At 39.9% G+C, this 144,179-nt stretch overlaps 1 protein-coding gene across 1 annotated transcript; it reads right to left on the bottom strand.

Moving 5' to 3' along the window:
- Nucleotides 1-30,267: 30,267 nt before the first annotated feature.
- On the bottom strand, nt 30,268-131,979 carry KLHL14 (kelch like family member 14). Its single transcript, XM_030876499.2, has 9 exons — nt 131,862-131,979; nt 128,905-129,876; nt 102,030-102,151; nt 53,770-53,859; nt 45,649-45,727; nt 38,266-38,456; nt 38,026-38,184; nt 34,903-35,060; nt 30,268-32,377 (listed from the first exon to the last, which is right to left on the bottom strand). Exons 2-9 carry the CDS (start codon nt 129,831-129,833, stop codon nt 32,237-32,239), a joined length of 1,869 nt encoding a protein of 622 aa, XP_030732359.2. The 5' UTR covers nt 129,834-129,876; nt 131,862-131,979; the 3' UTR covers nt 30,268-32,236.
- Nucleotides 131,980-144,179: the final 12,200 nt, after the last annotated feature.

The following is a 144,179-nucleotide window of genomic DNA, read 5'->3' as shown; positions in this document are numbered from 1 at the left end:
ATAGTAGGCTGTCAAGAAGAGCAGGCTGGAACTCTCCTGCACCAGCTGAAGATGAAATCCACAGGTGGAATTTCTTATTTTTCTTCTTCCTTCTTCTTTTCTTACGGCATTTCAACTGATTGAATCAAGTCCAGTCCAATATCTAGAATAACATTTCTTACTTAAAATAAATTGATTATAGACTTTAATTACATCTACAAGATACCTTCACAACAACACAGAGATTAGTGGTGGGATAACTGGGGTCTTCTTGTCCTCCATAATTTCATGAGCCAATTTCTGTAATAAGTCTTCTCATATATATATTTCTCCTCTTGGCTCTGTTTCTCTGGAGGACTCCAGCTAGTACAGCACTTTTAAGAAAGTATACATATTACATTTACTCTATAAAGTTTCTATGGAGTTATAGAGTACATTGCATCAAAACCTAACTTTGGGAGTAAATTCTATTAGTCCCATTCATCCACCTTCTCTGCCAATCTCTGAGCGCTACAAGGGAGACCCTGAGTCTTATTCACTTTTGTACTCCAAAGCTCAGCACAGTCTTGCTGATAGAGGATGAATTCAAATTTCAATAAAAGAAAATGACCATAGTTAACATTTACTGAATGCCTAAAATATTCCAGGCAAAGTTCTAGGAACTTCATATATAGCCGACCCAGTGTCTTGGTTTGCTGCGACTGAGGGGTTTCTGAGATATGACACTTTGAGTGGTAAAACTGTAAAGGTCCTAGGCAAATTGGGATGGTTCATCATTCTGTCACATGTAATAACTCCAAGAAAACTGTAGAGTAATTTACAGTCTTTAAACAATAAAACATTGTGGACTTATTATTGTCCTCAAATTACAAGAATACTGAGAAAAGCTCATTAGCTGTTCTTAGTCCCACTGAGTCTTCAGGTTTTCAGTAAATTCCTTACAGGCAGCAAGTTCTTTAAAAGTGCTTTTTTTTTAAAAAAAAAAAACCCAAAACTTTATTTTATATTGGAGTAGAGTTGATTAACAATGTTGTGTTAGTTTCAGTTGTACAACAAAGTGATTCAGTTATACATATACGTGTATCTATTCTTCTTCAAATTCTTTTCCCAATTAGGTTGTTACATGATATTGAGCGTTCCCTGTGCTACAGTAGAAATATGATATCGCTTATGTGCGGAATCTAAAAAAAATTATAGAAATGAACTTATTTACAAAACAGTAACAGACTCACAATCTTAGAGAATGAACTTATGGTTAGGGGGGTGGGGTAGAGTGGGGGGGCAGGCGGGAGGGATAGTTAGGGAGTTTGGGATTGACATGTGCACACTGCTATATTTAACTCAGTGCTTTGTGATGACCTAGATGGGTGGGATGGAGGGGGTGGGTGGGAGGGAGGTTTAAGAGGGAGGAGATATATGTATACATATAGCTTATTCACTATGTTGTACAGCAGAAATGAACAAAACATTGGAAAGCAATTAGACTCCAACAAAAAAAAATATTTTTTAAAGGATAACCAACAAAAGACCTACCGTAAAAGTACTTTTTTTTTTTAAATTACAAAATCTGTGTTTTCCTCAAAATGTACAATAGGACAGGATTACAGAGCACTCTATTTCTATATTTGGGAATATATTTACTATTGGTAGAGGTTTTTTGGGCTGTTTCATACATTATCTCATTTAACTCTGACAACAAATTCTGGGGGTAGAAATTACTATTCTCTTTTATAGATGAGGAAATGGAGGCTCAGAAGAGTAAAATAATCTACTTCAAGTCACAGGCAAGTAGCAAGACAATGAACAGTGCAATTGCAGCTCTTGCCCTTTCTAAGGCTGCACACACTCTCTCTCAAATAGTAGAGAAATCTGATGTGAAGAGGGCATGTCCAAAATGTATATGCCAGTGGTTCTCTAATCAGAATCCCACCTCCAGGTTTCACCAGGATAAAGAAAGGCGCTGCTCTCTGGTCCCTAATTCAGTGGGGGCGCATATTAGGTTTTCCAAGGATGCTCTGGCTTTTTGCTCTGGAAGCAGGACAGGGCAGGCTCGGTGTTCTATAGAATGCACATACCTTTGGGTAGAAAGTAGAGATCTCAGCTTCCATTCAATCAACTGGCTCCAATTTCCATGAGTGTTTGGGGAGAAGTAAAGTGCCCCAGCGCTCTCTACTACAAATTCCCTTTCAAGGTCTCCCCCTAGTTAATTCATAGTCTTTGCTTTCACAAGTGTTTGAAGGTTATAAGTCACTGGACCCTTTTGCCTCCTCAGCAAGACCTCTGGGAATATGACCCTCACATAGAGAAGACGTGGTGTAACTGTCATGAAAACGTGCCACTCTGATCTCCTGCTGCAGGGAGCTCACTTGACTGACAGCACCAGAGGCTGTGCTCTGAATCTGTCCCTGTTTGTGCCAAAGTCCTCATGGACTACTCCCAGCCAACGACCGTGTGTGTCAAGGGTACTGAGACAGGCCTATCAGGTGGGGAACTTTTGTGAAGTGGTGTTGGCACCAGAACTTTCGACTGGACTTCTTCAAACCTTAGAGATTAGCTGGAGGCTGAGAATCTTCCTACCCAGCTTTCCTTTTTCCCTCCCCCCTTTACCATGGTCAGACATGAATTGCATTCTTAAGGTTCCTCCTGTCTCCCCTGCTGCCTTCCCCTTTTCCCTAATAGACCTTTTCCTCAATACATCTCTTTCACGTCTACACCTGTCTTGGTGTTTGCTTCTCAGAGAACCTAAACTAACACATACAGGTACTGAATACCCACTGTCTTCAGTTTTGAGGACTTAGCCAAAATTCTAATCTGAGACAATAGGAAAAAATTGCATTTAATATCCTGCTACACATGCCATGGTTCAAATTTTAGAGTATTTGATTTAATAACAGATATCTGAAAGCAAAGCATTTTTGGCGGTGGGGGGAGGTGAGTGGGATGGAGAGTATATTTGTATCAATAGAACATTTGAGGAAAAATCATTTAGTTTGGACAATTCTCCAGTTTTCCAGCTCGGTTTACTTGTATAAATGGAAACCATATGGACCTAAAGAAAACCGAACAATAATAGAAGAGGGTTGTTTTGGGATGGTGAAGGCAGTTATGTGGCTTCTGAATTTATCTCTTTCTCTTACTAATGATGGTGTTGAATACAACCCTTCATCTCTCTGCATTATGCTGTCTTCATCTGAAGAGTGTAAAATATTTTCATTATACCCAAGAGAAAAATATTATCACTCCCATTTTGCAGATAATGAAACTAAGGCTGAGAGAGAAGAATTGAACTTGCCCAAGTTAACCCAGCTAGGAAATAATAGAATCAAGATTTGGATAGAAGGGTTGGTGGCTATAGTCTTTGCTCTTTTCATCCATTTAAAACCGTATTCAGTAATCTTTAATGTGTTTTCAATGATTAATTTATGGATTTATACACTTGAAATTAAAAGATAACACTTTGCCTAAAAGCACATTTTAACTGTGCATGGATTTTCTGTCAGTGAAAGGAACTACCTTATTGGACAATTGTAGTTTATTTTTCATTGGCTGCTTTACTGAGCCTCATCAAATGTATTTGCTTTGCAGAGCTGCAGTGGATTAATCCTGAATAAGTAATTTGGAAATGTTTTTATTCATTTCTATGGAAACCATCTATCTGGATTTTCATATATCAAGATCATAGAGATTTGTCCCAGTACAATTGCAATCTTAGTTACAGCAGTGTCGGCTTACATATGAAGGGTACAGTTTTGCTCTGATGGCCCTTCAGAAATCTGTAATTGGTGTGGAACACTGACACTAACAGAATGTGTCTTATGAGGTCCTGTGAGTTAGGCTGCTGCAGATTAGTGGAATCTTTCTTGTTGGAACAAGTCCTTTGGAATAATATTAACACTCTCTGCCTCGTCCATTAACTACTCACTTCTCACACACTCCATCTGGTCTTCCTTTGCTAGCGTTTTAAAGAGTCAAACCTGAATCTGAGACTTAATTGACATCCATGGTGATATATACCAGACATATTCCTTGGCTTTTTATCCCCAAACAGGACGTTTTTTTTTCACTTTGGGATAACAGTACTACTTTTATATATTTTACTTCTACAGAGTAAGCTCCTATCTCTTTATTCTCAGAATACCTCATCTTGCCTCCAGTGTTACTTTACTCCCTGCCCGCCCCCCCCACCCAATGGTTTTAGGGCTTTTGGAGCCACAGTGTCTCTTTTCTTCTTCAGATTGCTGAGAGAGTTGTGTGTTTGTGTGGGGGTGGAGACTGGGGCTGTGCAAGTGCGGACCACCTGGAGATTATGAACCGTATTTAAAGAAACAATACTGTGAGGGAGGGCCTATAGGTCTAAGAATTACGTTAGAATTTTAAGCCACAGATATGAATCCTGGGAGAGTGTAAAATGAATATGCAAGAAGACATGTCTATTATCTATTTATCTATCTATGTATCTTTTTATCTATCATCTATCATGTCCATTTGCCTATTTATCTATCATCTCTCTTTTTTCCTTTTTTCTTTCATGTGCAATAATTTCTTAAAACATTGATTAGCTACAACAGATTTATAATTTGTAAAACAGCATCTAATATGCCAAAATATTATCAACCCAGAAATACTAGGCTTTTAATGTAGAAAGAACTCATGCCCATTTACATGAACTTTGTTTATTCTGTTTTTTGTTTTTTTTAATTTTTATTACACCTACTGGTAGTATAGCTACATCACCTTTCTTCTGGTATATCTTTATATTTAAATTTTGTCTCCTGTTAGGATCATAAAATGAGTTTTTTTTTTTTTTTTTTTTTGCGGTATGCGGGCCTCTCACTGTTCTGGCCTCTCCCGTTGCGGAGCACAGGCTCTGGACACGCAGGCTCAGTGGCCATGGCTCATGGGCCCAGCCGCTCCACGGCATGTGGGATCTTCCCAGACCGGGGCACGAACCCATGTCCCCTGCATCGGCAGGCGGACTCTCAACCACCACGCCACCAGGGAAGCCCAAAATGAGTTATTTTTAAACCAGTCTGACAATCTTATTCTTTTACTTGGTGTATTTAGTCCATTTATCTTTAATGAAATAACTGATATATTTGGTTTTATATCTCTCATCTTACTATTTGCTTTTAATTTGGTCTGCTTTATATTTTCTTTTCCCTCCTTTCTTGCTTTTTATAGAATTGATTAAATATTTTCAGTATTCCATTTTCCTCCTATTCATTCGTTAATTTTACAGTTATTATTATTATCATTAGTAGTTGTATAATGGTTAACCTAGAGATCACAACATGCCTTGATTTATTAAAATTATATTTTATCTCTTTCCTAATACTGCTGGAAATTTAGAACATTGAACTCTATTTACCACTCCCTCCTGTCTTTTGAATTATTCTTTTTATACATTTAATTATATATATATTTTAAATTTCACAATTTTTTTTGTATGGTCAATACTCATTTATAGTTACCCACATATGTATCCTTTTCTGGATTCTTAATTCTTGTTTTTTTCCATGTTTCCATCTGTGATCATTTTTTTCTCCTGAAAATCTCTCTTTGGTATTTTTTTTAGTGCAGACCCACTATTAATAAACGTCCTCAGTTTTTATTTGTCTGAAATTATCTATTGTTATTTTCAATTTTGAGGGAATTTTTTTTTTTAAGAGAGATAGAAATCTGAGTTGGCTTTTGTTTTCTTTCAGCACTTTAACAATGTTATTATAGGAGCTTTCCTGGTGGTGCAGGGGTTAAGAATCTGCCTGCTAATGCAGGGGACATGGGTTCAAGCCCTGGTCCGGAAAGATCCCACATGATGCATAGCAACTAAGCCCGTGTGCCACAACTAATGAGCCTGTGCTCTAGGGCCTGTGAGCCAAAACTACTGAGCCCCCATGCCACAACTACTGAGGCCTGCATGCCTATAGCCTGTGTTCTGCAACAAGAGAAGCCACCACAATCAGAAGCCCACGCACTGCAACAAAGAGTAGCCCCTGCTCACCACAACTAGAGAAAGCCCGTGTGCAGCAAAGAAGACCCAACACAGCCAAAAATAAATAAATTTATTTAAAAAAATGTTATTATAAAATCTTTTGGTTTCCATCATTTCTGTCGAGAACTAAGTTGAAAGTCTCATTGTTGATACTTTGAAAACAATATAACTCTCTTCTCTAGCTGTTTTTAAGATACTTTGTCTTGGAGATCTTCAAGATAGTGGAGGAGTAAGATGTGGAGATCACCTTCCTCCCCACAAATACATCAGAAATACATCTGCATGTGGAACAATTCCTACAGAACACCTACTGAACGCTGGCAGAAGACATCAGACTTCCCAAAAGGCAAGAAACTCCCCACGTACCTGGGTAGGGCAAAAGAAAAAGGAAAAAACAGAGACAAAAGAATAGGGATGGGACGTGCACCTCTGGGAGGGAGCTGTGAAGGAGGAAAAGTTCCCACACACTAGGAAGCCCCTTCACAAGCAGAGACGGCAGGTGGGAAACTTCAGAGCCACGGAGGAGAGCGCAGCAACAGGGGAGCAGAGGGCAAAGGGGAGAGATTCCTGCACAACAGATCAGTGCTGATTAGAACTCACCAGACTGAGAGGCTTGTCTGCTCACCCGGTGGGGCAGGTAAGGGCTGGGAGCTGAGGCTCAGGCTTTGGAGGTCAGATGCCAGGGAGAGGACTGGGGTTGGCTGCATAAACAGTCTGAAGGGGGCTAGTTTGCCCCAACTAGCCAGGAGGGAGTCTGGGATAGAGTCTGGAACTGCCGAAGAGGCAAGAGACAATTGTTTTGGGGTGCATGAGGAGAGGGAATTCAGAGCACTGCCTAAATGAGCTCCAGAGATGGGAGTGAGCCATGGCTATCAGCGTGGACACCAGAGACGGTCATGAGAAGCTAAGGCTGTTGCTGCAGCCACCATGAAGCCTGTGTGCAAACACAGGTCACTATCCACGCCTCCCCTCCTGGGAGCCTGTGCAGCCCGCCACTGCCAGGGTCCCGGGATCCAGGGACAACTTCCCCGGGAGAACACACGGCGCGCCTCAGGCTGGCGCAACATCACGCCAGCCTCTGCAGCACGCAGGCTCACCCTGCATTCCATACTCCTCCCTCCCCCCGGCCTCAGTGAGCTAGAGCCCCCTAATTGGCTGCTACTTTAACCCCATCCTGTCTGGGCAGGGAACAGACGCCCACAGGCAAACTACACATAAAGGCGGGGTCAAACCAAAAGCTGAACCCCAGGAGCTGTGCCAACAAAGAAGAGAAAGGGAAATCTCTCCCAGCAGCCTCAGGAGCAGCAGATTAAATTTCCACAATCAACTTGATGTACCCTGCATCTGTGGAATACATGAACGCAACGAATCATCCCAAAATTGAGGCAGTGGACTTTGGGAGCAACTGTAGACTTGGGGTTTGCTTTCTGCATCTAATTTATTTCTGGTATTATGTTTATCTTACTTTAGTATTTAGAGTTTATTATCATTGGTAGATTTATTTATTCATTTGGTTGCTCTCTTCCTCCTTTTTTTAATATATACGTATATATATATTTTTTTTTCCTTTTTCTCTTTTTCTGAGTGTGTATGTGTATGCTTCTTTGTGTGATTTTGTCTGTATATCTTTGCTTTTACCATTTGTCCTAGGGTTCTGTCTGTCTGTTTTTTGCTTGTTTTTTTTGTTTGTTTGTTTTGTTTTTAGTATAATTTTCAGTGCTTGCTGTCACTGGCAGATTTGTTTTTTGGTTTGGTTGCTCTCTTCTTTCTTTTCTTTTTTTAATACTTTTTAATTTAAAAAATTTTTAATAATTATTTTTTATTTTAATAACTTTATTTTTTTCTTTCTTTCTTTCCTTTTTTCTCCCTTTTCTTCTGAGCTGTGTGGCTGACAGGGTCTTGATGCTCTGGCTGGATGTCAGGCCCGTGCCTCTGTGGTGGGAGATCTGAGTTCAGGACATTGGTCCACCACAGACCTCCCGGCTCCAAGTCATATCAAACAGCGAAGCTCTCCCAGAGATCTCCACCTCAACGGTAAGACCCAGTTCTACTCAATGACCAGCAAGCTACAGTGCTGGACATCCTATGCCAAACAACTAGCAAGACAGGAACACAACCCCACCCATTAGCAGACAGGCTGCCTAAAATCATAATAAGGTCACACACACCCCCAAAACACACCACCGGATGCAGTCCTGCCCACCAGAAAGACAAGATCCAGCCTCACCCATCAGAACACAGGCACCAGTCCCCTCCACCAGGAAGCCTACACAACACACCGAACCAACATTTGGTGTCTGGGGGCAGACACCAAAAACAACGGGAATGACGAACATGCAGCCTGAGAAAAGGAGACTCCCAAACACAGTAAGTTAAGCAAAATGAGAAGACAGAGAAACACAGAGCAGATGAAGGAGCAAGGTAAAAACCCACCAGACCAAAGAAATGAAGAGGAAATAGGCAGTCTACCTGAAAAAGAATTCAGAGTGATGATAGTAAAGGTGATCCCAAATCTTGGAAATGGAATGGAGAAAATACAAGAAACATTTAACAAGGACCTGGAAAAACTAAAGAGCAAACAAACAATGACGAGCAACACTATAAATGAAATAAAAAATTCTCTAGAAGGAATCAACAGCAGAATAACTGAGGCAGAAGAATGGATAAGTGACCTGGAAGATAAAATAGTGGGAATAACAACAGCAGAGCAGAATAAAGAAAAAAGAATGAAAAGAATTGAGGACAGTCTTAGAGACATTTAGGACAACATTAAATGCACCAACATTCGAATTACAGGGGCCCCAGAGGAAGAATAGAAAAAGAAAGGGACTGAGAACATATTTGAAGAGATTATAGTTGAAAATTTCCCTAATATGGGACAGGAAATAGTCAATCAAGTCCAGGAGGTGCAGAGAGTCCCGTACAGGACAGGAGAAATCCAAGGAGAAACATGGCAAGAAACATATTAATCAAACTATCAAAAATTAAATACAAAGAAAAAATATTAAAAGCAGCAAGGGAAAACAACAAATAACATACAAGGGAATCCCCGTAAGGTTAACAGCTGATCTTTCAGCAGAAACTCTGCAAGCCAGAGGGAGTGGCAGGACATATTTAAAGTGATGAAAGGGAAACATCTACAACCAAGTTTACTCACCCAGCAAGGATCTCATTCAGATTCAACAGAGAAATTAAAACCTTTACAGACAAGCAAAAGCTAAGAGAATTCAGCACCACTAAACCCGCTTTACAACAAATGCTAAAGGAACTTCTCTAGGCAAGAAATACAGGAGAAGGAAAAGACTTATGGTAACAAACCCAAAACAATGAAGAAAATGGTAATAGGAACATACATATCGATAACTACCTTAAATGTAAATGGATTAAAGCTCCAACCAAAAGACATAGACTGGCTGAATGGATACAAAAACAAGACCCATACATACGCAGTCTCCAAGAGACCACTTTAAACCTAGGGACACATACAAACTGAAAGTGAGGGGATGGAAAAAGATATTCCATGCAAATGGAAATCAAAAGAAAGCTGGAGTAGCAATTCTCATATCAGACAAAATAGACTTTAAAATAAAGACTATTACAAGAGACAAAGAAGGACACTACATACTGATCAAGGGACCGATCCAAGAAGAAGGTATAACAATTGTAAATATTTATGCACCCAACATAGGAGCACCTCAATACATAAGGCAAATGCTAACAGCCATAAAAGGAGAAATCGACAGTAACACAATCATAGTAGGGGACTTTAACATCCTACTTGCACCAATGGACAGATCATCCAAAATGAAAATAAATAAGGAAACACAAGCTTTAAATGAAACGTTAAACAAGATGGACTTAATTGATATTTATAGGACATTCCATCCAAAAACAACAGAATACACTTTCTTCTCAAGGGCTCATGGAGCATTTTCCAGAATAGATCATATCTTGGGTCACAAATCAAGCCTTGGTAAATTTAAGAAAATTGAAATCATATCAAGTATCTTTTCCAACCACAATGCTATGAGACTAGATATCAATTACAGGAAAAAATCTGTAAAAAATACAAACACGTGGAGGCTAAACAATACACTACTAAATAACCAAGAGATCACTGAAGAAATCAAAGAGGAAATATAAAACACCTAGAAACAAATGACAATGAAAACACTACGACACAAAGCCTATGGGATGCAGCAAAAGCAGTTCTAAGAGGGAAATTTATAACAATAAAATCCTACCTCAAGAAACAAGAATCATCACAAATGAACAACCTAACCTTACACCTAAAACAATTAGAGAAAGAAGAACAAAAAAGCCCCAAAGTTAGCAGAAGGAAACAAGTCATAAAAATCAGTTCAGATATAAATGAAAAAGAAATGAAGGAAACAATAGCAAAGATCAATAAAACTAAAAAGTGGTTCTTTGAGAAGATAAGAAAATGGATGAACCATTAGCCAGACTCATCAGGAAAAAATGGGAGAAGACTCAAATCAATAGAATTAGAAAAAAAAAATAGAATTAGAAATGAAAAAGGAGAAATAACAACTGACACTGCAGAAATACAAAGGATCATGAGATTACTACAAGCAACTCCATGCCAATAAAATGGACAACCTGGAATAAATGGGCAAATTCTTAGAAAAGGACAGCCTTCCGAGACTGAACCAGGAAGAAATAGAAAATATAAACAGACCAATGAGAAGCACTGAAATGGAGACTGTGATTAAAAATCTTCCAACAAACAAAAGCCCAAGACCAGATGGCTTCACATGCAAATTCAATCAAACATTTAGTGAAGAGCTAACACCTATCCTTCTCAAACTCTTCCAAAATATAGCAGAGGGAGGAACACTCCCAAACTCATTCTACGAGGTCACCATCACCCTGATACCAAGACCAGGCAGAGATGTCACAAAGAAAGAAAATTACAGACCAATATCCCTGATGAACATAGTTGCAAAAATCCTCAACAAAATACTAGCAAACAGAATCCAACAGCACATTAAGAGGATCATACACCATGACCAAGTGGGGTTTATCCCAGGAATGCAAGGATTCTTCAATATACGGAAATCAGTCAATGTGATACACCATATGAACAAATTGAAGGAGAAAAGCCATATGATCATCTCAATAGATGCAGAAAAAGCTTTTGACAAAATTCAACACTATTTATGATAAAAAGCCTCCAGAAAGTAGGCATAGAGGGAACTTACCTCAATATAATAAAGGCCATATATGACAAACCCACAGCCAACATCGTTCTAAATGGTGAAAAACTGAAACCATTTCCACTAAGATCAGGAACAAGACAAGGTTGTCCATTCTCACTATTATTCAACATAGTCTTGGAAGTTTTGGCCACAACAATCAGAGAAGAAAAATAAAAAAGGAATCCAAATCGGAAAAAATGAAGTAAAGCTGTCACTGTTTGCAGATGACATGATAACGTACATAGAGAATCTTAAAGATGCCAACAGAGCTAATCAATGAATTTGTTAAAGTGGCAGGACACAAAATTAATGCACAGAAATCTCTTGCATTTCTATACACTAATGAAGAAAAATCTGAAAGAGAAATCAAGAAAACACTCCCATTTACTACTGCAACAAAAAGAATAAAATACCTAGGAATAAACCTACCTAAGGAGACAAAATTCCTCTATGCAGAAAACTATAAGACACTGATGAAAGAAATTAAAGATGATGCAAATAGATGGAGAGATATACCATGTACGTGGATTGCAAGAATCAACATTGTGAAAATGAGTATACTACACAAAGCAATCTACAGATTCAATGCAATCCCCATCAGTGGCATTGCAATTGGCATCAATGACTTCCCTGGTGGCATAGTGGTAAAAATCTGCCTGCCAATGCAGGGAACACAGGTTCGAGCCCTGGTCTGGGAAGATGCCACATGCTGCGGATCAACTAAGCTTGTGCACCACAACTACTGAGCCTGCTCTCTAGAGCCTGCAATCCGCAACTACTGAGCCTGTGGGTCACACTACTGAAGCCTGCATGCCTAGATCCCATGCTCGGCAACAAGAGAAGCCACTGCAATGAGAAGCCCGTGCACTGCAACGAAGAGTAGCCCCTGCCCTGCACAACTAGAGAAAGCCCGCACACAAAAACGAAGACCCAGCACAGCCAAAAATAAATAAATTTATAAAAAGGAAAAAAAAAACTACCAATGGCATTTTTCACAGAACTAGAACAAAAAATTTCACAATTTGTATGGAAACACAAAAGACCCCGAATAGCCAAAGCAATCTTGAGAAAGGAAAATGGAGCTGGAGGAATCAAGCTCCCAGACTTCAGACTCTACTACAAAGCTACAGTAATCAAGACAGTATGGTACTGGCACAAAAACAGAAATATAGATCAATGGAACAGGATAAAAGCCCAGAGATAAACCCACGCACATATGGTCACCTTATTTTTGATAAAGGAGGCAAGAATATACAATGGAGAAAAGACAGCCTCTTCAATAAGTGGTGCTGGGAAAACTGGAGACCTACTTGTAAAAGAATGAAATTAGAACACTCCCTAGCATCATACACAAAAATAAACTCAAAATCGATCAAAGACCTAAAGGTAAAGCCAGACACTATCAAACTCTTAGAGGAAAACATAGGCAGAACACTCTATGACATAAATCACAGCAAGATCCTTTTTGACCCACCTCCTAGAGAAATGGAAATAAAAACAAAAATAAACAAATGGGACCTAATGAAACTTAAAGGCTTTTGCACAGCAAAGGAAAACATAAAGAAGACAAAACGACAACCCTCAGAATGGGAGAAAATATTTGCAAATGAAACAACTAGCAAAGGATTAATCTCCAAAATTTACAAGTAGCTCATGCAGCTCAATATCAGAAAAACAAACAACCCAATCCAAAAATGGGCACAAGACCTAAACAGACATTTCTCCACAGAAGATATACAGATTGCCAACAAACACATGAAAGGATGCTTAACATCACTAATCGTTGCAGAAATGCCAATCAAAACTACAATGAGGTATCATCTCACACCAGTCAGAATGGCCATCATCAAAAAATCTACAAACAATAAATGCTGGAGAAGATGTGGAGAAAAGGTAACCCTCTTGCACTGTTGGTGGGAATGTAAATTGATACAGCCACTGTGGAGAACAGTATGGAGGTTCCTTAAGAAACTAAAAATAGAACTACCATACGACCCATCCATCCCTCTACTGGGCATATACCCTGAGAAAACCATAATTCAAAAAGAGTCTTGTACCACAATGTTCATTGCAGCTCTATTTACAATAGCCAGGACATGGAAGCCACCTAAGTGTCCGTCGATAGATGAATGGATAAAGAAGATGTGGCACATATATACAATGAATATTATTCAGCCATAAAAAGAAATGAAATTGAGTTATTTGTAGTGAGGTGGATGGACCTAGAGTTTGTCATACAGAGTGAAGTAAGTCAGAAAGAGAAAAACAAATACCGTACGCTAACATATATATATGGAATCTAAAAAAAAAAAAAAAAGGGTTCTGAAGAACCTAGGGGTAGGACAGGAATAAAGACTCAGACGTAGAGAATGGACTTGAGGACATGGGGAGGCGGAAGGGTAAGCTGGGATGAAGTGAGAGAGTGACATGCACTTATGTATACTACCAAGTGTAAAATAGATAGCTAGTGGGAAGCAGCCTCATAGCACAGGGAGATCCGCTTGGTGCTTTGTGACCACCTAAAGGAGTGGGATAGGGAGGGTGGGACGGAGGGAGACGCAAGAGGGAGGAGATATGGGGATATATGTATATGTATAGCTCATTCACTTTGTTATAAAGCAGAAACTAACACAGCATTGTAAAGCAGTTACACTCCGATAAAAATGTTAAAAAAAAAATAGAATGTGAAAACACTTTGCACCTTGTAAACCCTGAAGGAAAATACACATTCAGGTATTATGATGAAATGAGTAAATCCAACATCTAGCCTGGCAAAGATACATTAATATCTGGCCTCAGCCTCACTTTCAAGTCACATTTTTCTTTGCTACTCTGTTCATTGAGCAATATGAATCTTTGCTTTTCCAAAAAACAGCTATGCTTTTCCATCTTTGCCCTTTTGCTTGCACAGTTTCTCCACAGAGAATGCCATTTCATGCTCAACACAATCTATTAAAATCCTGTCCTTCAAGGTCGCGTTCAAACTTCACTGCCTTCATTAAGCCTTCATGATCACGACAGTCCTACGTGATATTTTTCATCTGACTTCCTATGGCTCTCCTACTTTATGTATTCCACACTACTTGTAAGATTTTATGTCTTACTCCCTTACTAGATTAGTGTTCTTTGAGGTTAGAGATAATAAACAATATGTCTTTGAAAAAACCATGAAATATTTATTGAATAAAGGTACTGTGTTTTTAAATTACTAAAATAATATAATCAAGTTATGGACATTTTAGGAAATACAAGGGGATGAAAGAAAATTACCTTTACTCCATCATGCAGCACAATAGCTTGTCTTTTGGGGTCCAAACTCTTCCCAGTCTTTTTCACTTGCACTTTTGCATTCTGTACCTCTGAACTTATATCTTTATCTCTTAAATTTTTAGCATTTCATGAACATGTTTCCACGTGACTAGGTAGTCTCTATGGTCATTTTTAATAACTTCATAGTATGCTAAACAAACATTCAAAATTGGCAAATTTTGATTTATGTACTGGTGTCACATACAATCGTCAGACAGCATTCTTCTGTGTTCTTTCTGATTCCCTCCCACTAATTTCACTCCACAGTTCGTGTTCTCCTCAACTATTAATATGGCTTCACCATAGCAAACTCTCTGAAATACATGAAAGACCCTGGCTCTCCAGAGATATTGTTTATTTAGTCATCTCTGGTCCTTTTCCTCATTTAACATTTCTAGTGAGATTTCTGCAACTCCCCGCCACAGACCTCCAAGCTCTGCCAGAATAGTTGTGGTACATTGTACTCTCCTTGTGAAAGGACTTAGACCACCACCAAGATCTCACTTCAGGCCAGATGGCATTCATATAGTTTGGCAGGAAGTTCTTTACTTGTTCTTACAAGTTTGTCTTAAAAGCAATTCAGACTATTAAAACCAGCTGGGGTTGGATGCCATATTAAATTTAGTCATTTATTTTCCAACATGATTGGCCATGTTAGACCAACTCTTAGGAAAGAAAGAAAAGGAAAGAACTTTAAAGCCAAAGGCCCTTGAGGCTATGTGTCTGATGAGAAAATGTAATCCAAGTCTCCCTAGACCATCCCTAGGGTGGTCATCATCTTTTCTAAATCCTTAGAATTTTTACTATCTATACTGTTCACATAGCACCTATCACGTATTTTATTATATTGATGATGTTGTATAATATATTTATGGATAGTTTTAAATAATCCCCTTGGTGTAGAATAGACAATGCCTGAAATGGGATGTTTCCCACAATGCTTTGCCCACTGTGGAGCTCAGTAAATGGGTAGTGGTTGATTTTAGAAGTATTAGAATCCCTGGAGTAGCAGAGTCATTTCTGACTCAGGAATTCTATGCTCATATTCTTGAAAATGTAAGTTGTACGTGGATTTTCTCAAGGACTACTCTGACCGCTGCCAATATGACAGACCCTGCAAATAGCCTTTGACTGTGTGTGCAAGCTAGTTGCCTTTGTCATGTTAACCATGTTTCCCCTATTTAATGACTGTGAAAGCAAGAATTTGTATGAAGAAACCCTTGTTTCTTTGTATAAAGACCTCACTCTTATGAAATTCTTTGTCCCAGTACACAAATGGGATAATACTGGTGTAATTCTGGCCCCCAGCTCAGAAAACATACACAAATATTGCTTCCTGGGTGATCTCTTCACAAGCAACAAGGATGAGTATGTAAGAACTCTCTTGGTATCCCCAGAGCGTTATTACGTTTTATACTGTCAGTCTTTTGTTCATTTATTCCTTCCACTGTGGACAAAGCTCTATGATGTTCCCTGTGAAGGATATAAATATACGTAAGTAACTGTAATGCAAGGTGGAAGTACAATAATGACATACAAATAAGGTGATGTGGGAACTCCAGAAAGGAAGAATTTATGTCCAACTAGGGAAATCAGGGAGTCAGACTGCGGCAGAGGAAGTATATAAAGTCAGTCCTGAAGAATAAGTAGAAAATAAATGGATTTGTTTTCAATTAATGTTTGTAAGATAATCCTTGAAAATGCAGTAAATAACAACTAAGCCAATTTCATATGGAAAACTACTAGATAAAAGATTTTATAATCATCTCTAGATTAGTGTATTGAATGGTGGTATAATTGATGAAGAAAATGAAAAAGTGTGAGGGCAAGGACTTTATATGTTTAGAGAGAATGACTTAGTCCACAGCAGGCCAAGACTTCCATATTTTTCAAGGCGTTAGAGAGCTATAAAAGCAATTAGGACTAGGTGAACTAAAAATCTAGAGAGGGAAGCAGCGTTCTAAGGTGAGCTGATGATGGCCAGTATTTTTTTCTCTGGGGACATTTTCAAGTCCTGGCCACGCGTTGATCAACCTTGGCCCAGGCAGAGGACCAATCCTGTGGGAAAGAGAAGCCAGCTAACTTTAGCTGTCACACAGAACTGGGGTGATACAATGAAAACTTGAGGAGCCCTAAACACACAGCCAACTTTCCCTGGAGGGAAATTTCTGGAGTTCTGGTGTTGTACAGGAGGATGGGGAACTAGGTCAAAACTTCTAGAAAACAGGAAATTGTTCCCACAATCTCACAGCACTTAGGAATTCAAGACTTGCCAGGTAAAGAGAATTCCTTCAAATACATGACTGCCCACCCCCTTAAGACATTTGAAAATTTTAAAGTTGTATGAGTTGGAATGATAAAAAGTTAAGTTGAAAAGTGCTAAAGGGAAGAGTTGAATTTTCTTTGGACTTCAGGGCCGAGGAGACAAAGAGCAGAGTCTCAGCCAAAAGCCTAGGAAGACCTGCGCTAGGAAGATGGACCACAGCCAAGCTCGGTCCATATTGAATTGAGATAGTCACCTCCGCATTCTTCCTGCATAAAAGAAAAAGAGGAAACCTGCTCTAATGGAATATAAAATTATATCCAGTCACTACAGTACATTATTTAATACACAAAACAGTGTATTCAGTCAAAAATTCTTAGACTTGAAAAAAATACTGCACCATATGCTTTATAACCAATAGAATAAAAGACAATAGAAATAGACCTTCTATTGATCCAGATTTTTGAGTTAGCAAACAAATTACTATGATCAATATGTTAAATAAAATATAGGAAAAGTGAACAAAATAAATGAAATAATGGAGAGTTTCACCAAAGTACTAGAATCTATTTTTTTAAATTTATGCTTACCAGGAATTTCCTGGCTGTCCAGTGGTTAGGGCTCCGCGCTTCCACTGCAGGGGGCATGGGTTCGATCCCTGGTTGGGGAACTAAGATCCTGCATGCTGTGCAGCACAGCCAAAAAAATAAATAAATAAAAAATTTAAATGTTTTAAAAAATAGGTAAACTATGGTTATCAAAGGGAAAATGTTGCGGGGAGGGATAAATTAGGAGCTTGGGATTAACATATACATACTACTATACATAAAATAGATAATCAACTAGAACCTACTGTATAGCACAGGGAACTCTATTCAATACTCTGTAATAACCTACATGGGAAAAGAAAGTGAAAAAGAATTGATATATGTATATGTATAACTAAATCACTTTGCTGTACACCTGAAACTAACACAACATTGTAAATCAACTATATTCCAATATAAAGTAAATATTTAAACAAAAGAATCAAAAGTTTATTCTAAAACTAAAAAAATATTAATATCTTAAAATATGAACTCAGTGAATGGAGTTGACAGAAAATTAGACACAGCAGAACACAGGACTGAAAAACCTGAAGAGAGGTTAATAGAAAATATTCAAAAGGAAGCACAAAGAGAAAAAAGAATAGGAAGAACATACATATAATAAAGTGAAAGAGACTTCTGGTACATGCTTACAAGGTCTAACATATGTATCATTACAGTCCCAGAAAGAAAGAGAGATGACAGAAAAACCATATAGGGCTTCCCTGGTGGCGCAATGGTTGAGAGTCTGCCTGCCGATGCAGGGGACACGGGTTCGTGCCCCGATCCGGGAGGATCCCACAGGCCGCGGAGCGGCTGGGCCCGTGAGCCATGGCTGCTGAGCCTGTGCGTCCGCAGCCTGTGCTTCACAATGGGAGAGACCACAACTGTGAGAGGCCCGCGTACCGCAAAAAAAGAAAAAAGAAAAGCCGTATAATAAGGTATATTGGCCAAGAATTTTCCAAAACTGTTAAACAATGTCAACCCACAGTTTCAAGAAGCTCAACAAACCCCAAGCAGGATAAATAAAAAGAAAATCACACCGTACATTATACTAAAATTCCTGAAAACCAAAGGAAAAAAAATCCTTTTTTTTCAAGTATGATTTTCTTTTTCAAATTTCTTTTTCCTTGAAGTATAGTTAATTTACAATGTTGCATTAGTTTTAGGTGTAAGCAAAGTGATTCAGTTTTACATACATGTATATCTATTTTTTTCAGATTCTTTTCCCTTATAGGTTATTATAAAGTACTGCGTCTAGTTCCCTGTGCTACATAGTAGATCCTTGTTAGTTATCTATTTTATACAAAGACAAAAGTATCCACTTTTTTAAACATCTTTATTGGAGTATAATTGCTTTACAATGATGTGTTAGTTTCTGCTTCATAACAAAGTGAATCAGCTATACATATATCCCCATATCTCCTGCTTCTTACGTCTCCCTCCACCCTCCCGATCCCACCCCTCTAGGTGGTCACAAAGCACCAAGCTGATCTCCCTGTGCTATGTGGCTGCTTCCCACTAGCTACCTATTTTACACTTGGTAGTATACATAAGTGCATGCCACTCTCTCACTTCATCGCAGGTTACCCTTCCCCTTCCCCATGTCCTCAAGTCCATTCTCTACGTTTGCATCTTTATTCCTGTCCTGCCCCTAGGTTCTTCAGAACCCTTTTTTTTTCTTTTTTCTAGATTCCATATATATGTGTTAGCATACGGTATTTGTTTTTCTCTTTCTGACTTACTTCACTCTGTATGACAGACTCTAGGTCTATCCACCTCACTACAAATAACTTAATTTCGTTTCTTTTTATGGCTGAATAATACTCCATTGTATATATGTGCCACATCTTCTTTATCTGTTCATCTATCGATGGACACTTAGGTGGCCTCCATGTTCTGGCTATTGTAAATAAAGCTGCAATGAACATTGTGGTACATGACTCTTTTTGAATTATGGTTTTCTCAGGGTATATGCCCAGTAGAGGGATGGATGGGTCGTACGGTAGTTCTATTTTTAGTTTCTTAAGGAACCTCCATACTGTTCTCCACAGTGGCTGTATCAATTTACATTCCCACCAACAGTGCAAGAGGGTTACCTTTTCTCCACATCTTCTCCAGCATTTATTGTTTGTAGATTTTTTGATGATGGCCATTCTGACTGGTGTGAGGTGATACCTCATTGTAGTTTTGATTTGCATTTCTGCAACGATTAGTGATGTTGAGCATCCTTTCATGTGTTTGTTGGCAATCTGTATGTCTTCTGTGGAGAAACGTCTGTTTAGGTCTTGTGCCCATTTTTGGATTGGGTTGTTTGTGTTTCTGATATTGAGCTGCATGAGCTACTTGTAAATTTTGGAGATTAATCCTTTGCTAGTTGTTTCATTTGCAAATATTTTCTCCCATTCTGAGGGTTGTCGTTTTGTCTTCTTTATGTTTTCCTTTGCTGTGCAAAAGCCTTTAAGTTTCATTAGGTCCCATTTGTTTATTTTTGTTTTTATTTCCATTTCTCTAGGAGGTGGGTCAAAAAGGATCTTGCTGTGATTTATGTCATAGAGTGTTCTGCCTATGTTTTCCTCTAAGAGTTTGATAGTGTCTGGCTTTACATTTAGGTCTTTGATCAATTTTGAGTTTATTTTTGTGTATGGTGTTAGGGAGTGTTCTAATTTCATTCTTTCACATGTAGCTGTCCAGTTTTCCCAGCACCACTTATTGAAGAGGCTGTCTTTTCTCCATTGTATATTCTTGCCTCCTTTATCAAAAATAAGGTGACCATATGTGCGTGGGTTTATCTCTGGGCTTTTATCCTGTTCCATTGATCTATATTTCTGTTTTTGTGCCAGTACCATACTGTCTTGATTACTGTAGCTTTGTAGTAGAGTCTGAAGTCTGGGAGCTTGATTCCTCCAGCTCCATTTTCCTCTCTCAAGATTGCTTTGGCTATTCGGGGTCTTTTGTGTTTCCATACAAATTGTGAAATTTTTTGTTCTAGTTCTGTGAAAAATGCCATTGGTACTTTTTTTTTTCTTTTTTATAAATTTATTTATTTTTGGCTGTGCTGGGTCTTCGTTTTTGTGTGCGGGCTTTCTCTAGTTGTGCAGGGCAGGGGCTACTCTTCGTTGCAGTGCATGGGCTTCTCATTGCAGTGGTTTCTCTTGTTGCCGAGCATGGGATCTAGGCATGCAGGCTTCGGTAGTTGTGGCCCGTGGGCTCAGTAGTTGCAGATCGCAGGCTCTAGAGAGCAGGCTCAGTAGTTGTGGTGCACAGGCTTAGGTGCTCCACAGCATGTGGCATCTTCCCAGACCAGGGTTCAAACCCATGTTCCATGCATTGGCAGGCGGATTTTTACCACTATGCCACCAGGGAAGCCATTGATGCCAATTGCAATGCATCAATGGGGATTGATGGGGATTGCATTGAATATGTAGATTGCTTTGGCTAGTATAGTCATTTTCACAATGTTGATTCTTGCAATCCACGAACATGGTATATCTCTCCAACTATTTGTATCATCTTTAATTTCTTTCATCAGTGTCTTATAGTTTTCTGCATAGAGGACTTTTGTCTCCTTAGGTAGGTTTATTCCTAGGTATTTTATTTTTTTTGTTGCAGTGGTAAATGGGAGTGTTTCCGTATTTTCTCTTCGAGATTTTTCATCATTAGTGTATAGGAATGCAAGAGATTTCTGTGCATTAATTTTGTATCCTGCTACTTTACCAAACTCATTGATTAGCTCTGGTAGCATCTTTAGGATTCTCGATGTATAGTATCATGTCATCTGCAAACAGTGACAGCTTTACTTCATTTTTCCTGATTTGGATTCCTTTTATTTCTTTTTCTTCTCTGATTGCTGTGGCCGAAACTTCCAAGACTATGTTGGATAATAGTGGTGAGAATGGACAACCTTGTCTTGTTCCTGATCTTAGTGGAAATGGTTTCAGTTTTTCACCATTTAGAATGATGTTGGTTGTGGGTTTGTCATATATGGCCTTTATTATGTTGAGGTAAGTTCCCTCTATGCCTACTTTCTGGATGCTTTTTATCATAAATGGTGTTGAATTTTGTCAAAAGCTTTTTCTGCATCCATTATGATGATCATATGGCTTTTCTCCTTCAATTTGTTCATATGGTGTATCACATTGACTGATTTGTGTATATTGAAGAATCCTTGCATTGCTGGGATAAACCCCACTTGATCATGGTGTATGCTTCTTTTAATGTGCTATTGGATTCTGTTTGCTAGTATTTTGTTGAGGATTTTTGCATCTATGTTCATCAGTGATATTGGCCTGTAATTTTCTTTCTTTGTGACATCTTTGTCTGGTTTTGGTATCAGGGTGATGGTGACCTCATAGAATGAGTTTGGGAGTGTTCCTCCCTCTGCTATGTTTTGGAAGAGTTTGAGAAGGGTAGGTGTTAGCTTTTCACTAAATGTTCATAGAATTTACCTGTGAAGCCATCTGGTCTTAAGCTTTTGTTTCTTGGAATATTTTTAATCACAGTCTCAATTCCAGTGCTTCTCATTGGTCTGTTTATATTTTCTATTTCTTCCTGGTTCAGTCTTGGAAGGCTGTGCTTTTCTAAGAATTTGTCCATTTCTTCCAGGTTGTCCATTTTATTGGCATATAGTTGCTTGTAGTAATCTCTCATGATCCTTTGTATTTCTGCAGTGTCAGTTGTTACTTCTCCTTTTTCATTTCTAATTCTATTGATTTGAGTCTCCTCCCATTTTTTCTTGATGAGTCTGGCTAATGGTTCATCAATTTTTTATCTTCTCAAAGAACCAGCTTTTAGTTTTATTGATCTTTGCTATTGTTTCCTTCATTTCTTTTTCAATTATTTCTGAGCTGATTTTTATGACTTCTTTCCTTCTGCTAACTTTGGGGCTTTTTTGTTCTTCTTTCTCTAATTGCTTTAGGTGTAAGGTTAGGTTGTTTATTTGTGATGTTTCTTGTTTCTTGAGGTAGGATTGTATTGCAATAAACTTCCCTCTCAGAACTGCATTTGCTGCATCCCATAGGTTTTGGGTCATTGTGTTTACATTGTCATTTGTTTCTAGGTATTTTTTAATTTCCTCTTTAATTTCTTCAGTGATCTCTTGGTTATTTAGTAGTGTATTGTTTAGCCTCCATGTGTTTGTATTTTTTACAGATTTTTTCCCTATCATTGATATGTAGTCTCATAGCATTGTGGTCGGAAAAGATACTTGATACGATTTCAATTTTCTTAAATTTACCAAGCCTTGACTTTGTGACCCAACATATGATCTATCCTGGAAAATGCTCCATGAGCCCTTGAGAAGAAAGTGTATTCTGTTGTATTTGGATGGAATATACTATAAATATCAATTAAGTCCATCTTGTTTAATGTTTCATTTAAAGCTTGTGTTTCCTTACTTATTTTCATTTTGGATGATCTGTCCATTGGTGTAAGTAGGGTGTTAAAGTCCCCTACTATGATTCTGTTACTGTCGATTTCCCCTTTTATGGCTGTTAGCATTTGCCTTATGTATTGAGGTGCTCCTATGTTGGGTGCATAAATATTTACAATTGTTATATCTTCTTCTTGGATCGGTCCCTTGATCAGTATGTAGTGTCCTTCTTTGTCTCTTGTAATAGTCTTTATTTTAAAGTCTATTTTGTCTGATATGAGAATTGCTACTCCAGCTTTCTTTTGATTTCCATTTGCATGGAATATCTTTTTCCATCCCCTCACTTTCAGTCTGTATGTGTCCCTAGGTCTGAAGTGGGTTTCTTGGAGACTGCGTATATATGGGTCTTGTTTTTGTATCCATTCAGCCAGTCTATGTCTTTTGGTTGGAGCTTTAATCCATTTACATTTAAGGTAGTTATCGATATATATGTTCCTATTACCATTTTCTTTATTGTTTTGGGTTTGTTACCATAGGTCTTTTCCTTCTCTTGTATTTCTTGCCTAGAGAAGTTCCTTTAGCATTTGTTTTAAAGCTGGTTTGGTGGTGCTGAATTCTCTTAGCTTTTGCTTGTCTGTAAAGGTTTTAATTTCTCCGTTGAATTTGAATGAGATCCTTGCTGGGTAGAGAAATTTTGGTTGTAGATGTTTCCCTTTCATCACTTTAAATATGTCCTGCCACTCCCTCTGGCTTGCAGAGTTTCTGCTGAAAGATCAGCTGTTAACCTTACGGGGATTCCCTTGTATGTTATTTGTTGTTTTCCCTTGCTGCTTTTAATATTTTTTCTTTGTATTTAATTTTTGATAGTTTGATTAATATGTGTCTTGGCGTGTTTCTCCTTGGATTTCTCCTGTCCTGTACGGGACTCTCTGCACCTCCTGGACTTGATTGACTATTTCCTGTCCCATATTAGGGAAATTTTCAACTATAATCTCTTCAAATATGTTCTCAGTCCCTTTCTTTTTCTCTTCTTCCTCTGGGGCCCCTGTAATTCGAATGTTGGTGCATTTAATGTTGTCCTAGAGGTCCCTAAGACTGTCCTCAATTCTTTTCATTCTTTTTTCTTTATTCTGCTCTGTTGTTGTTATTCCCACTATTTTATCTTCCAGGTCACTTATCTGTTCTTCTGCCTCAGTTATTCTGCTCTTGTTTCCTTCTAGAGAGTTTTTAATTTCATTTATAGTGTTGTTCATCATTGTTTGTTTGCTCTTTCGTTTTTCTAGGTCCTTGTTAAACGTTTCTTGTATTTTCTCCATTCCATTTCCAAGATTTGGGATCACCTTTACTATTGTTACTCTGAATTCTTTTTCAGGTAGACTGCCTATTTCCTCTTCATTTCTTTGGTCTCGTGGGTTCTTACCTTGCTCTTTCATGTGTTCTGTATTTCTCTGTCTTCTCATTTTGCTTAACTTACTGTGTTTGGGAGTCTCCTTTTCACAGGCTTCAGGTTCGTCATTCCCGTTGTTTTTGGTGTGTATCCCCAGACGCCAAAATTTGGTTCGGTGGGTTGTGTAGGCTTCCTGGTGGAGGGGACTGGTGCCTGTGTTCTGGTGGGTGAGGCTGGATCTTGTCATTCTGGTGGGCAGGACTGTGCCCGGTGGTGTGTTTGGGGTCTCTGTGACCTTAGTATGATTTTAGGCAGCCTCTCTGCTGATGGGTGGGGTTGTGTTCCTGTCTTGCTAGTTGTTTGGCATAGGATGTCCAGCACTGTAGGTTGCTGGTCGTTGAGTGGAGCTGGGTGTTAGCGTTGAGATGGAGATCTCTGGGAGAGCTTCACTGTTTGATATGACTTGGAGCCGGGAGGTCTGTGGTGGACCAATGTCCTGAACTCAGATCTCCCACCATAGAGGCACAGGCCTGATGCCCGGCCAGAGCACCAAGACCCTGTCAGCCACACAGCTGAGAAGAAAAGGGAGAAAAAAAGAAAGGAAGAAAGAAAAAAATAAAATAAAGTTTTTAAAATAAAAAATAATTATTAAAAATTAAATAAAAATTAAAAAGTAATAAAAAAAGAAGAGAGCAACCAAACCAAAAAACAAATCCACCAGTGACAGCAAGCACTGAAAATTATACTAAAAACAAAACAAACAAACAAAAAAAAACAAGCAAAAAACAGACAGACAGAACCCTAGGACAAATGGTAAAAGCAAAGCTATACAGACAAAATCACACAAAGAAGCATGCACATACACATTCACAAAAAGAGAAAAAGGAAAAAAACATATATGTCTTTATATAAAAAAAGAGGGACAAGAGCAACCAAATGAATAAACAAATCTACCAATGATAATAAACTCTAAATACTAAACTAAGATAAACATAATAGCAGAAACAAATTAGATGCAGAAAGCCAACCCCAGGTCTATAGTTGCTCCCAAAGTCCACTGCCTCAATTTTGGGATGATTTGTTTTGTATTCAGGTATTCCACAGATGCAGGGTACATCAAGTTGATTGTGGAGATTTAATCCACTGGTCCTGAGGCTGCTGGGAGAGATTTCCCTTTCTCTTCTTTGCTCGAACAGCTCCTGGGATTCAGCTTTGGATTTGGCCCCGCCTCTGTGTGTAAGTCACCTCAGGGTATCTGTTCCTACCCAGACAGGAGGGGGTTAAAGGAGCAGCTGATTAGGGGGCTCTGGCTCACTCAGGCGCGGGGGAGGGAGGAGTACGGAATGCGGGGCAAGCCTGTGGGCAGCGGAGGCCAGCATGATGTTGCACCAGCCTGAGGTGCACCATGTGTTCTCCCAGGGTACCCTGGAAGTGGGATCCCGGGACCCTGGATCCCGGGACCCTGGAAGTGGCGGGCTGCACAGGCTCCCGGGAGGGGAGGTGTGGCTAGTGACCTGTGCTTGCACATAGGCTTCTTGGTGGCTGCAGCAGCAGCCTTAGCTTCTCACGATCGTCTCTGGTGTCCACGCTGATAGCCATGGCTCGCTCCCATCTCTGGAGCCTGTTTAGGTGGTGCTCTGAATTCCCTCTCCTCATGCACCCTGAAACAATGATCTCTTGCCTCTTTGGCAGTTCCAGACTTTTTTCCAGACCCCCTCCTGGCTAGTTGTGGCACACTAGCCCCCTTCAGGCTGTCTTCATGCAGCCAACCCCAGTCTTCTCCCTGGCATCTGACCTCCAAAGTCTGAGCCTCAGCTCCCATCCCCTACCCGCCCCAGCGGGTGAGCAGACAAGCCTCTCAGGCTGGTGAGTGCTGGTCAGCACCGATCCTCTGTGTGGGAATCTCTCCCCTTTGCCCTCTGCTCCCCTGTTGCTGTGCTCTCCTCCATGGCTCCGAAGTTTCCTGCCTGCCCACCTGCCATCTCTGCCAGTGAAGGGGCTTCCTAGCGTGTGGGAACTTTTCCTCCTTCACAGCTCCCTCCTCCCAGAGGTGCACGTCCCATCCCTATTCTTTTGTCTCTGATTTTTGTTTTTTCCTTTGCCCTCTCCAGGTAAGTGGGGAGTTTCTTGCCTTTTGGTAGGTCGGAGGTCTTCTGCCAGTGTTCAGTAGGTGTTCTGTAGGAGTTGTTCCACATGTAGATGTATTTCTGATGTATTTGTGGGGAGGAAGGTGATCTCCACGTCTTACTCCTCTGCCAACTTGAAGGTCTCATCTCCACATTCTTTACATATGATTTTCCCAGTAATGTTTTGAAGATGAGATTATCACTCCATATACAGATGACAAAACTGAAGTTGGAGAGACTAAATGATTCCCCAGGGTCACAGAGCAAGTTCCTTCCTCTGGTCACTCTTTCCAGTGGTTCATTCAGAACAACAATATAGCATTTGCCATAATGCACCATCATTAATTGTTCACTTTCCCCTCCAACACGTCCTATTTGCATTTGGAAAAATCAGTCAATCTACCAGGAATTCCTATGAGACTTCAAATGATTAAGAAATTTATTCTGTGAGCAGGAGAGTATGGTGGTTTGAGGTGGCCTAAGATTAAAGCCTTAGTTTGAATCCTTGTTCTGCTACCTATGAGCTGTTTAACTTTATCAGATAGTTTACCCTTTCTGAGCATGTGTCCTTACCTTTCACATACAACTAACATTTACTTTATAGAGCTGTTTAGAGGAGTAAATAAGAAAACATGTATAAAATGCCTAGTAGAATGCCTGGCCCATAACAAACGTGAAGTTAGTGGAAGTGTTATGTTTGTTATAATATTGCTGATATAACTTTGAATTCATAACTAAACCCTATTCCTTTATTCCTTTTCCCTAATTTAGTTCAATCACTTCCCAAATGGCCCAGATCTGAGGGACTTGATGGGAAGCCAGGAGCCTGCCTTCTCTGTAAATGTAGGATGCCTCTGTCCTGCAGCCAAATGTTCACCTTCCCTCCTGCCTATTGCCATATGTCATTTTTTTGTGCGTAGAGGATTTGGAAGGTCACAGAGGAAGAGTCCACTTAATAAGTGAAAAAATGGAAGGAGAGGTCACAATCAAGGATCACTTTGCCTGAAGTGATATAATTCCCCTGAGCCTGAATAGACAGTCTTAAATGTCAACTGACTGCAGCCATCTTGTTTTGAACATCTTCAGTGAGCTGAAAACACGAAGGTAATGCTGCTACTCGTGTTAGTGTTAAGAACTGACATTTACCAAGTCCTTAATATATGCTAGGCAACAGCCTGGAATAGAATGGAATAAGCCACTCAAGCTTCAATTTGTAGAAGACTTTTTCCTGAGTCCTATCCCATTGTGCTGCATTCTTGAAGCACATTATCAGGACCTATCTCTAGAACTGAACCCTGTGTTTTTGCATCAAATAGAGCCAGCCAATAACGCCATTAAGAAACCCCACCCAATATGTGGCCCATATTTAATGCTTGGTGCAGAGCAGCCCTTTACAGCTATACAAATCAAACAGACTAACTACTTGGATATTTTCTTCTTTTTTTTTAATATAAATTTATTTATTTATTTATTTTTGGCTGCATTGGGTCTTGGTTGCTGTGTGTGGGCTTTTCTCTAGTTGTGGTGAGCGGGGCCTACTCTGTTGTGGTGTGCAGGCTTCTCATTGCGGCAGCTTCTCTTGTCGTGGAGCACAGTCTCTAGGTGCGTGGGTTTCAGTAGTTGTGGCATGCGGGCTCAGTAGTTGTGGCTTGAGGGCTCTAGAGCGCAGGATCAGTAGTTGTGGCGCACGGGCTTAGTTGCTCTGTGGCATGTGGGATCTTCCCTGACCAGGGCTCGAACCCGTGTCCCCTGCATTGGCAGGTGGCTTCTTAACCACTAGGCCACCAGGGAAGTCCTATTTTCTTCTTTTTTTTTTTTTTTTTTTTTTTTTTTTTTTTTTTTTTTTTTTTTTTTTAACATCTTTATTGGGGTATAATTGCTTTACAATGGTGTGTTAGTTTCTGCTTTATAACAAAGTGAATCAGTCATACATAAACATATGTTCCCATATGTCTTCCCTGTTGCGTCTCCCTCCCTCCCACCCTCCCCATCCCACCCCTCCAGGCTGTCACAAAGCACCGAGCCAATATCCCTGTGCCATGCGGCTGCTTCCCACTAGCTATCTACCTTACTGCGTTTGTTAGTGTGTATATGCCCATGACTCTCTCTCGCCCTGTCACAGCTCACCCTTCCCCCTCCCCATAACCTCAAGTCCGTTCTCTAAGAGGTCTGCGTCTTTATTCCTGCTTTACCCCTAGGTTCTTCATGACATTTTTTTCTTAAATTCCATATATATGTGTTAGCATACTGTATTTGTATTTTTCTTTCTGACTTACTTCACTCTGTATGACAGACTCTAGGTCTATCCACCTCATTACAAATAGCTCAATTTCGTTTCTTTTTATGGCTGAGTAATATTCCATTGTATATATGTGCCACATCTTCTTTATCCATTCATCTGGTGATGGGCACTTAGGTTGTTTCCATCTCCGGGCTATTGTAAATAGAGCTGCAATGAACATTTTGGTACATGACTCTTTTTGAATTTTGGTTTTCTCAGGGTATATGCCCAGTAGTGGGATTGCTGGGTCATATGGTAGTTCTATTTGTAGTTTTTTAAGGAACCTCCATACTGTTCTCCAGCCACTATGGAGAACAGTATGGAGGTTCCTATTTTCTTCTTATATGGACCTTTCTGCTGCTTCTTATTGCCATTTTGTTTTCCACCAAAGTTCCAACATCCTCTAGGTCAGGCACTTCTAGAAAGTCAGGCTTGATCAGTCATGGTCTTCCTCCTACCTCATCTACGGGAACTCAGTCTGTTAAGATACCCAGCAGTGTGTATTAATTGGCTTTGGTATGTTTACCAACCTTATTTTAGCTGGTTTGCTTGTTCATTTAAAAATATTTTAACCTAGAGAACCAGGTTTAATCAGAAGCCTGGCATTTACAGTGATGCCTTTTGGGATATGTTCAATAAATACTTGGTATTACAGTGTTGATAATGATGAGTTTGTTCAGTGATGTAAGTGTCAAGCAGCTATAGGAAAATAGAAATTTGGCCCTTACAGGGGAGAACAAACACAGGTACTAATTTTAAGACCACAGACACAGCCTAAGTAATTAAAACATCTGGTCCTATACTCACTCCTCCAAGTTTAGCCAGTTTTAGTTTAGTTATGAACTTAAAATAGGTGATTCCTTGGGATTAGGAAAAGGCCAAGTATATTTGCTTAACTGATCATGATAACTGGTCAGCACTATAGCTTCTGGGGCTTCACAGTATATGAAAGAAGTTCTGCAACAACTAGCCATTGGTTCAGGATAAGAAGCTACTACAGACAAGGGCCTTTTCTGCTATGCTACACTAGCATGGAGAGCTGAAGATTCAGTGGGCAAAAGAAACTCCATTACTCTTGCTTCTGTAGAATACTACAGAGGGTCAAATGACCCTCTAATTATCAGTTTAATCATTAATAATGGAATATTTGGCTGGGAAGCATTAAATTCTTTCTAGCTTTCAGGCTCTTTACCTGGAAGCTTGCCCAAACCTGCAGCCACGTGCCTCAGTTACTCCTATTGTCTTCCATAGCCCAGTCCTTTCCTTGCCCTGCACAGCCTCTTTTCCAGATTTCTAAAAAGAAAGTAAAATGGAACACTATATTTTTAGATAATTGACCTAATTAAATACGGGATTCATTTATCCTAAGGGTGCAAGTATTGTTTAACGCATACGGTGCTTCTAACAATTCCTATAAATACTTGGTTATCAGATCTTAAGTATGCCTTGTTGCAGCACTCTTACAGTGGAAAAACCAGATTCAATTCATGATTTTTAACTCACAACACTTTTCTCTGAAACATTTCGTAATTTTTAACATTGTTCGTACTACGTACATACTACATACTGCCAGGAAGCTAAATAAACTTGTAAAGTATATCTGCAGAATAAAAATATTTATGCATTTACCTATTACAAACCTTCAAACAAGTTAATGTGTAGGTTTATAAACATGCTTTATAAGTCAGAATAGGAGAGACAGTTGAATTAGTACATAAAGTTTTTATTTAAAGTTTTCCCCTTCCAAGCAAGCTTCATTTACACATTCTAATACTGTACAAAATTTACATTCTCTGTGACTTATTTATTCACTTTTCACTTTCTAATAGTTTGTGCCTTTCTGAAATACAGAAAGCTTTACTTATAGTTCTCATAAATGCTTTTATTTATTTTGGCTAGAAATAAAAATTAAATGAGCAAGTCCAAGGAAAGCAAATACCCTTGTATAAATGGTGACTTTCAGAAGAAATGGGGACCGTTGACGATAAAAGGTTCTGAAGGAGACCTTGTATTCCTCAAGACGTCAGATGGGATTTTCTCACAAAGTACTGTAACTTTTCTTTTTTTCTATATACTCATATGCGATCAAGGAAAAAAGAAATGAAAGTTGATTGCACTGGATATATATATATATTTATATATATATTTTTACAACGGATCCTTTGGATCTGAACATACAAATAAATACAAAAACAACAAAGATTGCACTTTACTGTAGAAACGGCATTGGATTCTAGTACACTCATCCATCTGGACATGCTCCACGGTGAAAACTTATCACCAAGACATTTTTAACCTGTGGCTTCCCTGTGAGGTTGTTTTTGAAAGACACACTTGTTGAGGGATTCAACAACATCTCTGGGTGATTCACAAAATATTTTAGGCTTTGATTTATTCCTAACTATTGTTGTGCCAGCTCTGAAGAGCTTGAAAAGCAAATCCGTGTTCCTGCTAGTTTTTCTCTTTTGATGGCCCGCGTGGACACTGTCTCATGCTCTCCTGACCTTCTGCTCTTAAATTCCTCATGCCTCTCAAGACAGCTAGCTATTGCTCGCTTAACTGAGCCCAGGCGTCTCTGGTGATAACAAAGAAATGTGATGAGTTGCGGGAAAGAAGGAGGGTCCGTCATGGGCTTTTCTAGAGCCATATCTAGAGCTTTTTTTAGAGCCGAAGGTGAGGAAGAGGGAGAGGTATTTTGTTAGGAGCTATGGTTTGCTCCTGAGGCTCTTCAAGTTGTGTGTTTTAGGGACAGAGAGAAAAGGGGACAGTTCTTCAGAGAAATCTGTCTTTTCGTCCCTGAATTTCCGAAAGCAATCTCTCAGTTTTCATTAGGGGTTAAGTTTGGGCCAGATGTGCTATTTACAGAATATTCAATATTGCATGACTGTCTTTGTCAGTCCTATATTTTCGAAGCAAAGACCAGGTGTATTCATGACTTAATATGCTGCTCCAAATGAGAAAGAGTGAGCCTCTATAAACTGAATGGTGACACACCGTAGTTTGTCTTAATCTTTCGGATAAAACTGAGGACACAGAAATTATGACTCTGGCTAGCCTGGAACCTACAGGGCAGAAAGCAATTGCTACAAGAGCCAATATCTTTCTCTTCTACATTCCCACGAGGTGCTGTAAGGGGCAAAAGGTATATGAAATGAAGTTATATGGAAACAAAAATGTTCCTCTTTAATCTTTTATGATTTTCTATAACTGTGTTGCCTACGGAATCTGTGAAGTCGCCACAGGTTAGGAATACAGAATTGAGTGGCAATTTCTGTAATGCAGTGTGAGTATTTTAGTGGGTCAAATTTTGCATCATTCATGAACACAATATCCCCAAAACTTCAACATAGATCACATGCAGGTAGACTACAATGCACAATACTGATCTTAGGTCTCTCTGGGGGGCACGCTCCTGTATTTTATCTTTCTCCTTTTGAAAGTTGAGATCCATGTGAGGAGTTTTTATAAAGCTGGGACAAGTTAAAACCAGTCTGAAATGGAAGAGTCTATCACCACAGGAAGTTCAGTGTAATCCGACTTACAGACAGAGTACCTGTTCAAGGACAGGTCTTTTTCTTTTGTAGCTTCTTGTAAATCATCAGAAACCAAGAATGGAGTTTCGGCAGTTGTACCATTAGGATGTATTGTTCCTATTAGAATAGGGATGTCACCTGTCATTGCTTCCTAGAATGCGATACTGTTCATTCCAGGGTTTCCTGGTGTTATTTGTTGTAAGGTACACAGGCAGGCAGGATAACTGTTGCACAGGCTGGGCCTGCCAGTGGTTCTGCTACGTCTCCTTCAAGTTCTGTCCAGCTGCCTTTTTCTGGACAATAGCATATTGTAGATGACTTGTAGGCTCCCTGGAATAGCAGAGAAGACAGCCTTTAGAGAATTACCACAGCAAGCTTATTTATCACATTTACATTAGGAAGACAATATTTTTTCTCTGCTCTTGCTAAAAAAATTCCAAATGAAAGCAATGGATCTTAAACCATTGTACTCTAAGGAAAAATTTGGGATTGGCAAGATTTCAAAATCTGGGTTTTTGTATGGGTGTGTGGCTAATAATAAAAGTCAAACACCTACAACACCCTAGATGATTTATAAATCCCTTATGATAACTTACCTCAAGTTGGAAATTATCCCTCTGGTTTAAGTTTTAAAAAAAATTTATCTTTTATATTCTGTTTTTTTTTTTTTTTTTTTTTTTTTTTTTGCAGTACGCGGGCCTCTAATTGTTGTGGCCTCTCCCGTTGCGGAGCACAGGCTCTGGACGCGCAGGCTCAGCGGCCATGGCTCACAGGCCCAGCCGCTCTGCGGCATGTGGGATCTTCCTGGACCGGGGTACGAACCCGTGTCCCCTGCATCGGCAGGCGGACTCTCAACCACTGCGCCACCAGGGAAGCCCTATCTTAAATATTCAAATAAAAGAAGTAAATTGGATTTTAGATTGTCACCTCACTTTTCCATTTTTATCTTACTACTATAGAGAATCAGAGATGGGGTTCAAAACCAGTTTAAAATAAACTGGAAATGAAGACGTGCCAAATTCTTCACACATTGACTTACTTATTTTGAAAAGGCCACATGAGAAATAAAAAATGTCTTTAATCTTGTTTCCTTTGTCAATCTCTCAGGCTAGTGCTTGTATAATATTTCCCTTCCTAAACCAAAGTAGCTTTGTTTTTACCATAGGCAAGAAACAAACAAAAATCCCAAACAACATAGTCGTTTTCTGAAAGTGTATTCCTGGTGTCTGGTTCTAAACATACATACTCTTGCAGCTATCAATTTCCACTAGCAAAAGATCACATGTACCAATATCTAGTGATATATGTCAATACACATTCACTTCCAAATAACTAATAGCTTTTTAAAGCTCCTCCAAACTTTATATAACAATCTTGTTGTATGCAAAAGAAATAAAACTAATTAATATTATTAAAATCCCAAATTAATCTTATAAAACCAACACACATAAATAGGAAAATATAGGAACGGTCATCATTTAAAAAGTGACTGTGTAGACCATTAGACCCTATGTGTCTTCTGATGTGATGTTATTTGAATTACACAGCCACCTCCTTACGTGTTCTCGCTAAAATAAATAAATAGACAAATAAATAAATGGTACATAAATAACAAAAAAATTTAAAAAACAGAGAAAAGCTGAACTTAAGCCCTTATCTCTAGCTTCCAGTCTATAGGAAATAGGGAGACAGAGGACTATTTTTAAATGACAACATAGGAAATCATTAGGCAATTCGAGAGTATCAGATATTCTATAAGATAACTGACCTTGCTTTTTCAACAAGACAATGGCATGGGACAGGAAGAGGGTCAGGAGCAATCCTCCAGATTGTAAGAGATGTATGAGATATAATAACCAAATACAAGTGAGACTTTTTTTTTTTTTTTTTTTGTGGTACGCGGGCCTCTCATTGTTGTGGCCTCTCCCGTTGCGGAGCACAGGCTCCGGACGCACAGGCCCACCGGCCACGGCTCACGGGCCCAGCTGCTCCGCGGCACGTGGGATCTTCCCGGACCGGGGCACGAACCCGTGTCACCTGCATCGGCAGGCGGACTCTCAACCACTGCACCATCAGGGAAGCCCCCAAGTGAGACTTCTTGGATCCTGATTTGAACATATCAATTTGAAAAATACATTTTTATTCAAGTCAATGGGATAAATTTGAAAATGGATTGCATATAAAGGAATTATTGTTAATTTTACTGAGTGTGATAATGATAGTGTGTTTATATAAACAAGTGATTTTTTTTTTTTAGAGGAATACTGAAGCATTTAGGGTGAAATAACATGTCTAGAATTTGCTTCAAATTGCTTCAACCAAAATTTTTCAAAGGGAGGGTAGATGAAGTAAGTACTGTAAAGCACTGATGGATGTCAAAGTTGGACGGTGCGTTAACAAGGGCCCATTGAACCCTCAGTTTTTGTGTATGTTTAGAAATTTTCATCATAAAGCGAGGGGAAAGTGGAAAGCAATGGCAAATTACATAATCCTAAATAGAATTTGTGGGTAACTGAACAATTAATTTCCATTTTTTATGCTTAGCTGGTCAGAAACTTTTCACTCTCCCAGTCAAACAGTTTTAATAGAACGTTTGTAAAAACCACTTCAGTCCGACTTTTAGTTGGAGAGCATGGGGGTGGGAGGGAAGCAGAGAGCTACCGGATACAATTGACCAGATAGCAAGACAGCTCTACAGCGACCGCACTGAGTTTATTTTACAGCTTAAAGCAATTTACTGCGTGCATATAAACATGTTACTCTTAAAAGGTACTTGTGTGGGTGGTAACACATTTGGAGAGAAACAAAAAGGAAGCACAAATAAAAAGGAGGAGGAGGTAAATGTGGACACTTACCATACTCCAGCTGTAGCCTCCCACAAGGTAAATGCTGTCATCTAGCACTGCACAGCCAGGACCACTGCGACCCTCCAAAATGGGAGTCTGGAGAATATTCCACTGGTCACCTTTTGGGTCATAGCATTCCACGAGCATTACATCGAGGTGGGAGAAACCTAAGTGACATAGCAAAATGGAATCACCAAAGAATAAACTCTCAGGGTCCCAATTTAAGGCTAGGGCTTCTTTTTGCAAAAGGACTAGGGCCAAGAAGTAGATAATTGTGTCTTTGAAGACACATGTATAAGCTGACTGGTGAAATTGGGAGACATGTCGGAAAGACCTAAGAAACAAACAGGCAACCCTCCCCCCCGCCCCCACTCCACCTCGCCACTGACACTCCAACCCTGATGCTCTGGATTTCTTCAAAGCAAAAATGCCTGGCTAGATGTCATTGGTAGAAGCTGATTTACCTTGGAGTATCAATAAAGGTTTATTTAAACCTTATTTAAAAAGATTTAAAATAGTAATAGCTAAAGCAAGCATTTTATAGACTGCTTACAATAAGCTGGTTGTTTTCTAAGTGCTTTGTATAAAGGAGCTCATTTAACCCCCTCAAGCATCCTATAGATACCATTATATTCATTTTATAGAGGAGAAACTGAGAAACAGAGGGAGTTAACGACCTGAGTTAGTCATACAGCCATTAGATAGGCTGAGATTTGAATCCGGGTGAACAGACTTTATTGCTTTTCTTAAGTGAATATTCAGTTCTCTCAAAATCTTTTACTTGTTTTCTTTTTTTACAGTCTGACTATATGTATAAACAGCTGTGATGATGTGAATGGTTTCCAGTATCTACTAAGGATCCAGGTTTAGAGTAGGGGGTTATCGTCCTCTGAAAGACTCTTCCCACTTTTGATAAAATTTCTCAGTGGCTGGAGCAGTAACTAGGTTGCAGAGAACAACTCATTTCCCCAGACTCCACTGAAGCCCTGCCTTTCATTTAGGGAGTGAAAAATCCTTAATGGGAGCTTCAGGGTCACCGAGCAGACCAAACCCTTAAGGACTTTTTTTTTTTAATGGTTAAACACATGCTATGGATGTTGGCTAGCTGACAATCACAACACATATGGTAAATTAGTCAACATACCGGTCTCTTCAAAGTAATTAAAGAGATAGGCCAAAAATCAGAAAAATGTTCACTCTTGAAGTGGTGGACAGACTATTTCAGGCCACTAACTTTTTTTTTTTTTTTAACATCTTTGTTGGAGTATAATTGCTTTACAATGGTGTGCTAGCTTGTGCTTTACAACAAAATGAATCAGTTACACATATACATATGTTCCCATATCACTTCCCTTTTGCGTCTCCCTCCCTCCCACCCTCCCTATCCCACCCCTCCAGGCGGTCACAAAGCACCGAGCTGATCTCCCTGTGCTATGCGCAGGCCACTAACTTTTTACATAAAATAAATCACATAAGGGAGCAACAGAGCAATGTGCTTACTGCGACCCTGTAATGTAATCCTTTCCTTTAACATTAAGAGTTTGATGATAATTGTTGAAGCATTTATATGAAATGGGGATTTGGGCAAGTTTCCCTAGTGGCATCTATGAGGATATGTGTGCCTTCTCTGTACCGAGTACATACGTTGACAATAACCCTCACAATTACCAAGGAAAGGATAATTACCCCTTTTTTACAGACATGAGGTAAATGTCTAGAGTAAGATCACACAACTCTAAGTACATAACCGGGATTCAGACCCAGGCTTAGATGCAAAATCCATACTCTTTCCCCCTTTCACAATGTCTTCCTGAGCTAACCTAATTCTGATGTGCATGTGCTATTTTTCATTTAGGTTGTCATTACCTAAGTCTTTTCTGTCCAAGTATAACCTTAAATACTAAAAGTTCCTAAAATATGAGGCATTCTTGTGCAAAAGAAGTTAGTAGAAGTCATATTTTAATGCAGAAAGCTACAAAGTTAATATAAAATACGTTGATGTAAAGGAATGAATGGAGTATGGATTGAAATGAAAGAGCACCAGTGAAAGCAAAAAAGAATGAAATGGGAAGCGTCTGAAGCAGTAAAGATAAATTCCCTTCCACTGAGGAGACTCTAAGGTGAGAAGCAGATCTAGACCAGAATATTGTCATTTCTGATTGAATAGGAACTTGGAAATACTTATTTAAAAATTATACTTGTCCAGTATTTATTACATTTAGGGGTAAATATGGATTATGAAAAAGAGAAAAAATGTCTATATCTAACTCATGGTTTAAGATGGGTATATGACTGGAAAATAAACGCACAGAATCGCCTTATGTGCCATACCCAGATGGCCTGTTTCTCACTTTGTTCAATTTCAAAGATCATGGACAGTCAGAGCTGGAAGAGATTTTAGAGAACAACTTGACCACCTTCTTCATTTTCAGATGGGAAAACGGAAGCTCAAAGCAGTTCAATGATGTTCTCAGTATCACAGGTCTCTCCGCTTTCCTGTCAAATTCAGCGTTACACACATGCACACAAACTACAAAAAAGTTGCAGTCACATACATACACGAGGAGGGAAACAAGCCAAAATATGGCTCTAAAAAGACTCTGCTTTAAATGTTACTGATTAAAAAAGCAAATGGAAAGAATTGAGAATCATAGATGGCTTGACATTCAACCCTTCAAAGAAATAATTCTGAATTTAGACATGAAATTCTACTGTTTTCTTTAAGAAAAATCACATACACGCTTCTTTGTGCTTCTCTGACTAAAGTTCTTTATGATTATTACAAAAACAATTTTCTGGAAAAAATCCATTACTATAATTTTGGTGATAAGGAATAATTTATTTTACTGAATTCATTGTTACAAAAAATTGTGCTTTTCAGTTATTAATGCTCTAGTTTTTTAAATTTTCTGTAGACATCATTATTCATTTCTTTAATGTATGTGGTAACTTCAAAATAATCCTATCTGCAGGAGAGCCAAAATAAGTGCTTGCCCAAGGGTACTGCTAATTTGCAAAGAGTAGATTTCATTTGGTCAACCTTTTTACTTGGTAAACTATGATTATCTAACGAGAAACCCCCTTAGCAAGAAACATGAGATGCAAATGTTATTGTGATTAAAAAAAAAAGACCTTTCAAATGATTTCCTCCAATTGCATACAAGCGATCATTCATTACAGCCAAAGTGTGGATGGCGCGTTTTGTGTTCATATCTTGTTTTCGAGCCCAGACGTCCATGACGGGGTCATAGCAATATAGCCATGGGACATATTCTCCATTGTGTACACCCCCTGTGAATTAAGCATAGACACACAAGTCAAGAAAATGCCTTGGAACTGAACTTTGTAACACAAAGTGGATGAATGACTTGCCTGAAATGTATATTTTCCCATTGTGCACTGCTCCTGCATGAGCTGCCAGAGGCTGTGGCAAGGGGGACACATAACGCCATTCATTTGTTTCTAGGTTATAGCACTCCACGCTGGACAAGTAGCCAGTTTCATTCCGTCCACCAATAACGTATAAATGTTTGTCCAACCGACATGCATAGAAACTGGCTCTTCTACAATGAAAAAAACCAAAAAACAAAACAACCTAATGTAAATCACAAAAGGAGCCCAGTCAGTCACGGGAAGCGAGGACAGCCTGCTTCAGAAAGGGGTGCAGACCTTTGGAAATTACACGTATAGCTCCCTTCTAAATCTGAGACCTTGTACAGCAACCATCTGCAGTGCCCATGCTGGTTAAGATTATGGATACTAAAGTCACAGTAGAGGAGAAATTCACCAACTCTTTGTTTCAGCTCTTTTATCTTGCTTTTTATACACTGTTAAAGTGTTCACTAATGTTTGGGATATTTGGTATCTTGTAAGGATATCACAGCTCAGTAAGACAAAGTGAAAAATGAGGTAGATAATGCAACAATAATAAATTATCTTGACATTCACTTTCTTTATGGTCCTTCAAGGGTCATTGTTCCCAATTTATAAGAGAACTACATCATCAAAATTTTTCTTCAATTATCATTTTTTCTTTTTTCCTCCCAGTATGACTGCAAATAGAGAAACTTTTTCAACTGAATAGAGTGTTGAAATCTTGCTCTTATATAACCCATATTAGGAACTTCATCTATGTAGCTTTTGGTGTTGATTCTCACGAACCTCTAAGGATATTTTAAAGTCTCTTTGCAAGAGAGACTATTTATTAAGTTATCCCACCTGCCATCAAAGGCAAAAGACATGCATGCTGTGTTGAAAGGACTGGAGACAGGGAGGCCAGTTCTGAGGGAGAAAATAAGCTAGGAGTAAGAGATTGAGGACCTGAATTAGAATTTTAGTAGAAGACATGAAAAGAGGTGATGCAAGATATTTTAAAGGAGGATGTAAGGCTTAGTTACTAATAATATATGAGAGCTGAGGGAGAAAAGAGGTTGGAAGAGGACTCAAAGATTTGGAGTTAGAATGACTAGGTTGAAATCTTAAGCAAGTCCTTGACCTTTTGCTTCTTTTTTTCTCATTCACGCTACTGGAATAATATACTTCATAAGGATAACATATGGTTCAATACTGAAAAAGTACAATCGTAAAGTGCCAAGCCCCTCAGAGAACATAATTTATGTTTATTGAATTAATGGTCTTTATAAAAATTGATGCCAAGACTCTTGGGCCATGTCAACAGCAAAATGAGGAGCCCTAGAGGTTTTAAATCAGGTAAACCTATATTGTTTGGAGATTTTCCAAGTTGTGTTTCCTAAGTGTCAAAACCTCTGGGAAGCAGTATATAGCATCTTGATGAACAGTTTGTTCTCTGGAATCAGACTGCCTGGTTGTACGACTTATTGGGTGTGTGGGCTTTGACATGTTACTTAACCCCCTCAGCCTCAGATTACTCATCTGTAACATAGAGATTATGACGGTACCTTCCTCATGGGGTTATTTGTGAACACATGCATAAAGTGTTTGTCATAGTGTCCAACGTTTTGTTCATACTCAGGAGCTATCGGTTGATATTATTTGGATAAAAAGGTTTTAAAAATCAGCTATCAAGATGCTTGCATATAAACTTTTCCGAATAGTATTTTAAGTGATGACTAAATTCTTCAGTGTTTTTATATAATTTATACCATAAATGTATGGCATAAGTTATGGACGGTGATCTATGCAGTTTTATTTTATTTTTTCCAGCTTTCCTGAGGCATAATTGACAAAACTGTAATACACGTAAAGGGTACAAGGTAATGATTTGATTTGCGCATTCACTGTAAAATGATTTTCACAATCAAATTAATGAACACATCCACCAGCTCATGTAGTAACTTTTTTTCTTGCGAGAACACTTAAGATCTACTCTCTTAGCAAATTTCAAGTAACAATACAGTATTATTAACTGTAGTTACCATGCTGTACATTAGATCCTCAGAATTTACTTATAATTGAAAGTTTGTACCCTTTGACCAATCTCTCCCCATTTTCCCCACCCTTATCCCCTGGCAACCACCATTCTAGTCTGTTTCTTTAAGTCTGACTTTTAAAATAAGATTCCACGTATAAGTGATATCATACAGTGTTTGTCTTTCTCAGTCTGGCATTTCACTTAGCACGATCACCTTCAGTTTCATCCATGTTTGTCATGCAAATGGCAGGATTTCCTTCTTTTCTATGGCAGAATAATATTCCATTCTATATATTCACCACATTTTCTTTATCTGTTTATCTGTCAGCAGACACTTGGGTTGTTTCCATATCTTGGCTCTTGTGAATAATGCTGCAATGAACATGGGAGTGCAGATATCTCTTCAAGTTACTGATTTTGGTTCCTTTGGATACAGCATATGTGAAAGTGGGATCGCTAGATCGTAAGGTTCAGTTTTTCTGGATAGTCCTAGAATTGTTAGCAACATTGATAGCTTGAGAGTAATATTTTGGTTATGTTTTTTTTTCCTATATTTTCTTGATGGTTTTGAAAGAAATATGTGCTGTGCAAAACACAGAAAGATGATGAAAGGAAAATGAGAGAAGGATAAAAGTAGGAAGGAGAATAAAGAGCAAGTGAGATAGATTTCATTAAATAAGGGTTGTTGTTATCCCGGGCCCATGTCTTCTGAGGGATATATGAAGCTCTGAAATTGTAAAAAGAATTTTTTAATAAAATGTCATATATTATATATATATATATATGTGCATTTTTGGAATATGTTTGGAGAAAGATTTTGGGGGGAAGTTTTTAATCATATTATCAAGGGGATTAACAACCTAAAAAATTTGGGATTTCCTGGTGTAAAGAAGTAAAAACTCATCTAAATATAAAGTTAGGTTTAATAACAATAGCAAAATTAAGTGCACACAGATGGACCACTGGTTCCTTCCATTTCTCTAACCAGATTTCAATTGCTCTCTTATTGAATATGATAGGTCAAGGTTATTTTACTAGCGCTTTTACCTTCTCAAGTTAAACTATTTGATTGAAAAGACCGACTCATGTCTACAAAAATCTGTACTAAAGTAACACAGATATTTCTTTGCATCATTGCCACCAGGGTAGGTCAGTATCCCTCTTCCATATGATTCTATGACAGGTTTTGGAGCGTCTGAAATAATTAATTTACTAATTTTACTAATAGGCTATCTTTAGTGGGCCAATCCCATAGTTTGGACCATGTGGGTAACATACTATATTCTGAGTTCTTCTATGTATTATGTACTATATTCCGGTTTAGAAGAGAAAAATGTTAGTCATGACAAGTATGAAAATCCTCTATTTAATGAAGTTTAGATAGTGGAGAATAAGAGAAAGATCTTCTTTTGGCAGTGTGAACTCCTTTTATCTTGTCTAAAGTTCAGTTTTCTCACTCTTTCTGTTCTGGTTCCTTCCTTCCTCTCTTGACCCGAGGGAGCCTGTCGGAACTCTCAATTTTTAGCCCAGGCGTTCTTAATCTGATGCTCCGTGTACTCCTAGCTTTATCCACACAGTGTCACTGTTAGGTTCTGAACGGGGGAAAAAAAAATCAGTAGGTTTCACTTCCTGACTAAAAGTGCATTTTTATGCAGAAATTTTAATAGCGAAGGTTCTGAGTCTCTTGCATGCCCAAAGTGAGAATTCACGAAATGCATTATAGAAACACTGGATAGTTAATGGTCTATCAGCAACTGTGAACATTTGCTCGAGGCTAAAATTTTACCATACCAGGTCTCTCCTGAAAAGCTTCCTGCCCGACCTACCCACATGAAGAGCACACCTGATTAGGCTGTTTTATTTCGGGGGGGGGAAAAAGGAAGCTCAAGATTATTGAAGATTTTTTAATGGAATTACACTATTTGTATTACAAATTGTTCTTCTCTCCCTCCTCCACCCCTCCACCCCCGTCCCAATGCCAGAGAGGATATTCAATGAATTGAGGTAAGTTTAAAAAGACTACCAATGACCTCTACAAATATACTTTAAACCTGTGTTTAAAGAACTTTAAAAGTTCTTTCTGACCCTTAGGTCAGAAAACTGAGATTGTATCTCAGTTTCAACTTTTGACTTCTACCATCAGGTTAAAAACAACAGATTTTAAAAAACACAATATTGTCTCCCATTGTTTCTTGTAAGGCTGCTAGAAACATAGTATTTAAATTTGGAAACATCTTTGTTGTATTTGCTTCCAGCTTTTCACCTAGTCTGTGAAACTTAAGCTTTGTTACTGGTGCCTCCAAATGGCTTTTTCTCTCCCTCCCTCCCTTCTTTTTCTTTTCTGTTTCCAAGACTAGCTAGGGGGTAATATCTCCACAAGAATAATACCTAAAATGTCTACTTGTTTTTAAAACAACATTAAAGTCACCAAAGCATTTTTATTGATCCAAGTGTTCATTTTTGCCCTCTTCTTACTGAAGAATCAAATCCTAGATCTGAGAGCAAAACAACTCATAGCTTTACATTTATCTTTGTACTTTTGTCTAATCACTTCTGTCAGTAACCCCATAGGCAGCAGGCATACAACTCTTGAGTTGACCTATGGTTGAGTGAGCCTGGAGGTCACGTGCCCATTTCTCTGCTGAACTGGGAGGGTGTTCTGCACTTTTATTATATTCTTCTGGAAGCTCTGATTAGGTAAGATAATCCTAGGAATTTGCCCAGCCAGCTCTGTGAGAGTGGGTGATCCCAGAGGTGGCTTTCAATGTGTTTCTATTATTCTCAATCAGTTTGGTAACTTCTCAGCAGTTAGGCAGCAGCTAATGGAAGGAGGGAGGTGGGAAACTTCTGGTGAGTTTGACTAATGGTCCAGACAATGCAAAATTAACTCAATTAAATGTCTCAAGAAACCTCTTTTCTGATCTGAAGAGTATTTCATATATTTTAGTATTTTTTCCCTTCTTTGTTGAATCACCAATTAAACCATGCTGGTAGCTAACTGTACTTGCTATGTTGAATGGAAGCTCGGCGATGACAGAAAAATTTCATTTTCAGTTATGGATTGCTGCCTAGGTCAACCAACCCCTAGGAGATATGGAGCTAGAAGATTGACTGGGCATTTGTGAGATCTGCCTTTTCCCATTCAGCTCTGGAAGGAGCTCTTTATTTGGTCTATCGAGTTGATTGTTCTAAATCTAAAAAAAACCTTCTTTTACTAGGGACCTGACATGATATACCATAATGACTTCGAAAGAAACGTTAAACAGTCCATCCTGTCAACGGTGGCTGCCAGGCGCCGACAGACCATGGCAGGTCTTTTTATCAGGTCAATGAGCTGCTAAAAATTGTCCAAGTAGGACCCTGCCATGATAGGCCATAATGCCTCAGAGGAAGTCATTATAGAATATCAAGTAAACAATACACATTTTAAAAAATTACTAATTAGGTTTTGCAGCAATACTTCTCATCCTTAGGGGCTCTACAGTGAGATAATTGACCGTGACGTGAGTTATGCCTCCCAAACCCAAGGCGTGAAGGTTAATTATCGTGGTGAACAGCCCCCAGCAAAGGCGACCATAGTGATGAGATGCTGACATTTCAAACATGTTATTGATGTGTATTTTTAAAATGTTTCTTTAACAAAATTTTTTGGAATGGTTTTGATGAAAGGGTAAAGTGATGCAGCTACAATAACAGCAACTAGAAAATAACCCCAAAAGGAGAGAAACAAGGTACTTTGGAGAAAGACATCAGGAGAGGCTTTTATATATACATGTATACATAACAGGAGGATTGAGAAGTTTGTCAGGGTATTAATTGACTCAGAATAATTTCTTGAGGTACCTTGCAGCTAGACATTCCTAACAGTGTCTAGGGTCCTTAGACTATACTGTGCCTCATCATTTTCAATGTATAGCTTTTAGTCTCCTGAAAGAGAGTTTTAATATGCTTACATGGAATGGGAAGTTAGATATTGTTTCTTTATAGCAGAGATTCATACTCTCTTTCTGTAGTAATGTACCTTTTTGAGGAATGGTATGATTTGAAAATTTCTTTTTAACTTTGAATTTATGATTAAGGATTTAACTTGATCTCAGGGTAATCTGATTAAATGTTTAAAGGAGGAGATGTTAAGGTTAGGAAGGAAATAAGAAAGAAAATTATTTCTTAGTCCAATCGAGAAGAGGAAACAGGTTGCAACTTATCCTTACTATTATATTGGAAAATTTGCTCAAGAGGATGTTGAGATATTATTTGAAAAGAACCAAGTGTTCAAACTTTAGTATGTGAATTTACATGCGCCTATTAAGACACGGTGTCCTGCCTAAGTAACAGTCAGGATAACTGAATATGTATAAACATAGTTGCCTTATTGTCCTTTGATACTAGGAGAACTGGCTGAGATAAACACTGCATACATTAAAAATGAGAGGACACTTGGCAAAACTCTTATTTCTAAGCTAACAAATCAACTGTTTTTGAATGTATGACGGGGAGATATTTGAGGAGGTAAATGCAATGAATTTGAGATTGTGAGACCTAAAAACATCAATATTGAAATTTCTGCATCAAAGTATATACATATCATTGTGAGAATGGTGTTTTATATTTCAATGATAAGATTTAAATATATTATAACTAAGAAGAGTGGAATAGCCAGTGAAATTGTAGCTCTGTTTGTTAAAAAAAAAAAAAAAGCAAAAACCAATTCAACGTGGAAAAGGAAGACAAGTCATGGAGAGCATTATGCTAAGTGAAATAAGTCAGACAGAGAAAGACAAATACTGTATGATATCATGTATATGTGGAATCCAAAAAATACAACAAACTATTGAATATAACAAAAAAGCAGCAGACTCACAAATATAGAGAACCAACTAGTGGTTACCAATTGGGAGAGGGAGGGGGGAGGGGCAAGATAGGGGTACGGGATTAAGAGGTACAAACTATTAGGTATAAAATAAGTTACAAGAATATATTGTACAACACAGGGAATACAGCCAATATTTTATAACTATACATGGAGTATAACCTTTAAAAATTTGAATCATTATATTGTACATTTATATTGTATAGAAACTATACTTCAATAAAAAAGTGAACTTTAACTAGTAACAAAAAAAGGAAGACAAGTCATACAAATTTTTTCTTCCTCCATTGGGACAAATAATTGACTTATTTGATTATTTTTTCCATTGAGTTAATAAGGCAGTTAGTCTAAGTTGGCCAGGCCAGGTTTTGTATTTGACTCCTGTGACTTTCACTGGCTCTGTTTAGCGTACCTTATCATGGAAAACCATTCAGCAACCTTGCTTCCAGTAAAGCAGCCACAAATGTTTCAGACCTAAGAAATAGACACTTACCTTTCTTGCATGGGCGGAAGTTGTATCCAGCTATTAAATCGGGGATCATATCTGCTGACAAAATTTGTACTGTGTTTTCCTGTAAAAATATATTTGAGACACTTAAAACTTAAATTCCTTTGTTGTTTTGCACATTTAAAAGTATTTTATAAGATGCCTCTGTTCTCAGGTTTAAGAAACAGATGAATTAAGTAGATTTAAGTAGAGGGACTATCTAACACAGTATGAGAAGTGATAAGTCAGAAGAAAAATTTATGTGCCTCTTCAAACGTTTTTCCTTTTTTTCTTCTTTTCTCCTCCACTTTTTCTGTGGGGTGGGGATGAGTTGGAATAAAAATAATTCAACCATAATAATAAAAGCAAGTATGTTTATCAGACTATCAAAGGTAGGGTAAAATTTCTGTATTTTGGTGTTTATAGGTTTTAAAAACATGAAGTTATTGTCTATACATAATCAGTTCCAGAGACTAACTTGTGTGATATCTCTGGATAGAACCTTTTTCTAAATGATCCAAGAATTCTAGCAGTGGAAGAGTCCACTCTGTCTCCAGGGAAACAATAGCAATCACTACCATAAGAGTTTGCATTAGGAAATCAGTTGTAGGCTATGACCGTCATGCAAGTTCTGTTTGTGCATTTGGGGAAAGCACAGTTGCTGTGATGTATCACAAGTACATTTACTGAAATGGGAAACATGCGTCCTCAGAGCTGGTTAACCAGCTTATCTCCTCTGTTGAGCCTAAGTAACATAGTAATGCCTCCAAGGTATGAAAATGAATCTTGTTTTACATACAGATTGACACCAAAGCAAGAAATAGGAGCAAAAGTGTGTATTCCATTTTCTGTGTAGCAACTGAGATGATAGTCATCTAAAGCGCCTGAAGGCTTAACTCTAAAAGTATGTTTTTCATTAATGTATGTGTAACTAACCATTGAAATATAAGTACCAAACTTCACCACGGGAATAAACAGATAGGATTGTGTGTGTGTGTGTGTGTGTGTGTGTGTGTGTGTGTGTGTACACGCACTCACACGGGCATGTATACACAACACAATTATTAATTGCAAGAATATATATTGAGCGCTCACTATGTGTCTTATGTGTTCTAGGTTCTGGGAATATGCTGGTAAACGAGAAAGACAAAGTCCTCGTTCTTGTAAATAAATAAACACAGACTTGTAAATAAATACATATATAATAATGCTATATATTCTTTACCAAAAGCCAGAAAGAAAAATAAAGCAGGGATTGATAGAGGGGAAGCCAGTTTCAGTAGGGTGGTCACCTGCTCACAGATATCTTCTGCAAGCCACGCAAATATCTGCAGAATTAGCATCTCAGGCAGTGGGGAAGGTGAGTATAAAGTCCCTGGGCTGGCCATGCATTCAAAACCAGCAAGAATGCTGGGGTGACTTGGACAGAAGTCGAAGTATATCAAGGTCCAGACACGGTGTGTCTTGTGGACTGGTGTCAAATTTCGTCTTTTGTCATAAGAACATTAGGAAGTCACTGGAAAGTTTTGAGCAAATGAGAAACATGGCCTAATTTACCTCTTATCATGATCACTCTGGCTGTTATGTAAAAAACTAGACCATACAAGGGCTGCTCAGGAAGTGGGGGACCTGTCACGAGGCCATCGCAACAGTCAAGGCAAGAGCTGGCTTGAGTGGAGGTGGAAGCAAGATATGGTCGAGTTTGGGATCTATTCTGTGGGCACAGCCAATACAATTTTCTGATAGATTGAGCATTGGTATAAGAAAAAGTGAGTAATTAAAGACGACTGCTAGGTTTTTAGCCAGCGGAACTGGATGGAATGTCGTGCAATTTGCCGAGGTGGGGAAGACCAGGCAGGGGTAGTTGGGGGGTTAGGGAGAGAAGCCATTAGTTCCGTTTTGGATTTAACCTTGAGAGGACTATCGGATCTCAAAGCATAAGTGGCTGGTAGGCCACTGGCTAAATGAGGCCGCAGGTGCAAATTTTGGAGTCATTAGTCAAGAGATACTGTTTAAAATCAAAGAACAAGATGAAACTCTTTAAGGAAAGGGTATGGAAATGGAAGATAATGAGTGCTGGAAATGAGCCCTGGGGGAGAAGAAGAAAAACTAGCAAAGAAAAGGAATTGTCAGAAGCAGGAGGAAAAGAGGAGTGAGCGACGGAGAACTGACCATAGGATTTGGAAACATGGGGGTTGGTGGTGACCATGACAAGCATTGTTTCAGTGGACAGGAAGGCATGAAAGCCTGAGTGGGGACTCCTCAGGAGAGACTAAGATGTAAGAAAGCAGAGGCAAGAGGATAAGCAATGCTTCTTAGGACTTTTGACACGAAAAGAAGATTATAGCAGGAAGATGCAGCATCGAGAGAAAATTTTATTTAGTTCTTGGTTGTGTTTTTCAATTCAGAAGTACCCCAAAGTCCTTGAGTAGGCAAAAGGGAATGAGGAATAGGCTTTAAGTTGGAGCAGAAACAGTAATAAGAGAGATATGTTTTATCTAAAATATACGGGTAGCAATGGATTTGGTAGTAGCAAGATGCAGATTTTATCTTTTGATTGCTTCTGTCCTCATTGGACTAAAAAGCAAGGCTATCAGCTGAGAGTGAGGAGGGAGGTTTTGGAGAAAGGTATTTGAGGAGAGAGAAGGTGTGAAATAATTAACGCAGAGGGTGGAAGAGTGCATTGACCAGGGAAACTTAGTGGAGTTGGCTAGTAGCCAGCATGGTTCATTAGTAGCCAGCATGGCCGTACGGTTTTCTATGTCCACATTTAGTTGCTCAGGGGGAGGGGAGAGGTGGAAGAAAGTTGGGTTTAATCAGGACCAGGGCTTTACCAGGCGAGTATCATAGGAGAGAAGGACACGAGGGCTGCAGGTGTATGCACTAATGTGATTATAAGGATGGGCAACAGAATATAAGCTCAGTAAGGAGGGAAGTAAGGGCATGAGGGGATGATGGACAATGAAAAGGTGGTAGGGTAGAGTGAAGGAGGTGGCATTTGCAGGATAACAGTGGGTAGCTGCCACATAAAGGGGCAGCAGGTGGTAAAATCTGAAGACATCCTTTAAAGTGGTGAGTTTTAAGGATGTGGGAGTGGCAATGAAGAAGAAGTAGAAAAGCTATCGCCCTCCAATAATGTGAAATATAAGGGTGGGGGTGGGGAACAGAACCTAGTCCCCATTGAAGAGGGTGGCTGGGAAAACAGTCCTCTCAGAGAATAGCCAGGCTTTGATTAGAAAAGAAGCTGAAGGGACCATTTAGGGAAGAGTTTAAGGATTATAGGGATCTTGTTGATGTGAGATCATCAGTTCCAAGGATTGCATGGGAGGGTTTGGATGGCCTGGTTGGGTGGTAAGTCAAGTTTTATTTGGGGATTACAGTAAGAGTTGGGGATTGCAGAAAGAGTTAAGGTGCCAGGAGTGAGTATGACCCAAAAGACTTGGATCCCACAACGGGAGGCTCCAACCCAAGGAAGGATTATGTCTAGAGTTGGTTTATAAGTAAGCTTTCGTAGAATTTGCAATCATCTCCCTGTAGAAATAAACCATTCTTGATAGTCAGGTTTCAAGGTTAATTCCCAAATGTATCTGAAGATCAGTGTTGTTAAGAGGAATGTAGACTATACACGCCATGTATAAGAGTGTTTCTCTGTGAAGTTTGGTTTAGAATTTCCATTTGGAGGAAGACATCTGCCTCCTTTCAGCAATGGGACAGATGCCGTCACATGCTGAGCACTGGTGGTGGAAATCAGCTATTTGCTTTGCTTATTGGTGGGAATGCCAGTGGCCTTCACTCAGAGAAAAGGCTAAGCAGGGACTGGTGTGATTTCGATGGAAGATGAAGAAAGGGTTTCCAGAGGCAGAGTCAATGGTGTGAAAAAAGGGCAAGGATGGAGGATGGGAAGATAAAAAGAAGAAAAATGTTCTAAAGTTGGCAAAGGATGTGCAGAGGGTATAATAAATGTCAGAAGGAATGAGTGTGGTAGAGTGAGGAAACTGAGATAAAATGGGGATATTCATTTCTTCCTTGTGGCTTTCATCGACACTACTTAGAAGCCTGAGAGGGGTAGCCACATGCAATAGAATTTTGGATTACTCTTCACTCCTTTGGTTTCTTCTCATCTTTTCCATTTTCTTCTAACCCTTCCTCCACTTCTTCCCTTTTTTGATGATGTCCTGTCACCAGACCCTGTTGTTGACTATCATTTGGGAGATAGGTAAAATGGGGCGGGGGGGCAGTTTTCAGCCAGTGGTGGAGGGGAAGGAAGCAGGATGAAAAGGACATCACCTGCAGGCAGTTTTTTTGGGAGTCAATCATCAGTAAGTGACAAATGTAAATTGGTTCTCTGTAAGTTGGAGCACTGAAGGAATATATGCATGTATATTAGCATATTACAATGCAGTCTATCACTAATGACATGAAGGGAGTTAATAGGAGTTAATATCTATAGCTGAGTAGAAACAAAATGTATGTATCCTGCTTATATTTCCAGTAACTCATATGTTTTATGATTTCAAATTTTGGTCCTGTAATCAAGATAATCAGTAAATAAAATTATATTTGTATTTTATGAGTACATATTTGTGTTTTATGAGCATGTGTTGAAATGTACATTTTTGTATTTCATTCAAAGACATGCATCTCAGGCACCATTTTCATAAGAACTAAAGTTTAGCTTAAGATTTCATCTTTGGAACTGATGTACACATAACATTTAAACTCATGGATTTTAAATTCTTCCTCCCTGTCAGTAGTGAAATTAAAGCATGTTGTATATTATTATAGGATTGCTGTTCTTTCTTTTTTTTTTTTTTTTTTGCGGTACGCGGGCCTCTCACCATTGTGGCCTCTCCCGTTGCGGAGCACAGGCTCCGGACGCGCAGGCTCAGCGGCCATGGCTCACGGGCCCAGCCGCTCCGCGGCATGTGGGATCTTCCCGGACTCTGCATCGGCAGGTGGACTCTCAACCACTGCGCCACCAGGGAAGCCCAGGATTGCTGTTCTTTATAAGTTTTGGTATTAACTGCTTCCTTTTTAGTTGTATGAGGTATTATAAAATGAAAATCCTATAGTTTTGAGATGATGGTGTCCCTTCATGGTTTTCTAAATGGAAAATAATGAAGAGCTCTTTGGGAGCCAGTAAGAGCCACTGTCCATGGTGATACAATACTGATTTAATTTCACAAGATCAAAGGCAAATGCACAATTGTTGTTTAATATCTAACTAAATACATATGTTTATGTGAGGTGGGGAGTGTGATACACTGGTTAAAGGCTGAGGCTCTGGAGTCACACAGACCTACGTTGGAATCACTCATCTTCTTGCAAGCTGTGTGTCCTGGACAGTTGTTTAAACTCTTAGGGCTTAGACTCCTCATAGTAAACCTAGAGCAATCATGCAACAGGCCTCATAGGATGGTTGTGAGAATTAAGTGAAATGATGCAGATGAGTGCTTAGCAAAGTTCCTGGGAAATAATGACTACTCAATAAATACTACGACTAATACCAAAACGGTCAGCTGTGGTTGACCAGATGGATGGAATATGAAAGTCCATGGAAACCATTTAAGGGATGGTGGTGGATGTGTGTTTTGGTACCTAGCCGAGATACTTTTACCAGATTGGTACACCTGTTCCCTAGCTGATGGTTGTTGGTTGTTCATGGTCACAGCTGCTCCCTCTCTAGAGAACTGCCCTCAGCTGAACAGGCCACTTCACTGCCCACCCTCACCCCCACCTGGGGGAAGGCCTCAGCCAATGACTGATTGGTTGACATGAGGTACAAAAGACTGGCCTGCTTGCCTCACAGTGTGACCAATTATCCTGTGCTTAGGAGATGCTAATCAGTGGCTCATCAGCACTTACCCCGATCTATACTAAATGACCTCAAAGGCGAAACAAGTCAGGGACGGAATGACTCAGATTTGCAGGTGGAACTCCCAAAGTTCTAAATAAGGGTCTTACAGAGAGAGAGAGTTGTGAGCTGCTAGGCCCGTATGGAGACTAAAAGTAAACAAAATATAGTAATTAAAGTTTTACTGAAGTTCAATTTTGAGCCTCCTGGCGGCTAAAGCAAAAGAGACACATTAAATCATATGATTGGCGTTAGAAGTAATTGTTCAAAGCACACCATGCCTCAGTACTTTGGTTTGACAAGGACTTGTCACGCAGGTCTTCACATAGAGCACGCTGAGTGGTGGCAGTGAAGGTGCCCCCACAGGAAATGCAATGCTGTGCTTTCTGTAGTCTTTTCTCACAGCATATTTGTTGAGGGATTTAAACTGAATCACTGCTCCTCTCAGGAGTCAGGGGGAGGCAAATCAGTGAGGTCCAATGGTGTAGTTTTATGGGAATCTGAATTAGCTCAATGATAAAATCTCGATTCTCTAGACTAGAGGAAGGAATATGTCCCTTATACTCGCCCCTAATCCCCCCACCCATCCTCTCGGTTGTGTGTCTGATAGAAGTTGAACAGTAAGCAGTGGCAGGTTATTTTGGGCAGGGGTGGGGGGCAGGGGTAAACCCAGGGAGTGGGTTTTCTGTGTTGCTGATTAAGGTCTGTCTCACAGGAATGGGAGGTTCATAGTGATTTGTGAAAACTGAGTTGTCGCCCCAAGACTGGTCTTTTAGCAGAGGCTTATCCCACGTGGGAACGGAGGTGGGCTGAGAAAGGACCATCATTAGAAACAGGACTTTCCATGGGACTTTCCTGGTGGTCCAGTGGTTAAGACTCTGCGCTTCCACTGCAAGGGGTTCTATCCCTGGATGGGGAACTAAGATCCCATGTGCCGCACAGTACGACCAAAAAAAAAAAAAAAAAAGGAAAGAAACAGGACTTTCCAGCCTCGTCTTGTCATGTGTTAGTCTTCATTTGGCCTTCAAGAAAACAAACAAACAAAACTCCCAAAACGAAGTTCTGCAGATTCTTTTTTAGATAAACCTGCTGGCTGTGTACTGTTTCCTTACAAACGCTCTATTCTGTTCAAATCACTTCCTCGGAAGAAGAGGTTAAACAGGAAATGGAGAGTTTACAGTGGGTTGTATATGGGCCAGGGTTTTTGTTTTGTTTTGTTTTAACATATCAAATCAGTCATTGCAAAGATAAGTTAGAGGAGAGATACTAAATATTTTAGTTCCAAATCTGTTTCTCCCAAAGCCCTGGAACCATCTTTCCAAAACTGAAAGATATGAACCAACAAAGCTGATCTGGAGAAAGAATGTCCCTTTCCCTTCAAAGAAATGTTCTTGGAGGGTGGCCTGGGTTGTTTTCCTTTAAGATTTTCTAGAGTGAACAGATGTAACAATTTTCTATAATTTACCTTTGTGCAGATGCTGAAAGAGAACATTCACCATTAAATATATGCAGTATATGTAATTTCAGCTGGCTGTTCTGGGGTTTTAAAGCAAAAATGTGTACCTGCAAGCTGTTTTATGGTTTCTCACTCATAATGATCTCTGTTACACAGAAGGCTACAACTGCAACCCCTCCTTCACGTGCAAGATTTCCAAAAATATCTTGACAATTTTGCGTGTTCTGCAAGGCGCAGTGTACTCCCTACATTAGACTTGGGAAGTGTATTCAAATGTTGACTTTCTCTTTGTGATACAATTATGAAGTAATCGCATCAACAGGGAAGATGGTGGATAATCTGTGGACGAAGCCCTTGCAGAAGATGCAGCAGCCAGAACAGGTGTCAAGTAATAAACGCTGCAAAGGCACTTCAGCTCAGGTCATGTACAGCGTGACAGCAGATAACGCTTATGTATTGAAACTGCATATTATTATCCTGATACAATGGGAGAAAAGTGGTGGAGAAGGTGGTGAGAATTCTTAATAGTTGCCGCTTGCTACCTCCCTTGAGGGAGTCTGGGCTTACACTGGTGGCACTCCTCAGGGGATGGATCAGGAGAGGGGCTGGGCATCACGGTGGAGCCAAATCCCCAGATAGTCCATGAGTGAATGCACTGCTGCGTGTGTCCTCTGCCAGCCCACTTCACCAACTACTTCGTTTGTCCCTGCTGCACAGAAATATGTTTTCCACGGTAATTACAAAATGGACTGCCGCTGGCACCCCTCATCACACACAGACGTGTCGAGCACCTACTGTTAAGTGGTTCAATAGTTACCATTAGGGTTCCATTGGTCCTCTCCGCCCAACACAAACAGGAAGTTTTCCACCTCCACAACGCAGTGATGGGCACTGTTGTATGGCATAACTGGAATTGAGAAAAAAAAAAAAAGACGTATAAAATTTTCCATCTTAGGACTTGATACCTTGGCTCACTAGCTATGTGCTTTCACCAAAATGTATAAAACGTGAGACTAAGTCAGAAGGAAGAAAAGCACATAGACAAGCAGAGTGGGGCACCCACCAATCCACAGTAGCTCAGCGGTGTGTTCCCAGCAATTGCCAACCCCACCCCTTTTGATTAATTTTACATAATGTTATTCTGCAAATTAGTCAAGAACAACCTGTCGGGCTGCTTTCAATTCTTAAGTCCTCCTCACCTGCCTGATGATGGGGATCGTGCAGTCTACAACCATGACTGACACTCCCAAATGGTCAGGGCTGGGGCTGGGGTTATTTCTTGGAAGAAATAACCCAGCATCCACTTGGAGCCATTAAGCTGCTCTGCCCAAACTTGGCTCGCTGGCAATCTTTCCACAAACAGACTCAGGGTGCTTGGTTGCTTTCTATTCCACAGCAACGAGCAAGCTGAATTTCCATACAGTGTTAAGTTTTTAAATTAAGGTCCTGCTGATTTAATGCCTTCTCCAAATGTATACGCTTAATTTCCTGTACAATGTCATTAGCAGCACAATCACACATTTTCTATCTATCTGCTTAAGAGCTCTTCTGGAACAAAGATAAAAACTGTCAGGAACGTCATAAATACCCATTCCCCTCGTCCTGCCCTGCTCTGCCCCAAATGTGGTGGCTGTGAGGAGGACGGAGTGATTCAGAAACTCACCAAAGGTTTCGCTGGATCTGTTCTCATTTACATTTTCTTTGGGGACACACACAACAAGAATAGGACACCCCCGTCACCCCGTGTGCAGTGCAGTGTCAGTCTCTGCTATTATTATATCATATGGTGAATGTAAACCTACACAGCGTTCGTTATCATATCACAGGCAGTGGTTTGGGCCCAGTGACACCAGTAGGAAAAATGATGTCCTTGTTCAGCTCATCATATGGGCACCTTAAATCTAGGTGAGGACAAATGGGGAGGTGATATGCATGTTCAGGCAGGGAACTTATTGCTTGACACGGATCAACAGAGCACTTAAGAAACCAGTGCAGTGGGAAATCAATATGAGTCAGGGCCAGCTTGTACTCTGCACTCTTTTGCCAATGGAGAGAGAGAGAGAGAGAAAGAGCCTATCTTATACCCAATTTACTTTGGATGATATATATCTCATTTCACTTTGTTTTTATTATCTTTTTTCTCAGAATGCGCTTATGCTGGCTAAGATATGTAAACAAAAATAAGGAGAAACAGGCATAGCTTTGAAACCTGTAACACAGCTTCTGAAAGAGCAAATCAGGTCGTTTAAGCTTCATATTAAAAGATTTTAGGAATTTTCATTATTTTATTATGTATTCACTTTTACTGTGAATAGTCACTATTTTCGAACTTATAGCCACAAGGGAGAAGACATTGGTATGGAAACCCTGGATTTCTGGGATCATGTAGAAATTGGGTGTGCCATGGATTTGTGTGGCCCATGAATGAGGTCAACTGATTTAGGGAGTCACCTCAGCAACGTCCTTCTGCCCCTCAACCCTTAGTTATCTCTTTGGAAAATGCTTTTAACCATATAGCTCCTGCAGGCATCACTTCTCAGAGTCCACTGGGGCAGAGTATATGTTGAGTTCACGCAGTAACTAAAATTGGGTGACTGGATATGTTTGGAACATCTTTTTTTCTTTTCTTAAATTAACTCATCATTGTTTGGATTATACCAAACACAAAGCTATGCTACCCATATATTATGTATATTGTGCATTTTGTGAACAGCCTGGTGCTACTCTGGTTTATCACAATGCCATGTGGGCAGTAAACTTACAGCATTGTCACCTGTAAGCGTATACTCATATAAGACATGCGTGTAAGAACAGCGGCCACTGATCCAACCAACTTACTTTATGACTACCAGTCTTCCAATATTTATTTAAAATTTTTGGTCAGTTCAATGCCCACATTTTATAAGTAATAAAAAATCGTATTATCTTCTTTTTAACCGGAAGTCCAGCTTTATAATAAAGCACAGACTCTGAAAATAGAACAACAGTTGTGTTTGTCCATTTACTTGCTCCCATTCAGGCAGAAATTAAGTGAAGGAAAGAATACATAATTTATTCTTAAACCTCTTTCTCATTTGATTACCTCTATTGTTATGCTTTATGCAAACAAACGAAACTATTGCACTAAACTAACTATTGAAACCTTCAAAATACGAGAAGGTCTTTGAAATGCTAACATAAAGGCTGCTTGAAGATATTCTCATTTATCTACCCATTTTTACTCTTGTTTTAAAACCTTGTATGCTATATTTCTTGGCTCTTTCAGCATTTTCATTCCTGAATTGTTGTCTCTTCTGATTTATTATTTACTCAACTCTTCTGAATTGAGAGGCTACAAATACACACAGATAACTTTGGGGGATTATCCTGAATGTAAAACGCTCCAAATCTATTAGAAAAAAATCGATGTGAAATCAATGTTTGAGTTTTGCAAAAGACCTCATTTCTTTGGCTTCTGATTAAACCTGAACGAAAGCAAAATAAAGAGGGCAGTGATCAAGAGAAAACATCTGCTTAAAATGGCACTGGGTACCGTAATTATTGATTATCTTTTAAATAACAAGGAAGACATGCCCTCTCCCTTCCAGATTTCTCTAGGGATGCTTGCCGGCCTCGCCCTCACAAGCAGGTACCGGAGGAGAAGTTTGTACTCCCTGTTCATATACAGCCCGGTGTGAGTTTTTAGCGTGTCAGTCAGTGAGTTAGAGGGAAAGGGTAAAGAGAAGCTAATCAGGATGAAATGAGATTAAAGGCTGTCTAATTTTACAGCAACTGTGATCCATCAGCCACTGTGAAAGTGACAGTGGAAATGAATGATGGAGACAGACAGGTGGGGCTGTACATTTCACTGATTTATCCTCAAATGCACTGGGCCTTATTTTATTGAGTGAACATGACCGCATTTATCATGACTGTCATCTAAACCCACTTCCCTCCATTTAAAAAGGTCACTTTACTCACAGGGAGGAGGAGAGAGGCACTTTCAAATCAGATTTAAAATCTAATAACACGTGTTCATAAGGCCCTTTGTGAAAATTCTCAACTTTATTAAACAAACTCGAAGTGCTAGAAGGAAAGGGGAAAAAAAGCCAGAAAACTGAAAAGGAAGAAACCTTTGGTCATCCGAGGGAGCACGTTCATTTAGTCTCTAAGTTTGAAGCAATTTGTACCATTTTTGCCTTTCCCACTCCAAATACCTGCTATTCTATTCTAGTCTGGGAAATTCAATAAAACATTTACATTTAATATTTTTAATTAAGAAAGTAGGAAGCGGGCCATCCTTGGAGAGGATACTAAGTCACAGTATTTACTCTGCAGAATGACTGATCATCATACACTCAATAGATGCTAGCCATTTTACAAGTTGAATCTCTGCCACAATTCACTTACACACCTGTTAAATGTTTTCCCATAATGTTAAGGCCACAGAAATCTCAGTGACACAAATTCTTTTACCCCTCCCTGTACAGTGACATGAAATGTACTGGCATGTGGTACACAAAATTGGTCTTTGTGGATATGAAAATGAAGAATCAAACTCTCAGAGTATTTTGTGTTACTTTTCACAATAGGAACCACCATTTACCAAACATTTACTATGTGCCAGGCACTGTGCAGGTGCTATATACTTATGCGTATATGTAATTATATTTATATATAGTTACCTATATTATATCTCTGAAAATATAACAGCACTTATGATTCATTCTTACTTGCTCCTAATAGGCAGAAATTACATGAAGGAAATAATATATGATATTATAATACATGATAAAATATATCTATATTTTATTTGCCCATATCTTTCATTTAATATAACTAACTATTAGGGAGGCATTGGTCATTCATTTCATTTCTGTAAGAAATACTGAGGCCTTGAGAGGTTAAGGCACTTGTTGAAGGTCAGACTCAGCTAATGAATGGCAGAGATAGAATCCAAACACAGGGATATCTGGATCCCAACCCATGCTCTCATCCATTTCACTCTACTGATTTTCAATAGGTATGTTCATCCAACCAACAAGTAATTACCGAGTACCTGTGTGTTCAATGATGGTGTTCCTGAAATTTCTGTATAATTTTTTGTTATTGAATCACTTTTAAATGTTTCTTATTTTCATATTTGAAAGAATCCGTAATAAAGCAAGTGGACCTTCCTTTACATTTTTTTTCTATAAATCCACATATTCAAATAGTGGATTTTCTTAAAGGAAGACACATTTACATGTATTTGATGGAGCCAGAAAAACACTGACCAAATCAGCTAGTTAAGGATGGGTAGAGTCTATTGGCAGAGGGTTTCTATTTATTTGTTGAACAGCGAGGGCATATTTCAACCTTGCAAGCAGATTCAAAGTATCTTGGGCACAGAGGCCCTTTTCCTGGCATATAAAATGTGCAAGGGTCTTGCTGCACTTACGAAGGCCTTGTTCTGCTTAAGATTCACACTCCTGTTTCCTCCCATATTTTATATCTGAGGAATATATATACCCCTTCCAACAGAAAGTATAGGTATCTTTTGCAACCGCAGATGTGCATGAACATCCAAACGAGATTGCATAGGGCTATGACAAGTTTATAGGATTGTTAAATACATGGCTGTTGAATGTTTATCATTTCAAGTAACATTTATGAGGTCCTTGATTTCCTTTTGGCTTCAAATACATAAACTTACAAAACTGTCAAATATGACATAATTTTTTGGAAAAAGTAATTAATGCCCATGTTTTGTAAAAATACAATCTTATAAAAAATAATGATATACAGGAACAATAAGTTTTCCTCTTATGCCTCTCAGCCTTGCAGTTCCCTACTGCAGAAGCTACCCCTGTTATTGTGTTCTTGGATTTTTCTTCCAGAGAGATTATATATACGGGTCATTTTTTAAAAATACAATTGACACAGCATTCTATGAGCACACTGTTTAGTACCTTGCTTTTTTGCACTCAAGAATACATTCATTTATTCATTCCTCACCAATCAAAGACCTGTTCAGCTGCTACTGTATGTCAGGCAAGGTTCTACCTGCTGGGGAGGTCATGACAGCATCAAGGAACGTTCTAGTCAGGGGAAGCATGTAATAAACATGGACACAAATAAATAGGCACTTTTGTTTCAAATGATAAGTGCAATGAAGAAAAGTAAAGCTGGGTCCAAGGAGGGGAAGGGACAGGGTGAGGAATTTTGAGAGTAGTCAGGGAGGGCTTTCTGAACAGATGACTTTTGAGCAGAGGACTGACAGAAGTGAGCAAGGGAGCCATGCAGGGGTAGTGGTAGGCATAGATGCGGGAAAAGCAAGTGCCAAGGCCCTGGGGCACAGGTGTGGAGTGTAGCAAGAACAGCAAGAAGACCAAGAACAGAAGCATCTGAGAGGAGGTCTCGGAGGGAGACCGAGGCCGGATCTGTGCGGTGTGCAGTCTTGGTCGGAGGACGACACTTGGATCGTCTACCGGCCCATTCTTTTCAACAGCCATACACTGTTTCACCTGGTGGGTGTCCTATAATGTGTCCCAGCCCCTTCTGATGGCCATTGATTAATTCACTCAGCAAACATTTACTAAACACTCATTATGTGCAGATACTTTTCTGGTTGGTAATAAAGCAACGAATGAAGCTGACAGCATCCCTGCTCAACGAGACCTAAATGACAGGGAAAAGAAGAATGTAAACTAATACACAGTGGAATGCACAGGAACACAGCCAGGCGATGACAGACAATGTAAAAAGGAAAAAAAAATAGGACAGTGTGTTACAGAGTGAGTGCCTGGCTAGCGCTCTAGCTGAGGTGGTCAGGGAAGGTCTCTCTGGGGACTGGCGTTGAAGGTAAAATTTGAAGGTTGAGAAAGGGCCATTGCAAGAAAATAAGGGGAAGGGATCCATGCAGAGACCCTGAAGCACGAATGAGCTGGATGTGCCTGAGCAGCCCAGAGAAACCTTCTGTGTCTAGAGCACTGAGGGTGAGGGCTCGAGAGGCATGAGAGAAGTCAGGAGGCAGGCAGAGGCTGGGTAGAAGCCAGGATAAGTGGTGTCGATTTTATTCTTAGCATGATGGAAAGGCATTGGAGGGGTTTTAGCAGCAGCAGGACATGATCTGATTTATGTTTTAAAAATATCACTCTGGCTCCTAGGGATGTTGTAGGAGTGAAAGAGGGAAAAGAAGAAGATCAAGCAGGGCGCCCCTCCTGTGGTCCAGATGAGGGACGATGGAGGCTGGATGAGGTAGGGGCGCTAGGGCTGGAGGGAAGGGGATGTGTTGAAGGTTGCTGCTATTACAAACAGTGCTCTGCCGAGTGTCCTCATGGGTCGACAACACACATACACGTGCATTTATCTGAAGGATTAATTCCTCCAAGTGAAATTTCTGGGCCAAAGGATGGGTGCGTTTTACATTTTAATGGATGGCATCACATTGTATCCCTTTTTATATCTGTACCTTTGCCAACACGGTAGGTGAACAATTGGTGTCTAGTTAAAATTTAAATCTCCACTCATTTGTGATAGAGGTTGAGCATCTTTCCATATGTTTCAAATCCATTTGTATGGTATACATTTTTCTGTTGGTTTTTGACTTCTTGATATCATAAGTTGCCTATAGTTACGTGATTTCTGTTCTTAAAGGGTTCTTTTCTATAGAATTATCTAAACTGGCAAAATAAATGATATTTTGGAAGCATGGTATTGCTAGAATATATATTTGTGCAATATTTACTCATTAAAGCAAATTCAAATAGTAATTACATGCTGTTGAAAACAAATATAACCTGAAGGAAAGGTGCCTCCGTCTAATGACATTGAAAGAGTATTTCTTGCATAGGATTGTAGAGAAATTTTTTTCTTACATCTTCTTCAATTTTATAGTAAGTATAATTGAGAAACATAAATGTTTAAAAATTTACTAGTTTAGGGCTTCCCTGGTGGCACAGTGGTTGGGAGTCCGCCTGCCGATGCAGGGGACACGGGTTCGTGCTCCGGTCCGGGAAGATCCCACATGCCGCGGAGCGGCTGGGCCCGTGAGCCATGGCCGCTGAGCCTGCGCGTCCGGAGCCTGTGCTCCGCAACGGGAGGGGCCACAGCGGTGGAAGGCCCACGTACCGCAAAAAAAAAAAAAAAAAAAATCACTAGTTTAATCCTACCATCCTGTCTTTCTGCAAAGATCTAGAAATTTGGCCATTGCTTCGCTGGAGGTAGAAACACACACATAGTCAAACATCTTACATGAAGCACGTGCTTGATACATATTATTGAATAAATAATGCATAGAAAAGGCTCTGTTACTTTTTTTTCTGTTGTATATGGATGGTTACTATCCCTGTAAGCTGCAAATAAATGGGAATGTTTTGTGCATTTGGGAACGACTTGATCATTATGGACAGTGAGTCTGGAAAACCAAATCCCGTAAGAAATTCACATGGTCTGAATCCTGTGAAGAGTTGGTGAAGGTTCTGAATTAACCCAAAGGTGGCCAACACTTTCTCCTCACTCCCAACTTATTCTGCACACACAGAGCTGGGTTCCCACAGTCCCACTGGAGACAAAGTTGTTGAAGTGAGTTCGAAATGTATAAATCTGAATAAAAGTGCCTATGCGTTAGGTTTTGGAGGCTATGCAAGAACAAGAGAGTTGGCTTCTCTTTCATAATACAAAATTGTATCTAAGGGAGAGTTTTCCTGAGAATGAAAACTTGCTTTGTGACTCTCTCCTCTGTGCCACTGTTGTAGTAAATGCATGCCTTTACCCTATACCTGCCAAGTCATGATACAGTGCATTAAAGTCATCTGTCTTTTGTGTGTCCCACCCTAAAGAATCTGTAAGCTCCTTGAGGCCAGACTGTGTCATTTCTATAGCTTTACGACCACCACAATGCCCAGTACATAGGATAGTAGAGCCTTAGGCATGGCTACAGATTTTACGCCTAATAAAGTAATTAGAAATATTAATGAATCAATAAATGTTAGTAGCATGAATGAGTGAATGCTATAACTAAGAGAGACCGTGGCATTTACTTCTTTGGAAGGTGTAAAAAATGTATGGGTACCAGAAGATGTGAAGGAGGGAAGAAGTGAAAGAAAGGGAGGAAAGGGAGAAAGATATATGCCTTAGATCAGGATTCTGTGGCATCTAGGATGGATGTCACCCTATATGCAATACATGTGTTAAACAAAGGAGGTTTGTAAGTTCTTCAAAGACTGTGACATATTTCTTTAGGATCTATCATAGGCCTAATTGTGCCAAGGTCAAAGGTTTTCAATAAATCCTTGTTGATTTACAGTTTTAGCTCTGAGCACTTAAGTGGAGGGAAAGGCTAACAACCAGCGGAAGCTGAGGGGACTTAAAATAAGACTTCTATTAGCTGTTCAAGCAAAACTCCCTTTTCAAATTATGACTCTATTATTACAATGTGGTGTACCAACTATTTTATTTTGTTTAGTTCTTGATATGATAGTTAGAATTTTAAAATAGTTTTATTTTCACTTTTGGAAAGTAAAACATCTTTAGGAATGAACACTGCAATTTCTTCCAAATGCTAGGTGTTCTTTTTTTTTTTTTTTCCTGTTTTTTAAAGTGTGTTTTCAGAGACACATTGATGAAACATGCTAGTGCTTTGATGTTTGTCCTTTCCTAAGTGCCAGTACAGTGTCTTCCTGATCATGTCCTGGGGGAGTGAGAAATTGCACTTTTCATTGTTCTACACCTAAAAAGGCTCAGTAAAAAAGAATAGTCAACTCTGTAAATGAATTAAAGTAGAAGATCAACTCATTATTTAAACGTGTGAAAATAAGATCCTTGACAAAGGTTGAAGGAGCCAGGACTATTTATACTGTGAATGATATGACAACAGGATAGCAAAAATGATCGTAAAACAGCTTAAATTCTCTTAGATGATGGCCCCATAGTTACTGATGGCGGGAAGAAGGAAATGGATATGGTGCGTAGAATGAGGATGTGTAAAGAAGCATTTTCTGATGTAGATCACACATACTCAGGATTGGAAAGTGAACTCTAGTGGTTCACTTTAAAATCCGGGAGACAGCAAAAGAATCTACCAACCTCTTCATTCATTTTTTCATTCAAAAATTTGTATTGAGGAATTATTGTGCTAAACTCTGGGACACCATTCCTATATTTCAGAGCTCACAGTGCAGAGAGAATAAACAGAGAAATCGAATACACAGTGTTCTAGAAGAACAACAATGGAAGCACCAGGGAGGAAGCAACTGTAACTTCAGGGAGGAAGTGACTGTAACTTCAGGGAAGAAGCAACTGTAACTTCAGGGAGGAAGTGACTGTAACTTCAGGGAGGAAGCGACTGTAACTTCAGGGAAGAAGCAACTGTAACTTCAGGGAGGAAGTGACTGTAACTTCAGGGAGAAAGTGACACTTAAGATAAATCATAAAACCAAGACGGGATTTTCCAGGTTGTCACAGCAGCAAAAGTCATTATCAGTAAAAGGAACATGGATTCAACAAATACTTATTGAGCTCCTACTATGTGTCAGATCTTAGGCTAAGTTCTAGGGATATATTTTAACTGGATTATTTTTATAAAAATGATTATTAAAATTAGATCAATTTCCAAAATGTCCTTAATACTATGATCACTATACTATATCAGCTATTATGTTCAGGCCAGAGAAAATGTGTTTGGGGAACATGAGAGCAAATAAAAAGGGTGGACTGTTACCTCCGCTGTCCTTTTGGGCAGCCTATTCCTCGACTCAAATTCCCTCTGGAGCACTCTCTCCTTAGACAACAAGCAGTCATGGCCTCTACCCTAATTGAATTTCTCCTGGTATGTGGAGCCACCTGATGGTTCTGGAAGCAGTTGGTAGGATTATCAGAACAGTGAGCAACACCGTCGTTCCTTTCAGACCACCCCTCACGGCATTTGCGCTCGCAGTTTCAGTACGGCGTGCTATTGCACTTATTTGATTTCAAAGGACATTTCATTGCAAAGATCCAGAAAGATTTCTTATATACTCCTCCATGGTCATTTCATGGTGTGTGCATGTGTGCCTTCCCATGAACCCATGTGTACGTGTTGGATCTGGGAAGCACGAGGGCAGGCGGGCTGGGCAATGAAGACTGTACTGAGTCAGTAGCTTATAACACACAGGGGAAGTGATCTCAGGAGATGAGCTCCTGGTCTTGGCTATGACAAGGCCCCTAGAACCATCTCTTGAGAAACTTCTGAAATCTGTATTGCTGGAAAAAGTAGACAACTTTTTGGAGCTCTGCAGATCCAAACAGGGAAACACGTAGGCAATATGATGAATAGTGAAGTTCCATTTTCTCTTTTTTGGGCACCATTTTTTACTGGTAAAGCTAGATAGTCATTGAACGTTAAGTGATATTTACTTATGAATATATTTATGAACGTGCATGAGTATCTGGCACTTTTCTTGTCTTAGAATTTAGGTTGAGACCCTAAGGCTGAAGCTAATCTAAAGAGTTGTGTCGGGCCTTTTGGCGGGTAAGTGCTGCATGAACCAGCCTCTGGGAGACTGACCATCTAAGTTCTTGTTACTCAAAGTATGTTGCATGGACCTGAAGCATCAACCTCACCCGGGGGAAAATTAGCAGTGCAGAATCTCAAGGACCCCCCTGGACATCCTGAGTCAGACTGTATGTTACAGACCCCATGGGTACTCTAAAGTCTGAGCATCCCTGAGCTAGGACAGGCTGGTCCAGACCACCTGCACTGGAATCACCTGGGCCCCATCCCAGACTCCTGGGTCCTAGGCCTGACCTTCTGAATCTGAATTTCTAAGGTTAGGTCCAGGAACCTGGAATTTCAGTATGCTTCTGAGATTATTCTTAGGCACATCGACAGTCACACTAATCCCAAAAAGACTTGGTCCAAACAGTCATGTTTAAATTGGGTCAGAAAAACTGAACCCTTAAACTGTTTTGGTAAATTATTTCCTTCCGTTTCTATGGAAAGCAGCACTTTCGTAAGTCAATGTCTGGCAGATAGTTGGTGCTCAATAAATGTAGCTTTGTTTAAAAAAAGAAAAAGGTCTGTGCCAGGCCACTGATGCCAGACTTTCTAAAAGTGGTTCCTAATCTGTGTCTCACTGGTCATGTGACTGTGCACACGCATGCACGCACACACATATTTTGTCTACATATACAATGATGTGGAAGACTATTAGTGGGTAGGGATTTTTTTTTTTTTTTTAAGAGAGTGGTTGTGGGAGACTGTGGAACCACTGGGCATTTTCCATCCACGGTGGAACAGAATTCTCCTCCTATCCTCCACCCCAAAAACAAAAGCAAAGGCTGGTGGAAGAATCTTGGGCCAGATGTCTCCGTGCTTCCTGGGGCTTGGCCAGCAAAAGGTGAAGTCTGAAGACAAGAGGCTGGTGGGAGCCGTCTGTGATGGGAGTGTGAAGGGAGAGAGCAGGGGCAGACGTGGCCTGCATTTCTGGGTTTGGTGGAACACTATCACCCAGTACCGCCCTATGGGCTGAGCTGTGGGTCTGTTTGGTTACAACTGCCATGAAAGGACACACACCCCCACCCAAGAAGATTAATTGCTAGTTCAAGGTGACCTTAACAGAAGCTATGCGGTAGACAGTGGGAAGTCTTCAGAAAAAGGTTCACAGCAGAGCCCATAAAGACAGCTCATGAGAAAACAAAGTCAGCGTTACCGCATTTACCTCCTGAAAGCCAGGTTCTAAAAACACCAGGCAAATAAGAGCTTTTCTCCCTTTGCCTTCCCCTCCTCCAGCTCTATCTCTGGTTAAACCAGACTACTTGCATGGCTGATTTCCATCCAAGGGTGGGTCAGCCTTTCTTACCCTCATGTCAACGTCAGTGTGCAGGAAAGATTTAACACAGCAGGCCCGAAACCGCTATCCTTAGAAAGGCCTGGCCTTTCCTAGAAAGGTTGGACTTTGGCCGATGTTAGGGAACTTAGATTTCAAGAGTGTTCCCACAACCTTAACTAAGAGTGACTGTCTGTGCCCAAGTTGTACAAAAAATGGGATTTATGCTGAGCGCCTGCTTCTGGGAGTATGGAGTTTTGGTATGTGCTAGGCAGATGTCTACCTAACCAGCCCTCAATAAAATCTTTGGGTACTTAGCCTCTGATGAACTTCTCTGGTAGATAACATTTCACAGGTGTTGTCACAATCGGACACTGGAGGAAATAAATGCATCCTGCGTGACGCCACTGGGAGAGGACACTTGGAAGTTTGAGCCTGGTTTCCTCTGGACTTTGCTCCATGCACCCTTTCCCTTTGCTGATTTGCCTTATACTTCCCTCCTGTAATAACTCATAGCTGTGAGTATGACGACATGCTGGTCCTGTTGGTTCTCCTAGTACATCACTGAACTTGGGGGTCAATAGGAGACAGAGAAACTTCAAGTGTATTTAGAGAACAAGGTTTCTATTGAACATTCCAAGACACCTGGGGCTGCTTTAAGAACTTCCTGAGGTGTAGCCACAGGGAGAGACGAGACATCCAATAGAGAGGTTTCGGAAAATCTGTGGTTGGAAAAAAAAGAAGTTGTCTTCGGTTGGCCCCATACGTGAAGTTCTTTCAATAAACTGATCGTGGATATACATATGCGTGACATGACTGCTTCTGGACTCTGGGTAAGCATGGGCTCCACATTTCCTCTGGTTGGAATCAATGTGCAAATCGCCTGAGAACCTGCTAATGCTCAACACTGTCTCATCATAGGTACTAGAGGCTTTATTGGATTATTTGACACTATGGCCCTTTTTATTTTCTTGGGAAATGTGCAGTCACTATATTACTTGAAACACTAATACAGACACATAGGAGACCATCTGTCAGGAGTATACAGTGGTCCAGGAGCTTTGTGGCAGAGAAATCCGGAGAAAGGAGCAGTCACTGGGCCTGGGCTCTGTCGGGTAGCGATGTACAATCTTCAATCTCTCCCCAGCCATTACATCTTTCGCTGTCTTCACAGGGTGCTTTGCCTTATCTCTTTTTTTTTTTTAAAAAAAACAACAAAACACAGAAAATGCAAACTTCTTTATCCCACTGCTCCTTCCAGGTATCCTTAGAGCACCCCATCCCCTGGACCATAAATCTGGGCTCATAATCACAGTCCTGGGCACAGTGAGCGCTTGGTCTTGAGATGGTCCCATGACCCAGCCAGGCCCTTCAGCGGGGGTTGCGCCCTGGCGCCGACAAGAAGAAACCTTTCCTTTCTGACCACAGATCCTGGTGGGGCAATGGAGAAGCAGGTCTGAGCAAGGAGAAGTGAGGAGAAATGAGAGGAGAGGAGGAGTGAGGAGAAATGAGACCACAGTTTTGAAATTTTGTTTCTGCATCGTCCATAAGGCCCGTCCCTGCCCTCCTGGTTATGTGGCCCATGTATCTGTTTCCCCACTGGACTTTTATGAAAGCCCCCTAACAGTCTCCTTGCTTTCATTCTTGTCCCCTTTTGGCTTAATCTTCACAGAACTCTCAGAATGATCCTTCAAAAACCAAATCAGATGAGGACATTCACTTCTTGTCAGTCCTTTCCTTACTTGCCATCTACCTTAAATAAATGTTAAAGTTTTCAGAATGGCCTACGAGGACCATATGGCCTGGCTGCTGGCCACCTTTCCAGCTGCCTTTCCTACCACTGTCCCCTCCCCAGTGGTGCTCCGGTCATATTCCTTCCTTGGGAATCTCCCCAACATCCCAAACACATTCTTGGTTGAGGGACTTTGCACTTGCTATCCTCTGCCTCATATGTTCTTCCTTTGTGTATTCCCATGGCTAACTCCTTCACTTTACTCAGTGTCTACTAGAAAGGGAGATCTTCTCTGACAATCCCACTTAAAAAGCATCCCTGTACAGCAAAGTAAATCAGTTATACGTTTACATATATCCACTCTTTTTTAGATTTCCTTCCCATTTAGGTCACCACAGATCATGGAGTAGAGTTCACTGTGCTATACAGTAGGTTCTCATTAGTTATCTATTTTATACATAGCAGTGTACATATGTCAATCCCAATCTCCCAATTCGTCCAACCGTCCCTTCCCTCCTTGGTAACCGTAAGTTTGTTCTTTACATCTGTGACTCTATTTCTGCTTTACCAGTAAGTTCATCTATACCATTTTTTCTAGATTTCACATGTAAGCGAAATAGTTAAGCAAGTATACTCCAATAAAAATTAATAAAAAAGAAAAATAAATAAATAAATAACCCTCTAACTCAAAGACCAAGTTGGAGTGGATCTGAGATTTATCTCCCACTCCCTTGCTTGGTGCCCTGAAAATAAATTCTGACTTTGCCACAAAAAAAATAAAAAGCCTGCCCTTTCATTCACCATTCCTTCACCCTGCTGTGTTATTCTTAACAGTTCTTAACTGTCCGACAGATCTTTTGTTTATAAAATATTTTCATACTAATATATTAGCTGCGTAGGTAGGCAATATACTAATATATTAGCTGTGTAGGTAGACGATATACTAATATATTAGCTGCGTAGGTATGTAGGCAATATACTAATATATTAGCTGCATAGGTAGGCAATATACTAATATATTAGCCATGTGGCTGCATGACTGTCTTGTTCACCACTGAACCCCTAGTGCCTAGAAGAATGTCTTGCACACAGAAAGAAGGCTCCCGATAAATATTTGTTAAGTTGATGACAAAATAGTTAAGTTAGATTGAATTGGATTTCTGTAACTTGCAACCAATACTTTTAAATGTCAGATGGAGAAAGTAAAGTAACTTAGTTAAGGTAGACTAACAATGTAATAAGCATGTGGCTTTAGCTCCTAGGTTCAATATTGGAGACTTACGTGCAATTTGCCTTTTAAAATGGAAGACAGTAGAGTGTCATACAGATCTAGGTTTGATATCATTTAACTGTGTGAGTTTAGAAGTCATGGTTTTCTTCATCAGTAAGATGTGGATAATAATATCTACCTCACAGGGCTATCGGAAGAATTCAATTAAATTGGATAACTTATGGAGTGCACCAGGCTCATTACAGACAAACTATAAAAGTTAGTTCTTTTATTGTTCCTTTTCCTTCATTCCTCCTTCAAATATTCTTACGTCATTTTACTTTACAAAGAACAAAAACAATCTGCAAACAAGCAAAATTCCTTCACTTGCAATATTAACAAGTTGACAAAAGCATGAAATTGGTAAAGCATGGATTTGATGTGGAATGGACTTTAAAACATAGTTTTGGCTTATTGGGGTAGAAATGTATGGTCCCCAAAAGATTCACATTAGGATTGTGGCTGGGATGAAGTGACACAGGTCCCCATATTATCAAGAGGTATGTTGATGATCCTTATGTGGTTTAAACTAACTTCCTAACAACACGTTTTGTGAAGATAAGAGATTTCATTTAGTTTTTACTTAATATATATCAGACATCTACTGTGTGCTGTGTATAAAACAGGGAAGAATCCAGGGGCTCATGTCCAATGGAGGAAAAATTTATGTGCACATGAAAATATAATGCAAAGTAGACTGTAGTTAATGACATAAGTCCAAAGTACAGAGAAGGATGAGGCAAATGAAGGGTAATTTTTTTAGTTGTCTTGGAAAATAAGATCCAAAAGGAGATTTGTGATGGGTCCTTGAAGGAAGGATGGGAGATGGACTGATGGAGAGGGGCTCGGGGAATTCCAGTCAATGCCATCTGTGTGCACAGAGGCATGGTGGCTGGGGAACTGTTAGGGAGCTTTGTGGGGCTGGAGTGTAAAGTAAGATTTGAAAAGCAATGGGATGTAAAGTTGGGAAGGTAGTGCGAGACAAGGTCAGGGAGGTCCTTGAATACCAAACAGTAAATGACTCTCAGTAGAGAGGCCGTGAAGGTTTCAGGAGGGCAGTAAAGCCTTAACCAAGTGAACAGGGGCTAGAGCCTGTGCTTAGATGGTGCTAACATTCTTTCATCACCTGCGTATGTTTCTACTAAAATAAAGAAAAGCCGTCATCTTAGAGATCATAAGCGCAACAAAAAAGAGAAAGGTCTAGAGGGAGAAAAAAGCAGAGAATAAGCACCTTTAAGTGTCGACTCAGAAAAGGTAAAACATAACCACACGTAGAGGCTAAGAGGTGAAGACAAGGGAAGAGGGAGACATCGAGAGGGGAAAAAAAGACCGTTAACTAAAACATGCCAATGGATATATGGATTATTTGTGGAGAAGGACTAAGCAAGAACATTTTTATAATAACACAGGGGAAGAAGAGAGGGAGTAGTCCTAATGACTAAAAAATTAGATATTATTGTAAACAAGACTGTCCTTCAAACACAGCGTCCACATCGATGTGGATTCTCCTTCCCTTCCAGTTGATAAAATGGGGAGTAGCGTTACGTCTACCCCACAGAGTGATAACTACTCTAAGCATTGTTACTCTATAATGTATGAACCACTGTTTAGCTCTTACTCTGCAATAAAATAGCCAATGAGCTGTTGTCTTACCTCAGGAAAAGCATCTGAGCATCAAAGGCTAGTAGTGAGGCCTAAATCCATTACCTTCCTCTTTTCCCCTGTCCCTCATACCCCATAGCCCTCATTTCCTTACTTCCCTCCTGACTCAGCTTAGATTTCAATGTTCACCTTGTAATAATTTCCTGGCACACACTCTCAACTCTCTTGCTCCATTCTCCGTTCTTCACACTTGTGTAGAAAAACCAAATCTTGGTTATATCCAGCCCCACACAACTGCATGTGGCTGGTGAGATTTATACCATCATTTAAAATTCATGTTATTGTTGCCTGAAGTTCCTACTGTGTTCCCCTACACCATTTATTATCCCACCAAGGGTTAACAAACTACTGTCTAAGGGCCAAATTGGGCCTGCTACATGTTTCTGTAAATAAAGTTTTATTGAAACACAGCCATGGCCGTCAGTTTACGTTTTATCTACTGCTGTTTCCTTGCTGCAATGGCAGATTTAAATAGTTGCGACAGAGACCTAAGGGCCTGCAAAGGATGAAATATTTACCACCTTGCCCTTTAAAGAAAAAGGTTTCTGACCTTTGTCCTAAATGACTACCCCATACCTTGTTCTCTCTCCTCAGCTCCCTTAACATCTGCTCCCTGATTTACTTTTAGCTGATAACCTTGTTGTCTATTTCACTGAGAATATAGAACATTTAGAAAAGAACTCCCGCAGGCTCCCAGCATTGTACCAACCAAATTACCTGCATCAGTATTACCTATACTTGCCTTTCCTTTTGCTTCCTTTTGCTATTAAGTATGGATGGACCATCCACGCTTATTTCTAAAGTCACGCCCTCCGTTTGTGTCCCATTCCCTCTTGACTATTCAACGATATTTTTCTGAGCAATTTTATCATGTCTTGTGTCTTTAATTTTTTCCCTCTTTATCAGGTCTCTCCTATCAGCAGAGAAACATGCTGATATGTTGCCACCTTAAAAAAAAAAGTTCTTGAATCAATATCCTTGTTTTCCTCCCTATCCCATTTCTCTGTTTTCCCTTACATAAATAATTCTCAGAAGAGTTGTCTTTACTCAAGGTTTCCAATTTTTCCCCTCCCATTTTCACTGAAGCTTTTTCAATTAGGCTTTTAGCTTCATCATTGCATGGAAACAGCTGTTGTTAACGTCCATGTTGCTCAAACCAATGTCATTTCCCAGCCCTCATCTCATGAGATCTCTTCCCAGTATTTAGCACAGATCACTCTCTACCTGTGTCCTTCTGGGAGACCATTCTCTCTGGATCCTCCTCTACCTGACTGCTGTTCTCTAGTTTGACTCGTGGCTGGCTGCTTCTCATCAACTCAATCTGTAAACGTTGGCATGCCCCCAGAGCTTGGCCTTGAAATCTCTTCTCACCTCCATCACTCACTGTCTCGGAGACCTTCCAGCCACATGACTTTAAAAACCTCAATACAGCTCCACTTGGGTACCAGATGGACTCTCCAACTCAACATGCCTCCAAACAAACCCCTGGCTTTCCCATCCAAACACTTCCACCTAAGTCAGTGTCAACTCTAACCTTCCACTTGCTCAGGACAAAAACTTTAGTAGAAGAATCCTTGACTCTTTTCTTTCTCTTATATTATGCTTGATCAAAATAAATTATTCATTTCTCATGGGATAAAAGATACCCTTTTAGACTTTTTCTTTGCCTACTCACAAATACATAAAAATGGTATGCATATGATATATATGCTTTCCTAATCTCTTTTCACCTGTAAATGTATGGTATTTTCATTTTCAAAACAGTATAGATTTTCATTGGTCGTTTTTAATAGTGGTATGCTGTATGTTTTGGTATGGATAAACTAAAACTTACTCAGCAACCCCTAATTGTCGAACACCTGAGTTTGGTTCTTGGTAATTGTTCTTATAAACAATACTGATGTGAATATCTTTGAACATGTGAATGATTATTTCCTTAGAACAAATCTTAGAAGTAGCACTGCTGAAGTCAGGACCGTTCTGTTTCTTAAAAGTCTATCTTTTATGTAATTTACATATAACTGTATAAAAATAAATAAATGCATTTTCTGGATTCCTAGATGAGCACGATATGCTAATCTATATAGATGAAAATCACATAACAAACTACTGATAATTTAGTAATGTTCTTTTACCAATTACATTTGAATTGCAGTTGTGAGTCCAGTGTATGTAAAAGACATTGTACATTTGATTTTTAGAAAATGTGCCTTGTGACTGTGGATTCAAGGTTCTTGTGGTAGTTGCATGGCTCCCCAGGAGTCCAGAGACTGGCAACCACAGCTTTGGTTGATGATATAGAGAAGCAATTCACTTAGCATGTGATCACAAATGGAACCTATTTCCCCTCCCATCCAAGTTGCTCACTTCTTGACATAACAGTTTTACAGTAGGAATATGAATTCTGGTACTAAACAGGCAAGTAAAAAGTTCTCATTAAAGCAGAGTGATTACAGATATGTAGTCAGAATAGAGTAGGATTGTAACTGTGGGCTATTTAAATTAACTTCCTTGATCGAATCTTTTTGTGTGCTGTGAGGGCTTCCCTCTGGAATTCACGGCAACCCCTTCAGCGTTCCTCAGGCGCTTGGAGAAATGTGGAAGTCAGTCAGCTGATTGTCATTGGCTGCACTCTGCTCAAAAGCCTTTCTTGCACTGCTGCAATTTTGAACTAAGCCACTAGATGGTGTACACTGTTCTTTGCTTGCCCCCCAGAAAAAACATCAAGAACTGCTCAGATATGGCTCTAAGTAAGACCAACGAAACAAAGAGGAAAACTACAATGGTAAGACAAGATTTGGGGGATCTCTTTAAAACTCTGGTGTCTGTTGTTTTTTTTTTTTTTTTCTGATGCAGACCATGCTGATTTAGAGAATAATATAAACGTTATTTCCTTTACTCCATTTCTCCTAAGTAATTCCAAATATCTGAGCTGGACAAAATCTCTCTCTCATTCTCTAGCTATTCATGGTAACCTACTTTTGAACTTCATACTTCAGTGCTGAAAGCAATCTAAATAGTTTATTTTCTCTTTTAGAGACTCATATGGACAAATACTTAGCAGAGACATCCTATGCTGATATTGTTAAAGACAGATTTTTTAAGTAGACCAGATTTTCCAATAACTTAGAAGATCTGCAGGTAAGTCCTTTAATACAGTAAGTTGCTTTCAGTTAAGAAGCAAACATTTTAGTGAAGAAGTTGAAAGAATAAAAAAGTCATCTTCCTTACCTTAAAGTAATCCCCCAGATTTTACAAATAACACATGCATTTAAACTACGGATGATCCTTTTTGGATTAAGTAGTTTCACCACATTTTCTACCCTTTCTTGTCATATTAAGCTAGGTCTTATGTGAATCACAGCCCCTCATCTCAAGTGGTAGTTAACTTTCTGAATCCTTAATAGTCAAAGATGACTGTAGCAAATCAATATGATCATCCTTTGTGGGGAAATATCATTCAAACCAACTGGGGTCTTTGAGCTGACAAAAAGTATTCCAAGTTCATTTCCACTACACAATAATGAGATGCAAAAATGTCTGTATGCGCACCGTCAGTTGGAAAATCGAAAAAGTCAGTGAAATTACAAAAAGGCTTTAATGGTGCTTCTGAAAACAGACATAATTTTATGTTCTCATTTTTGAATTACATTTCACTTGACATTTAGAAGTAATTTTAATGGAAAATTTTTTATTAACTGAGAAACAAGAATTCTTGGACTCTAATGATAAATGATGACTCTATTTTAAAAATAGAGTCACCTCATGATTATTCAATGACCAGTGGTCTGGTTCCTATATTATTCTAATATTATTATTTCTTCTGTTACCTGCTTGCTGCCTGCTCTTTGGTTATTTAATTCTTCAGAGAGTAGGTAAAGCCAAAGGACAGTGGTAAATACAAATAGATCAATCATGTATCAGCTATGAAAAAACTTTGATTTTGTGTGTGTGTGCGTGTGTGTGGTGAGGAAAGGGGATGATAAGGTTAAAATTTTACAAATTGTGAGATTTGTAGTTTGCTTGAATTCTAACAATCAATTTTATCCCTTTACTGATACAATTAATATTTAGAAATTGGTTTTTTTACATTATGTTTTGTATCTAGTTTATATTTCTAGTATTTTTCAGATACTGCTTTTGTAGGTATAAACCTTTTTCATTAGGACTCCTAAAAGCTTTAGGTTTAATTTCTTATTATTTACATATTCTTATTCACCCTGCTGTCCTCATCTGCTAGTCTAGGCTGGGCCTGTAAGAGAAAGGCCAACTCTGATTGAGACTGAAGTACCCTCTCTCACCAAACTGGCTTTCCTAATTAACGATGGTCAAGGTATTAGACCAATAGCTCCAAAACGTCTCATGCAACATGTTGTATATACGGGTCACGAATGCACTGAGCATTTTGGTTCTATTTGGCCCATTTTTAATACATGAAAAAGTGTTATCAGTTCCTGTCATTGTTGTATTATGGGCAGTCTTAAGGAAAGAATAATTGTTACAACTGCAGTTTGATGATAGATTTAAGTAAATACATTGAACTGGAAAGAAAACGTGTGGAGGTGAGAAGGACAAGAAGAAATTCCTCATGGTTGCCTGAAATTTAGGCTATAGAATTCACATTTCCTCATGGGAGCCAGATGATGAACTGCAGAATTAGTCTACAATTCAGACAAACACTTCAGGCAAAACAAAGGGCTACAACAAGACTCCCAGCTGTTCTTCCTTTATCTGCTCCTGAAAAGTTGGTATTCATTCTTTCCTTCATTCATGTACTCAACAAATATTTATTTATTGATCTCTATGCTATGCCAGGCGTTGGACATACATAATCCTATTTTCTTAGAGTCATTAGTTCTTTTTTTTTTTTTTTTTCTGGTACGTGGGCCTCTCACTGTTGTGGCCTCTCCCGTTGCGGAGCACAGGCTCCGGACGCGCAGGCTCAGCGGCCATGGTTCACGGGCCCAGCCGCTCCCCGGCATGTGGGATCTTCCCGGACCGGGGAACGAACCCGTGTCCCCTGCATCGGCAGGCGGATTCTCAACCACTGCGCCACCACGGAAGCCTCATTAGTTCTTTTTTTTACTCCATCTCTTCTTCCTTTCAGATCTCAATTTGCTTATATGCTGACTTCAGGATTTGTATTTCCAGTCTTTTCTCCTCTGTCATATAGACCAATATTTTCCAGTCCTTCCTGGATAACTTCCCTTAAATCTCTCTCAGTCTTTAATTCTTCCTTCCTTCATTGATACATTCACCAAATATTTATTGAACAATTACAACGTACCAGGCACAAAGCTGAATATGATGGATAGGGACACCACAACTCAATGTTTAAGACTAAACTTATTCCATCCTTCTCTAAACTTGAATCTTCTTGGTTTCCTCTTTTGAGCAAAGGCATCAACTCAATTTAGCCCATCAAGCCAGACTGTCTCTTACCTCCTAGTGTCCAGCATTACCAAACGAAGTTTAACTCTACTTATGAAATGAGTTTTAATTTTGCCATTCTTTCATTGTTTTCATAGCCATTGCTGTAAATCAGGCCCTAATTATCCCTTGCCTGGGTTATGTAATAAATGGTTACCCTGTCTCCAACCTCTCCTTTTCTAATTTACCCTAAATTAACTTTTAAAACACAGATTTAATTATGTTATTACCCTGCTCAAAGAGTTTTGGTGACTCCCCACTGACTATAGAATAAGATCTAAATGGTTTTCACCTGACCCTTTATACCTGCTCTCAACCCACTTTTCAGCAGTTCCCAACTCTTTGCAACTTCCTGTTTAAAATGCAATGTCACACTCTGCTTTTGTTTATGTTGTTCTCTCTCTGCCTGGAATAATAAGAACTCATCATATTTGTATGTCACTTTCCAGTTTATAAGGATTTTTCCCATGCACTTTCCATGAGGTAGGCAGGGATCATTCCCAGAATTTAAAACCGAAAGAGCCAGGGCTCTGAACATGTAAATAATTTACTGAGGGTCTTATGGTTAGTAGGAGAGCCCAGATACTAAACATCAATGGGCCCTAGCACCAAAAAGCAGACTAGATTGAGGTGTGGCATTTTTACTGAATAAAATGAATTTGAGGCATAGGTTTCCCTCTGTATATGGTGTCATATATTTTACCTAAGAGCAACTTTTATACAGAGAGTCAATTCTTAAATTCCATATATCTGTGGACTTATTATACTTATCAGAGTTTAAAAAATAATTTCAACATTTTATAGTCACTATGGTAGGTGCCATCCTATTTTCAATCTTTGTGTATTTTTACAGTGATATAAAATATACTCACAGGGGCTTCCCTGGTGGCGCAGTGGTTGAGAGTCCGCCTGCCAATGCAGGGGACACGGGTTCGTGCCCCGGTCCGGGGAGATCCCACATGCTGCGGAGCGGCTGGGCCCGTGAGTCATGGCTGCTGGGCCTGCGCGTCCGGAGCCTGTGCTCCGCAACGGGAGAGGCCACAACAGTGAGAGGCCCGCGTACCGCAAAAAAAAAAAAACTATATATATATATATATATATATATATATATATATATATATATACTCACAATATTGGTACAGCCTAGCTTTCATGAACATTTTGTAAAGATAGCACCTGCAATTTTCATCAAAATGTGCTACAATTTGGTGGAAACACACTATTTCAACAGATATTTAGCAGTACCTGTTTTAATAAACACTTCATAAGAAAGAATACATTTTCAAAGCTTGCCCACAATGTTTGAACTTGAACTATAAATAAGACATGTGTATAACCCATAAGTCCACTCTTCGAAGACCAGAATGAATTGGAATTTCTCTCATCATTAACAACTATAAGCACCTTGGGGCCTCACTGTATAACATGTTATGTATATCTCAAATAATTTGATGTAACTCTCATCCAAATTGATCACTGGAGGGATAAGATGTGAAGGTAAACTGGCTTTGATGTCTGTCAGTTTATTGATTTCCAGGGATGCTTAAGCTGCTATTGCAGTTTAGGTACCACTCAGTCATTTCTTCAATGATTATTATATGTAGTTGACACAATGGCTATAAAGAAACATAAGGCACAGTAATTCTTGCTTTCAGCCTAGGAAGGTAGACATTTATTTTATTTATTTATTTTTGTTTCATATTTAGACCTTTTAATTTTGTCTCAAATATATTAATACAAATATTTCAAAAAAAGTCTAATGTATTTTACATCCCCCACTTTTATAGATACTGTTGATTTAACTTTTTTGCTTTTAGAAGAAACTTCATATTAAAATAAATACATGTGGAAGATTAGAAAACACGAAGTATATATATATACCCTTTGTATATATATATATACCATGAGCTGTGTCTCATGACTGGGTTTTCTCTTTTTTTTAAATTTAATTTAATTTTATATTGGAGTATAGTTGATTTACAATGTTGTGTTAGTTTCAAGTACACAGCAAAGTGATTCACTTATACATATACATATTCTTTTTCAAATTCCTTTCCCATTTAGGTTATTACAGAATATTGAGTAGAGTTCCCTGTGCTATACAGTAGGTCCTTGTTGATAATCTATTCTATATATGGCAGTGTGTATATGTTAATCCCAAACTCCTAATTTATCTCCCCCTCCCCAAGAAGTTAGACATTTAAACAACTACAACACAAACAAACAATAAGCTCTCTAAGGTAGGTCTGGGCAGGGAACTGTGACAACACGGAGGAGAAATCAATTCTTTATTAGAGGTGGGTCAGAAAGCACCTGCTCAGAAGGACATTTATGGCCACGTTGGTGTACTGCTATGTGCTCCCTTAGCAGCCTTTACCTACTTTTATGCTGACCTAGCACATTATATAGAACTGAGTCATGTACGTTTCCTGGGAAAACTGCGGCAACCTTAATAATATGGGCCATGTCCTATTTGTATGCCAAGTTCCAAGCACAAAGCTTGAAACAGAGCAAGAGCTGCCCAATTGTATGTGCAATTCGAACTGAAGTGCATTCCGTGCAGAAGAAAGGGCACGAGCAATCGCCTAGGTGTCAGAAATGCTACATCTCAGGGATCTGCATGTAGTTTGGAAAAGCTGGAGAAAAGGTGTGGGACAGGACAATGGGCATAAAGTGAATCCAGGCAGGTGGGCTTTAGAAACCCTGCTGACGAGTTGGAGCTCATCTTTTGGGAAGCTACTTTCAGGAATTTGTGAAAGATTTTATGGTAGGGATCGACAAGGTGAATTGAGATGAAGAAATAGATTAAAGTGGATACAGACGATAAAAATCACAACACTTGTTGACAAGATGAAGAAAGGACTGGAGGAGAGGGACAAGTCAGGGATGACACCTGGGTTTTCAGGCTGGGGAGATGAAGGCGCCATTCACCACAAAAGAGACCAACAAAGACAATGGGGTCGAAGGCAAGATAACGATTTTAAGGCCAAGTGGAGATGTTCAGGAGGCAGTTGGAAATATAGCAGTTGGTTTCAAGAGAGAGCTCTGGGATGTAAATACAGATTAGGGTTAGGGTTAGCGTTAGGATTAATGGCCCATCATGAACTGTTAACAGATGCCATGCTGCAGGAAGGGTGTTCAGGATGAGAAGAGGACTCAGGGTGATGTTCTGCCAAACACTAGTACTTACAGAGTAACTAAAAAAAGAAGTATCCAGGATTACTGAGAAAACACATTTTTCACAAAGTTACATTTTCAGAGTAAGAAGATGACTTAACCAGACAGACACAATTTTCATCTAGGTGAAAGGCATATTAGAAGTACTAGAAGTACAGAACGGATGCTCTCTGGACCAGAAGTCATTGCCAAATAAACACTCCCTGATTTCAACACCAGGCCCACCAAGCTTCCTCATGTACGAACAGCGTTAATAATTGTCATGACTCTCCTCTCCCTTAAGTTCTTCCTCTTCCCCTCCTTTGGAAGCGCATGTGTTTAAAGATATCCCCTTCACATTAGTCTTATTAACTGGAAATATGGGAGAATGGTGAGATGGCACAGTGGCAGGAGGAAAAGTACAGTTGGAGAGAACAAAGCATGCTCTCTAGAGAGAAGGCTCTTTGCTCCCGTGTGGGCCAGGAGTGCGCTGCTGCTCTGAGGCTGGTAATTTCCAAACCACTCTAAAAACTATACCCTCTGTTCCATGACTCTGGACACTTAGATGACATGAGGAGGCAGGGGACAACCAAAGTGGCAAAGTCACACTTAAAACTCTGCCGAGAGGAAAGCTGGGCATTTCTTAGTACAGCTGACCCTTGAACAACGCAGAGCATTCATCCAAGTGTAATTTATAGTCGGCCCTTTGTATCCGCGATTCCTCTGCATCTGGGAATTCAACCAAACACTACGGTGTAGTACTGTAATATTTACTACTGAAAATTATCCGCATGTAAGTGGATCCACGCAGTTCAAATCCACGTTGTTCAAGGGTCAACTGTAGTCTGCAGAGTGACGCACCCCTTGGGCTTTTAGAGAGGCACAGGGATGCGCCAGTTGTCTGCCAGCCCTGAAGCCCTGGTACCATAAATCATAAGAAACTGTATAGGTAAGAGGTAAACCATATATTTAAGGGATAAAAGAGAGGAAAAAAATGGCTTTCAAACTAGATTTATATTGAAGTTAATAATACTCATTAAAAATGATGTGTATTTGACATCTACATTCCCTGAGCATTTGTTCAGGCTTGACGCCTCTGAAATTTACATTTTCACCTGTTTTGTATTCACTTCAGGGAAGGGAAGGGTTCCTCTCCCCCAACCCTGACACATTTGTTTTAAATGGATTTTTAATCGAACTCTTCTTTTTCGCATGGCTGATCTTCCGCAGTCGCCGACCTGAAAATCTCTGTGTGATGAAAGTGTTAGAACGCTTAGTGCTCCAGTGGACACAAGTTTGGGGACACCTTCTCCAGAAGTCTCCTTCTGCTTTCAGATCTCAAGCACAGTGAACCCACTTGCCTGATTCACCCATTTTAAATCCACAAATACCCATCTGACCTTGAAAAACAGTGTGACTCTCCCACAGGACCCTCCCGACAATGGCTTTTCCTTCAGCATTTAGTGCCAATTGGAGGCCCCAGCTCAAACCTATGCCATCCCTCAGATATGTAGGGCCTTTTTTTGATCAGAAACAAGGCTCAAGTCTAACGCAATATGACCAACAATGACAAAAAAGAGAGAGAAATGTAACCAAAAGGAACTTGGGACCATGGAGAGAAGCAGTAAGGCAGCAGGGCAGCGCTCTGTACACAAGGAACTCACAGAGCTCAACAGGGATCTACGCCATTGAAGACAGTGGTCTGAGTTCTCACCTCAAACACACTTGTGCTTTCTGCTAAAGGTGAGTCAAACCACAGATTTCACTTCATCACATTAATGTGTGCAAAGCATAACACTGTACCACGGAGACTGTCTTCAACATGGCAAAGAGAATCGCAAGAAAGAAGAAAAGTCATCCATCTTTGAAAAGTCAAACCAATATTCTTGGTCATTCTTACTATGGCGGATGGACTTAGGATAATACAGATTACAGGCTTGACCTGTAATGGGTGTGCAGGCTTGGTGGTACCATGTCACTGTCTCCTTGCTACCTGCCTCCACTCCAATTTGGGCCAGTTTGACCCAGAAGAAAATATAATACAGCTCAGGTTTTAAGGAACTCTGGTAAGCCACACTAAGTATTACAGTTCCAAAGAACTGAAAATATCTCTATTTTGACATTGTCAATCGAAGAGTTTGATGTCTAATAAAAGGTAGCTTATGAATAGCGAATGCTGGGGCTTCCCTGGTGGCGCAGTGGTTGAGAGTCCGCCTGCCGATGCAGGGGACATGGGTTCGTGCCCCGGTCTGGGAAGATCCCACATGCCGCGGAGTGGCTAGGCCTGTGAGCCATGGCCGCTGAGCCTGCGCGTCCGGAGCCTGTGCTCCGCAACGGGAGAGGCCACAACAGTGAAGAGCCCGCGTACCGCAAAAAAAAAAAAAAAAAAAATAGTGAATGCTGAGCATCTTCTGATTGCCCTGCAGATCCACTCTCCACCCCAATGAGCCTGCTTGGTTCTTCCAGGCGCTGATGCTACTGACCATATCTCAGGGCTCACATCTCAGGGCTCCCTTTTCTCTGGCTTCTGGCTGGATTTGGTTTCAGAAGACAAGGGAAGGAGAAGAGAAAGGTTAGGGTATTTCTTTCCCTAGCTTGCTTCTGGGTCAGTGTGGGCTGCCTTCCTTGTGTGAATAAAGTGTCTATTAGATGGTCATCTCAACACAGCCCTCTGTCTCTTGTTCTGGAAACTTTTCCCTCCCCTAGCCTTTCAGCCCTAAAAGCGGCGACAGTGCCCCACTGTGTTAGCAATGAGGGACGGGGAAGGAGGTAAACTACTCCTTGAGGTGTTCTTAACCATTGCCCACATCTCTCTAAGTAACTCACTCATAATCAAATATCTTCTGTTTCCTGTGTGATTCACCAAATGTGCTTCCGCTTTAATATGGCACATGTGAGTTCTCACTGCCGTGTTATTTGCAGTCGAGGAATTAATTATTTTTCCATTCAAAACGGTTTGAGTGAATTAAAAGCTTCTGATATATACTTTTCTAAATAATCCAGTGGGAAAAAAAAATACCATGTTAAAAAGAGTTCAGATAATGTCAGTTACAGGTCAAAGAACTCCTAATAAGGTTTCATGGAATATGGCTTAGTAGAAAGAACACTAAACTAAATTAGGTCAGAACCCACGGGTTTGAGTCACAGGTTCATCAATTATGACATGACCTTGACAGGTCACTTAACTGCTCTGAACTTTAGTTTTCTCATATGTCAGACAGTGATAATAATGCGTGTCCTGTTTACCTCACATTGTTATTGTGGGGGACCCAGTGAATGATAGACTTGAAAGTGCCTTCCAGTTGTGAGGACTAGATAGGGATATAACCCAGAGTGGTTATGAGGATATAATTTATCCAATAAACAAGCACATAAAGTTCCATTATCCTAGAAAGCCCTCAACCCATGTCCATTCTTACCCTTAAAATCACAGCGACAAGATAAAAGCAGTGCAATGCCGAGTTTAAGAGGCAGGCCCTGAAGCCAACTGTTTGGGTTCATTAATTGGGCTCCACCACAAACAAGCTTGGACACGCTCCTTGACTTGGTTGCCTCAACGATAAAATGGGGATAATAATGATCTCAACCTTACACTGGTACTGTGAGTATTACATGAGATAATCCGTGTAGAGCAGCGGTCCCCAACCTTTTTGGCACCAGGGACCGATTTCATGGAAGACAATTTTTCCACAGACCGGGGTGGGGTGTGGTTTCAGGATGATTCAAGCGCATTACATTTATTGTGCACTTTATTTCTATTATTATTACACTGTACTATATAATGAAAGAATTATACAACTCACCATAATGCTGACTGGAGGCGGTGCTCAGGCAGTAATGGGAGCGACGGGGAGCGGCTGTGAATACAGATAGAGCTTTGCTCGCTCACCTGCCGCTCACCTCCTGCTGTGCGGCCCGGTTCCTAACAGGCCACAGACAAGTGCTGGTCTGTGGCCCGCGAGCTGGGGACCCCAGGTGTAAAGCATGAAGCACAGTGTCTCACACATAGAAGTTCTCCATCTACATTAACCTCAGCCACGAGATGGAGAGAGAGCCAGGGTCAGAGAGGGCGCAGCGTCCAGCTTTTGGAGTCAAAATTTCACGCCTTGGAATATTAACTCAGATATTTACTAACTGTAAGTTTGAACAAGTTATTTAGTCTTTGTAAGCTTTCGTTTTTTAAAATATTCATCAGGATAATTATATCTGCCTTAAAATGGAATCTTGTGAGCACCAAATAAGAGGTATGTAATGTGCTTAACACAATGCTGGATACATACCTCTTACCACAAAGAGGTGTATAATGTGCTTAACACGAAATGGAATCTTGTGAGCACCAAGTAAGAGGTATGTAATGTGCTTAACACAAGTTCTCAATTAAAACGGTCATTATCATTTTGGTGTTGCTAAAATCCAAACTCCCCTTCCTTGTCATTTTATCCCTTACTTCTTTTGCATGAAGAGTCCACAAAGAGGCTGGTTTACATAACAAGTATTTGCAGGTTCAAAGACAGGTAAGCAGAAAAACCTAACTACACATATTGAAGGGCTGGACATACCTTTGAAAGGCTGACGTCTCAGTGCAAGCAGTGTACGACCTCCTGGAGGACCCCATAGCTAATGAGCCAAAGTTTAGCTACTTTTGGTACTTGCCTGTGGCCTTGGCAAGTGTGAGTTAATCTCCTGATTTAGCATTTGTCCCGTGTTTGTGGGGCATGTCCTGTGAAATAGGCAGGGGAATGGAGGTAATTAACAAAGTAAATATAATGCCTGCCCCCATGTTGCTGGCTGAGAAAGTGCTTCATTTATGTTCAGAACAGAGTCTGTCTCAAAGTTAAATATAAAGGTCACAAAATATTCCCTGAGGGTCAGTATGGCTTGTGATTTAAGGGCGTGATCTCTGGAGGGAAACGACCTGAGTTCGAATCTTGGCTTTGCTTTTTACTCCTGGTGTTAGACAAGTTATCTTACCTGTTTATGCCATTGTTCCTCCTCTATAAAATGGGAGTCATAGTAGAACTTGCATCATTGGATTGATTGCTGTGAGGATTAAATGAGCTAATACATATAAATGGCTTGGTCAGGACAGTAAATGTTAGTCATGCTTACCATGATAAGTATTGTTTTATTACAAAGTGGTGTGATTCGTGAATAAAATAGACATGTCCTTAGATTAGAGGGCAAGTGTTCGCAAACTATGAATGCAGGTCATATCCAGCTCTCCACCTATTTTTATAAATAAAGCTTTATTGGAACACAGCTTCGCTTATTCATTTACTTATTGTCTATGGCTGCTTTCATGCTACATTGGTAGTTGAGTAGTTGCGATGGAGATCTTATGGTTACAAAGCCCCGAATATTTTCTATCTGGCTCTTTATGAAAAAAGTTTGCTGATTCCTGGATAGAAAACTACTACTAACATATTTTTCTCAGAAGGAAAAGGGGAATATTCTGGGGAAATATGTTTATAGCGTTTGCACTCTGTCAAGTGACATATTATACACCACAAACAAGTGTAACTCAGAAGACCTCGGAAGGTACTGCTTTGTGCTCTCCCTGCCCCCATCAGTTCTGCTTAAGGAAGCAACGTGCATGAGGATGATGCTACTAACCTACTTTCAGCAGAATAAATGTCCTGTTACTTTCCAGTAATGTTAATGGATATGCGCCCTTCCAGCCTCTCTTTTCAATGGGCTTCCATTATCAATAGACATATATGCTTATACAGAGCTGGCTGGGGTGCAGCCTGTGGTTTGGGGAAAAAAATTCCCTCCATACGAACCCAGGTGAACTGTAAAGGGAATTCAACTCTCACCCCTGGCTTTTCTCAGACCTGATAGAATCAGGCATTGGCTATCATATTTGTAAATGACTGAACTTTGTTTGGTAAAAGGAACAAAAGCTGCTTCTTAAAAAGACAAGTATTTTCTGTTTCTTTTTTTTTAAAAAACAAACAGAATATGTCTACAAATAATAAATGCTAGAGAGGGTGTGGAGAAAAAGAAACCCCCTACACTGTTGGTGGGAATGTAAATCGGTGCAGCCACTATGGAGAACAGTATGGAGGTTCCTTAAAAAACTAAAAATAGAACTACCATATGATCCAGCAATCCTACTCCTAGGCGTATATCCGGGGAAAACTCTAATTCAAAAAGACACATGCACCCCAATGTTCATAGCAGCACTATTTACAATAGCCAAGACATGGAAGCAACCTAAATGTCCATCGACAGATGAATGGATAAAGATGTGGTACATATATACAATGGAATATTACTCAGCCACAAAAAAGAATGAAATAATTTCATTTGCAGCAACATGGATGGACCTAGAGAGTATCACTCTAAGTGAAGTAAGTCAGACAGAGAAAGACAAATATCATATGATATCGCTTATATGTGGAATCTAAGCAAATGATACAAATGTACTTATAAATAGACTCAGAGACATAAAAAACAAACTTATGGTTACCAAAGGGGGCAATGGGGGAGGGAGGGGTAAATTAGGAGTTTGGGATTAAAATATACAGACTACTATATATAAAATTGATAACCAACAAGGACCTACTGTATAGCACAGGGAACTATACTCAATAACTTGTAATAACCTATAATGGAAAAGAATCTAAAAAAGAATATATATACATGTATATATATAACTGAATCACTTTGCTGTATACCTGAAACTAACATAACATTGCAAATCAACTAGATTTCAACAAAAATTAAACAAACAAAATTTCTGTTGGGGAACAGAAATTATTAACAAATGTTTCATGTTCAAAAGGATGTTGATCTCAAAGAGGTAATGTGGTTAATTCTGTGAAAAAATTCAAAATAAAAACTTTTAGTTATAAAATAAAATAAAATAAAATAAATAAAACAGAATATGGAAAATTTAAAAATTTTCCAAAGGCCAAGAAAGGTTATTCCCTCCAATGAAACTGTTGGGTAGTGCCACACTTCTGGCTTCATCTTCTACCCACGTCCACTCAAGCTTTTCAGTTCGGGGCTGAAACTAGCTGGAGTAAGACATGGAAGATGAATCCCCAATGCTGAGATTAGCAAATGAAATGGACGTTAGAGATACATGTAAATTATGAGGAACATTGTGGATTATTTTCCGAATTAGATCAGGAAACCTATTTACATGTATATGTGACAAACACAATACAGGATATCCAACCTTGCAAATTTAATAATAAGACTGAAAACAAGTAACCATTACACTTCTCCTTAATTCATCTGCACATACATCTTTTGATTATCACTCAGGTGGGGAAAATGATTTGGGTTTTTGACAAGAATAAAGACAAAAAAGATGCCTTATCATTTTTTTAAAAAATGAAAGCTCTAACGTGGACTAAGTAATTTAATGCTAGGAAATTTTATGCACACACAAAAGCAGCTATTGATATTTGGTAAAGTTAATGATTTCGGTAATGAAAAACTTCAAACAAATTCATAAATGAACAGGAAACGAAGATCTGAGATTTACCAACATACCCAGACTGAGGAATACCTCGGCATCATTAGTTCGAGATAAATCAGACGACCAACCCAAGACAGCAAGATGCACGGCTTTCCCCTCTTTAGGAAACTGAATTTTGCCACACAGCCCTTACAATTGTAATTTTTGCAAGTGAGAAGGTATACACAGAAAGCAATGGAAGGAACTGCAAGGCCCCAGGAAGTGAAAATCACCTCTTTTTAAAATAATTTTCACCTAGAAATAACCCAGTATGTACCGTATTCTTTCTTCAATCTTCAATTAACAACAAAGGGGTAGTGGAAGTTTCAACAAAGAAACATGCATATTTAGGATATTAATATATTCCATTTGTGCAGAGAATATTCCACTTTATCCTGCATAAAATGCTGAAGTCTAGTCTTGCTTCACCTTTAACTATTTCTACGATTTGCTCTCTGTCATTACGATAGTAATGAGAAACAGAAAACGGTGCAGGCTCTGGAGCTCTGTTTGGGTACTCCTTTTGGCTCTGCCATTTACCATCTGTGTGACCTTGAGCAAATGACTTAATGTTTCTGTGCCTCCATTTCTGCATCTGAAGTAGAAACAATCATAGCGCCTAATACCATAGAGTGTAAATGCGAGTGACGTGCCTAGAATGTGTGCCTTGCACACAGCAAGTGTTTAATAGCTCTTTGCTTTGTTATATTTTTTCCTGATGTGTGTCATTTGCCAACTATAGTGAGTTGAACTGTGTCCCCCAAAAAGATATGCTTAAGTTCTAACCACCAGAAGCAACCTGTGAATGTAACTTATTTGGAAATAGGGTCTTTGCAGATATAAGCAAGTTAAGATGAGGTCATACTGAATTAGGGTGGACCCTAAAGCCAGTGACAGATGTCTTTATAAGAGAAAGGAGAGGAAGATTTAGATACAGAGACACAGAGGAGTGACACAGGGAAAAAGGCCAGGTGAAGACAGGGCAGAGATTGCAGTGATGAAACTACAAACCAAAGAAGACCAAAGATTGCCAGGAGCCACCAGAAGCTAAGAAGAAGCGAGGAAGCATTATTCCCCTAGAGTCTCTGGAGGGATCATGGCCCTGCTGACACTTAGATTTTGGAATTCTAGCCTCCAGACCTGTGAGAGAATAAATTTTTATTGTTTTAAGCCATCCAGTTTTTGGTACTTTGTTATGGCAGCCCCAGGAAATGAATATAGCAGGTAACCTCGATGAAAAAGTGGGACTTCCCTGGTGGAATTCAGAGGATGCAGGTTCGATCTCTGGTTGGGGAACTAAGATCCCACATGCCTCGGGGCAACTATGCCTGCACACCGCAACTACTGAGCCTCCGCGTTCTGGAGCCCACACGCCACAACATAGAGAGCCTGTGCACCACAACCAGAGAGCCTGTGTGCCGCAGTGAAAGATCCCGCATGCCACAACTAAGACCTGACACAGCCAAATAAATAAAATAAATAAATTTAAAAAAACCCCATAACTTCTTAAGGAGAACCCTGAACAATTAAAAAACAAAAAACAAAAAGTGGGGATTTCTAGGAAAGAATGAGGTGAAATCCCAGCACCTAGAAGAGAGCTCACAGGTGGTTCATTGGGTGTTCTTTGAATTTAGTTATTTCATGGAGTCACCGATTTTTTTCACCTTGCTTAAAAGGGGATAGGTTTGGGCCAGCAGACAGCTCTCCTAAGTGACTGTGACCACATCACACAACTTCATCTAGAGCTGTGCTGTTGATACAGAAGCCACTTGTCACAAAGAGTTATCTAAATTTAAATTCATCAACATGAACTAAAATTAGAAATTCAGTTTCTCAGTCGTATGAGCCATATTTAAAGTGCCCTATAGCCACAGGGGGCTACCATATTGTATTGTGAAGATATAGAACATTTCCATCATTGCATAAAGTTCCATTAGACAGCATTAGATGATATTTGTACTGTAATAGGATTTATTCAGCAGGCAAGTAAAACAAGCAGACAGTTCGTGTAGAAAAAAGCAAGTGCTGTATTCTTATAATACGGGTAAGCAACTCCATTTTTTAAGCAAAAAAGAAAAAGTGAATATGGAATAATTGATACTTGGACAGCTGCTCACAGGAGGTCTCACTTGTTGAATGGCCTATTGTTTTCTTCTTAAGGTCACCTACACCACTGCTTTTCTGTAATTTGGACAAAGGATATTGTATTCAGTTTTTGTAGACTGAAAATTAGTACCACAGAAAACTAGCCTATGTCCGATGCCAGGCATCACTACGGAAAATATGGCTTACTTTACCTGCATCTGGTTGAGATACACCTCGTATAGAATCGGTTAATCTTTTGGTCCCTTAATACTGTGAAGGAGGTAAATGCTACAAAGTGACAAATGAGATCAAGAAATCTGTGAGCTACAATCTCTCTCCTCCTCTTCAGATCTAATCATATAGATGAATAAATTGCTATAAAAAATACCAAAAATAAAACTAAAAACAGTGACTGAACCATTTTTTTAATCTCATGTACTCTGTGCTCAAGTAGCAAGAAATTTAATTCCAGTCCAACCAGTCTCCTGTGATTTTTTTTTTCCCCTTTCATCTAAGATATTTTTAATGCTCAGAGGTGTTATAATAGAAAAGCATGTATTTTTGCCTGGTTTATACCCATCATCCTCACCATTACAACAAGACAAAAGCATTAAAGTAAAATTAATCATGTCAAAAGATTTTAGCAAAAACAAGTGAGACCATGCGTAAAGCATCGCTTTGTCTAGTGTGAAGTCACGCTCTGATTAAAAACATATAATGAAAGTGAAAGTGATACATCATTGCCTTAGCAGTAGGATTTTCTGAAAGTGCTTTGTGGTTCTCAACATAAAAATGTGGCAAGATTTTCGTCTTTGAAACTCACAATGATTATTGTTCTAGCTGAATAACTGGAATTCAATCTTAAAATTTTTTCTTTAAAGAAATTAAGACTTAACGACCAAATAAGGCATGTCAGTGGGATTAATAATTAGCACACACTGTAAGCAGTAGTTTGCCTTGACATCCAGACACAGAGATAAGAAAGTATCTGCTCAACACTCCCCTTTTACAAAACCATCTTTAATGCTAGCTAAATACAGACAGGCCCTTCAGGTATCTTCTATGAAGCATAACTGTTTGCTTCATCGAAAGCAATATCATTAATAAATACTAAGGTATGGTCATAGTATGATCATTCCCCAGTAATGGAGTCATTTTTTATATGATACACAAAACCAAAAACTCTAACTGGCCAGATAGTCACAAAATATAGATTTAGTTCCTTGATGCCACCATAGAGTCATGTTGTGAGTCCGAAAAGGAAGTTTGCTTATTTGCACTCTGCCTTAATTACTCCTTTATTTTGATGGAGTTATTTGCATATAATAATCACTGCCCTAGGTTTTCATTTTTTTGTTGTTGTAATTTTGAAAGTCATTTCAATTCCTTTTTTATCATCTCTCTCAATGATAAAAACCATTCTGTTCTATGGGAATTATGTGTATCTATATGATTTATATCTATATTTGTTTTTGTATAACTATATTAGAGATGCATACTAGTTGACATATAATGAACAGTAGAACTAGTAAAAATTACATCAACTAGGACATATTTAAACTATTTGAGAGGAGTCCAAATTAGAAAAATTTCCTCTCAAATGCATTATAATAATATTTGGAGTGTACTTTAAAACTTTTCCTTTAATGTAGAGGCATCTAATCTTCTGTGAATAAAGATCAGTCCCGACAATAATGTCACATTGACAGAGGAAGAGATAGAAAGACGCATGGAGCAGCTATGACCTCTGACTGATAACTGCTCATAGGAGGAGTGAGAATACTTTGCATGAAGAAGAGTGAACCAAATATTTGTTGAACGTAAGGGTGCACTGTTGTAATCATTAGGGCTATTGAACAAATATTTTGATTATCCTTCTGAGAGCTTGGGAGGGTTGCATTTCTCCACCTACTTTGAAGTTAGGTGTGGCCATGTGATTTGTTTTTGCCAATAGAATATGTTAATTCAGGCCAGAAGCTTAAAGAGTCAGTATGAAATTTTTCTCTGCTCTGCCTTGGCAACCGGAATAAGGCGAATCGTGGAATTTCCATCAATCTGAGTACCAGAGGAGGAGAAATGGAATACAGACCTAGGTAACTTACCATAGACATGTGACATGAAAAGAAATAAATCTTTACTTATATAAGCCACTAAGATTTGGGGATTGTTGTTATGACTGCCTAACCTAGCCTAGCCTCTAAAAGATATAGGCGTTGGTTCTAAGAGGGCCCAGGGGCTGATGACAAGGAAACTGATGCTGGAAGGTGGAAAGATGGAAGTGCACATTATGGTATGGAAAACCACTAGGTAAAAACTGTTGTTTGCTTTTACTTGGATGGTTCATCAGTTATTTAATAAACTTCCACCTCCAAGGGAAGAGGTTGGAAAACAGAATGTTGATAGTGTGTATTGGTTGCTGTTGGCTGTGCTTGGCAAGATCTGCAAAGAAGAGGTGATCTCACAAAAAACATCGGCCTATTTATACGTAGGAGTGAAAGAAATAGTCTCAAAATCTAGGAGCGTGCAGCATTGGAAGAAGCAATGTTTTTCAGTCTCATCTGGGAAAAGATGAACTTGAAAAGAATTTTGAGCAAAAAAGGTAAATTAAAACTCAGCTTCTGAGGGCTGGGATGAATTGGGAGATTGGGATTGACATATCCACGCTATTAATGTTATGTATAAAATAGATGACTCATGAGAACTTACTGTACTGCACAGGGAACTCTAGTCAGTGCTCTGTGGTGACCTAAATGGGAAGGGAATCCGAAAAAGAGGGGATATATGTATACGTATAGCTGATTCACTTTGCTGTACAGTAGAAACTAACACAACATTGTAAAGCAACTATGCTCCAATAAAAATTTAAAAACACAGCTCAGCTTCTGTCCGTCAACAGAGGAATGGATAAAGAAGATATGGTACATATATACAATGGAATATTACTCAGCCATCAAAAGGAACAAAATAATGCCATTTGCAGCAACATGGATGGACCTAGAGATTGTCATACTGAGTGAAGTAAGTCAGACAGAGAAAGACAAATAACCTATGATATTGCTTATAGTGGAATCTAAATAAGGGGTACAAATGAACTTACCTAAAAAACAGAAACAGAGTTATAGATGTAGAAAACAAACTTACGGTTACCAGAGGGTAAGGGTGGGGAGGGACAAATTGGGAGATTGGGATTGACACATACACACTAGTATATATAAAATAGATAACTAATAAGCACCTACTGTATAGCACAGGGAACTCTACTCAATACTCTGTAATGGCCTACATGGGAAAAGAATCTAAAAAAGAGTAGATATATGTATAACTGATTCACTTTGCTGTACACCTGAAACTAACACAACATTGTAAATCAACTATACTCCAATAAAAATTAAAAAAAAACTCAGCTTACTGACAAAGAAAATTAAAAGTACGGCTTTTGGAGTTCAGAGTTTTTGAGCACGAGTCACCAGTTCTCCTTGCTTGGCCTTCCAATAAACCTTTCTCTGCTCCAAACTCCAAAAACAAACAGAGAAAGTATTGCTTTCATAGTAATTTTACCACCTTAGAGTATCTTAGAAGAAAGTTTCAATGAAAGGAGAGACACCGAGTAAACTCTTGTAACCCAGGGAAAAGAGTAAAAAGGGAGCTTTCCCAGCAGAGCCAGGTAGATAGACAAATATATAGAGTATTAGGGAGGGAGAGAAAAGAGAGAGAGAGAGAAGAGAAAAATGGCTATAAGAAAACAAAGGAAAAAGCAATATAAGAAGTATATCAGAAAAGTGCATATGGTCACTGGCCATGGAGTAGATGGAAATATAAATATAAGAAGACAGTTAAGTGTTTTAGAGGATGAATTACCAAAAGATTCACCAGTCTGGACTACAAGAGCCTGTGACAATTAGAGACTTAAAATAACCCTTGTCCCCTAAATGTCTTAGACATGAAGTGTACTTAGAAAACTCTTCCACTCCTAGGAAGTGTACAATCCTCAGGTTCACTTCAGATAAGGAAGATAACGAAAAAAGAAGAATCTTCCGAACAGTGGAACCATGGCCATGGAGAACAAAGGCTGATGAGCAGAATTAGGGAGGACTCTTATCAGGGAACACAACTTTGGATAGGCACCCTTCCAAATGCCTATTTGGTGGGGTTGCTAAATTGCTATGCTGTTTCTAAATTAAAGAGTTTGCCGTGTTCATACTGTCCCTAATCTATCACTGTGCATTTTGTGTTAGGGAGCCAGATAATTTGTCTCTTTATTTGGTTTCCAGATCAAGAGGAGTCTCCAATGAACCCTGTGACTGAGCAGAAATGACAAATGTCATTTTTAATTGCCAGTGCAAGACGCTTGCAGCTCATTTCTCCCCCTGCTGTGCCGATGGTAGAAATACCTGTTAAGGTAGAGCCTCATATGCCTGGATCCCTGAATGACTCAGACATCCTCTGCCAACCTGTGCTGGCATGTAGCATGAGTTAGAACTAAGTTTTTTGTTGGTTTAAGATTTTGGAGTTGTTTGTTACCACAGCATAATCTAGCCCATCCCAACTGATACACATAGCTTCATGCTAGAAATAGAAATTTCATCCTGAGTCAAAAGTGTGTCTTCTTCAGATGGCCAAGAGGCACATGAAAAGATGCTCAATATTGCTAATTATTAGAGAAATGCACTACAATGAGGTACCACCTCACACTGGTCAGGATGGCCATCATTAAATGTCTACAAATAATAAATACTGAAGAGGGTGTGGAGAAAAGGGAACCCTCCTACACTGTTGGTAGGAATGTAGGTTGTTGCAGCCACTATGGAAAACAGTATGGAGGTTCCTAAAAAAGTAAAAATGGAGTCGCCATATGATCCAGCAATCCCACTCCTGGGCATATACGCAGACAAAACTATAATTAAAAAATATACATGCACCCCTATGTTCATAGCAGCACTATTTACAATAGCCAAGACAGGGAAACAACCTAAATGTCCATCAACGAATGAATAAAGAAGATGTGGTATATATATACAATGGAATACTGCTCAGCCATAAAAAGAATGAAATAATGCTATTTGCAGCAACATAGATGGACCTAGAGATTATCATACTAAGTGAAGTAAGTCAGAAAGAGAAAGACAAATACCATATGATATCACTTACATGTGAAATCTAAAATACAATACAAATGAACATATTTATGAAACAGAAACAGACTCACAGACATAGAGAACAGACTTGTGGTTGCCGAAAAGGAGGTGGGTGAGTAGGGATGGATTGGGAGTGTGGGATTAGCAGGTGTGAACTATTATATATAGGATGGATAAACAACAAGGTCCTACTGTATAGCACAGGGAACTATATTCAATATCCTGTAATAAACCATAATGGAAAAGAATATGAAAAAGAATATATGTATAACTGAGTCACTTTGCTGTACAGCAGAAATTAACACAACAGTGTAAATCAACTATACTTCAATAAAATTTAAAAATATATATGCAATTAGATTAAAAAATAAAATGTATAACTGTTACAAAAAGAAAAAAAAAGTGTGTCTCCTTCCTCAAACCTTTGATGATAGGAGCAGAAGACAAGATTCACTTCTTTTTGGTTATAAAACAATACAAAATGGAGTCAAATAGAATAAAAATGTATCAAGGGGCTTCCCTGGTGGCACAGTGGTTAAGAATCCGCCAGCCAATGCAGGGGACACGGGTTTGAGCCCTGGTCCAGGAAGATCCCACATGCCGTGTACCAATTAAGCCCGTGCGCCACAACTACTGAGCCTGCGCTCTAGAGCCCGGGCCACAACTACTGAAGCCCGCATGCCTAGAGCCTGTGCTCTGCAACAAGAGAAGCTTCTGCAGAGAGAAGGCTGCGCACCGCAACGAAGAGTAGCCCCCGCTCGCCGCAACTAGAGAAAAGCCCACATGCAGCAATGAAGACCCAACATAACCAAAAATAAAATAAATTAAATAAATAAAATTTAAAAAATGTATAAGGAAACAACTATATTACAGATGCTGAGCCCAGAATTTTATTGTATTACTTTATTTAATTTTCACAATAAATCTAAGAGGTGAGTATAATTATATTCACAGTGCAGATGACAAGGATCAGAGACGAAGCAGCATGACCAAAGGCTCACGGTCAACAATGTCTGGGGGTACATTTCCATTTAGACCTGTCTGTCCTGAGAGATGTTGCTCTGTGTGTGTGTGTGTGTGTGTGTGTGTGTGTGTGTGTGTGTAGTTTCATTTTTGCCACTGCTTCCAAGGCAGATTTAAAATGTCAAGAAATCTTCATTGAATTATGGCTTCTCAGTAATCTTCCATGCAAATTTCATCACTTACACGTCTTAATTTGCAGTTTAGTTCATAAACCAATATTATATTCTTGACCTCTAGGAATAGGATATTTATTCAATTAACCTGTACTAGTTCTACTCTCTGAACGTGGAACTAATCCAAGTGCATTGGATCCATTTAGATTTTCATGGGTGCAGTGGGTCGGCACAGATTAAATCCCATTCATCTGCTTGGAGTCTTGACTAACAGCACTTGTTGGTGAGACAGACTGGTGTGGTACGTGAGGCAGCACTGTTTGAGAGAAACACAGAGACCAGTGTTCTATTCCTCGTCCTGCCACTAAATCATCATGGGACTCTGGGTACGACACCTCTGCTCTTTCAGTCATTTAAAGTAAAAACCAAAATTGTGAATGTGCCATAGAAGTGCTTCCGTGGTCTGGTTCCTGCTGATGTCTTTAGCCATATGTCATATCTTTCTCCCCCTCACTCTTTGAGTTCAGTCATGCACCTTCTTCCTACAGGGTCTTAGGACTTACTTTTAACTAACCTGAAGCAATCGTCTCTCGTATCTTTACCTGAGCTACCTCTGTCTCATCCTTCAGATCTCAGCTCAAGTGTCACTTCTTTGGTGATATCGTCCATGACTCCTACACTAGATCTGGTCTCTCCATTACACGACTTTATATATTTTATACCCTTCCTTCAGAGCACCATCACATTTTGCTATTCTATACTGCTATCCGGAATTATTTACTAATGCTGACTCCCCCACTAAACTCTAAGCTTGGTGAACACATGATGCTATTTGCTTTGACTCATCATTGTTTCTTCTGTATCTCGGATAATGCCTGCTACATAGAAGGTATCACTTATATTTGTTAAATGAATGAAATTAATGTGTAAAATGAGAGGGTTGGGTAAGAAGATCATTTAATCTTTCAGTGCTCACATTCAACGGTTTGCTGGACTTCGCCTGCAATTTGCCTAGGATTGACACAGAGCAAATCCAAGCAACCCGTATCACTCACACCTCCTTCACGCCAGATTCAGTAGCAAATACCACAGCTGGGGTGTAAAGAAGGCCTCAGAATTATTGGTACCCATGCTGTTCTCTGGAGAAAAAGCATTTGCCGTATTCAAGGGAGGTACATATAAACAAGAAATACAGTCAACTGGTCTTTCTAGTCACCCAACTTACTTGAAATACAGTATATGGAGTGACCACCACACATTTTGTAAAAAAAAATCTATGAAAAATCCACTAATGCACCGGTGCATGAATACACAGAAGCAAATAATTCAAAATATATAGCAATGTGCAGCCATGGATACCAAATTAGAATTGAGCTCATTGAAGGTAAAATTAGATGCTAACATATTTTAAAAGTCCAAACACAATTCTCTCTCTTTCTTCTTTGTCCAATGTCCTGGAAACAATTACTCCATGAATTGAAATTCAAAGTTCCAAGCTAAGAGAGAAGAACTGTGATGCTATTTTTTAAAACCTTTAGATCACTGTGTTTTCACTAAAAATAAAAATGAGAGGGGTATGTCTACTCTCAATTCTTAATTCTTGAACCTATCTTAGGAATTCCTTGAAACGGTCCCCTACAATAGGGCTCTTGGTTAACTCTCCAGCCCCACCACATACCTCCCCAACCTCAGGCTCTCCTATAGATACATAAATTCATTTCAGTTTCTAGAAGGCACCAAGTCTCTCTTGCCTTTTGCCACTCCCAGTACTGGACCCTTTTATTAAAATACTTTATCACCCACCTCTTTGCATCAATAATTCCTACCCGTTTTTTCCAGCTTTACAGAAGGTCACTTTTAGGAAAGCCTCCCGAACCTCCCACGTTTAGATGAAGGGCCCTTTTTGTGCTCCCATAGCAGCCCAGCTTCCCCTGTCTATCCCTCAGCACACTCTTACTGTCATTGCTTCCTCTGGTTCTTGGAAGGAGAGATGATCACATTCTACTTTACCACCCAACACAGAGTGGGTATGCAATAACTGCTTGCTACATAAAGGAATAAGGTCTGTAGTTAAGTCTAAATTCTTCCCAGGCATTTTGAGTCATTCTGGAAGCACATAGTTGTTTTCTGAGGTTCTCCTGCAACGAGAAGTGCACTGTCTACAGACCCTACCTATCTGTCTAGAAATTAAATTAAGTTAAACAATTTGTGGGTTTTGGTTCTTGGTAATAAAGATCATATGAATAGAGGAAACCTACAGGTATAAAACCCTCAATTAAGCTTACTTTTTATTTCTTTCAAAACAAATTATAAGAAATGATTGTTTTCGACTAACTTGCCTTTCCTCTCAATATAACCTCAAAGAACGGAAATGAACTGAAATCAAGAAACAGAGGACCAAGAAAAAAGTCTGATCAAAACTGTCAATGTCGGGCTTCGCAGTGGTTGAGAGTCCGCCTGCCGATGCAGGGGACACGGGTTAGCGCCCCGGTCCGGGGAGATCCCACATGCCGTGCAGTGGCTGGGCCCGTGAGCCATGGCCCTGCGCGTCCGGAGCCTGTGCTCCGCAACGGGAGAGGCCTGCGCGTCCGGAGCCTGTGCTCCGCAACGGGAGAGGCCACAACAGTGAGAGGCCCGCGTACCGCAAAAAAAAAAAACCAAACAAACAAACAAACAAAAAAAACTGTCAATGTGCAGGTTTATTATTCCCTGAATAACCAGCAATTAAACCATTCTCCATTGCTCAATTATCAGATAAACATCAAATCTATATTTATCTTTTGGAACTGAAGTTCAATGTCTTAGATAAGATGTGTTTTCTCAGTAGTCTTTCTTCAACATTTATGGAAAGTATATTTTTTTTAAAAAAATGAAGAGTCCACCAGCCTCTGATCTTTGTGACTCTCCTAAAAGAAATCGATGATGCCCAGCCCCGGGACCGTTCCTGTGTGGTGGATGGGATCAAGTTCACGGTCCTCCATGAACCAGAGAAGACAACCCAGGAAACCTCTGCACAACGGTTTCTTTTATTTTCTACGAATGAAGAAATCCAAGTCCCCAAATCCTTGCACTACCAAGCAAAGAACAGAATTGTAAATTGAAAGGAAGAGGAAAAAAGGCATTTCCCCCTCCCTCTAATGAATGGAACTGCAAGTGGCCAAAAGAAGGAACACACCTTTCTAACCTAGCTCTTCTAGTTTTTATTCTAACCTTATTAAAGGGAACTCCTCAGCAGCACATGGAGAGATAAATCTATATTTTGAAATCCCTTTTCCTGGTATTGCTCACAGAAAACAATGAGAAGCATCTAATAAGTAGACTCTCTTATCTGAAATGTAGGTAAAAGGAAGTCAATTTCCGGACACGTGGTCAGTGGGGAACCCAAATAGAATAGACAGCCCCTCTGTACTGTCTCCTGGGAAGGAAGGTAAGCTGCTTCCACATGAGGACTTCATAAAAACTTTGATGTGTCAGTCATATGCTATGAAAGTACATAGTAGCCATGGGAACTGTTTTGTTTGATCTTTAAACGAAGGATTTAGGACCTGCAAAGTGCAAGAGGCATGCTTTTTGCATTGGCCATTTTAGTATTCATGTCTCCTGTACTGCTTCCTAATAGGTTAAGAATGAAATGGAAGACTGCGTGCAGGAGTGAGAAATGCAAGAAAAGCAGTACTGTAAAATAAAAATGAACAAAAGTGCATTTCAACTTCCCTTTCATTATTAACAGTCAAGAGAACAACGCCAACACTTAACATTTCACATTTACAAAAGGACCTACCGTCATTTTTACAGGGTATTTCTCAGTACTTTGCTGATAGAGGCTGGGGAATCTGTTACTATTCTTAATATTAATTCTATAATGTTAAATAAGTGATTTTTTTTCCAAAGAGGAGGATAAAAATGAAGGTTGTGTTAGTATGTTACTAAGTCTTTTCAGTGAAAATAATCATCCCCTTTGCTGTCTGGGTAGACCAAGCCACTGGTTAGCTGACTGTTGAATTCTGTTTTCTTTATGTTAGGTAGAATCATTTTTTCACTTCCACTCACCTCCACTCCATTCAATTTCTTGTTATTTGTGGACCCCTTATATAGTGTTTCTAAAACATAAATAACATAACAGAATAAGAGCTAAAGAAAATTATGACTGACTTTCCTTTTAATTCTTCTTGGTTTTATTACATGTGTAAGTGGTGTGACACCCATAAGTGGGCAGCTGTGCTCCTGCCCGTGGATGGCACCCTTCTAAAAGCAGCACGTCTGTGAGACAGGCTGGAAAATATTTGCTCAAGCCAAGTGGGTAAAGGATTCTAAGATTCAGAGGCTCTAGCTCATCTCAGGTTTTCGGTTTTTGCTGGTTAGCTTATTTGTTAGTTTTTATGGAGAGAGTCATTCAGTAAATGAGCAGACGCCACACCAGAAACTGTCTGCTAGCATTAATTGTCATCCTCAACTCCCTGCCAATTAGCTTGGCAGTTCTTTGGGGTCAAAAAAAAAAAAAATGACCGTGGAAAGCTCTGCAATCCCTAATGTTTCATTGGATTTGGAGAGAATTTGGATACTTTCTTATTCCAATAAGAAACATTTCTTCATTTATTATTAGATGGGCTAAAGAGTGTGGAAATTGATCAGTTACCGGACTTATTTATTCAGTTTAGCCAAATAAGATGGCTTAATTAAAAAATACAAACCAGCAGCAGAAATCATCCAAATAAACTGTCTATATTTCTCCAATAAACCTAAAAAATATGCTTTCACTCGGGACCATGTAGTCACAGCCCAGCAAGTAATAAACTCTATTTTTTAAAGTACAAGCCAAGTGAAATGAAGAGTACAAGTAGAGTAGACATTTATTTCAAAGCTGTGAGCTGCCTGAGTACAGAAAAACGATTCAAGATCTTTGCAAATGTTCCCATTATTTGAACTTTTCTGTACATTAATGTCTTTATTTCCTTCCATTTCAAATCTGATGAATGGAGTCAACAGAAACCCATCTATCTTTACTTCTTAGTCTGCAGATGACTACATTCAACATATAAAAACTAGAGAAAGTGGTCTCCCTACTGAAGCAGTGGGTCTTTGTGTTGTGTCTGTTAAAATGTAATTTGTCTCCCCTCTTCCTGGAGAGCTTGAGTTGACTGAGGCCTCCAAGGTATAAAGGTACATACAGTTCTTACGCTAATATTGGTAATAGTGTTACAACAATAGCAATAGTATCTGCAATTCACTGAGTTCCTGCTATGTGCTAGATGATTTACAAACACAATTTTATTTAAAAAATACTCAAAGGATGCTGTAGAATGAAGAAACCATGACTCAGGACATGTATATGACTTGCTCAAGGTCACAGATGTGGGGTCGAACCCAGGTCTGACCGACTCAACTTCATGCTTTCTTACTACATCTTGCTAAGGAAAGAGTTACATCAGGCAATATGAAAAATTGAAGTAGGGTGACCCTATGTTCCAGTCTATACCCGTTGCCCCAGCATAATTAACAGATCCCCATTTCATGCTCTAAAGTCTCCTAGGTTGAACAATAAATTAGATGATCACCCTGTCTCTGAACAAGGCTTGAATTGAGCCTAAGACTTTTCTTAGGTATTGTTCATAATGCTTTAATTAATCTTTTTGCCTTTAACGTAGGGCTTCAAACCACTAGAAAATTGGACCTTGCCTGATGTATTTGGGAGAAGAGATGGATTTGTGAGTGAATATCATTTATCGCTTGGGTGTAATATCTCCCTGCCCCTTGGCCTCTGTTCCTCTGTCATCTCCCATCAAGAATCTCTTGTTCTTCCTCTTTCCTCTCTCCTACTCCCCGTATCCATGTCTACTTCTGTGTAGGCTTTCTCTATTGATCAAGTGTCAGAAAATTGATTCTTTGGTTTTACTTTAGCTTGAGTTTCTGACGAATCTTGAAAATACAGCTTGCTCAACTCATTCAGATGTTTAAACCACTATGAACGGTATTTTTGTCAAAAAGAGAATGAAAATCATTTGAAGGCATCTCTAACTTATTTTTCTTCCTCCCTAATCTGGCTTCTACTCTCCATCACTTTGTTACTACAACCAGAGTGTATAGGTGTCCGGGGAGTTTTCTCATTGCAGTTCCTGGACGACGCTACTGCAGGTTTTGCTGGGGTAAGCCAGCTCCAAAATGTATTATTTCAAGCACCACCTCACATGTCTTTGCTCCTTTCCTGAATTTATGGGCAAACTGTTGTCCTGTTTGTGTTATTTTAAAGGGCTTTCAGTAAGAGGAGAGGAAATGACTTTTTAAAAAATCTGCTAAAATATATAACTGCTTAAAAGACACATGCAATAAGAAAATCTAACTTTCACTTTTGTCAGTTTTAAATGTATGGCTTTGATTTATGGATCAAAATTGCTCACTTATTATTTTATCTATATAGCTCTGGGCAATTTTGACAGTTAAAATTTAGTTTTATTGACCAGTGCAGCCACGGTGTCCACAAGGGGACCGGTGCACACAGTCCCCTGCACTCAAGAAACGATGATTTTTGATTCCATGACTGAGTCAGATTGGGAATCATAACCGATGTAACAATAAGTTTCAAATCTCAGTGCCCAAGGCAAGAGTTTGCTCTAAAACACAATCACCCTTTAAGGAGGGGAGGAGAAGAATCTTGGGTGGAAGTTTCAAGTACAATTTAATGCAGCAGGGAGAGGTCCTGGGTATATCTGTCCATCTGAACAGTGGAGCAATGGAAGGGGATGGTTCTCTAAAGACCCGGGGCCACAGATTAAAGGTTAATGAGGAAAGATGCCTAAAAAGCAAAATGAACATTAGTTACAGGGACAATGAACATTGGTTACAGAGACAATGAACTAAACAATCATTTTGACATGAGAAAATTTACTAGGGCTATTAACCAAGCTTTCCCTTTTCCAAGAGCAAGACCATAATGGAAGAATTTCTTTTGGAAGATCTCGGTCTTCCCTCCCCCTCTGTGGCAACACACACAGAAACACCAACTCAAGTGCACTGATTTTAGGCCACTTTTAATTTAGGCCTCTTCCACTACCAAATCGGCCACTCTGCAATGTTAATTTAGTCTTTGACTTTAAATCCCCTGTGATACATAAACACACCTCCAACGGGTAACAGATCAATAAAATGTCTAATTTGATTAACCATGTTTTCAAATTCATCAAGATAGCTCTAACCTGAAATAAGTAGGTGGGTAAGTAAATAAAGAAAGGCACTCACTTGTGAGGATTTTCCACGTCTTCTTTTCATCATCATAGTACTGAACCAAATTGCTGGGGAGCCGGTCCGGCCCAGGAGGCAATCCACCAACCAACAACAGCATTTTCTTGTTAGAGCGAATTCTTCACCCAAAACAAAAGAGGAGATGAATAACCACATTATTGTAGAGCCTCTTTAGTGGCAACAAAATCATAACCATCAAAAGAATGTACCCTGCTTGCAGATTTCTATTTCATTTTTTTCCTGTTTCTTCTCCCATTCATGTCTCAACAATTTTTTTGAACCAAGCAGAAAAATGATCAGAAGCACGGCATATCCCCATACTCAAGGAATAATAAGCTCCTTTTATGCAATTTGTTAGAGGTTCATTCTAGAACGACCTTTTTCTTATATTATCCCTTTAAATCATCACTCTTTACAGCTGAGTACACATGAAATGCTCTGGAGTTGTACTAAGGTTAAGCATTAAAGTTGCATGTCAAAAATCGTATTAGTCAAAATCATTATTATAAACCATTCTCCACTCAAAGAACCTTGAAAAAATTAAGGTTATGCAGAGACTTTGTGAGCCAACTCTTTAATCACCCAGCGAACTTCAAGTACCAGTTTGGTACAATTAGCACAGGGCTAACTGGGGTGGGTTCACCAGCACGAACAGGACTTTTTGTTGAATTTAGCTGAGACTTCCACCTTCATCCTCTTCCCAGCCCCTCCCCTCCCTCCCCCCATCCCAGGGCACCAGGGGCGACACAGCAGCACCAATCGGTAAAAATGAGACTGTGAGGTTGTTTTGAGCCTCCCCAGAGTGGAGTCCTGCCAACGCTTGCCACTGATCCAGCGGCATGAACTTGCTCAGCTGTGCAAAGTCACTCTAATTCCTTCCCTCTGTTTTTCTACCTTCTCCCCCCAGGGGGCAACCACTGAAAGGAGTGACTACCCACCCATCAAGAGCTAGCAATTCGCTGCTATTAAGCGTGACTGTGATTCCCAGTCTGCCCGGCAGTTCCTGAGAACAGGCCTGCAATGTCTCATATGCAGTAAAAGCTGTAAGACTCACCCTGGCCGGCACACTCGACCTGATGGATGTATGACCCTCGGGAACAGTAATGGATTGAGCTCACTTGCGATTGGACGGAGGAGGGGAGACCCAGCCCCCCACAAGGGTCCTGCTGATTTAACGGTTGCTTTACATATAATTGAAACTTTCGTTCACCTGAAAGGCTGAAGGTGGTGGTGGAAGAAACGAAACAACCATGATTGAAGGAAGAAGTCAGTAAATGTAAAAGGATTCCTCTTAAATATGCTCACCACCCACAGCGTGGCTCAGAATCTATTATTACATATTCAGCCTGGTCGTTCTGATTCAAGGACGCTTGGCGAAGTACGCCCTAGTGGAGAAGCACTGTTCGTTGGTTAAGAACCTAACACTCGGAGAGTTAACTGAATACAGTTAATGACATTTTCATGGGAAGGAAGGGAACAAGAGAATTCCTTTAATGAAACTCTGGTGCTATAGAATGCCTCGTATATGCCTCAGCAGAAAAAAATACCTTCTGGAAAACCTCCTATCAGGGACTCATGCATAGGGGGAGCTGTACTTGTAGAAGAATGTTCAATGTGATATCAGCTTGCAATATTAATTTTGCCACGAACAAAAAAACTCGACTTCTTTGAAGCTGAAGTACTTTGGAACTGTACCCATATGCCTTATAGATCAGTAGTTGGGAAACAAAAACAATACAATGGCAAAGAGCTCCATATTTTGAGGATGTCAGCGATTGGGGTGGTTTGTTCACAGGGGTTAAGAAAATTGAGTGCAGTAAGTACCTCTCTTTTATTCGCAAACAATACATAATTCATGCGCCATATAACCTCCTAAATGCCTGGTTACAGGACTAATATAAGACAATTTTTTCCTGTAGGTTTAGCTCAAATAATCAACCACTCTGTGAGTATAAGTTAAGATGAAAGCCTCTATATTTTTAGATGGCTGTCAGTTTCCACGTGTAGACAGACCTGTTCAACGGGAAGTCACGATTGGCTGTCGTGATTTGACACATGTATGTGCTCTAGACTGAAGGTGGGGAAAGATGGACCGTATCTACCGGTTAGACATAGAGGCAAGGACCCATTGGAATGGTGGTATGACCAAAGCAATGTAATTAAATCTTTGTTTTAATATTTAAATAAATGTACTGCTTTTAAAATGTGTTTCATGAGTGACAAAGGGAGATAAACTCACGGCTCAAATATGTTTGTAAGGGCGTTTCATTCATTGATAAGGCTAGTTTCCCTGGACCAATCCCATGGGTGATTTTCACCACCTCCTTAGATGGACCATCTCTGCAGATGGGGAGCAGATTGAGAGTCTTTGTGCCCAAAGACCCAGTCATTGCCATCTGTCCCCTAAGAACTGGACTGAGATTACCGATAAATAAACCACTGATCAAATGGCAAATGGTAACAACTTCCACCCTGCCAGCAAAGACACTGTTTAAAGGCTAGCTGGCATAGCAGCTCTGAGAGACTTCACATCAACTAGGACAAGTCTCTAAACCACCCAGCCCTCCTGAAGAATTACATGGAAGTAAAGGAAACCCCAGCTCCCCTCATTGGCTGTGTGTTTTCTGTAAAGGCACAGTTCTCCTAGTAGTTCATTACATTTGGCCTTCTTAGTGAGTGAAGACACATTCTAAAGCTTTTGCACTATTATATTTATATCATCATTCATTCAATTTATGGCTTTCTTCCTTGCAGTATTTTGTTTCTAGGGTTTAGTGTTACTCAATGTTCCAACCCGCTATTAATATTATTTAATTCTAAATAAAGCTTAAAACTCTACCTTGTGAAGGTGAAGCACACAGAAAGCAAAAACAGGATAAAGCATGTGAGAAGTAGCATAGTACAGAAGAAAGAACACATAAAATAACAAAACACAGTTAAGTGGTTTTCTCACCATTTTCTCCACTGACTCTCAAAACAGCCCTACGTCATAGGTATAGTTCCATTTTATAGGAAAGTGAGAAAGTTCTTAGAGTCAAATAAAGTGGCAGAAACAGTGTTCAGACCTAGCCCTTCTAACTCTACCAGGTCCATGATCTTTTTAAAATTCAAATTTATTTAAAAAATTTTAATTTTACTGTAAATTCTGGTTAAGACCCAGGTGACCTGGATTCTAGGGCTGATTTTGCTATTCAGCAGAGTGACTTTGTATAATTTACTTGGCTTCTTGGAGCCTATGTTTTCTCACCTTTAAATAGAGGAGTAATATCTGATCTGCATCTTCAAAGGATTGTCGTGAGAATGATGTAAAACAATGAGGTGAAAAGTTCTATGTAAACTCTAAGGTAAATTATTATTAATTTATCTTTAGTATTGACAATACAATGTGGGCTTTATTTCATTATGCCAAACCTGCTTAGTTAAAAAAGAAAAGTAGTATTTTTCATAGAGATACTTGCTGAGTTCATATATATAAATACAAGTTAATTAAGAGGGTTTCACTACCTAGCTGTTATAATTGTATGTTCTTAGAAAATTATCATTTTAATTATATTGGCTATCTTGAGCCTTGTTATAAGAAAGTATACATCAGACATCACATAAAACTGTGAACATTTCTGGATCCAAATAAGGAGACCTAATGGAGATTACTCTACATTTCTTATTTCTTAAGAATAAAACAAATGAGAAAAACCAGCACATATTTTACTTTGATATAAATGCAATGTCAACTATTCAATTACTCCTAGAAACTAATACACGTGAATAATTCCTGTGGAAAAGCTTCCATTCTTTTTACAGGGTGCAATTATAATCGTGACAATGACAATAATGACAGATAATAATGAATGCATATTGGATATTGAAACCTCTGATTATCATGCCATTTATTTGATGTGTGTGAACTTCAATTTGAAAACGCCATGAAAAAAGATACCTTGTGAACTAGAAAAGTAAAATTAGAAGAATCTGAATTAACTTGCTGAAGGGGGTTTCAATTATTCTCTTCTAAACAATTCCAGTGGAGCCTTACAGGTTTAATTTTAGATTAGGCAAAATCTACAATATTGCAATAATTAGAGTTCCTTCACATGGCAACATAGTATACTTTTTAGAAGCTCTTTACACAGGAAGCCAATTTAGCCAGAATTAATCTGTTCTCTTTAAGTCTGTTAATATTTTACAAATACTCCTTTTTACTCCTCATCTTAGCACCACTTAGACCAAAGTAATATATTTAAGAGTTAAGTAATTAGAGAAAGTTAAAGAGCTGAGTATGTCGTGATTAATAATATTATTTAGATGCCTTTGGGTCCCTAGATTCTTGCAAAGAAAAATATAAGGTTAAAAAGGCGATGGAATTTGAAGGTCTCCTTTGTTCCAGCTCAGTAATTGCCCAACATTTACCATGTGTCACATTTGTGCATGTGTGTGAGTGTGTATGCGTGTGCGCTCGCGCGCATAGGTACTTTGGTTCCAGGGATGAATGATTGAAGGATAACCTAAAACCTCCTGGTGTAAACAAATTTTTCATCGTACTGGTGTTATAAGTATGGTAAAGTCTCATTTATTTATATTTCAGTGATTTGGAACTTCAATAATTGGGAAACAGGCCAGATAAAGTTTTCCTTCCCAGGATACATATAAAAATTTTTTATTAACTAGATTACAAGAAGCGTTTTAACCAATTTAAGAAATCAGCTGGTCTGCTGGCACCTTAGAGCCACCCGTGTACATTTAGGCTAAGTTCATTTTGCAGATAACAAATCATTATTTATTTATGAAAGAAAATGTTCTGCAGTATTCTTAAGAATCATTAAGTCAGAGAGTTAGAAGAGAACTTTGAGGTCATCTCGTTCAGGGATTTCCAAGTCTGGCAAGTCATCAAGGTCATCTGAGGGGATTAAAAAATTAAGATTCTTGAGATAGATTCTTAGGTCCTAATTCCTGGAGATTATGATTCAGTGGGATGAAGCCTTAAAAATCGATAATGTTTCACAGTTTTCTGGTTGATTCTGACACACAGCCAGACTTGAGGCCACTGATTTGGTCCAGTTCTCTACATAATGTAGAAATCCTTTCAATCGTTTTTTTTTTATGTAAGTATTCTTATTAATTTGGAAATTTATAATGAAATGGACCTTAGTTTTTCAAATGCACTCTGTTGTGGAAAGTTGTTGGACAGTTGTGTTAGATTGATTTTTTTCTCCTTAGGCTGAGCTGAGAATCTGCCAAAGTCTTTCAGAGAAAAAGAGCAAGGTGCTGTCATGGCAGCACCTCCGATAACGGCAGAGAGTTGCTATATGTCTTCTCTTTAGCATGTTGAAAATGTCCATTTCTTTCTGAAAAAATTTCCATTTTCCTTATTAAAAATGTACTCAATGTACCTTATTAGAACTGTACACAATATAACAAATATGATATTGATATGTGATGTGATGTATCTTTTTAAGGCTTTTTAAAAATCACAATGGTCTTTCAGCTGTCACAATGCAGTGCTGGTTCCAGCTGACTACAAATACAGATTGTTTTTAAAAAAACCAACCCAGGTTGTCAAGTCAGGCTTTTCCCTATCCTATCTTTCTTCTAGTTAAGTATTTTAAATATCAATGCATTACCCTTTTTAAATGCTTTTATACCCTCTACTGATTGAGACACTTTGTTTCAATTAATTTATCATTTAGCAATTATTAATTGAGTTTCTACTATGTTCCAGTTTCTACTATGTTCTAAACACTAAAGGTCATGGTGCGAATAAGAGGAATAAATTCCCTGTTCTTCGTGGCAGTTACTTCCATTCCAGTGGGGACATCTATTGGAAATATCACAATTCTCCAAGCAGGACAGCCTGGTTGTTAAGAGTGTAGGTCTCACAATTGGGGTGAGACTTTTGGCTTCAGCTGTTCTGAGATGAGTGACCTTGGGCTAGCTTCTTTGTCCTCTTGAATCTCGTGTGTAAAACTGGGATAAGAATAGACCTAAGGCATAGGTTTGTTTAATCTTCAGGATTAAAAAAAATATATGCAAAGCATTTACAGTGGTGCTAATTAAATGCTATCACCATCCTCCTCTCATCGTCGTCATCCTCAGTATAGCTATTCCTTTGTGTAATCTGCAGGTTTGATAAGCGAGTAGCCCATGTCCCCATCCAAATTGTATCACTTAGAAGCAATAGCATCACATTTCCATGGTTTAGATATTTTAGTCATCCCAACTCATTCTCTCTGAAATGATACATAAATACTGGGATTTTTACTCTGTAATTCCCCATATATGGTCTTCAGAGGTGTATTGACATTTTTTTTTTAAACAAAAATGTAATGGAAAAACTAAGCAGTTTTGAAGGGGCAATGTAAATGGGGGTAGATAATAATTATTCCATCTTTTAAAGGCCAAGTTAATTTTAATTTAAGAATCAGCCAGACCTGGACTGAAGTTCTCTTTTTACCACTTCATACGTTTATATACTTGGGCTGATATTCAACCTCTTGAAGCCTCAGTTGCCTCATCTGTAAAGTGGGAATGTTGTGAGGGTTAAATGAAGTCATTTAAGCATAATTTGGAAAAGAAATGGCTGCAACCCGTAAACAAAATCACCTCCTAGAGCTAGTCTCTTCAACCAACGAAGGGCACTTTGTGCTGCTGTTGCCTTTAAAGATGAATGTCTCTGCACCGTGAGGGGAGACAAAAACTGATGCTCCCAGGACTTCCCTGGTGGTGCAGTGGTTAAGAATCCATCTACCAATGCAGGGGACACGGGTTCAAGCCCTGGCCCGGGAAGATCCCACATGTCGCGGAGCAACTAAGCCCGTGTGCCACAACTACTGAGCCTTCGCTCTAGAACCCTCAAGCCACAACTACTGAAGCCTGCATGCCTAGAGCCTGTGCTCCGCGACAAGAGAAGCCACCACAATGAGAAGCCCGCTCAACACAGCGAAGAGTAGCCCCCGCTCGCCGCAACTAGAGAAAGCCCAAGCCCAGCAAAGAAGACCAAACGCAGCCAAAAATAGATAAATAAAAAATAAATAAATGTATAAAAACAAACAACAACAAAAAAAACTGATGCTCCCAACATGATCCAGTAGGGAGAGGCTGGAGAAGACTGGAAGAAGTTATGCCTCTTTCCCACGACTTTCCAACTTCAGTGAACTTTGCTAACCCTATGATGGCTTAGCATTTTATACAAGCGGTGAGTGAATGGGCAATTTCACATCTGGTGGTACAGCAGTGGTGTTTGGTAGTGATCCAGAGGCAGGGAAATTCGGGAAGATGTAAAGCCCTGGGGATTCACAGAGACAAAGGTTTTGGATTTCCACAGGCCTTTGGATTGAAGGGGTTTGCAACAATTTTACCAGATCTTTACCAGAACTGAAAAGCCACCAGCTGACATCTGAGTTGCATATGGAAAATATGTATGTGGTTCCCATAGTAATCAATCGATAAATGACAATATTATTATGCATAATTATTAAGCTTACAAAGCACTCACTTGAACATCCATCTTTGGAATTTTGGCAGTTTCTTTTATTGTTTAGAAGCCTTTTCAGGTACCATAGGTGCACCGTTTATAAACAGTCAGAATATTTACTGCACAAGCAAGTTTAACAAAAATATAAAACCACTGGGCTTCCTACAATGGCATTGGTCTAGATCTCATTCATAAATTCAACCCACTCATTCTTGGCTGCCATCTCTTTCTGTTAAGGAAGTCCCCAAACCTTATGATATCCAACTCTCCAAATTGTATGGTAATCTTGACTCTTCTCTCAGTTTCCTGCTATAGTCAACGTTGTACCAAATCCTACGGATTCTAGAGCTGTAACATGTACACACTGCTATATTTAAAACAGATAATCAACAAGAACCTACTGTATAGCACAGGGAACTCTGCTCAGTATTCTGTAACAACCTAATTGGGAAAAGAATTTGAAAAAGAATAGATACATGTATATGTATAACTGAATCACTCTGTTGTACACCTGAACCTAACACAACATTGTTAATCGACTATACTCCAATATAAAAAATATATATCTCTTCATTTCAACCGAACTGCCAGTAGCCTGACTCAGCTAGGTTGACTTTCTCTTGAGCGGTTGTAATAGTGATGTCCCTGCTTTGTGAGCTTCTGCTCCCATCTAATTTACCCTACATACTTTGTCAAATGAATTTCAGCAAAGCCTGACATTAATGATCGATTACTTCGGTCCTCTTTTTATAAACTATCAAAGAATTCCCCACTACTTATCCTCGATAAAATGCACATATCCTCTACATTATAGCCTCCTTTTTCTCTCTTTGTCTCTGTCTCTGTCTCTCTCAAACACTCTCTCTCTCTTTCTCTGTCATAGGTAATTGCCTTGCTTGAGATTCTTTTCACGGATAAAACCGTTTCTGAGTTAAGATCTGAAAAACTTGAAAGAGGAATTTCAGATGGAAACTGCTTAGACCATGGGGGAAAAGTAAACAGAGAAAGATCCCAAATCAGTAGCCAGGAGGAGACTTTCCAGATCAGCTAGCCTTCCCTAAACTTCCAGCTAGAAGGGTACCCAAAAGTCGCCAGAGGAGAGCTGCTACCCCTTTCTTAAATTTTTCCAGAGAAGTAAACTCCCTGGAGAACTTGTTCCAGCTGATTTGCTGTTGTATTTAGGTTTTTTTTTTTTTTTTTTTTTTTTTTTTATCATAGCTGTTCTTGGTAATTACACAGCAGCTTTCATCAGAAGAGCCTTTAAATAGACCTGGTAATGCCTCTCTGAGGTAGGTAAACATAAAGTATCATTATCCCCATTTAACAGATGAAAGAATAGAGGAAAAAGGGTTTGGGCACCTTTTCCAGTGCCTCAGGATGGGTTTTATTTCTTCCATTTCACAGAGGAAATGTCTCTAGGGCTTTCGTACACAACCCTTCTGTGATTCTCAGGAACGGCTGAAAATGTCTTTGCTTCCATCTTCTGACACTTTATCTCCCGCCAGGAGTCTGGCTGCGTAACTGGAGAATGGTCAGTCATATACAGTATTTAGTTTTCCTAAAATGGAAGTAACTTTACGATTCGTTTGATCATAAAGACAACACAGGCTCACTGAGAAAAATTCTAAGTATAGTTAAACACAAAAAGGACTTAGTACTACACAGGTACTCAGTAAATGCTTGTTGTAGGAATGAAGAAATGATGAATAAAAGAACGAACTGGTGAAAAGAGTCAAAGTCATTTGCAATCCCACTAATCCAGATATATGTCATTACAGATTCTTATCATCCTTTTTTTTTTCCTCATCTGTTTTAAGGTCTAGTCAGTGGGTGTGGTGATGGGGGTGTCAAAAGGCAAAAGGGAAAGAGGAAAAGCCATGTTTCTGAACCAAAATGTGGAAGAGTCAGAGGGTGACATTGGAGAACAGACAGTCTTGTTGATTAACCCCCAAATCTAACCTGCTACCTAGGATCAGTGTTGTCCCCCAGAATGGGGGCTACCCACGATACAGGGAAGTTTACCCAATTTCAGTTATTAGCACAATACAGGGCTTTAATGATCTTTGCCATATCCGTATATTATTTACTTAATATCTTATTTAAAACTGATCACTTTAAAATGCTTAATCCCTAGTCTGTTCTAGTCTTTCCCAATGGCGGCTGCTCTTTAGAACCACCTGGGAGAGCTTTTATAAAATATTTAGGGTCGGGGTGCCTCTCAGAGATTCTGATTTCATGATCTACTGTGGGACCCAGCATCGGTGTCTTTTAAAAATCTTTTTAAGCTTTCTGTGTGGTTCTAATATACAATCATTGTTCTAGCAATTATATTTATGAATCATGGACTTCATGGGTTAACTGTGTTTTACTTCTAACACATGTTAAAATCCTGTGACTCTGAAAACCTAGTCACATTCCAACTTGGCCCCTTCTTATAGGTTTGACCATGAGAAGCTCAACATGTTGAATGACTGGAGCTTTGCATGTTACAATTGTAATGAACCATCTTCCCACTCCTTCACTTCTCACCCCAGCCCCCGTAGCACACTAGGACATTCTTCCACAATTCTTCACTGACACGTACTGAACTCAGAATGTCACCGGTTCCTCCAGCATGCAGGTGGGGTAGTTTACTGAGGTTTTTGCCACATTTCTCTGGACACCAAAGCTGTAGACTGGTTCATGATGGCAGAGGCAGATATGACAGAAGTGTCTTAAGGTCCTCATCTGAATCCATGAAATGTAAGCCTCCCCAAGGCTTAGTTCATAAGCCAGAATGGGTCTATCTTTATACTGTACATAGCATTTCACACTTCACTCCTTGTCCTTTGCTTCACGAGGAAAAATGGCTTCCAGCCAACTTTATACTCACTGCATTTCCACCCGCCCCCAACCTCCTAGATGAAAGCTTCCTTTGGTAACTAGAAGTAGTTGCATATCTTCTTTGCTTGATTACCTATATAATCTCTAATTCTAATACCTAGTACATAGTGACTTTCTGAGGAGCATGAATTGCAATGGGAATAGCATCTCATTAATCCTCCCTATTCCTGGGAGGAAGTTGTGTGGCAAGTATGACCTCTTCGACTAATCCTCCTGCCTCCAAGTGGGACTCGGGGTCTCCCCACTCACTAAAACAGATGCCACCCAACACGCTGGCAGGGACACCAATGTTTGTGTCATAGGAAAAAACTCAAGAGAGAAGTGGTTCTGTGCAGCCTGTCACCAAGGAGCTATTCAAGCTCTGTGTAGCCTAGTGATGAAAAGCGATAAAGCATCACTCTCATGCCAGTGATGGACTCCTAAGTAATGCCTGCGTTTAAACCCCTAATAAAGGCCAATTATTAGACTACGCTGCCTCTTGAGAACCAATCTCATTACTGAGACTTCTCTCTCTCTCCCTCCCATCTGGCCGCCTTTCTGAAGAGAAAAGAGTGACTTCCTGACCTGAGGAAATGTTGGTACCTGCGGCACAAGACAAAGTGCAGAAAGACGCAAGATCACATGATGATGCTGAAAATCCAAGTTCAGGATGTTACATACCTCCCACTGAAATTACTTGTATCTGACAGTTCCAGACCTAACAGTAAAAATGAATCTTTAACAAAATCACGTTCCCCAAATAGAAGTTCAGCCATTCAGGATGAGGGGACAATGGCCTGACTGACACCTCATGGGTCTAGAGACTGATTTTATCCATTCCTCTAACTCCAGGGAAAGATTTCTCATGGGGAAAGTAGGAAGCTCGTACTGAGTAACAGGAGCCAGCCTCCCGCCAGGCAGGCTGTTGCCAGTTGGAGCATCACTGCAGGAGTGGTCGTGCAGAGAGACAGGGAGAAAAGTTAGTTGGTAACTGAATGTATTACCCCATGCTTCTCTTGGAATATTCATGGCAATAAATAGGTATCCATTTTCAAGAAAAGGGAGTTGTAGCTGATACCCTCTACAGGGGCCCAGAATTTATTTTTAGGGGAAGAATAATGTTATGAAATCATCCTGGGATTAAGATAAATGAAAGTTATCCTTATTTTGGGGTAGAGAAGCCGTGAGGGACTGAGGCAGGCCTGGGGTGTGAGATGTGGAGACGATGAAGTGTGGCTTGTGGGATCCAGCTTAGGGACACCCCACTGCGGTGGGTGAAACAGGAATTTCTTATCTTCCTCTTCTTTTCCTCTCCCTCCCTGTGGGGAGCCTGTTCTTTGCTGCTTCACCAACCCTGGAGGGGCTAAGTGATAAAGGAAACCCTGGCTCGAGGGATCTGCAGGATCTGGGAGGCTCTCCAACGTACCCCCAGGAAGGGGAATTTGCAGAAGCCCCTGAGGCTCACCGATCAGCCAATCCCTGACACTGTCCTTTACAATCATCAGATCTCTGACAGGCAGAAACAAATTATTCTGGGAAAATTCACCACATTCTCTGAAGCTGAATTGTGGACTCTATACTGTGCAGCTTGAATTATCCTGAAAATTCTCTAGCACAGTAGGTACCCAAATTTCATCATCCGGAAACAAATCCCCAGAATCCGGTAATTCCAATAACTTTCCCTAAGACTCATTTCCCTTTTTCTCATGTCAGTGAATCTGATTTCTTTTAACTTTGCAACAAATTTTCCTTAAACTTATCTTCCAGTAAATCGCAATCAGTATTTTCTTCCATCGTCCATAGATACGTAGCAAATTGGAAAACAGAAGCATCTGTTTAGTCTTGTGATTTTCACAGTGTGGTCCCAAAATCACCCAGGAAGTTGTTAAATATGCAGGTTCCTGGGTCCACGCTCCAGATCAATCTATTTAGAATCTCTGGGTAGGACTAGGGAAGATATGTTTCAATAAAAAAGTTCTATGGTTGATTCTTCAAAGAACTACTGATCTATGGGCTTCCCTGGTGGCGCAGTGGTAGAGAGTCCGCCTGCCAATTCAGGGGACACGGGTTCGTGCCCCGGTCCGGGAAGATCCCACATGCCGCGGAGCGGCTGGGCCCGTGAGCCATGGCCACTGAGTCTGCGTGTCTGGAGCCTGTGCTCCGCAACGGGAGAGGCCACAACAGTGAGAGGCCTGCGTACCACAAAAAAAAAAAAAAGAACTACTGATCTAGGCAAGATTTTATGGGACTGAGGAAAACAGATCTGTACTTTTTTTTTCTCTTCTAGGTTTGTATTATTGGAGGATCTATCAACACATTGCTGACTTGGATAATTGCTCATCTGCCTAGATAATTTTGCCTTATAGATCTAGTTGAAAAGTAACATTTCAGTTAGTGCCTCGAACCTGTTTTATAATTCCTTGTGTTCTGTTCTTGGCCCTTGTTTTAGACTGAATGGTGTTGTCTCCAAATTCTTATGTTGAAGCCCTAACTCCCAATGTGACTGTGTTTGGAGATAAGGCTTTTAGGAGGTAGTTAAGGTGAAATGAGGTCATAAGGGTGGGGCCCACATCTAATAGAACTGGTGTCCTTATAAGAAGAGGAAGAGACACCAGAGTTTCCCTTCTTCTTCTCCCCACCCCACCCCCCAGCTCTGCATACAGAGGACAGGCCATGCAAGCACACAGTGAGAAGGCAGCTGTCTAAAAACCAGGAAGAGAGCCCTCACCAGAAACCAGCCCTGCTGGATCTTGATCTTGGACTTCCAGCCTCTAGAACTGTGAGAAAACAAATTTCAGTTGTTTAAGTTACCTAGTCCATATTTATTCTGTTATGGCAGCTCGAGCGGACTAATACAGTCCTTAACAGAACTAACCAGCCAACAGAAACACAGGGCAGAATGATGCCAATGGCTCTCACACTCGTTTTTGGGAATTGACACTTGAGAAGGAGGCTTCAATGGTCAAAACCTGCACGACTGCTTTAAGAAAGGATCGTCTTAATTTCACCACACAACAGCTGTATTTTATAGCAGCCAACCTCACCGTATGGAGAATTTGGAATATGGGAGGCAGACTCCTTATCTCCTCCTCTGCTTGGTGCTCGCCTACTTACATATGCAGTAAATGTTAATGGTTAACAATGTTCCAATGAAGGGAGGGCGACCAGGAGGGATAAGAACAGATATGGATAAAGGAGAGAAGTGATTCCCATAAGCTTTTGTAGCAGACTCTAATTAGTGTCTGTAAAGCTATAGACATACATTTCTTTGTGCTTTCAGACATTTTAAACGTTTCTCATGCTCTGAGATTCTAAAGTTTCCTTGCCATAAAAAATGGGAAGCACTCTCCACAAAAATCTTTCTGAGGTGAGATTATTCTTTCTAGGTCAAAAAGACTATCGTGTTCTGGAACCTGGCCTCTCAGTTTGACTAGGCTGATGCAAGACTTGAGGGGCTTCTTCCTGTACAGGGGGTGCCCCTTCCTTGGAATGGGTTTTTGCTTGCTGCTGCCTAACTCTGGAGCAATCACAGATCTTGAGTTTGAGTGCAACAAAGTGGTGTTTAACTACTTCAGTTTTTGCTTTGTCTGCTTTCTCTTTCCAAATTTTGAATATAAGAATGTCTGAGGGCTTCCCTGGTGGCGCAGTGGTTGAGAGTCCGCCTGCCGATGCAGGGGACATGGGTTCGTGCCCCGGTCCGGGAAGATCCCACATGCCGCAGAGCGGCTGGGCCCGTGAGCCATGGCCGCTGAGCCTGCGCGTCCGGAGCCTGTGCTTCCCTACGGGAGAGGCCACAACGGTGAGAGGCTCGCGTACCGCAAAAAAAATAAATAAATAAATAAAAATAATGTCTGAGTGACAGATGAAGTTTATTGGGCTTCTCAGGGTTCTGAACTGACTACCTTGAATTAGGTATCTTCTCTATAATTCTGCCGAGGGAAGAAGGTGCCTGCCTTCTAAACACACAAAGTGACTAGTTTAGGCAATTATCTGCTTACCTGGGATCTGTTGGTAGTGCTACTAAAACCTATGAAGTTATCACATGCTTTTAATAACACTTGGTCCCTTTGAATAGCTAGATAAGAAATCCACGTTAAAATTTCTACTGCTTTGCACTCAGATCTATGATGGTGGCCTCAAGTCTTCTTTGTCGTGTAATAGACATGTAACTCTTTTAACAGAAAGCAAGAATTTGATTGTTCAAAGAGATTCATAATCAAAATAGAAATTGTTCCATCTGGAAGCATAAACATTAAGCTCAGGAAATGATTTGCTGAACATTCTGCCACATCCATACACTCAAAGCAAGAGTTAGTGAAGTAACCTATGGGAATTCCTTGGCGGTCCAGCGGTTAGGGCTCCACGCTTCCACCGCCATGGGCCTGGGTTCAATCCCTGGTCAGGGAACTAAGATCCCACATGCTGCATGGTGCAGCCAAAAATAAAATAAATGAATAAATTAAAAACTTAAAAAAAAAGAGTCAGTGAAGTAACCTAACCTACTAAGAGCAGTAAAAGTAATTTCTTGTCAAGAGCAGTTGATATTTTTTGTCCCTAAGGAAAACTGCAAGGACACTGTAGCAAAGGAAGATGAAACCGGACAAGTTATTCTCATGATGAATTTAGCTCTTCCATGTCAAAAACTGCCTTGGTGATACGTATAGGGAAGCCCTCAGTTGAATGTCAGCCATGACTGAAAATCCTGGGCTGTGCTGTTTCCTGCTCACCCCCACAAGGAACACTTTTGCATCCCCTTTCGAATAAGAGCATCTGTTTTTCAGGTTTTATTAAAACATTTCTTCTTCTTCTTCAGTGGTTCTTATGAGTCATCACTGTCTTGGCAGTCAAAGAATTTTACCTCATTTCCCTAAAAGAATTATTGCATAAACATAGTTTGAATAAAACGTTCTGATGTGCCTTTAAGACAATGTAAATAAATAACTTGAGTAATAAATATTTTTTCTTTGAATAAAAGATTTGCTACACCAAGTGCAACTACCACTTGAGGAATACAATGCCTAAATCAACATAAAGCCAAAATAATCAAATGAAGAAGAAAACAAACACCAACCACAGATAGTTTCCTCTGCCACACTAAAAACCAAGAATTTTAATAAGACATATGTGCCTCATGAAAGTATCTAGAGAATTTTCCACTGTACATGTGCATGCGTTTGATTTTCATTTTTGTCAAATGGAATACCCAATTCCTGCAGAAGGTGCCCCCAGCTGTGATCTAGGAACCATAAGAAGCCCTCCTAAAAATGCCAAAAAGACTCTTACGACTCAATAAGAAAAAGAAATAACCAAACTAAAAAATGGCCAAAGGATTTGAAAAAAACTTTTCTCCAAAAAATATACAAGTGGTTAATAAACACATGAAAAGATGCTCGGCATGGTTAGCCATTAGGGAAATGCAAATCACAGCGAGATAGCACTTTGCATCCATTAGGATGGCTACAGTCAAAAAGGCAGGTATTAAGTGTGGGCGCGGATGTGGAGAAATGGGAGGCTTTATACACTGCTAGTGAGAATGCAGTGCAGATGCTTTGGAAAACATTCTGACGGTTCCTCAAAAAGTTAAACATCTGTTCAGTGTTAACTGATACCATAAGACCCAGCAAATTCCACTCCTAGGTATGTATCTAAGAGAACTGAAAACATATGTTCACACAAAAACTTGTACATAAATGCTCATAGCAGCATTATTCATAATAGTAAAAAGTGGAAACAAACCAAATGTCCATCCACGAATGGATAAAGTGTGGTTTATCCATACAATGGAATATTATTTAGCCATAAAAAGGAATGCAGTACTGTTACATGCTACAACATAGATGAACTTTGAAAACTTATGCTGCATGGAAGGAGCCACCTCCAGAGACCATATATTGCATGATGCCATATTCCACACAAAAAGTCCAGAATAAGGAAATCTATGGATTTATGGAGACGGAAAGTAGCTTAGTGGTTGCCTACACCTGCAAGGGGCAGGGGCAGATGGGGGCTGATTGCTAATAGGTATGGGGTCTTTTTGGAGGGGGTGGTAAAAATGTTCTAAAATTAAGTGTGGTGATGGTGGCAAACACTGGATATACTACAGCTCCTTGGAGTGTACACTTGAAATGGGTAAATTGTGTTGGATGTAAATTACACCCCCAAAAAGCTGTTCAACCTGAATCCACAAAGGCTTTTCTAACTTTTCCAGTTGCTGACATGGATAGAACAAGGGAATGGACCAGACTCAGGACTGGCCTCAGCTCTGTAGTTTACTCAAAGGTGGATAAAACGGACACTGTCAGCTAAACCTTATCATTATCAGAGCAGCACTTGGGACCCAGACTGTGAGAATCTGGCTCTAGAATGAACATCCTGGACTCCTGGAATTAGGAGTCCTAACAAGTGAACAGAAAGGCAAATTGGATATAAACAGAACTATTCCTATAAGAATAAAAGCTATCAATGATTAAGTATTTACCGTCTGGTACTGTGTTAAGTGTAGTACATACATTCTTCCAACATTCAGAATTGCCCTGATGAGGTGGGTATCATTATCTACATTTCAGAGGTAAGCGATCTGAAAGAAGATTAAGTAAATTCCCCAAAGACAGCCAGCTTTTAAGTGGTCAAGGTGGGATTTGACCTGCATCTGTCTGAATTTTAGGTCTTAATTACTATGCAATAGAACTGTTTAAGATATTTGCACTATAACATAACATTTTTATCTGTACCTCCTATTATGTCATAGTCTCTTTCTCTCCATACCTATATCTCCTAGCTTTATTCTGTAGTCTGTACCTACAGATGTTATTCTGGAGTGAACCCTTGTGAAAACCTTAAGACAGGGAGTTTACAGGAATTGCCACTGACAGTAGCGGTACAGTTGTCATAGTAACCAATCCACCAAATTGGTCCCTGCTAGGAGGCTCACACTTCTGCCTCTATAACACACCAGTATTGGCTGGGATCCCTCACAGTATCCATGGCCCCCTGTTAATGCATATGGGGTAGGAAGTGCCGAGGTCCTGGTGTGCATCCTAAAGCATTAAAGTTCTTCCTTCGAAGTTTCCCTCTCTGACACAGATTTTCCATTCCCTCTTCTAATCCTTTCCATTTGCCCAGGATGTTCCGGTGTGCTTGGTTCTGAGGGGTGCTAAAAATCAGGGCCAGACAGAGTCTGCTGCTTTGTTCTAAGCAGGATTTACAAAATACGACTATTTTCTTTTTGGCAAAAAACTGACCCTCCCAACCCAGTAACTCCTCACTCAGTGCCAGACTGTGAATCTTTGACTGTCCCGGCCCCACCCACACGCAAAATAGACCTTTAGCTGATAAAAACACCTCTCAGAAGCCACCGTACAGAAAATTTCAAGCTGGCAGCCCGCAGTACGCAGTGTCTGGGGCTACGCACGCAGACACGCAAACACATCCGTCCCTCCGCATCTTTCAAGGATGCCTCTACATTTTCAAGGACTCTTCTTTTCTAACCTAGGTCTTTCTCTCTTCGTCCTCCTCTCCATTTCACTGGCCTCGTCCGTCTTCAGAGGCACCTGAAGGCACATAAGGCAGGGAAGTGAAACCGACTGTAATTCTTCAGTTCACTTCTCTGCAGCCTCCAGTGAGCCAGTCTCCATACGGTGGCCCAGCTGAGCTCGGAGGAAGCTCCGGTCCCTGCGCAGGTGTAACTTACCAACCCGCTCGCAGGCGCTGTGGGAGCAGAGAGCCAGACGCGGACGCCAGAGGCTCTGCGAGCGGCAGCAAACGAAGCCCTACATCGAATGTATGAGATTAAAAAGAGGAGGGACTCTCCTCTGTGAAAGGAAGAAATGGAGACTCTTATACCTAAAAAGGCCATCATTTTCAGGAATGAAATATAAATTGCTAGAGCAATCAAAAATTCTGATTTTCCCACTTCCTTCTATGACCTTGTGTTCACCTTCGAGTCCCTCCAACTTCACTCTTAGGCCCTTAGAAGTCTGACTATTTCTGTGCTATCAGTGAAATCACAAATATGTTCAAGAGTTTTCTAGATGGGCAAAAACGTATTCAGGTAACTTTGCTTAGTGTATCTTTTAAAATTAAAAAGAAATCAATTACAACTAGCACTTTCTGTTTGGAGTTCTTTCACGTTCTGAGCTGATCCTTACCAAAACCCCAGGAAGGTGAACTATAATTCTTAACCCATTTTACTGATTTGGGACTCAGCTAAAGTAGAGCTAAGATACACACTTAGGTTTACGAATTCAAAGGCGGCAGTGTTTCCAATATAGTATTGATCATTTACTCAGTTCAAGTATAAAAGCACGCTGATTTTTCCATATGGAATTCATCCATGCAGTGGATAATCCTTGGCACAGCCCACAACTTCTTCTATGATTTGGACAACCCTCCCTGCACAATCTCTAGCCACACACACCTCCTTTCAGCCCCTGGAAGGTACCGAACTCTTTGCCGCCTGGTGTTCGTGTACGTACTCCTCTCTCAGCTTATGCCTTCCCCACCTGCAGACCCTGCCTTCCCCCAGACCCACTACTCTGGATATCTCATCTCTCAAAGTTCATCTTAAACCTCTTCTGTAGAGAAAGAACTCTTCGGCCACTCCGACAAGGTTACAGCACTGCGTTATACCGTTTCCCAGCAAATGGCACTTTTCCAATCTGTAGCATGTATTACCCGTGTGATTAATCTGTGTACTTATTTCTTCTTCCTTATACGGTAAACCACGTGAAGTCACGAATGTGTCTGTCTTCTTCACTCTGTATCTCAGAGCATAGCACAGAGTTTGGTGTGTTATACATGTTCAGCATAAGTTTGGGGGATATTCCGTGGCAGAACTTCTTGTTAGTGGTAAATTCGACGCATCATCCCAAATTCCCACCGTGGGCGTGGCACGGCCATGGGCATGGGTTTAGAAAATGTGCCCAAGGTCATGAAGGTCCCCTTGTTTCTCAGGTCTGCTGCCAGCTCTAATTATACTGAGAATCAAGATTTACAAAGAATACAGTTACATTTTCATCTCCTCCTGTTGGCATAACAGACTGCCCCTTTAAACCCTGATGCTTCTGAAGCTACTGCATTATCTAGCGCAAGAACAAAGAGTTATTTATAAAACATCTTAACTCAGATTACAAATATATAATTATTGAACTGAATCAAATTATAGGAGTGAAGGGTCCATGACTGACCATTTTTTTCTTGTTGAAAGATTTTTTTCTTTTGAGGAAAAGAGGTTTTTTTTCCTTTTAGTGGAACTTTGTCTATAACTCTGCAAATTATATGTTCACTATGTAGTGACTTAAATGCTTCTTAATTTGTGCTTATTAGTCCAGCAAATATTGAGCGTCTACTCTCCAAACTCTAGAATTTTCTTGCCCGTCCTCCTTTACTACTAGTTCTCTTTTTCTTTCTGTTTCAGATGGTTTATATCTTAATAATTTCTTTGATTTCCCATATTTCCTTGCATTTTTGTTACTGCTGTTTTTTCTTTTTACTTCCCTTTGATTTATTTTCTCTCTATCACAAATATTCGCTATTTTCATTTCCCAACTACAATAAGCTTTCTCTAGTGCATTTCTGCTTTACTTCTAATGCTGCAAATAGTTCTAACCTGATTGTCATTAATACTTGCGAGTAAATAAGCCCTTTTGATATTTACAGTAAAATAGACATACTCACTATATGTTACAACCGAGAGTCCTTCCCCTGGTTAACTCACTGTCCTGCCCATATCATAACAGTGCTTATTTGTTTGGTTTTTTTAAGAGAAATCATTAGTAATTCATGCATCAAGAATTAACTTGGATGTTGATGGAAATGACATAGCACTGAATATATTTTCTGAAATTCCAAATGAATGACAGAAGGCATAAACACTACAGTGTAGCGAATGTTAAAATGATTTTCTTGAAACAAAAGATAAGCAGAATAAATTTTCAATTAGACTAATCTTATTTTCTGTTATTAAAACATACGAGTATTTTTATAATTCTGGCTTCTACCTGTTGTATTTATCACCTGTAAGTATCACCAATGTGAAGAGCTTTCTCTTGTCTTCACAGAAACAAAGCTGATAGCTTCTCTAGGACTCCAGTGCACAGAAATCTAGGGGGCTGGGGGCAATCTCTTGGTTCCAATACGAGCTCCAAGGCTTTGTTTTGGTTTGTTTTATTTTCACAATTATTTTTCAGAGTTAAGCTGAAAAGTTTTTATTTTTATTGATTTATTTAAAATATATTGGCTCATCTTATTTTTAGTAAGTCAGTATCATAGTGATAATCTCAGCAATCTCATTATTTAGCCCCTTAATCTCAGAACGAATAATTGAGTATGGTAGACCAGTAGGAAAAAATCTGGGCTTTCTACTATCTTCCTCTCACTCTTCTTCATTGGTTGGGTGGTTTGAAGATGCGTTAGAGGGTTGGAACTTTTAATCACTACTGTGCTGTGGTAAAACAAAGATATGGGAGGTGTAGATTGGAGTTTGCTTTTCATAGAGGCCATATGTACAATATGCACTCATAATAAGAGACTATTCTTCAGATGATGACAATTGACTCCCAACTCAACATTATTCAGATAATTGGACAACTTACTTATTTTCTCTGAGCCTCAACTGTCTAATATGTTAAAAGATTGAAAGGACTAGAAAGAATGTAAGTAATCTGTCAAGCTCACTCATGGTAGGTGCTCAATTAGTGATAGGTACCATTATTACTGGCAAACAGCAGTTGTGTGCGTGTATGTGTGTGTGTATGTAATCATCTTTAAAATTACCTCCATTTTTATCTTTCATTGGCTTTGTCAATTCACATGAAACTGAAACAAATCCTAAGTGTCCACCACAATTATATTTAAGACCAATACGCATTCATACTGAACTCACACTTTGGGGTCAAGTCCAGGCACTTGATCCAGTCGGGGAGATAGACACATAAGCCAAACCTACAGCAGCACGCACGCTCCTCCAGCGGTTACCCACTTTGGAGAAGGCAGGGAGGTTCTATAGACATACTTAATCCAGCTGATGCACTCAGAAGTCAGGAATCCTGCCAAGAATGCCCTTTGATCACAGCAGCTGGAGATACAGGTTGGCATTTAGAAGAATAATTGGTCACATGTTCATTCATATGCCTAGATTCGTTTATTCGATATGTACATGTCAGTCTCAGAAAGCAGTGTGTTAAATGTACCTTTCCTCCTGGAAATCATTAAAATACCATATCAATGATATTAAAGCCTATTCTGAATAATGACCAATCTATGTTAGTTGGTTCTACATCCAGTATGTTGGAAAAAAATGAGCAACGCGTTCACTCTTTTAATTAATCACCATTTACCTTCCTGGGGTTGCTATTCAAATTCTTAAGTCTTACTACAGAAAGTTGAAATTTTAACTTAGCATGATAGAATTATTTAGATTTGAATTCCTTCCAAACAGAAGCAAGAACACCAGAGGGATTCTTTCCACTAGAATAAGGGCAAAATTTTGTGTCCATTTTGTTCACTGATGTATCCCAAGTGCCTAAAATGGGTTTTGGCAAACTATGACTCACAGAACAAATCCAGCTTGCCTCCTGTTTTTATACGGCACCCCCCCAACACAAAATGGTTTTTAGATTTTCAAATGGTGGAAAAGAATCAAAAGAAGAATCATATTTCATAACATGTGAAAATTACATGAAATTTCAATGCTCACAAATGAAGTTGTATTGTAACGTAGCCATGCTCATTCATTTACATATTGTCCGTGGCTGTTTGTGCTACCAAGGAAGAGTGAAGTAGCTGCAACAGAGTTAGTGTGACCCTGAAGCCAAGTATAATTACTATTTGACCTTTTACAGAAACAAAAAAGCTGACCTTTGGTCCAGAATAATACATGTCCTTAACTTCTTTTAAAGTCAGATACATTAAAATTTAACCCTCACAAATGTCTTTCCAAAAAGGAAGTCTTAAACCTACATATAACTCTAGGGTCAATCACCAGATTACATGATAGAATAGAGAGGCTCATAGTAAGAAGCAGAACACCATGGATGAGAACACGGACTCAAGAGCCACAACTGCTTGGGCTCAGACTTGGGCTCTACCACTTACCAGCTGTGCAGTCATGGGCAAAATGCTTAACTTCTCTGTGCATCAGTTTTTCTATGCATAAAATGAAACAATGATGGTACCCATCCCTTAGGGTTATTATGAGCATTAAGTAACTTAATATTTGTAACAGACTTAGAATATCACCTGGTATGAAGTAACTGTTGTAAGTAAAGTAACATTTTTCACTGTATTTTTAAGATAAGAAATTTGAGATACTTAGAAATTAGCTAAGGTAATAAGTGAGCCTCAGTGTGTTCATAAGTATGGGGGAAAAAACAAAGATGAGTTAAAATTTGAACATGTCCACTATTGTCAGTAAGTCCTCTGAGCCAATGCAATGCACTAATATCTACTCTAATTGCTTTTTGATTGTAGGATATAACTATTTGGCTCCCATATCTGTGATATAATTTTGTAATCAATGGTCCTGTTTTAGATAATAAACAAATTGTATTCTGAATGGTTGAGTGACTTCTGATACAAAATCTAACTACCTAACAAGTTCTTATCTGAGGGTATCTAATTGACATAAAGGGAAATCACAATTTAGAGGATGCGAGGACACAAGATTAGTTTGCTTTGTTAAGGTTGTTATTCAGGTCTTAGGAAGGGAATCAATAGAAAATATTGTCCTACATTTAAAGAAACATTTTCTAAGCACCAAAACCAGGAATCAAAACTGTGCCTTAAGGAATTCTAATGGCTTTTTAATCATTGCAAGTCATTTTAGCAAATAGATAATTAGTATTTCTGATGTTTAAATAGATTTTTACATTAATTTATATGAAATCTTTAAATAGACTGTTTTGCAGAAAGTGAAATCTTTATAAGGTAGCCTTTTATCATCTATAAAATATAATCTCTTCAAAATTATACTTCAATACAGGCCTGTATACAGGACTGTAACAGCTGGATAGCTGACAGAGCCAGCAGGCCCCAGCTGGCATGCTAAATCCAGACTAAATCCAGACTAAATCCAGACTAAGGTGGGAAATTTTAAAAATATAATTATTTTTATGAATGCTTTTCTATTACACGTGTTCTCCTGGAGGAGGTTCAATGGACTTTTGTTATGTGCAATAGTAACATAGGTTGAAGAACTTTTGGTAAAATGTAACACTGAGGCTTTCTTATTTTATAATTTTAGTTCCTTCAACTTTCACTAAACATTTATTTAACTGTTACATTGTGGGAGGTGCAATGAAAATGTAAAAGAGAAGTTAATTAAGCCAGTCCAATTTGATTTATTTGGGACAATTACTAAATTATGCATAAAAATTTTTTAAATACAAATAAAAAAACTTTTTGGGTTACTTAAGCTAAACTTACACTACAAGTCTTTTGATACTTACTTCTTAATGCACTAAATGTTGCATGTCATGTCACTCTATTAAATTTTTTTGCTTTAGAAGCCTTTAATAATGACTTTCCCAGAAACTTTTTCAAAACTTATTTCTTAAGTGTCCCATTTCTTGCAATAAAGCAATATGAAAATAAGAAATAAGACTTCAAAATATTTTAATTTTTGTCCATCCAGGTCCTGTGGTCTTAAATTAGTTATGTATATACTTTAATATAAGATAATAAGTCTATTATTTTTAATATCCTTAATGCTTAGTTTGCTAAAATAAAATATGAATCCGAGTATAAATGTCATAATCAGAAAAACTAAGCAATTAGGATAAAAATTAAATTAATTTGCATATTTATAAAGCCTCTATGCTTGGTTTGCTTTATTTTTCTAGACTTAATAAAAATTCAAAATTACTCAATAATTTAAAAAATATTTAAAATATTGTTATTATATTAATAGCCCTACATTCTATAGATAACATGTATTCTTAAACAAGTAAATTCCTTCTGAAGTTATTCTATATGCTTGTATTTTGAACTTATTCCAACAGACTGGCCAATTTAAATTTTCCCACTCCTCTGAATTTGAGGAACTCTTTCATATTTAGACTACAGGTGGATAAAAAGTAATAAATACAATGCCCTTCCATTCAATTGTCTTCAATAAAAGTGATGCAATTTCAAAAACAATTGTTTAACACATTTATCCCTCTGTTAGACTACATGTAAGACTGAGAGAACATTTTTATATTGCTCTGATGCTATAACAAATGGGCTGATATCATACTATTGGTTGCAACTTACAACATTTTTGTCTACATTTAAGTTAAGATCTTGGTGGTTATTCTTGCATTCTTTCTGTGAATTAAAATTAGAATAATGTAATTAGTCCCTGAAATTAAAATGCTTCAGTTACTAATAATGGAACAAAGTCTAAATTATATTACTTTGAGATCAACAATAGGTTCACATGAACTATTTTCCGTATCTTCCGCTTTTAAAGGAAAATACAGTTTTCTTCCTATGGCAGAAGTATCAGATTCTTGCAGCATCCATGACACTTGTAAGCATTCAGTGGTCAGACGCCACTACATATCCTTCAAATGATATGGCCCAGTGAAGCTGGACGGTGTCGTCACGGAGCCAGGCAGCCTAGTATCTCAGCCATCCACCAGGACAGAGCCAGCAGGCCCCAGCTGGCATGCTAAATCCAGACTAAGGTGGGAAATGGATTTTGCATTTTGAAAGTCAACTCTTCCAACACTGAAACCTAGGACATATTTATCAGGTAAAAGTGCAATGAGGACTTCAAGCTTATTTATTGGATCAAATTTATAATGCTTATTTCCCCAAATTACTCTTAGAACAAGTTAAATCTTAATTTTATTATCCTTCTGAGTTTCTGAATTTATACTAGATTGTACATTTAAAAAATATGAATAAATGTATGTTCAGGACTATAACTTAATAGTATGATACATGCTAAGTTAAGTATATTTGTAAGTCACAAAAGTTAAAATAACAGAATATTGATCACCAATGTTCCTTGGTGTGGTAACATTTGCCTGTCACATTAAGCTTACCATCTTGATTTTTAGGCAAATTGGAACTCTTACAAAACAAAAATACATTCCATGTTATTGTCGCTTGGACTCCTGTGTTCACTATTCAATCACATGAGTTTGGATCCTCGTTTGTGTTATTGTCTTAACTGTCATGTTCTGACACTACAATTCATTTCTTGAAAATAGTAGAAAAATCAACTTACAAGATTTCTAAGTTCAAGATTTCCCATGCCTCCCGTGGGCCTCACCTGAATACAAGTGCTCCCTAAACAACTGTAGAGAATATCTTCCAGTTTCCTAAAAGTTTAGTTACCTAGGTCTGGTAGAAACATCATGATGGAAAAAATAAACATTTAATTCCATAAGGCTGCAGAAAGTGGACCCCATGTTTAAGACATCGTTCTGAGTGGGAAAAGGCCATGGTGGATTCTTAAACTGTGTACTTTCTAACATAGCACTTAGGTGGATTAGACTGGGATAGCCTGGCATCTGGAATCATGATGTTTTATCATGAGAAACTGAGAAGATACTGTTTCTCTTTTGTAAAAAGAGAAAGCAACCCTCTGCTAGGGCTCATTAAAAAAGGCGTTTAAAATTGGAGCCAATAAAACATGATTGCCAATTCCAACAGTCTTTTTGTTTTTTTAATCTCAGCAGCATTTTTCAAAGGCATTGTTTCTCTCTCAACTTTGACAGGAAATCCCACGTTCAATACACACAGGGGACACATTCCAAATAGCAACAACAACAACAATAACAACTCTCCAACTTCTTTGTGACTTCAGAGCAGGCGTACAGACCTAACTGCAGCTAGATGACCTTCCCCTCCTCTCAGTTTTCAACCGTGCTTCCCTCTGACATGGGAACTACTAGGCAGGATTCACTCTGACATCCCGAATCCTCTTGCTTTGCTGTAAGGAAAGGTTTTGCTTTTTCATAAGATAGAAAAGTTTGCCTGGGTATGGGATGCCAGAATTTCTCACAGCGACCCTAAAAGACAAAGCCTTTCAGAGCTCTAAGCAAACCCCAGTCGCTGAAAAACAGAAAATAACTTGAGTGTCAGAATGAATGAAAGCTTTCCTCCTCGAGCATCGCCTGGCACTTCTGCTTGCCCAAGGCAGGAAAGAGGGGGACTGGGGTGGGGACTTCTCATCACAGAACCCTTTTTCTTAAGTAAGCATATTTTGAGATGTAGAGGGAAGCCTGGATAAAAAGGGCTCCAAGGCTGTACTTCTAACTGCCTGGCCTTTGACCCCACCTGCCTGTCAGTTTCAGCCCGCAAGTCCCACATCTCCGGCTCTGGGGATATTGAGAACGTGGGCTTTCTAGAGCTCGGAGATGCTGTGAGGCCAGTTTCCTGTTGACCTTTCAGGGACTCTGAAATCAACTTTCCCCACACAGTCTGAACTGTTTGTTTTCAGCCAGCCTGAGCCTCCCGCCCAGCCCACCCCTATCCTCCTCCTGCCTGCCCCCACCCCTCCCTCCGGCCTCTCGCCTCTTCCCCCCCACCCCCCGCTTTGTTGTCTCATACCTGCTGGCCAGGCTCTGCCTGCAGTGCTGCCTGAAGGGCATCAGGTGGTAGTTCATGGCGTCCAGCAGCAGCTTCTGGCAGACCGGGTCGGTGCGCATGAAATCCACTGACTGGACCCGCTCCACCAGCTCGGGGGCCGGGATGAGCGCGAAGCGGAGGCGCTTCATGAGGTCGGGCGCGTACTGCATGCGGGTCTCGCGGTCGTGCTCCAGCCACAGCACGGACATCTGGAAGAGCGCCAGCTCCGACTCCACGGGGGGCGGCAGCGAGTCCAGCAGGGCGCGCATCTCCTCGAAGTTGAGCAGCAGCACATCCTCCACCAGGTACTTGTTGGCCAGCTTCTTGGTCTCCTCCAGGCCGTGCAGTGCGGCGATCTTGCACACTTGCTTGTAGTTCTGCACCGAGATCTGGTCGTTGAGGAACTGCACGCAGAGCTTGGTGACCTGGGGGATGTGCAAGATCTTGCTGACCGACAGCACCTCCTCCACCGTGTCCAGGGAGAGGGTCACGTTGGCCGTGTAGAGGTACTCGAGCACGAGGCGCAGCCCGATGGACGAGCAGCCCTGCAGCACCAGGTTGTTGATGGCCCGAGGACTGGTCAGCAGCTTGTCGTCGGGGGAGGAGGAAGGAGTCCCCGGCTCCTCCTGCGGCGGCGGCGGCTGTTGCTGCGGCGGCTGCTGGTCCTTGGGGGGCCCCAGACCGTCCTGGCCGCCGACCCCTCCCCCGAGAGGGGGGTGACTGGAGAAAAGCGATCGGAAGTACTGCGAGCAGGAGGCCAGCACGGCCTTGTGGCAGTGGAACTGCTGGCCCTGGGCCGTCAGGGTCACGTCGCAAAACAGCTGCTTCCTCCACAGCAGATTGAGGCCGTGCAGCAGGTTGTCGCTGTGGCTGGGGTCGAAGGTGGAGGTCCGGTCCCCGGATCTGGACATGGCGAGCTGACTCGGCGCACCTGGCTTTAAACCCTCCTCCGACCTGGCAGACAGGGGTGGGGGATGGGAGGGAGGGGAGAAGGGTAGTGGAGGGGGTGGGGTGGGGTCGGCGTGGGGACGGGTGTGGAGGGGAGGGGAGGGGAGGGCGAAGAACCACAATCAGTGCTCAGCTTGGCCTCCGGACCCCGACCCTCGGAGGAGGTCTGAAGGCGCTGGATCCGTGAGCGCCACCAGAAGGGCCCTGTCCGGGGTCCGGGCGCCCGTTCTGCTCCCTACTACGCCTCCCGCCACCGCCCACACACTTCGTCCCCCACTTTCCTAAAACCACCCGGGCTCGGCTCTTGGCAGCGACAGCGGTGGCAGCAGCGACGGCAAAGTGGCGGCTGAGGCCGAGACACCCCGTGGGCTCGTGTCCATGCCCGGCCGGGGCGGGGAGAGGCCGGGGAGTGGGGAGCCGGGGGGTGGCCCAAGAGCGCAGAGGCGACCGTCGGCGGAGCTTCCAGGTCAACTCGCGCCCGCAGCTTTGCTTTTCGCAGTTGGTCCAGTTTTGGGGGGTGGGAACGGGGACACGACAGGCGTGCGGGCGGGCAATACTTAGCCCTCCAAAAGCTGGGGACCCCTTCGATTAGCCGTGCTGCCCCGAGAAACTCCTAGACTAATAGTCTGAGGGAGCAGATAAAGCCCTTTCTTCTCCCGGGAAAGTGCAGCGGAGCGCGGTGAGGACCAGCTCAGTGGACTAGGCAGAGGCGGGAGCTGTCCTTATCAATTCTAGCTCATTTCCCTCACCCCGGCCCTGCCTGCTTCCCTGCTTCGCAAACTGTTGGCTTCCCAGTCACCACTCAGTTTTGCTAATTTTCCAGAGACGCCTTTAAACCTGGCAGGGGAATCCCTCCAGCCCCAGACCCCCTCTCCCCCGCCTTCCCCCACCTCCTGCATTTCAAAGCGCGGAAGTTCGGGCGTGTATCTCCCCTTCCCCCGCGGGGCGGCACCGAGGAAGATGAGGAGGAAGGCAGTGGAGCTACTGGGGTGGATTTAGAGCAAGAGCCGGCAGACCCGATGGGATTCGTGTGGACGGTTCTCCCTCCCAGGCACTGGGCGCAGTGGCTTTAACTCCTGTAACTATGAGAAGTTCAAGTTAACCGGCAGGTGTTGGGGGAGGGGCTGGGGGCTATCCGATGGTGGGGGGGCACGCAGTTCGGCGCGGGATCTCTGGATCCAGCGTTGCCGCCGAAGCCGCAGCTTCCTTCAGAGCCCCTCAGCACAGCCCCCCCACCCCGAGCCCCCCAACTCGGGCACCCCGACTCCCCCGGCCCTGGAACTACTTGTGCAAAAAGTCTGAGCCGCCCGCATCCAGGCGGAGGAGGGCAGGATGGGGGGGGGGCGGCGAGATCGATGCGCCAGGTCCTTAACGTGTAATTGCACCTTCTAGGGCTGAGCAGAAAGGGACCCTTTGCCCACACCCGGCCCGCGCGCCCGCCAGCCCGGGAGAACCGCCGCCGCCGCCGCCCGGCTCAGAGGGATCCGGCCGGACCTGCGCCTTCCACTGCGGCTCACTCTGCCCTGCCTGGCGCCAGTCCTGGATCGCCGGCTTCCTATTTCCACCGGACTGGGCTCCTCTCGACTCACTTTATCATCCCGTTCCAGGTGGACCCTAATCTCCCGCGAGCTCCCTCCCCCAGCAGCATCCGACCCCCCCCCCGCCCCCAAAGCTCTGGCTCTCCTGAAACATCTCCCAGAGTCTCTCCCTTTAAGTGGACTCGGTCATACCTCCCTCTCGCTCTCCCCGCTTCGTTGTCTTCCCCCCCACCCCATCTTTTCCTATTCCCTTTCCTTCTTGCTCTCCTCCTTTGCCTTCCCCCCTCATCTGCTTATTTCTTGCAATAGGAGTTTTATTCTTTATGAGCGTTTGCCACACAATCACCCCCCACCCCTCTGAAAGACTCCCTTCCCGTCCCTCCCCACGCGGCCAACAACCCAAAAGACACAACAAAATACACACACAAGGCAGACACAAGGCCAGAAACTTACCTGCTTTCAACCAGCTGCAAAGTCAAGGCTCACTTAAGCTCCCCCCCAAAATCAATTGTCCTTCCTTTTTAAAGGTTTGCTCTCTCCTTGGGAGGGGGGAAAACACCTTCAGGTTCCCAACTCCGGGCAGTCACTCTTTACAATTTATTTTGTCGTACATCATTTGATCACCATGAATTAGCAACAGCAAGAAAATGTAGGAGAGGGAGAAAAGAGAGAAAGAGAGAGGGAGAGAGAGAGGGAGAGAGGGGAGAGAGAGAGAGAGGGAGCAGAGCTTTCTGCAAGAGAAGAAGAAGAAAAAATGTACGTGTGACAAATTATGCTACCAAGAAACAACACATCATTATCCTTGGGCCTGGGGCTCAGTGAGTCGTAACGAGAGTAATAGGAAATCCACGGTTGGGGAGAGAAACGGTCGTGCTTGGCCAGTAGAGAGAGACCATACAGGGGGATGGATGCTGGAGAGACTCGCAAAATTATGGCTCAAGGCTATTGTAAAAATTGTCGAGCGTAAATGACTGCGATTTCAAACATCTTTGGAAGAAAGAAGGGGAAAAAGCGAGCCCCCCCTCCCTCCCTCTCCCTCTCTCTCCCTCTCTCTTCTCTCTCTCTATAAAGAACCGTCAAGTTTTAGTGCGCATTGCTAATTAGTCAATTTCTCTCTGCCTTCACAGGCTGGCGACTTCGCTGCTGAGCTGAAACTGCTAATTTCTGTGACCAGCTTTTTTCTTAGCTGTGATCTGGATGAATGAGTAGCTGTCTCACAGAGATGACAAAAATAAACTCTAATCCCCCCCAAAATTTCCACTACGTCTTTCTCATGCATAGATTTATGATCTTCAAGCGCTCTGTGCAATATGCAAACTTTTTGTGTCTGTGTATGTGCTGTTGTTTCCAGATTTCACTACATTGGTATGCTGCTTTTCCCTTTCACCTCCCCCTCACCCCTCACACTGTGAAATGCAGAAACAATCTGATCTCAAAGTATGCCAAGATGTCACTTTATAGTGTCTTGGTATTTGGGGTTTGAGTCTGACTTGGAAGTCAGGAGCCCTTGCCTAAGAGGTGAGTGGCTAAGTGTACAACGGGGGTGGGGTGGGGGAAGTAGACAGAATAGAGGACAGCCCTTTGCTTTACATTTGTTTTCCTGCACCATTCAAGCTTTATGATCTTGTTGGAAAACATATTTTCCCTGGTTATACAGCCATCTCTGAACTTCTCTGTCAGCTCTTCAACAGTAAGGATTCAGAACTTACAATTTTTTTTTTTTTACTGGAAGATTAAGCTTATTGTCAGATGTGCCTTTCAATTAGGAGTCTTTGATTTGCAGGAGCTAGAATCAAGTGCTAGGAAAGCCAGCTGCAATTTCACAAATATAACCTTTAAACTTTGGAGCTTATCTGATATATAAGGTTGGCCACAGAGAGGTCACATTTTTGACCCTGCTTAGCATGCAGAAAGAACCCCAGCATGACTCTGGAATTTTTGCTGTACCAGAGATTCATGTGCATTTTGGTAGAGGACATGTTCTCTAGACTTACCTCATGATGTATTGCACCCTTACATTTATAGCCCTGCATTTTGGTTGTCAATGGGGGCTGGAGGTGTCCGAGAAAGAAGGGGAAAAAAAAGCAGAAAAAAGAAGGTATGCCCTTGAATAAAATGAACATGGAAGAAAGCTGGACTTGAGTTAGATTGAGTTTTGTTTGCTATTAAATGTATGAACATGATTCATTCTAATTGATATGTACTCTGATTAGTAAACTTATTAAAATACACATCAGCTCATTGAAAGCCTGCCTTTTTACCTTACCCTTTGATTGGTGAGAGATGGAAAGACACCTGCTTAAGGGAGGGGGAAACCTGAAAATTCTTTGGTTCAGAAATCGGGAATTCCCCATTTAAAATGATCAACATTAACATGCATATGGGATATTTACTCTTGAATAGATGAGGAAGGATCATAGCGAAGCGTTTATCCTTCACAAAGGCCTTTCTCTATCAAGGTCCTAGATTATCTGAGGGTAAGACTACTTTATTCAGATCTTGCTGAGATGCTGCATTCTCATATTCATATTTATAATAAAAAGCTCCAATACATGATAAAATAACAGAAAAGGACTTTTTGATTAGAGCAGGGGAAGGAAAGAGAACAGATCTTCCAAATCTTCTGGCCCTTCTATGTTTTTTCTTTTTTTTTTTTTTTAATTTCTCTTATTTAGGTCTTGAACAGGAAGACTGTGTGACTGTAATATAACACCTTTTGGGGTTTCTGTTTCATTAGCAAGTGTGTGAAGTGTCACCAAACTCTCTGCCACGCAAAGTATAATTTTATGGTACGCTTTTGCCGTTGATCTTTTATGAGCTTCCAATGAAGTATTTGGAACTAAACCCAAAGGTGAATAAGAGTATTGATCGCTTAAATTATTGCCATATTTCCATTTTATCATAAAGGAATTAGGGATTAAGGTTGTTTTGTAGACCTCGCAGTATCTTAGTTTTGAATTTATATATATATGTATATATACTTACTGATAGGATATATTGATATTGATATATAATTATGATTACTAGGACCTTTGCTGTTTTCAAACAATATAAAAGCCACATTTCAAAAATTTTAACTACCTACAATTGTAATGCTTATTTAACAACCTGGACGGAAGGGAAGGGGGACCGGTTGGGGGTTGCAATTCTAAAACAGCTGTTAAAATGAAGAGGTTAGGCTGTTTTCTTCTCGATTTTAAAGTTACACTATTTGAGAATGTTTAACATTCAGAGAAAAATTACACTTATGGCTATTTTGTAAGCAATTAAAAAAAGAATACTGATAATAAAAAAAATCCGTTCTTAATCTGTGCGTAAACCAGTGTTTATATCATATAAATTACATACCTCCAATATCTTGCCCTGGCTTTGACTGAAATTATCGCAGAACTCACAAATGATATGACACTATTTACAATAAATCCCGTTATGAAAGATTCAATTTTGCAAAAATCGGATGCTAGCTACTAAGCGTTTGTAAGTATTTGAATTTTATCTTACTTCACTGTTCAACGTACAGAAATTGCATCTGTGTGTTTGATCTGTCCTGCTGAGTACTACCAGCAGCTTGCATCTCTGCCACTATTGTTTTTAAAATGGCAGGAAGGACGTGACTAGTCGAGAGTACTCAGCGGGATGGATTTCACATGACATAAGAGGAGCCAGAATTGTCTTATAAAAAAATTAATTATGATCATGTAGTCATCTAATTCAAACAGTCTTCACACTTTGACAGAATTATCAGATTTATTCATCAGTGAATCTGCATTTAAACTACGTACAGTGGAAAGATGCGGAAACTGCTGGCACTGAGCAGTTTAACGAGAGCTGCCCCCAGCTCTGAGCAGGCTGGTCAGCCTTCAGGGTGACAGGGACCCAGGAGAATCTGTGGTTCAGGTTGCTCCGGACCATCTCACCGGACTGGGTGAACTTAATTTTATCTTCAGAGCAGTTCAAGAAGCATTTTGCTGCCTAACAGGAAGGGACGGCCACGTTGAAACTTTACTTCTCTGGTTCTTGACTTTTCTTTTAAGATTTACGAGTTCTCCTCCAATTATATCAATATCAAAGCCTGGCCTCCCCGTGTGTCTTTCGGTTAGTAAATACTACTTCCCGTGGCCTGACCTTTCAGATTGCCACCATTGTAAAATGGGTGGACGGAGAGAGGTATTGTTCCATTTTACAATGAAATGGAGGAAGGAGGGACCTGTTGGCTCCCCAAAGCCAGGGAGTGGCAAAACCCAGACAAAACTTGCAAGTTTCTAGTGTTTTATTTTAAATCTTGGGTAGATGTGGCCTGAGATAGCACAAACCATCAGCATCAAGGAGCTTACTGAAGAACAAAAAATCTGAAATAACAATAAAAGTCAAGAAATAGTGCTATTGAGTAGCACGTAGTCAAAAGCCAATGCTTTGCTATTGCCCTGGGGTCAAATCCAACTCCTTGTCCAGCATCCTGGGTTCCCAGGATCTAGTTCTAATGCTTCTGGGAAGTCTGTTGTTAGCTGTTTTCTGAACACAACCCGCTTTCACAGCACAGTGCCAATGCTTAGGTTGTGTTCTTATCAGAGGCCTTGGTTCTCTACGTATAGAAACCGCACGTAGTTCTCAAGATTGAACTCAGATTTCTTTCCAAGGTGAAACTTCCTGGCAACTTCAAGCAGACTAATAATAGCTAATACTTATTGAGCTTATTACTTGTGTGGTAGACACTAGTCTAAATCATTCAGGTGTTTTATTTTCTTGATCCTCTTGCTAATCCTATGAGAATTTGGTAGATTGTAAGAATGGCCCCAGTCTCATATATATGTGTTAGCATACGGTATTTGTCTTCCTCTTTCTGACTTACTTCTCTCCATCCTTCCCCATAGAAACATCCCATTATAATGTGGCTTGGTTGCCCTTCGCATCAAGAGTGGAGTCTATTTCCCCACCCTTTGAGTGTGAGCTGGTTTTGTGACTTGCTTCGACCAACAGAATCTGCCAGAAATGACTTTGTGCCGGCTCCAAGTCTGAGCCTCAGGAGGCCTTGTCTAATTCAACTCTCCCTCTCTGAACCCTGCCAGGTGCGATGTGCAAAAGCCCAGGTTAGCCTGTGGCGGATGAGATACCACATGGACCAAGCCATTGCCCAGCTGACCTGATAACTGAACTCAGCTGTGTGACTGAACTTAGCCGAGGCGGAAGAACTAACACACCCCGAATTACTGCCCCACAGAACGCTGAGCTAATTAAATGGCTGCCGTTTCAAGCTATTCGTTTTGGGGGTGATATGTTCCATAGTAAAATTAGCTGATAAAGAAAGGTTCTATTACTATCATTTTACCAATGAACAAAATGAGGTGCAGAGAAATCAAGTAAATTTTTCAGGGTCACACAGCATTTCAAAGGTACAGCTGAGATTCAGACCCCACAATCTGACTCTAGAGATGAGTCAGTCTGCTACACTGGCCACAGAAGAAATGCCTGCCTCCTGTGACCTACATTTATTCATTCATCAAGCATAGGCCAAGTAGTTATTATATACCAGACAATGTGGTAAACACTGAAGATACAATGATGAATAAAACTGCATTCTTGCCCTCGAGGGGCTAACATTCTAATGGAGGAGACAGGCAGGTAAATTACACACAGCAAGTGAGTAATTACATTGTGATAATTGCTCTAATAAGGGTATGTGTAATGAACTACTGGAGCAGAAAGGAGCAGGTTCTTAACTTTCTTATAGCACTTATTATCTGTAATATTCTTTTCACATTTGTTATTTACTTCTTTGTATTATTAGTTGCTTATTTAGGAAAATATGTTTTATGATCTCAGCTAGATTATAAGTTTCTAGGGTAGAAAGAGCCTAGTGCCTGGTAAAACTTCCCATGGAGCCTGACTCTGTATCTCGCCCATAGTAGTTATTCAATAAATATGTTGATGGACTATGAAAGGTAAATTTTCAAATTTATCAGGGTAACTGCAGAAAGAACAAGGAGGTATGTTATAATCAGAGACTGTGTTTGGCATTTGACTAAAGTGGTATTATTCAATTCTTTGATTATATTGACCTATTATCTAAAAATTAATAAAAGTCTTTATAATATTGTAAAGTAAACAATTTACTGTTCACAGCACATAGATAAGAGTTTGATGGGACCTCAGTGAGTGCTGCCCTCAAATCTCACCTATGGCAATCATCACTCAGCAAAGTGCTCTAAATCCTTGAAGAGAGCCGCTACTTGTATGGACATATTAAACTACTAAGCGTACATAGCACAGAACCATATTTCTAAGCCTGGACTCTGTAAGCAGACCACCTGCATTTGAATCCTAGCTCTGCCTCTTTCCATCTGTGTGACCTTGGGCAAATAATCGCTCTCTGCCCAGTTTCCCTATCTTGAGGATCAGGATAGTTGCAGCACCGCCCTCCTAGGGTTTCATGATGCTTAAATTTTTGTACGTATTTGTAAACGTGCTTAGAACAGTTCCAGACACATAGTGTCATGTGAATGTTTGTTAAATAAAAAATAAACATATGAAGCTAAAGATTTTTTTCTTTTTCGGCTTCCTTTTTCTTTTCTGCACACTATGTCTAGTGCTCAACAAATACTGGATGGAGGAAGGAGTAATGACATCTACTTTTCTCAGGGGTGCAATGATTCATGATGCTGTTCAAGAAGCAACTGGTCACTTTAACGAAAGAACCTCTATTTTTGACTTTTCATTTTAGATATTTTATGTTACAGTTTGTTTACCTATAGTTTTAAAAGTCATCTTTCTTTTATCTTTGGGGACATTTGGCATTTCACATACATGTCTTGAGTAACTGAGATTCTAAAAAAGTAAGGATATTTATGTTTAATGATAGTTTAATGATAGATGGCAGAATATATTCCTGATTCTGAAAAGCAGCTCTTTGGCGATAGTTCTTCATGCCAATGACTGAGATGAGGGAGGATGTTGTTGCACTTCAGCTTCTGTCTTTTTTTTTATTTTAATTGGAGTATAGTTGATTTACAATGTTGTGTTACTTTCTGCTGTACAGCAAAGTGAATAAGTCATGCATATACATAATTCCGCTCTTTTTTAGATTCTTTTCCCATATAGATCATTACAGAGTATTGAGTAGAGTTTCCTGTGCTATACAGGAGGTCCTTATTATAGCTTCTGTCTTTGATGTTACCTGTGACTCTGGACAAATCACTGTTCTTCTCCAGGTCTCAATTTCCCCATATATGGAGAGAGAGAACATTTGGAGAGAGGTAGCATTTCCTTCATTTAACTACTGTATAGGTTTGCGCTGAGGGGAAGTGGCTAGAGTGAATGGTCCCCAGGAACAATTGGGAACGTTCTTAGTGACTTGTGGAATGAGATGAAGATTTAGATAATAGAAGAAGAAAAATCTTCTTCGCTCCCTGAAAAGCGCCCAGAGGCTTGGGGCCAGAGGTATTTACCCAGTCATCTTTCTGGAAGTAGTCAAATGCAAACAACAAATCCAAAATTGAAAGTATTTTGAGTGTATCAACAGAAATTATATTAGATACATTCACAAATAAATGCTTTTTTAAAAATTCAAACAGAAAGTCACAAAAATTATAATCACCCTCATCAGTTCACTTAGTCCCATGTAATTAATTTTTTTCATCTTGATCTTTTGTTAGCACTTTTATGAATTCATCAGTTTTCCATTAGAGTTCTGAAAATGCTTATTCATTCAGTTCAGCAGTATAGTCAGTTACCAGAAACCTGTACTTGTCAGTCTTTTCCATGAATTCCTTGAAGATGAAACCCTTTTATAATAAATGCTTTTATATGCATCAAAATTTTCAAACAGTTGGAGTTTATGGGAAAGTATTTGTTTTACTGTAGAAATGCCCTATTCCAAATGTTCATTAAAGAAAGGCATGGAACTCTTTCCTTATAAGCAAGACAATGTACCTTTATCATAAAGAGTTATCATCCAGATTTGCAAATTATCCTAATCACCTTCTCCACCCTCAAATATTTCTTTTATTTGTGGCAATATTTTTTCTTTCTCTTACTGATTCTTAAAAATGAAGGTAAGTATTGCTGTGTTGCAATATTCACCAGCCCGTTGAAATTTTTTTTTTATAGTTAATAGAGAAAAATGACCTAAGTTTTTTAGTCAAATACTTCTATGCCTAATCATTAATTATCATTGTATCATTACAAGGACATACTATCTTGACTGAGGTCCAGTTTTCCTTAGAGATGACCTGTTTATACCTTGAAATATCTGTTTATTTCTGCTCTCAGCTTCTTTGATTAGTGCAAATTTTCCCAATTTTTCAATTTTTCGAATAATATTTCTCTGTTGCTCTGTCTTATCCCTTTCTCCATATCCTCTTTACTCCTCTATGCCTTCCAGTATACCCAATCCTATTTTTAATTACATTACGTTTTATAATACAATATTTCATAGTATTTCAGTAAAGTTTCAAATTGTTCAAATTCTGTGCATTAATAGTTGAAGAACTGTCTGACAGTTTGGATAAATTTTGGGAGTCGGCTGGCTTAGATGACAAATAAAGAATTCTGCTGGGTATTTCATTTTATTTTACTTTTTAAAGACAACTGACTACCTAATGGATACGTTTTCTCAAAATCTGATAGTAACAGGCAGCCACTGCTAATACAACCCGATAAATCTGAATTGGAATCTTTTCATTTTGTCTTTACATCTTATTGAGCTCACCAATAGGACTGATTTAAATTCTCTGTGGGGACTTAAATCCCATCTGCAAGAATATTTTGTCCAGTTTTATCTCGTTTTATGTGAATGAAGTCCATAGTTTACTCAAATTTCCTTACTTTTTACCTAATGTCTTTTTTCTGTTCCAGGATCCCATCTAGGATAAACACATTACATTAAGTTGTCATATTTCTTTAGTCTCTTTTTGGCTATATAGTTTCTCACACTTGTTTTTGATGACCTTGAAAGTTTTTAGGGATATGGATCAGATAATTCGTAGAATGTTTCTCAATTGGGAGTTGTCTGATGTTCTTCTCATGATAATACTGGGGTTGTGGGTTTGGGGAAGGAGGACCACAGAGGTAAAGCCCTATTTTAATCACAGAATATCTAGTTGATGTTAAACCTGATCACCTGGCTGAGGTGGTATTTGCAGTAAAGGTACTTTTTATTTTTTACTCCTCTTTCTATAAAGAGGATGTAAGTTTTATTCACAGCCCACACTTAAGGGGTGGAGAGTTTGGCTCCATCTCCTTGAGGGTGGAGCACCTACACAAAAGATTTGAGATTTGTCTGCAAGGAAGATTTGTCCATTCTCCTGTATCTATTTTTCTTCATTTAGTCATTTATTTATATCAGTATGGGCTCATGGATATTTATTTTGTACTTTGGGTTATAATCCAATACTACTATATTTATTTTGCTGCCGGAACTGTTCAGCTTTGGCCATGGGCAAGTCTTTCTGTTGGCTTCTATATTCCTTGACATACTCCCATCATTACCTTCCTCCCTCCCTCCTCCCTCCCTCCCTTCCTTCCTTCCTTCCTTCCTGGCATGGCAAAATACTGCATGCTCATCTTGTTTATTTCATCCCCCAGTCCTAGAATCAACAGTTTCTCCCAGGGACCCTGTTTGCCTTTTTGGAGACTGGTGTTAGGAACAAAGATCTGGACATTAGATTGATAGTTGATACTGGGGTGTTTCTTTTAGACATTCTCAGCTGACAGAGCAAGCTGTATGTACACATCTATACATGTTTCTATATGTAACCATCTGTATCTATATTAAGCTCAACATGAGTTCATACTGATGTCCCTAACTCTAATCCACTAACAGCCAACTTAATTTTAACTAAAATGGTTTATGTGGGAAAAACATGAGGAGAAGGAAGAACAGGCAAAACAGTGTCCCTGCTTTGGGGTGGTTGAGACCAGAGAGGACACTGAACTCCCAAAGGATGTAAACAAGGGCTCCAATGGAGGAAGAAACTATTAATACATCCTTTAGTAACAATTTTCAGGTTTACTATTAATAGGGTTATACTTCAAACATTTTTAGGGTAACATGCAGCAAAGGAATACTTTGCAACAGAAGTCCAATATCTTTTCAGTTGGACTTTTCAAAGTCCAATATCTTTTCAATAGGAGAGATGTCAGGATTCTGTAGCCTGAGAGGGAGACTTCAAACACAGCTCTATTGGGAGGAGGCTATAAGACAAAGCATCCCAGCCTAGTCCGATCTTGCTTCTCTAGGCCATTGATCCTGATGACCACTGGAAGTTCCTATAAGAGGGGTAGTGAGGGGTGGTTGTAGCTACAGTTCACCTAATAGTTCAATGTTCTGTAGGAATAGTAGGAAAGAACATGGGACTTGGATAGAAAGAAATGGATTTGAGAGTCACCTCCACCATTTGTTAGTAATATAAATATCCTAATATCTCTAAACCTTGGTTTTCTCATTTGTAAAATAAGATAATAATAATTTCTATAATATTTATGTTTTAGGGGCAGTGTAATGATCAAGAAAGCTAACATGTGAAAGTAATTTGTGAACTGAAAAAACAATGTGGAAAGTATTCTTATTTATATTCCTCACAGTAGGAGATCACACATATGTAGGTAGTTGCAGGTGATATAGCATGGTGGTCAAGAAAGTGAATTCTGGAAAGAGACTGCTTAGGTTAAAATCCCAATGACACAGTTTACTAATTGTGTAAAGTTGGTCCAGAAACAATTTCACTGAGATTCAGTTTTCTCCTAGATAAATGAGGTTCATTTATCCCATAAACTCATTGTGAGAATCTGGTGGGAGAATGTCTCGTACATGGAAAACACTCAATATCAGTTTGGTGAACCCCAAATAATTAATTCACAAGAGAACTGAGAAATAAAGCCATCCTCATGTTAACTTTCCGTGGATTTTAGTTTAATCATCTATGGAGTGGGGAGGGGGTTTGTACAGTTGCTAACTTCCTTTTCAGCTCTAAACCTCAAATTCTGAATCTCTGTTTCCTTGAAATGCTGATTGAGGCATGGGAAATGCACTCCCAGTTCATAATGCAGAACCTGGGTAAATTTCTTGAAGTAAGCTAGAGGGATTGGCCCCTCAATTTAGCTATGATGCATTCCCCCCACTTCAGTGATCAGAGAAGGCTACAGCAGGAAAGACCCTCACTTACACAGGCCCCTTCCAAATCTCTGGGAGGGGCCTTGGCAATGTGTAAAATCTGCAAAAACAAGACATTTTAATTGCAATCAGTGGATTGCTATTTCCACTTTGACTTTCCCTCCTGTCAGATGGTATGGGAGGGACATTGAACATTTTTGAGAGATGGTGAAAGGGAAGGTGATCCAGGAATTTAGTGCAGATTGAGATAGTAGGATGTATTTATGTGTTCACCATTACAGATGTTCCTCCACTTAGAGTGGGGCTATGTCCCAATAAATCCATCATAAATTGAAAATACCATAAGTTGAAAATGCATTTAATACACTTAACCTACCAAATATCACAGCTTAGCCTGGCCTCATGCTCAGGACACTTACACCAGTTAACAGTTGGGCAAAATCATCTAACACAAAGCCTACGTTATAATAAAGTGTTGAATATCTCATGTAAGGTATTCACTGATGTGCTGAAAGTGAAAAACAGAGTGGGTGTCTGGGTACAGCACGGTTGCATGTGTATTGGTTGTTCACCCTCGTGGTCACGTAGCCGACTGGGAGCTGCAGCTCACTGTCTCTGCCCAGCATCACAAGAGTGTATCTTACCAAATGTCACTAGTCTGGGAAAAGATGAAAATTCAAAATTTGAAGTAACATTTCTACTGAATGCATGTTGCTTGTATCACTGTGAGTTAGAAAAATTGTAAGTCATCGAAAAATTGTTAAGTCGAACCAACATAAGTCAGGGATTGTATGCACTTCCAAGTGGTTGCTAGTCCTCCGCAGTGAAAGAAGGACCAACAGAAATATTCTGACTTCCCACTGTGCTGACTCACACAAAATAGAGATAAGAAGGTGTAGGAATGGAAGTTATATTATCATATGAGTGTGTACCATTGAAACAGTTCCTGAAGAACATGGAGGTATTTAAGATGGTTCTCTGCACAAGAAAATTTGAAATCTTACAGCTCATATATGAAAGAACTTACGGAGCTTCTCTCAAATATGCATATCACCCACACATACAAGTTGGGAAGCTGAAAGAAATGTTCTAAGCTACAACAATAAAAAACCCAAATTTTGATCAATCATGTTAAAAGAAAGACTAGAAAGACTAATATTTTTTTTCTCTAGAAAATAGTGTTACAAAAACTTTGCCATCATGCTAATTGAAAACTATGAAGCCAAAATTTCAGGGAAAAGAGTATTAGGGAGGTGTGTATTTGTCAGTTATTTAGTTAAAATTATGTGATTTTCATGGGTTATTTATGTTTGTGGTATTGCTAGCTTTTTAATATTTGTAATTTTATGCACCAGAGAATGTGTATCTGCTCCTGTGTGTACCCCACATTTGCTTCTTTGAGGATACTGCCAAGTCTCTTAGAAGAGGCGGTGGGAGTAGATGGATTTCTCTGATGTATAAAGATGCAAGACTGAATTAAGATTTCCTTTTAGATCCTTTGTATTTCAGGAATCTTCTCCATGAAACGAAGAGTTGAGCCTCTCAGAGCTTCCTTCTGTTTGTACGGCTCCTTCCCTACTGGCTTAGAAGAAGCTGGTGGCTCCCAAGAGCTCAACTTGCTCCCTGGAGCCACTCAGGCAATTGACTTGGACTTGTATGTTCCA

The sequence above is a fragment of the Globicephala melas genome, chromosome 13, assembly GCF_963455315.2.
Source record: "Globicephala melas chromosome 13, mGloMel1.2, whole genome shotgun sequence".
Lineage (NCBI taxonomy): Eukaryota > Metazoa > Chordata > Mammalia > Artiodactyla > Delphinidae > Globicephala > Globicephala melas.
This window is presented reverse-complemented; position numbering and strand designations above follow the sequence as displayed.

What these genes read in the sequence shown, in the direction of transcription:
- KLHL14 (XM_030876499.2), bottom strand. Translation starts at nt 129,833, where the DNA reads ATGTCCAGATCCGGGGACCGGACCTCCACCTTCGACCCCAGCCACAGC. An exon ending in AGGCAGAGCCTGGCCAGCAG is followed by an intron (nt 102,152 to 128,904) that starts GTATGAGACAAC and finishes TTTTGGGTGAAG; the next exon opens with AATTCGCTCTAACAAGAAAA. An exon ending in GAGGCTACAGCTGGAGTATG is followed by an intron (nt 32,378 to 34,902) that starts GTAAGTGTCCAC and finishes CTGCTATTCCAG; the next exon opens with GGAGCCTACAAGTCATCTAC.